This window comes from Cnephaeus nilssonii, assembly GCF_951640355.1.
Source record: "Cnephaeus nilssonii genome assembly, chromosome: 4".
NCBI classification, from domain to species: domain Eukaryota; kingdom Metazoa; phylum Chordata; class Mammalia; order Chiroptera; family Vespertilionidae; genus Cnephaeus; species Cnephaeus nilssonii.
The window spans coordinates 58,060,375-58,204,553 of NC_137075.1; the positions used below are offsets into that span (position 1 = coordinate 58,060,375).

Genomic DNA, 144,179 nt, shown 5'->3' on the forward strand with positions numbered 1-144,179 from the left:
TCAGGTCTTAACTTAGTCATCAGCTCATCTTGGGGGTGTTTCCTACACAGGCCAACACCTAAGGCCAGGTGGAGTGCTCCCTATGGCATCGCCTCTTCCACCAAATTACCAACACCTGTCATCTCTGTGTCCCCACCCGATTGCAAACTCCGTGAGGACAGGGGACAGTTGATTGCAGGTTGCTGGGAGGGACACATGGTAGGCACTCAATAAATACTGAGTGAATGACTTGGGGTGAGGGTCCTGGCGACCCCCAGGGATATGGCAGAGCCTCCTGGGGCAGCCAGGGTGGGAGTGGGCCGTCAGAGCATCTGAGGATGAAGGGACAGGTGGACCTTGGCACCGCAGACAGCAGTGAGAGCCATCCTCGCCTTAGGGGTAGGATGCCTTTCAACTTTGGCCTTCCACCCCCTTCGGAGAAAATGCAGCCTGACGGGTAAGGCTAGGGCTCTCTCGGGCCGCTTCGGCCCCGCCCCCGGGCCCGGCCCCGCCCCCGCCTCCTCGCCGTTCCCGCCCCCGCCCCCGCCCGCCTCGCCCCAGCCGCAGTGGCTACTGGCCGGCGGCGCCCCCACGCCGGCGGGACCGCGCTCATTCCGCCGGGAGCAGCGCCGCTCGGAGCCCGCGTCCACTGCCGCTGCGGGATGCTGCGCTCCACGTCCACCGTCACTCTGCTCTCCGGCGGCGGCACCAGGGCGCCCGGGACGCCCAGCCGGAGGGTGAGTAGCTGGGGACGGGGCCGCCGAGGTCCTGCTTCCCCGGCCCAGCCGCCCGGCAGGAGGGGTCTGGGGAAGGGGTCGCGCGGGAGCCGGCCCCTGGCCCCGACGCCCCACCCTGGCTCAGCCTTCGGATGCTGCTCCAGACCGGCCTTGACCCTTCATCTGGACGCCCCGGGGGCGGAAGTGTTTAGGGGACTTTCTGGAATTCCCAGAGATTTCCTCTCTTTCCTGACTCCCCTGCCAAGCCAAGTTTATTGGCACCATTTTAAAAAGCAAGGGGGACATTTCTGCAGTATCCCTACCTTGAGACTCAGAGGTAAAGAACGTCTTTGACACCCAAACTTCCCTCCTTCCAGCGATTGAAAAAGGGTCTCTGGTCCCCACTGGTGATAGAATGACACCGCTTGCTGGTGGAGTGCGCTTAGCCACACCAGGTAGTCTTCACCGGACAAAGTCGGGGCCAGCGGCTGGAGCCCAGTTGCCTGTGGCGTGGATTTATGCAAACCACTTCTTTCTGATTTAAATATGAGCACAGTGGCCGCAGAAGCGGCCCTGCTAGCCTTGGGCACCATCTCCAGGGAGGTTGCCCTTTGGAAGCATTCTGTATCTCTGCGACCTTTTTTGCATCTTTTCTCGCCTCTCCAGGTGCTCTGGGAGAGAAATGCTAGGCACACGCAGGTTGCATCTTTCTCTTCCAGATCAGCACCTCAGAGCACACTGCCAGGGCCTTGGCTTGAGCTTCTCAGTTCATCTACTCATCATGATATTCAGTACTTATTATTTGGTGCCTCTTTTCCATGGTTGAGATATCTCTCCTGTGTTTCCCCAGGGTTTAGCTAAATGGGTGATTAAGTCCAAGTCAGGGCCACTTTGGTATCTAATTGTGGTCAAGTCTTGTAGACATGCATGATTGCTTTGGATATACTTCAGCTGAGTGACTAGCAGTTGCCTTATTATGCTGTCTTTCTTTAGCTCTGGAAGGAAGGTGTTGTGTTACTTTTGGGTGTGGACCAAGTGATGAGTTCTGGCTGTGTGTGCAGGTGTGTGAGTGTGTGTGTGCACACACCCACCTGCGCATGAATGTGCACATACACCGGACAGTTAGGATTGACACAATTCTGGTTGTTCAGTCATTAGCTTCATAAAGCGTGATCCCCATTAGGTCCAAGTGGGTTTCCAACCACAGTCCCGGCCTTATCCAAGATGGGTATTTGCCTTTTTCTGTGGAAATCCTTCACAGTTGGAACACAGTTGCGATTGAGAAAGAACAGAGTCACTGAAAGGCTAATCCTGAGCCAGGACAGTCATGTGTGAACCGGATTGCATGAATTACATTGTCTAAGTCCCCCTCCAGAGGTGGGAGCTGATTGGAGCAGCTGCAGTGATAATGTGGGTGGATGCAAACGTGACAAGTATCAAAATAACCTTTCTGAAGATGTTTTCTCAAAATTTAGTTTCAAGAATTTCTTTAGTTCTACGTGTTTTGGTGTCTGGCACAGTGGACACACAGTTGAGGAGACTCTGCCGTTTGAATAAGACAACCTAAATACTTTGGAGAGAAGGGGTCAGGGCCCCGAATCAAACCATGCAGGGCTGTTCTCAGCACATGAGTACTTGTTTTGAGAAGATATCTAAAGGTTCTAGGATTTCCTTTATGATTTCCACCTCTGTTCATGATTTGCCAATGTCATGAGTACTGTCTGTGTGTGTATGTGTGTGGGTGTGTGTGTGTGAGATGAGAGGCTGTGATCTTTTGATTGATGCTTGATTGATTTATTAAACAACATTTATAGATCTCCTCTGTGTGATTCAGGGCCAGACACTGGGGTTCACTCTACCTGTGGAGGCAAACTGTCACAGACTACCACCATACAGTGTGATGGTTGCCCTAGTGGGGCAGAGTGTTGATAAGTCCAGTGGAAGCTGCAAGGACAGGCTCTTCTGGAAGCATCTGAGCAAGGCCTCCCTCTGCAGGAGATATTTGAGTTTAGTCTTGCAGGGTGAGTAGGAGTTTGCAGGGCCATTGACATTTTTGGGATGCTGAAAGGAGGAACTATCATTCTTCTGAATGGAACTCTTTTGACATATACCGTATAACAGTGGCATATTGGGCCTGCTTTAGAGCAAAACACTTACTATTTGTTTTGAAAAACAGGAGCACACTGTCTTGAAAATAAAATTGTAGACCAAACAAGTAATCATGAAACGTGTTCCTGAGGTTGAAAGTTTTTCAATAAACTCTGCACTGTTCTGTCTTTGCTTTCTGATGTTGGACAGGTGATGGTCTTGAACACTAACATTGGCCATTAAAATAGCATTTCTGTTTTCTTACCAAATTAGGGGCTGCAGGGGAACCAGGCTGTGTTGGTGTAGACATTCAAGTCAACCAGAAATGGTGGTGACAGCTGACACTGAGCAGGGAGTTCTCTGAGTCAGCTGCCAGGGGTGGTGTGGCCAGACCAGACTGTCACCAGTTATCCTCCACTGAGTGGCTGCCACCTGCAATTTATACTTCCTTCTTATCTGAAATCATCTTTCAAGGAAGAAAACAACAACTGTAGGTGGGAGAGTAATTTCTGTCAGCTGATAAACAAAGCTCTAAGAGGCATGTATGGAGGCCAACAGCAGGGGTTGTGAAATTGTTAAAACAATCTGCCTCCAAACCAGTTGTGCTCTAAAAATAGTTTTATCTATGGCAACAGCAGGAAGATAAATTGACTGGAGAATAACCATAGACAGAAAAATGACCTTGGAGAATGGGGAAAATATTTTTAAAATACTGACATTGCTTCATGGTTTTGAAAGAAATTTTGTAAATGCAGTTAATCCCACTGAACGAGCCTTTGAAGTGAAAGGTCAGTTGTGTGGCCAGGTTGTGCGCTTTTGGGGGAAGGCACATGGTGCTTTGTGCAGCCAAATATTTTTGGTCAAGCCGTCCAGTTAGGGTGGTGTGAGACCTGTCAAGGGTGTCTTCCCGCACCATTAGGTATTAAGAATATCTCCTACTGATAATAAAAGACTGTTGACTGATGTTACTGTTATCCTGGCCCCTCGGTGGCATATAAAACAAAACAAAACCCTGGCCCTGGTTGGCTGGATAGCTCAGTTGGTTAGAGCATCGACCAGGTACGCCAAGGTTTCAGGTTTGATCCCCGACTAGGGAACATACAAGAATCAACCAATAAGTGCATAAATAGGTGGAACGACAAATCAGTGCCTCTCTCTCTCTCTCTCTCTCTCTCTCTCTCTCTCTCTCTCTCTCTCTCTCTCTCCCCCTCACTCTAAAGTCAATTAAAAAAACAACAACACTAAAAAAACAAACCCCAAACCCAACAAGGCCACAGGGATAGGACTGTCTCCTAGCCTGCTCTTGCACACACTTCTGTTTATTTGGCAGAGGCTTCCTCTGTGAAATGCCAGAATGGGCCGGCCAGTCATCACTTCCTAGCTCATGCACCACTCTCCTGGGTCCCATTTCTGTCTGATTGGCTCAACACAAAGAATTCTCTTTAGCTGGGCAATGAATGGGCCTGACAGGTATTTACCTCATTTCCCTTTCCTTTTCACAGAAACACTGTGTGCATAACCTCTGTATTGTCCCACAGGCTCTGAGGAAGGGACACAGGGTGTTGTGGGACCTCAGGGTCTAGGGAGGGAAGTTGGCTGCAGCATCCACCAGGGAGGGCATGGGCAGGGGGCTTGCTGGCCCCTCACTAGGGCCCTCCTGAGCCAGACCCTGACAGGCCAAGTTACAAGGTTTGGGAACCCTGGCATCCTTGGGGCTTAGCCCAAAAGCCTCTGCCACTAAAAGTTGACAGTCATATCTCAGGAAAAAAAAAAAAAAAAAGAAAAGAAAAAAGAAAGAAATGTCCCAGCTTCTCTGGTTTGTTTTGGTTCACCTATCTTGCTGTGTCAGGTGTAGGATGAGTCCTCAGGACTATTAAGGAAACTTGAGACCTGGAAGCTTCTAGTCACTTGGGAAACCCTTTGAAGTGAGTCAGCTTCAAAAATGGTCTAATTGAGTCCGGGGAGCTGTGGATCCAGTGCTAGCTAACTAGAGACCATGTTGAAATGTTTCGATCTAAAATGCTTTCAGCGTTGGCCTGCGGACCTAAAGGTCCCCAGGTTCCATTGGTGGCAGGCTCCTCCCCGGCCCAGGCCCTGGTTGAGGCGTGTGCAGGAGGCAACCAATCGATGTATTTCTCTCACATCGATATTTCTCTCTGTCTTTCCCTCTCTCTTCCACTCTCTCTGAAAATCAATGGAAAAATATCCTAGGGTGAGGGTTAAAAAAAAAAATGGTTTCAGTGATTCTTTGTGTTGTGGTCTTAGAGCTTCCCGTGGCGATCTCTCTCAGGCTAAAACAGTTCTAGTATTGCCCAACACACTGGAGAGTAACACAGTGGTATTTACTGCTTTTCCCTCTTTAGATGAGTGATATTCCCTAAATGTCAATCACATTGTTGACTCTTACTTGTTCCTTAAGGCCAGAGTGAAATGCAAAATTCAGTCACCCGAGTCCTGCTTCAAGAGCCCCCTCATTTTGTGGAAATGCAGACACTCCTGGGACAGTGTTCTAGAAGGTCCCTTTGCCAGAGAAAGTACAGACCCCTTAGTTTAGCATCCAGGCCCCTCTGATCTGCCTTTCGTTCCCTGTCCCCGCCCCCCATGTATCCTCTTTCCAGATATTCCAAACTACTCGCCATCCCCCAAGCTTTCCATGCTGTTCCTTGCCTTGCTGCCATTTTTGTACCTCTCCTCTGATGAAGGGTCATCTCCTCCAGGAAGTGTGCCCTGAACCCTCCTCCTCTCCTGTGTGCCCCAGAGGCTTGTGAACCCTGTCATTGTTTGCATCACCTGCCATTAACTACTTCAGGGACCCTCCCTCCCCAGGCCTGCTGTTCTGGGTGCTTAAAAAGAGGCGCGTCACCAGGGTCCTAAAGGAGCCACACTTAGCATTGGATTGGCAAAGGGGAAAACAGGAAGAGAAGCTTGGGAGTAAAGCCAGCCCATCAACTCTGGCTCACCTGGGCAGGAAGCAGGTGACAAATGGATGGGAGTGCTGGCCCAGGTGAGGAGAGGAGTCTGACAGTTCTGGGAAGGCCTCCAATTTTGCAGTTACCTCATCCTGTTGCATAGTTGGGGTTTCATTCCTTTGGTTAAGTCAGTGGTTCTCAACCCTGGTTGTACATAGCATCACCAGGAAGCTTAAAATATCTGTGCCCAGGCGCCACCCCAGACCTTTTAAACAAGAACTTCAGAGAGCAGAGAACAACATTCGTATTGTTCAGGAAGCTCCCCAGGTGACTTCAACGTGCAGCCAAGGATCGCAGTTCCTTCTTCCAGCTTTGCTCTCCCCTTACAGCTTTTGTGGAAATGCAGCCACTCCTGGGACAGTGTTCTGGAAGGTCCCTTTGGCCTCGTGGAAGGGCCAGGCTGTCGGGAGGGGCAGATGGGGGGTCATACACTGCAGGTCACACCGCTGTCTCTCTGAGCATTCACTTACCTGCGTGCTCTCCCTGATCTTGGCGTTCGCACATTGTGTGCTGGTGCAGAAGTGAGCCAGCATGACAGGGAGAGAGGTCGCGTCTCCTATTTATGAATTTTTTCTGGAGCCAGCCCTGACACGGGAAAAAGTGTTCAACTGTATAGGTCAGGGGTCAGCACGCTACTATCCATGGGCCAAAGCCAGTCCTTGGCCTATTTTGTATACTTTGAGCTAAGCATGATTTTTATAGTGGCCTGGGAAACCTAAATGTTTACTCTCTGGTACTTACAGAAAAAGTTTGCCCCACCCTGAAGTAGATAATCAGGCCTTCAAGTTCAGGGCCACAGCAGAGATAAGAGGCCTACTCCAGAACAGGCATGCCCTGTTCCACACTGCTCGCCCTGAGCTTTCTGGAGAGTTGATGCTTGTGCTGAGCAGAGAGGGTGTGGGATCCATCCTCCCGCCACAGCCACAGGGTCCACCCCTTCTCTTGTTAGGTGGAGCTGGGCAAGGGCCCCACAGTCATAGCCCAGACCAGGGCTGAGAGAAATGTAAATGCAGTTGGCTAATTTCCTTAGGGAAATCCATGGTCGTAAACGGGTTAGCAACACCTGTCACCTCTCAGGGTCATCTTCTCCACGCCTTTTTATTTGAGATGGATAGTTTTCCTCAAGTAAGCCCAGGTGCCTAAAGCTGAGAGCATAATGGCATGTAGATCCCCATCCCCTACTTCTCCACCCCCCCGCCCCCCGCCCCCCCCCCCCCGCCCCGCCCAGATGGAGACCAGCCCTCTGCTTCCACAAAGGGGTCAGAAACAAACTCCAGAGAGCATGCTTAGCTTCCAGGAACCCTGAGTTGCAGACAAGGGCTTGCTTGTGTATTTTCTTGTGGCGAAAGCTTGAATGTTTGTGGTGGTGGCTTGAATGCTGTCTGCCCTTCACTTGCGCTCCTTCCCATGGGGGTTAGTTTGAAGAATGTGGGAGGCTCTCTAGGCAGTTTCAGGCATATTCTCCTTACTGTGTATTAGTTCAACCCCGAAAGAAATCCATACTGATATTTACTGAGCAAGGGCCTATGTTGTGTTGATTCTATTTCAAGCTCTGTAAGGGCTACCAATTCAATTAGGGCACAAAGCTTGCTTGATCTCTTCATTTTCCCCTTCTGTCATGTTGCAGTGTGTGGACATAACAGGAGGTACTCAATAATTGCTATCGAATCACTGAACTCAGGTTTGAGTTTTAGTTCCTTCCTCCAGCCTTCCATTAGAGGCCTTGCTTCTGCAGCAGCCATCTGTAGGTTGTTAGCGGTTGGCCTCTGCCTATTTGCCCATTTTCTGTTCTATTCTAGCTTAGGCTGCTGGCCCACTTACCATTCTTAGAACAGGCCAGCTTCTGCGCCTTTGACCATCCGGGAGCAAACACCTTTCATGGTAGTTGTCTGTTATTCTGACTATGAGTTGTCCAAACCTCACTGACTTGAAAAGTTCTTTCTGTACTTCTATACCCAGTACAAATGTCAGCTCTAGGAGCCTTTCCATATATGCTCCTGCCTCCAGTTAAGATGATCGTTCTCCTTCCTATATTCCTATAGTAATCAAGGATATTTACAGAGGGCTTAATATGTGCCAGAAACTGTTTGAAGCCCTTGACATGTACTAGCTAATTTAATCCTCACCACAGTCCTAAGAGAGTGGTTCTGCAGTATTGTTGGCTCTGTTTTACAACTAAGGTAACTGAAGCTGAAGATCAAGTAGCTTTCCAAAGGTTTCAGAGCTAGTCGGTGTCGGGGCCAATATTAGAATCCAGGAAGTGGAGTTCACCAATCTATCCTGTCCCTCAGGACCTTGTGTTGGTGACACTAAGTGTTCTTGGTTGCCTCGTTTGGGTGTGCTTTTGGATTCTGAGCCCCTGGGGGCATGGCTGTTTCTTTTTCATCTTGGGACCCTTAGAGCTCTTACAAGTATTTTACAAGTAGTGGGTGCTCAGTAACTGAGTGATCAAATACACTGAGTCCATCTTTCTGCTTTTATGCACTGGAGGGGACCCTCATGTATACGGGTGGCTGGCCCAATAGCCGTGGTGTTCAGGATAGATAATTTTCAGCATTCTTCATTGTTCAGAACACAAGGCTGAGCCAGCCGCTGTGGGAACCCCTGAGAATAAAGTACCCTACCTGCCTCTCAGGTACTGCCCAGCGTGTCTTGCTCTGAGTATTGTGTATCTGAGTTTCAGGAAACCATCGAGATCAGCATCACCAAATGCTGAGAGATTTGCCTTGATCTTACTCAGTGGGAGATTTCCCCATAAGTGGATTCCTGAAAACAAATGAATAAGGAGAGGTAAACCACACCAGGTCCACCTAATGGGTGCATTCAGGGGTTATTTCTCATAATGCTTCTGTTGAGGAATTCAGCGGACCATCCAGACCACTGAGATGTTCTGTTTGCTGCTTCCGAGGCAGTCCTGGGGGTTTAGGAAAGGTTGATATCTTTCTTCCTATCTTTCTGATACATTGCTCTCAATCTTTATTAGTGCTCTCATTAATACTGTTATTATTTTAACTAGAGGCCCGATGCACAAAGATTCGTGCAAGAATGGGCCTTCCTTCCCCTGGCTGCCAGCACTGCCTTCGCTCTGGCTGGAGCTGCCTTTCCGCCTTCCTACGCTGTCCAGAGGCCTAGAGCAGCTGGGGCGGTGCGGAACGCCTGCGTTGTTGCCATGGCAACGATGCAAACGTCCCACCCCCCCCGCCCTCTTGGCACCTGCATATGCAAATTAACCTGCCACCTTTGTTGGGTTAATTTGCATACTCACTCCTGATTGGCTGATGGGCGTCACAAAGACAAGGTAGATTTGCATCTTACTCTTTTATTGGTGTAGATTAAAAAACTTGCAACAGTTGCAAACAATGCAGAAATCCCACTTTCTAGACACTACCACCTCCAGTAACCAGTTGGTTGTGTTTCCTTAAAGACATTTTTTCATATAAATCTACACCAGTGATCAGAGTGTATTTAAAAAACAAAAATGTGCCCTGGCCAGGCGGCTCAGTTGGTTGGATTGTCGTCCTGTACACCAAAAGGTTGTGGGTTTGATTCCGCTGGTCAGGGCACATACCTAGGTTCCAGGTACAGTCCCTGGTTGGGGTGCATACAAGAGGCAACCGATTGAGGTTTCTCTCTCACATCGATGTTTCTCTCTCTCTCCCCCACCTTCCTCTCTCTTTAAAAATCAATAAAAAAAATATCCTCAGGTGAGGATTAAACAAACAAACAAACAAAAATGGGGTTATTCTCAACATTTTTTCAAAGCAGCTTTTTTTTTTTTTTTTCCCACCTGACAACATATTTGGCCATCTTATTAGGAAGGCATCTGATCCTGTTCCTGGATTTAAATTGCTCTGTATAGTCAATGGCTCAGCCTTGATTAAAGAATGCTAGCAGGGTCCTTAGGGTTCCCATCAGAGCACTTCTAATGATAAGAGTAAACAATACAGGGTCACTCTACAACTGCCAGATATCTTTGAGGTTCATTTTATTTTAATTCATTATCTGTCACCAGGTAAAACTGATAGTTCAGGGAATTGCATTCCATTTACCCTTCGGCTTTGTGTGCCACAGGGGACACATGGCTCAGTGAGAGCTGCAGGAAGTGTGCTGAGGAATAACAAAGTTTGGGGTGGGCAGATGGAATGGGCTCAAGCCGAAGAAGGGGACATCTCACCTTTGGGTGTGGGACCCCTGGGGACCCTTCTGGGCCTTGTCGCCTCTTCAGTTTTGTAGTTTATTGCCATTATGGATTACCCATCTAGGGCAATCGACTTACCAAAAAAAAAATCACAGTTCTAATGCCCACTAGATCCATTGACAAAATTGTTATTTCCATGGAAAGCAGGGCTGTGAAACCAAGTAGACTCATTTCATTTTGGAACTTGTAGGGTGATGAGACTATGTAGATAATAATAAAAATCCCTGATGTTGATAGAGGCTTACTATGTGCCAGACATCTTTCTTTTATTCACATTTTGCCCTTGAGATTCTGAGAGCTCAAATAACTGTCCCATAGTCAACACAGATGGTAGGTATTGGAACCTGGGTGTGCATGTGTGCACCTGTGCACGTGTGTGTGTGTGTGTGTGTGTGTGTGTGTGTGTGTGATGTGGTACCGGAGAAGAGTACCTTATTTTCTCTGCAGAATTAAACTGTGGATTAGATCCAGCCGATCAGTGAAGATTGTTGAGCATCACAGACTTGGATTGCCTATCTGGTGTGAGTTACACTTTGAAGTCTGTGTAAATGCCAACTGGTTTCAACCAGTTCAAGTGGCCTGAAGTCAGAGGGTTGCCTTTCTCCGGAGGGACTAAGATTCCCATCAGTGTTGCTGCCTGTCAGCTAAGAGAATTACCTGTGGTAGTTGGTTTCTCTTTGGCCAACATGACTGGCAGTGAGTTTTGAAAGTTTGGTACACAATTAGCCACATAAGAAGCAGATAGCCTTGGGACCATTGGGGGACGAAGCTTGCCCTAAGGAGAGTAAGGATGGAGAGAGATCTCGAAATCAAATCATGTGGTTGAAAGAACTGGGATTGTTTTATCCAGAGAAACGAGGTTCAGAGGACAGCAGGCCTGTCTAGAGAAAGGGAATTATACTGCAGTCCCCAAGGGCAGTGCTTGGTCTATTAGGTAAGCGTTCTGAGGGAACAAGGTAGTTCATTACCCGGAAGTTAGAGGTGCTGGGCAGCAAAATGGGATGCTTTGGAGGGAGGTGATGGTGTATGTGGAAGAGCTAACACGTGTCCCAAATGCCCACGTGTAAGAAATGTTACCCCCAGACTGGGCACCCATCTGCCAGTTACATTGTTAACTGTGGGGTTTCCTTCATAGTGTTGACCAAGCGTAAATGAATCATGATGCTTTGTTACAATTAAAAATGTTAAAACAGAGTGTTCCTAGGAAGAAAGAAATGTCAAGAGTTTTTATGGTAAAAGTTGCATTCTTGAGAAGAATCAGCCCTACATTCTTATTAGCCCCCGGATTGGTCCAAGATAAATCTTCTGGATACCTGGTTGTCTGGATAATGGAGGTCAGGTGATCTAGACACCTGAACATTCTTTAAGTCCTTCAGGCGGGTAATCACAGGGCTATCTATAGGACCTGTATATCTATATCTGTAGCTATATCTATATCTACATCTACATCTACATCTACATCTACATCTACATCTACATCTACATCTACATCTATCTCCAGGCATTGATGCATACCTGGAAAGTTCATAAGTTTAAGTCCTAAGGCTACTTAAAATAAAATAAATTCCTCATGCTTCAGCCCATTTGGTCCGATCCAGTTTTGCCAGCTTGACTATACAGATTCTGTTTTAAGTCAGCTTAGCTGTACTAACTTCATCTGGTTTTCTTCACTCGTTCCTCCACAGGCTGGCAGGTGGACTTAAATGGCCTTTTCCTACCCCATCCCACCCTGGGCTTCTCGGTTGCAGGGCATTTTTGCTCAGAGACCACCCTGTGGATCAGTGCAGACCCATTACCCTGCAAATCAGGTTGGGGGTATTTTAGTTTGCTGGGGCTGCTGTAAAAAGTACCACAAACCAGGTGACTTAAACAACAGACATGTATTGCCCCACAGTTCTGGAGCTAGAAGTCTAAAACCTTCTCAGCGCTGGAGGCAGGATCTGTCCCAGGCTCCTCTCCTCAGCATGTTTACATGGTGTCCGCCCAGCATGAATGTCTGTCTCCACATTTCCTCTTTTTAAAGGACATCAGGCATTTTGGATTGGGGCCCACCCTAAAGGCCTCATTTTAACTTAATACATCTGTAAGGACCCTGTTTCCAAATAGGGTCACTTCCTGAGGTGCTGGTGTTAGGACTCTAACATTTGAATTTTAGGGAGACACAGATCAATCCGTAACAGGGCCAGGCAGCACTCCTGTAAGCTGAGCCCACGCAGCTGTGGGCTGGGTACTCTGGGTGCTGCTGGAACCCTCCTTGGGCTTTTTTCCCCCCAAAATTATATTTCTATTGATTTCAGAGAGGAAGGGAGAGGGAGAAAGTGAGATAGAAACATCAATGATGAGAGAGAATCATTGATCGGCTGCCTCCTGCACGCCCTCTACAGGGGATTGAGCCCCCAACCCGGGCATGTGTCCTGACCAGGAACTGAAATGTGACCTCCTGGTTCATAGGTCGATGCTCAACCACTGAGCCATGCTGGCCTGGCTCCTTGGGCTTTTTTAGTGGCAGGATCCTTTCTCCCTGGGAAATGTCACAGCAGGACCAGCCTGTGACATTAGGGTAAAATAGACATCATGTGTCATTAGTATATTCTCATTGTTTTGCAAACACCATCACCATCTGTCTCCAGAATTTTTTTTTTTCTTCTCAAAAGGAAACTTCATACCCATTACATAACAAGTGCTCATTCTTTTCTCTTCAGCTTCTGGCATAATGGATGCCAGGTGGTCTGGACACATGAACATTCTTTCTTAAGTCCTTTAGGTGGGTAATCAGAAGGTTATCTATAGGATCTATGTCTGTATCACCATTCTGCTTTCTGTCTCTATGAATTTGTATTATTGGCTTATTTCGCCCAGCATAATATCCTCAAGTTTACCCATGTTGTACGCACGTGTCAGCATTTTCTTCCTTTTTAAGGCTGTATAGCATTCCTTTCTCTGTACGTACTACGTTTTATTTATCCCTCATCCATCAATGGGCATTTGTGTTGCTTCCACCTTTGTGTTGCTATTGTGAATGGTGAAAACTATGAACATGATTGTATAAACTTAAAAACACTTTGTGATTAAATGAACATGTTTATTGTAAAAAATTCAATATATTGTCAAGTAGAAAGCAACCTCGTACCCCAGTTGTCACTGTGTATTTTGGCCTCTATCCCTCTAGCTGTATATGCATATGGACTATGCATGTGAAATAAGATTATTCTATATATACTATTTGCTGTTAAAAAAACTGTTGGAAAACTATGAAATCACTCAGTGGTTTCCCTGCTTTGAGCAGCTGTGTGGCGCATGTCGGCAGTGGGCAGGCGAAGGCTGGTCTTCCCTCAGTCCCCTGTGTGGTTGGAAAGATTACCCTCATTGCAAAGTCGGGGAAATGGGCTCCGAGAAGCACAAGATCGCCCAGCTCTTTCTACCCCAAACGCAGGTTCATAACTGGCCTCCTCTCCTCTCTCTCTCCCAGGCAAATGTCTGCAGGCTGCGGCTGACCGTACCTCCCGAGAGTCCCGTTTCTGAGGAAAGTGAGAAGAAGGTTGAAAGAAAAGAGCAAGTAAGGCATTTCTGAGGCAAAGCTTTGACAAGTTCTACTCTTTGCACTCTTTTATGTTGGCCCCTTCCCCTCCCGTCATCTCTCTAGGCTCTCAGAGCCGAATGTCAGCAGCCCTGCTGAGTGGAGGGCTCTCCGCCTTGCACCCCGTCTGTCCTCCAGAAGCCAGACCGCTCTGACCCCTGGCTCTGCCGCCCCTGCCCCTGCCCCTGCTTCCTGATGAACACTGGCTCTGTGTTGGCTTTAGTGACAGGTGCTGTGGCAGGGAACATGTTTTTCCTGAGAGAGCGCAGCCCGGCAGAGTCAAAGGGCCCATTGTGAGCAGCCGGTGGGGCCTGGCCTTTCTGTGCAGCTGGAGCTGGAGCCGGTTCACGCTGTGGAGAGGCCGCCCGAGAGGAGAAGCCCAGCAGGCGCTGGGGTGCGGGGCAAGGGCAAGGGCAAGGGCACTTGGCTGCAGGTCGGAGGGAGCAGGCATTTCTGTGCCAGCTGCTGTGCTCAGTGCTGGGCCATGGAGATAAGTCTGACCTTGTCGTTGCCTCAGGGAAACTTGCAGTGTTTCAGGCGAGACAGACATGTAAGTAAACAGTGATGATGTGATACTTCGTGTCAGCATCTGGAAGTGTAAGAAGGGCTCTGGGAACACAGGAAGGGGGTAACAGACTGCTTGGGGTGGGGGTGACATGGAAGCAGAGGCTTACAGGTACATGGCAGACCCTGCTTACCTCTAGGCCTGTGGTCCTGGGCAAGTCATTTTTCTCATTCACAAATGGTTATGGGGTACCTACTGTATTCCAGGCACTGTTCTAGACACTGTGAGCATAGTAATGAACAAAGCAGTAAACAAAAAAATGTCCATCATTCACAGAACTTAATATAAGTTCTATTGGGAGAATAACAAAAATTTAAAAATGAAGCAGCATTTATAGTTTAGAAGGTAGTAAGTGCCAATGGAGACAAATTAAGCAAGAGAAGGGGACAAGAATACCAGGGTGTGGGTAGTAGGTTTTCTTCTGCATGCATTTTATATAAGTGTAAAATAAAACAATAAACTATGATATAACATAAATTTTATACTTGAAATCATAAGACAATACCGACTCAGAATACAAGCCGTGCTTTGGAAATAACCAATTGTGTGGTCACCTATGAAAAAAGAAGCTTTTTCTTGTCTGGTAAATAGTTGATAACATCCCCAAATTTACTGTAGGTCTTTGTCTCCTTCCCCTCTCTTACACCCCTCTTCTCCCCACCTGCTGCCAAGGACAAAGAGCCATCTGTGCTCATGCAAATGATGAATGACCAGGAAAGGAGGTAGGGAGGAAAGAAAATGAGGTTATGACTAGAGCAAGGTGAGAGAATGTGAAGTTGCTTATCTGCTGGAAAAGAGAGGATGAGTCCCACTGGAAGGATCCTGTAAAATAGCTGGTTCCAGGTTGGAGCAGGGAGAGTACCAGGTGAGCCTGGGACATCACCTGCTAGAAAGCAAGGGAGCACTCAAAGGCGAATGAATGGGGTCATAGCAAAGGACCCAGGAGCTGGTGTGAAAGGGCTCTCACTGGCAAACATGGGACAGTTTGAGCACCAAAGAGAATAATGACAGTAATGGGTTATGACACATTGAATGATAAAAACAACCTTCATGAGTGTATCATAATAATCAGGGAGAGAGAGAGAGAGAGAGAGAGAGAGAGAGAGAGAGAGAGAGAGAGAGAGAGAAAGGGAGGGATGGAGGGAGGGAGGGAGGGAGATATCGTTATAGAACATCAGCTGATACATTTAGAAAATCTGTTTTGTAACTCTTAGGCTGAGTCATCAATAGACACAAAAACTAATAGGTGAGCGATTATTGTGGAACAGTATATTCACATGGTCTCACAAATTGCTTGCTGATTAAAAAGGTACAGAGGGCCTTAGCCGGTTTGGCTCAGTGGATAGAGTGTCAGCCTGCGGACTGAAGGGTCCTGGGTTTGATTCCCATCAAGGGCACACGCCCAGGTTGTGGGCTCGATTCCCAGTAGGAGGCAGGAGGCAGCCGATCAAAGATTCTCTCTCATCATTGATGGTTCTACTCTCCCTCTTTCTTCCTCTCTGAAATCAGTCAATATATGACCCAGTTTAGTAACCAATAGTGGGGTGGCCTGATGCTATGTGATTTCTGAGGTTGTCCCAGTAAAAAGTACTCAGTGTTACCTATGTAATATTCATGCCAAACTTGTTTAACTGAATCTAGTAATAAGGAAACAGAAAAGGCCAAAACGTGGGACTATCTGCAAAACAATTGGCCAGAATCTCTTAATAAATTCAATGTTATTTTTAAAAAAAGATGAGAATCTGTTGGAGATAAAAGAGACTTAACATCAAATATAATAGGTGAACCTTGATTAGATCCTGTATGAAAAAAACTCTATAAAAGATACATTGGGATAATTAGCTCTGAACATTCTCCAAAGAAAACATTTGGGGCTAAAAGCTTGTAACCAAAAGAGAGCAGGGGTGGCCTGGCTTCAGCCACTGGATCCTTGTTGGTGACCAGGACTGAGTGGGGCCCTATTGTTGCTGGGAGTGTGTGTCCCCCCTCTGTCCTCTCTGACCCCTTCCTGTCTGTCCCTTTTAGAGCTGATAGATTTGTAAGAGAAATGGGCCTGGGCTATGGCCAGGGGCACATTGATAGCTTAGCACGTGGGGACGCAGAAGGACCACTTAAAAAAAAGTGGTCCTCCCTACTAGGGATCATGCCCTGACTTGGAATCCAACCATGACCTCCTGGTTCATAGGTTAATGCTCAGCCACTGAGCCACACTGGCCGGGCTCAGAAGGAGCACTTTTTGAAAAGGGTCCCAAACGAGTGAGTGACAGGACAGGGCCTTGGTGGCTGTCCCCTTGTGCATGGTGGAGGAGGTGGGGGACTTGCCCTGTTGGAGTGACCCGTGCTGCAGGCCTGGGGGGATGCTTGTGAAGGGTTCCCGGTGCTGACACTGGGGCAGTGGGAAGCCCTGGAGGGCACGTCGTCACCGCTAAAGAAGAACCAGGCATTCCCAAAGAAACAGGCACTTTCCCCCCCTGTCAGGCGGGAGTTGGTAACCAAGTTGTGTGCTGATTTGCCTATTTGTCTTGAACAGTGCTTTTCAAACGTTTTAAAGCAATCGGACCCTCTTTTTTTTCCTTCTGATCAAAATGTTACCCCAAGCCCATATATATAATCAAGGCAGAAGTGATGATGGTGAAGGCCAGAGTCCTCCCAGTCTCCCTTAACCCTGCTCCTCAGGCCCCCTCCTGCCTGAGAACTCCAGGAGCACGGGGCAGAAACCGCAGGCCTAGATCACGTGCCATAATGCCGCTCATGCTGGGTGGACCAGGTGTACAGCCGGAGTGCCCGTCTGTGATGCATTGGTGACTCACTGCAGAAGAACTGGGGTAGAGAGGAGGAGGTGGGGCTGGCTCTTTCCCCAGGACTGAAGTCCTTGGGTGGTGGCAGCACTCGAAGGCACTGGTGGTAAATGCGAGGCTGTTCTAGGTGATTTCGTCACCAGTCCTGACGGGGTTCCTGGTTTGAAGTCACTGGGAGCAAGAGGCAGGCACCAGCGAGGAGGCCCTGGGGGTGCCACCTCCTCTGATGTGCCTTCCGCGTGGCAGCCCCTCCCTGGGACACGTAGCCCACCCACCTGCAAGATGCCAGGAGTTCTGGTGAGATGACTTTGGTGTTTTGGGGGGTCTGTGGTGTGCAAAGGCTGGGGCCTGCAGCTGGCTGAGATGTGGAGGCAGGAAGATGTAAATGGCCCAAGTGGCTTCTGATGAAGCGCAACTTCTCGGAGGATTTCCAGGGCCCTGTTAGGGCTGCAGCTGGCTGGGCCTTATTCTTTCCACAGCCACGAAGCTGCTTAGTGTACTTTGAGGATGTGAGATGACATGGAGTGGCCGGCCACACATAGATGCCACTGCCAGTGGGGCCATTCTTCTGTCCACTGTTCCCACGTCACCAGAGAGAGGATTCCTCGCAGCGGATGGGTGTGGCCCATGGTACATGCTGCCTAGCTTCACAGTGGTGTGTCTGGAGGTTCTGGGGCAGGCACCACAGAGGCAGCGTCTCTTTCTGGAGTCATGGGGCTACGGGGTGGATGTGGGAGGCTGTCTGCTCCTTTACTTTCTCTTACAGATGATGTCAGCTGCCCTGAGGCTGTTTTCTCAGGCCTCAGATGACCTCTCAAATACTGTCTCTGCTCCTCAGTTTCTTCATCTTTCAAGCAGGCACAATAATGTCTGGTTGTAAAGAGCAAATGAGCTAATATAGGCCAAGGGCCCACTACAGTGTCTGGCCTATAAAACGGAGTGGAGTGGCAGTGACTGGATGCCAGATTGCTTCCCTTTGACGCCCACAACCGTGATTCTTGTTCTTTGCTTTTCTCCCTCGGTCCCTCCTGGAGCCGGTCCCCTTCCTGGAACTGCCCAGCCTGCATCTCCTCCCCCCTCTTGGGCTGTGCCTGCTGCATAGCCTTGATGTCATTATGTCCTTTTCCATAAATCTGAGTATCCCTCTGCCCATACCACCAGGCCTGGCCCCTTCTCTCTGCACGACCTTACCTCTGAGAACTCATCCTCACACAGCTCAGAGCCACCTCTGGGGAGATGCCCACCAGGCCGCCAGCTCTGCTCTCCTGAGCCCTGTCCTGGGGGTGGCCTCACTGGCTCTCAGTGTTCTCGACATGGTGGTATTTTTATGTACAGGATACAGATATTTTAGAGTTTTACCATTATTTTTAGTATTAAAATATGAAATCTGGATTTCATATTTTTATATGAAAATAGTTGCCCATAAAGTTCTGGGCTTCATTTAAATTTGAATGGAGTATAGGCACACCCATTCAGAAATGGTTCTGACCCTGACCAACAGACCAACAGGCCGCCAGGGCATCTTGCATTCCCATCCCCCAGTTACAGCGAGAACGGCTGTCCTGTCTTAGGTTTGTTCGGCATATGTATTTCCCTCAGAGCCATTTGGGTTTCATCTATTTCCAGGGGACTCCGCTGGAGTCATCCTGGAAATGGGGCAGGGCATTACGGGGAATACAAAGACAGTGTGTAGGGGTTTGTGGGGGAGGGGGCGGGAGTGGGAGAGGCTGGTGCCAGCACCCAACTCCCTGTCCTTCACTGGAGTCTGACCCCTCCCTGTATTTCCTCCAGAGCCAAACCCCTTCTCTCTCAGAGCCTGACCCTTCTTCTCTTGGAAAATTTAGTTCTTTTGGAACCTTCTTCCCCAAACAACCTATCTAAGAGATTCAGTCTTGGGCGTAGGCCCTCTCTCAGATAAAATGGAAAATGAAGACAAAGGATAGACGAAAAGGATCATGATATTTCTTCTTTTAAATAAAATAATTATATTTTGTTGTACAAAAAAAAAAAAAAAAAAAAGCCAAAACATCAGTATTTTGGGTTGTTTCCAGTGTGGCACCCCTGTTTGGGTAGCAGGACTCAGAGCCTGCTGGCCAGTTCCTCTCAGTCCACCTGAAACCAAGTCAGTATTATCTCCTTTTTAATTTCCTGGCTGGTCTGCCCTCACTGGACAGGTTCACTTATTACCTTCTAAACCCATGGCATCTACTTCCTCCCCAGAACCCTTGCTAAGGCCCTCGCCCAGGCCTAGGGTCTCTGCCAGCCATCTCTCAGTTTATCCATGTCTTCCTTGTCCCTCAGACCTGCTTCCCCGAGAACTCCCCGGACTGCCCGTGCTTCGGTGATTGTCTCTCTTGAACTATAGGTTCACAGGCTGCCCCTCACCTGGCACCTAGTCACCTGCTGCTAAGAACTCCCACATGTCTACACAGACATTCCTGTGAAATTTGTGCACACCATATACTTATGCGTATCTACACACACAGAAATGGGGTGGTGTCTTTGCTTCTCCCTAGCGCCTAGCACCTGCCTTACTCATAGTTTGTGCTTAATGAATGTCTGTTGATTATGATGATTCGGCTTTGTATTCGTTTCCTAGGTTAGCTGCCATAACAAAGGACCTCAGACTGAGTGGCTTAAATAACAAAGATTTATTGGCTCCTGGTTTTGGAGGCCGGAAGTCTGGGATAAGGTGTCACTCAGCGGGGCCATGCTTGCTTTGAAGGCTCTAGGGATGAATCCTTCCTCACTGCTTCCAGCTGCTGGTGGCTTTTGGCAGTCCTTGGCTTGTGGCAGCATCCCTCCAGTCTTCACATTGTGTTTCCCTGTGTATGTGTGTCTCTGAATCCAGTTTTTCTCCTCTTTATAAGGACACCAATCATACTGGATTAGGGCCCACTCTAATGATCTCATTTTAACTTGACCCTAGCTCTAAATTAGGCCAAATTCTGAGGTACCTGGGATTAGGGCACTGGTATACATTTATTTGTATATCACAATTCAACCCATAATATGTTTTTTTGTAGAATATAATCACCTTAAATTGTACTAACAACTCAGATGAATTAGCCATGGACTTCTGTTTATTAAAAAATCAGTAATAATTTAGGAGAGGAAATGTTGGTTATTTTGTAAGCACACAGTTCATGTTGAGAAATTGGTAAATTGGTAAGTGTGGAATATAATCTTTATAAAATTGTTGAACATTGAAATTAATACTGGTGGTAGATAATTTTGAAATTAAATTCCTATGATTTTCAAAGAACTTCGTGAATGCACATATCCATATTTCTATCCAAATATATATACAGTGCATTCTTAAGTAACACACATACTCTTACACATTAGAGAAGTAAGAGACAGACACAACGCCAACTATTAACAGCCTTATCATGTTGAATCAGGGTCTCACTGTATAGTTGAATTTTTGAGGATGTGATCTGAACTTTGCTGATTTTGAGTCCGTGAGGGTGAAGCCTTTTGCAAATTGACAAAGTAGTTTGAAGCAGATAATATTTGCAGTAGCTCTTAGTATCCCCCCATCGTAGGTGTCCTTTAGTGACCTGTGTTTTGAAAGAATCTGTTTCTCTCTAGACCTTTGAGGACTCTGAGTGAGGGAGAGCAGATATATGCATACTAGGAAAAGTCGGGAGTTTTCATAGCCTAGTAAAATGTTGAAAAGGAGGCAACCCTTGCCCTTGAGTTTTATAGCCCCCTTTCCTTTAGAGCCCTGGGTGAATAAGCCCGAGTTCCTGTCTTGGTGTGACTGTTTACACAACATCACGGGCTGTTGCCAGGTGAGGGAGTGTGCTGCCATGATTCAGGTGTGGGTGGGGCTGGGGCTGCCCTGCTGATAGCGTGCAGGATCTACATGTCTCCCAGAGAGAGTGGCCCTGGGAGGATGGGAAGAGGCCCGGGTTCTAGTCCTGGCTCCCTCACCAACCGAGGTAGGGTCAGGCCAGTCAAGACATCTCTAGAGGCCTCAGTTTCCCCTTCCAGCAAATGGAAACATTCGCCTAGAACCAGGGAATATGTAGAGAAGTGCCACCAGTAAAAGTGCAGTGCAGTGGCTGTGGCTTCCACAGGTCAGGCTGGGTGAGCTGCCCAGCAGGGCCCCCGCAGCCCCACAGCTCTATCAGACGCTGAGGAGGGGCGGGTTTACAACTCCCCTGGACTCTACAACTCTTTCCATTTTTCTAACTTCTGAGACTCTGTGATTCTCTCCCAAGTCAAGTCGAGAGGTGAGTCAATTTGATGACTATGATGGTAACAGCAAAAAGACCCAAGGAAGGGGAGGTAGAGAGACAGACAGAAGCATCCAGAGAAGCATGTAGACTTGAGTAGGAATGCAGATCCTCAGAAATGTAAAGACACCACTACCAATCACAGAATCTGTCAGTATCTACTAGTCTGCCCGCTGCATGCTGGTTGTTTTAAATATATGTTACTCTGTGAATTCCTTAGAACGACCTTCTGAAATTGGTGGCATTATCTCCTTTTTACTGTTCAGGACTCTGAAACTCAGTGAAGTAAATAACTTACACATAGAGGATTTGCAGTTACAACTGGCGTCTATGACGTGGCCCTGTTGTCATGGGAACACCAACTTGTACACTTTCTCCTATGAGGAAAAGTCTGTTTAGGATATTTAATCAGTCAAGGATACCTAAGGTGTCTACTGCAGTATTGGGATCCAGAAAAGAAGTTCCTGATCACTTTCCCCCATGTCCTTCTTCCCCCCTCCCTACCTTCCTGGGTTGTGAGGCCTAAGCGTCTGTTGTCTGCTCAGAGCTGTAAAGTAATATCTTTAAGACGTTACCTCCTATCAGGATACTATCATTAGAAATTCACTCTCTTTGGCATTTCTGGCTGGCTAGAAGTTTTTCTTTTTCTTCTCATAGGTAAGCATTCAAAGTGGTCTTTTTTTTTTTTTTTTTTCCCCAAGCATGATTTTATTTAGGAAGGGGTCTCTATTCAGTCTGTGAGATAGTCAGCAATAAATATCTCAATAGCCAAAGGTTTCCATTTCTCTGAGGAGCCTGGGCTGCCCATCCCCTCCCTATTTCTCTGATAGGCTGTGGCTCAGCTGTCATGTTCATTTTCGTTCCAAGAAGGCAAAACAATGTCAAGTGTAAGTAATGACCAGGGGCCAATAATTTGCCCAGACGGATGCACAGGTCAGACAGGTCAGGCCGCATTCCAGAAAGTGCCGTGCTGCCTGAGGATGGAGAGCCTGCCCAGTGCCCCAGCACTCAGCTGGCTCTGGGTCAGCTGCTGCCCTCTGGCTGGAAGACGAGGTCCCTCAGCTTCTAGTTTGCAAGTCATTCAGTTCATGTTGTGGTCCATCTTTGCTGTATTGGCAGCCTGGAGGTGGGACCAGCTGGCCTTCTGGGCCCTTGGGGTCAGGGGCTGGCTGTCGCCGGCTGCCACCGTCAGTTTGGATTTATGTTAAATTGTGTTTCTGCTGTTCTTTATCCCCCCAAACCCTTCTTGTCCAAGGACTTTCTTCCTTTGCACAGATCAGTGTCTCAGATGACCAAACACTCCAAATATTCTGGCATAGACCTGATTCTAAATAGTCTACACTTCTTCCTTCCTTCAAAACGTATTTAGTGAGCATCTATTTATGCTGGGTATCAGGGATAGAGCAGCAAAGACAGTCAATACTGTCTCTGCCTCAAGAGAGCTTATCTCCTTGTAAGATCACATATTTTGATTTAGAGTTCGGAAAATATGGTCACCTGTCACTGGCTTCACTGAAGCCCATGTAGCAGGAAATTAGGCTGAGTTACTTTTTATGGTTTCTCCTTCTTTCTAAGGCACTGGTTGCTAAATATATCTTTAGGGAAAACAGCCACATCATGAGCCTGAAAGTAAATTTTAAGCTCTGAGTATATCCCGGGGACCAGTCTGTTTTAAGATTATGCCTTTGTTAATTCTGCTGCATTTCACCGAGGGATTCTGGGATGGCCTTTGTACGGTTGTTTCCTTTCCCTTTTTGGCGATAACTTTCTTTTCATTCCATGCATGTATTAGGGCTTTTGTTTTCAGAGATTTTGCCTAGTATTGTTTCAGGCCCTGGAGGCTGTTAGTAGGCCTAGTGTACATGTTTTAAAAATTGTTTTATTTTAATACTAAGCATCATTATAAAGAAGTTTTAAAAAACTTAATTATGGAGAATTTCAAACACAAACAAGAAGAGACTAAGGTGTGTAATGAATCATTGACCCTTCACCCAGCCCCAGCAACCCTCAACCCTCAAGTCCTGTCCTGCCTACACCTCATCTACTTCCTCCACCCTGTATTCTGATGTCATAAATATTTAGTTAAGTGTATTTCTCTGAGAGATAAAGGCTATCTCCTCATATAATCACAATGTTATTCTCATGACAAAAAAAGTTAATATTTATCTTATAGGGAGATATTTTAAAGGATATAAGTGGAGGAACATTTAGCCACATAGTGCCAGAAGTCACTCTTTTCTTTTTTCCTTTTTTTTTTTCCTGTATTCTCCCGTTATGGTAAAAATGATAGCACTCTTGGCTCCTTTGCAGCTTTACTGGATATCAAATTTATGATTGCGGCAAAACCATCAGCTCCCTGTTCCGCCATCTAAGAGGACCCAAGGATGTCTCTTTCAGCTGGACCCTGTGTACACATCTGGGTAATTCCCAGAACCTCTTCCAGCTTCTAAAGCTTCCTCTGCATTCAGCAAATATTTATTAAGAAACTCATTGCGTGTTATATGCCAGGAATTATGATGGAAAAGAAGACACACAGGGCCCTAGAATTCTTGGAGCTTCCAGTTGATAGGGGAGCAGGCCTTCCATATATAACAATACTAATAGTCACTTCATTAAGGTTGTGGGTAGCTCAGAGACCCAAGCAGGTGGAAGGACCAGTGAAGTTATCCTTGAGGGAGGGCCTTTCAGGGCCCTGCAGACAGAGCGAATAGCGTGTAAATGCCCTGAGGCAAGAAGGAAGGTGGCTGATAAAAGGACAGAAAGGAGGCAGTGAGGCTGGGGTGGGGTGGAGGCTGAGGGGGGGATGGACCATAGGAGGCTGGAGGAGAGCCCCCCCCATCCTGGGCCCGCCTCTTCCCGAAGGCCCAGGACCCTGAGGTCTGGGCTGCCACATGGAGATGCGAGTTCCAGTTTCTCTTCTGACTCTTGGCTACGTTGAAAGCATTATAGTCAAAGAAGGAGCTTACATTTGACAAGACATAGACGGGCACTTGAATGCTGCCACCTTGGAAGCACTCATATTCACACAGGAGGGTTATTGTGAAGATTAAAAAATATTGTATAATAAAATGACTAGACAACAAATGTTTTCCCCTTCTCCTGCTTCATAAACGTTCCTTCCCCTTCCCTTCACAGCCCAGCAGCTCCTCACACGGCCTCAGGAGCCCTCTCCCTGTGGTGTGGCCGCTGCGGGTGGTCCTGCTCCTGGACAGAGTCCTGGGCTGGGCCCTTCCCTGTGGGCCTTTATTTTCATCCTGATTTCCTAATAATTTTTAGTTTTAGCTCTTTGAAAATTGAAATAAAACTTATTAATTCAAACATAATGCCTTTTTAGCCCCCCAAATCAAAGAGTATAAAGGAGTATAAATGAAAAAAAAATGATATCCAGTTTTACTGAGGAAACTGGCATTAAAGGTTTGGATGACATCTTTCTAGATGTTTTATACACACAAGCACACATTTTTTTAAAACAAAAAATGGGAGATGAAAATTAGTATTTTTTACTTAAAGGATCTTCAGATCTTTCCATGTGCACAGCTTTTAGATCCATGACCCCTAGACTGGTGCTTCGCAGGCCCTGATGTCCTTGGCCTTGTTGGTGTGTTCCTCCGTGGTGGTGGCCCTCATTTCCCCTCGTGGGCAGGAAGGCAGAGTCCTCTGTGTCCCGCCACCTGAGCGTTTTCCTGGATGCTAATCCTCCCGTGGAGGGTGTGCTTTGCAGAAATGCATCTCACCAAAGCCTTATGTCGTCACCAGCTTGTTTTGCAGGAACCGGGTGGAGTCCGTGGCTGAAAGAGCATGCTTTTGTTTCCTGGCCCAGGGGGAGTTTCATTAGAGCGTTTCCTCTTCCTAATTCCATGTCCAGTAAAGCAGGGATATCTAACCCCAGCTTGTCACTCCACCAAGACCCATTTAACAGTCCATTCACTTCAACTTGGACAATTTCAAGAGTTCATCAATGCCTGTGGGACAAGGGTGAGGGACTCAAGTGGAAGTATTTTCCAGAATCAAACGTAGAGGGTCAGAGTTCCTCATAGCCCATCTCTCTCCAAGTATGTGCAGAAGGGTAGGAAGCAATGAATGTTTTGTTGTCTTACTTTTTAAAAAAGCTCACATTGCCAGTATAAGCAAACCATACGAAAGGGTACACAGTAAAATAATTGACAGTTATCCTGATCTCTAGCTCCCCTGTACCACCTGCTGTCCTTTCTTTGAGGTGGTCACTATTAATCATTTGTCATGTATCTTTCTAGACGTTTCTAAATTTTGAATGGGATTTTAAAGTACTTCTTATTCTTCCACAAATGAATGATTTTAAAATGCAAATGACAGTTTGATATGTCAAACATATTTACCTGGGAAGAATTTATGCAAAGGTGACCTGAAAATGAGTGGGAAAGCAGAGTGGCCGTGATGGAACCCAGGCTGCTGCGTCGTCATTGTTGAAGTACCAGGGTCACCCCCCCCCCCCCCTGGGAAAACTGGGGCTCCGCCAGGTTGTCTATGAAATCTCAGTCCCTGGCCTTGATTGTTTTCTTGCTCCTTCCTTTTGATGTTGGGGAGGCCCCTACTCTGTCCCCTGACATGTAACAAAGCCTGCGAGTGGGGAGATATACTTAGTGCAGATGGAACTGGGCTTGAATCTAGATGTGTGACTTCTCTGAACTTTAGTTTTACTTTCGTTTTCTGGGCTATAAAGTAGAGAAGACAATCACTATATCTCAGAGTGGCTGTGAGGATTAAGCGTGCTAGGAAACAGTTTTAGCTTCTAGTATGTACTCCACAAGTCTTAATTCCTTTTTCTCCTGCTTCTTGAGCCTTCATTCTAGAAAGGTATGTTAGGACTTGGGCATGGTACCTCTTCCTAAAGATATTTGCACTCCAAAACTGATCAAAACTTTAACTGAAGAAATTAAGGAGTGGGAAAATTCTTTTGCAGTGAGGTCACGCCCCTCTGCCTGGTTTTTCGGAAATATTTCATGAAGAGTCACAACAGGTTGTGTACTCACCCCACGTCCTTTTCTCAGAGCTGGTCCCAGGGTCAGACCTAGCCTCAGAGGACAATTTGGCTGCCAGAGGGTGGCCAACATTTCCCCCCAGGTATCTCAATCCCATGCACTTCAGGCCACATATTTAGTGAGGAGGTTGAAGGCACACAGAGGAACTGGTATAAGGGGAAAAACAGCATTACCAAGAATGTCAGAGTTCAGACACTTGCTCTTGTTATTGGGGACAACACAAGTCTAGCCCTTTTGTGGGAATTAGCAAAACGCTCCTCTGGGAAGATGGGGCCCTACAGATGCACTTCTAGGTGGATGGACAAGGCCTTGGAGAAATTAGAGAAAGGTATTCTTCCTCCAGGGTAAAGGCAGGCTCTGCCCAGGCCCAGTGCAACTTGGTGAGCAGGGACTGGGTTTCTGCTGGCCTCTCTGCCTGCGGCCAGGCAACCCAGTGCTGGGCACAGCCCGCATAACCATGTACAGCGGGCCTGTTGCTACAGCTCTCTTCACACGGCCTAAAGAGTCACGATTCCTTTCTCTTTTCCTACCCTTTTCCAGCATCCTGACCCAAGCAATGGGGAGCCAACCAGGAAACTTCCTCAGGGCGTTGTCTATGGCGTGGTGCGAAGATCAGATCAAAATCAGCAGAAAGAAATGGTGGTGTATGGGTGGTCCACCAATCAGCTGAAAGAAGAGATGAATTACATCAAAGATGTGAGTCACTTAAGGATTTTTTTTTGTTTCTGGTTTATACTCTCTCTGTAGCATGCAAGAGGGTGGAGTTGGAATATTGATGTGAATGTAACACATATTTTGGGAGACTTCTTAGCGTTATCACTTTGGATGGGAATGTTTCTACATATCTTTATGGTCCTGTTAAGAGTACAGATGTAGTTCTTCAGTGAGGTCTACAGTGAGCTTCTGGGTGTTACTTAGTAGGACTGCTCAGGAGACCAGCAACTTTCTTCTTTTGTGTATGGTATGGGGGCTCTTAATTGGTTTTGCTTATCATATTGGACATTCCTAATGCATGAGTTTGGATAATGGTATAAATCTGGATGATTTTGGATGCAGGTAACAGAAAAGCCAACTCATAAGGGCAACTTGTCTCAGGTGGGGATTAGTCTAGGGGTAGGTGGCTCTAGGCATGGCATTTTCCAGGCTCTTGTCTATTTCTCTGAGTTTCCCTTGGTTCTTTCCTCCTTCAGCCTCAGGCTCATAGTATCATCTGAAAACATGACAGTGTCTGGGGAAGAAAAGGAGTCTCTCATCTCTGATCACTCTGTAAAGGCCCTCCATTAGGCTTCTCCTTATGTCTCATGGACCAGGACTCGGTCACGTGCCCATTCCCAAATCCATCACTGGTGTGGGGAATGGCATGACTGTGGCTGGTTAAGACCAATCAGTTGGTATGAAACAGGTGCTAAAAAGTCAACCCAATAGACATTGTTAAATCCAGACCAATCAATGCCATTTCTTTGTATTTAATATTACATTTTTAATCTTTTTAGTTCATGTGTGTGTTTTTTTTTTTTTAGAAAATTTGGAAAATACAAAAATGTAATAAGAAGAAAACAAAATCACCCATAGTTCCACCATTCAACCAGAGCAGTAGTTAGCATTTTGGAGCATTTCCTTCTAAAATTTTTGTATCTATCTATCTGTTATATATCTCCATTTCTTCTTGGTTCTTTTGGTCTCTGTAGATTGACCAATACCTTTGTTGACCAAACCAGAGTGATTACATAGAGAGAAAATGAGCTTCTGTGACATTTATGGTCCCTAAACATTGACCCGTGGACTAGAGGTGCTCATGAGCAACAAGGCATTGTGGGGCCATGGAGTACCTCATGGGCCTTGGTTCAAGGTCCAGCTTTCTCTTTGGCCCAGCTAAACTTTAGCCCTGCCTAGGCTTCAGTTTGCTCATGCGTAGATCATGGGGCTGGGAAGGGACCCCTAAAGTCAAAACCTGTAGAGGAGCAGCTTGGACATTTCTAGCCTGTATTTTTCTCATGGAAAGGATTGGTCCTTTATTGAAACGCCCCAGATAACATGACACGGCTTCAGAGGTGAACCTTCTCAGCAGGGTGGAGAGTCGCAAATCAATCAGGACAAAGACAGCAGGTTCAGGCTGGCTGTGGACCAGGATGACATGAGCCAAGCTCACAGGGGTGGCTCTGCCCCGAAGTGCCCACCTCCATTGTGCTCTGCAACCTAAAAGTAGTCTCCGGGTCCCCTTTTGATAATGGCTTCAAATCCATCACTGGCCTGCTCATTCCTATGGGATTGTTTGTCCTCTCTCGCTGTGATTCTGGTCCCTGGCTTCCTGAGTGTTTGCCACCCAGCTGAGGATCACGCCCACTCCTACTGGTGAGCAGCACGAGAACCGACTCAGGGCACGGGTGAGACATTCTGCCTGCCCTCGGTGAAAAGTACTGAGTTTGGAAAAAAAAAAAAAAGTACTGAGTTTGGCCCCATTTTCCCAAATAGTTTGTAGTTAATGGCAGAAAAGTAGGCAATTACTAATTTTTATTTTTCAATTATAGTTTATATTCAATATTATTCTGAATTAGTTTCAGATGTATAGCAAAGTGGTTATAAAATGGTGTACTTCACAGAGTGGTCCCCCTGCTGCTTTCAGTACCCACCTGGCCCCATACATACCGTAGTTATCACGCTCTTATTGACAGTATTCCCTGTGCTGTAATGTGCATCTCCGTGACTATTCTGTAACTACCAATGTGTACTGCATCTTTTCCACGTAGGCCCCCAAACCCCCGCCCCTCTGACAACTGTCAGTCGTTCTCTGTATCTACGAGTCTGTTTCTATCTTGTTGAAAGTATGCTATTATTAGAATTCATCTGGGGAAGGCTTGGCATCTTAACTGCCCTCCCAAATCTCCACCAATATCCAGTCACCCCTAATAAACATGTCTGATTTTAAAACGAGCTAATTCTGTAAAAGCAACTTCAAGATTGAGTCCCCTATGCTGTCCCCTGCATGCCTGTGGTTACTCTAACCTTGGAGCCCTTCCTGTGGTGAAAGCTCCAGAGATTCCCTGTTCTCTCTGCAGATCCCTGAGCGCTTCGCCCATCCTGGGGGCACCAGATTATTGGGGGAACTGACTTCCAAATTTATGGGTTCTCCAGGGCTCGTACCCCCCCCCCCCACATTACATTCCAGACATTTAATTGGCAGTCAGAGCAGAGCTAGGGAAAATTAGAGGTTGCTTTTGCTTATTGGTCCTCTCATCTGTGTGTTTGCTGACAAGTTTTAAAATTTTTCTACTTGTAAAAAAAATGTGTGATAGGAAAAGGGGCAGACTTTGCCTGAATTGTGGTTTGAAGGTGATGGGTGAATTTCCACAAAGCATTTTCTCTCCAGAGTTTATTATTTGTATAACTAATACTTGTTAATGATTATAATTATATAATCATAACATGTTATTATTATTAATAATATAATTCTCTTGGTTTCTATCCAGATATCAGGAGTGATCTTATTCCGTAATTTCCCAAATTGTACTGTTTTTAAGATTGTTGTAGTGGGGGGGGGGGCTTTTCTCATTAGGATTTCTTAAAGATTGGGAAATCTCGCATGAAAATGTTATAGCTTGCTCTCTAACCAGCATCTTTGTGGGCTGCAGGTGAGAGCCACCTTGGAAAAAGTAAGGAGGCGGATGTACGGAGACTATGATGAAATGAGACAGAAGATTCGGCAGATCACCCAGGAGCTGTCAGTAAGTCACTGTCTGGGTGACGTGGGACTGTGGAGGGTGACAGAGTCTAGAGCTCCCTCTCAGTGGCTAGTGTCAGAAGACATTTGAGTTTATGATGTTCTTTATGAGTGGGATCATGTTTTAAATGAACTGAGGGAATTTTATTACAGAATAAAGTTTATCATTTAAGGAATTTTTTTTTCCGGAGCAAGAATACTCTTCCTTATATTAAAGCATTCCCTCCAAGTTCAGGAAGAAGACAAGGAAGCCAGCTGTCACCATATTAATTATCATTGTGTCTGAGGTGCTAGCCAGTGGAATTAAACAAGATAAATAAATTTAGAGGTATAAAAACTAGATAGGTAGGTATAAAACTATCACTATTTATAAACTATCTGATTATATACCTAGAAAGCCCAAGTGATTCAATGAAAAAAACTACTATAAACAATAAAAGAAGTCTGTAAAGTAGCAGGGTGAAAAATTAATGGATACAAAGAAAGCGGTTTCACTGTATAAAAACCAACCAGTTAGAAAAAATAACAGCAACAACAAAAAGAACCTACCAAATATCTAGGAGTAGACGGTAACAAGTGGAAAGACACACCCCGTGCTTAGAATGGAAGATTCGACATTATAAAATGTCAGTACTATCGAGCTAATATACAAATTTAATATAACTCAAAATACCAACAGATTTTTATTTTATGTTTTTTTTCTACAACTGGACCAGGTGCTTTCAAGGAATAAATATGAAGAGTTGGGGGAATTCTGGGGGGAAAATACCAATGAGGGAGACTAGCCCTACTACCATTACAAGAAACTGAAAAGGCCCCAGAAATTAAAACAGTATAGTATTGGCAGAAAAGTAAATAGCATCAGTGAAAAAAAATCTAGAAATGTACCCCCATGTGTGACAAATGTAGCATCTCATATAAAGGGAAGAAAATGGACCAGTCAGTGTATGCTGTGGTGACAACTTATGTGCTATTGGGACAGAATTATATGTGAATAAATTCCAGGGAAATTATATCTCTACAATAGAACAGAGTTGTAAAAAAAGAGAGAGAGAGCCCTAACTGGTTTGGCTCAGTGGATAGAGCGTCAGCCTGCGGACTGAAGGGTCCCAGGTTCAATTCCGGTCAAGGGCATGTACCTTGGTTGCGGGCACATCCCCGGTAGGGGGTGTGCAGGAGGCAGCTGATCGATGTTTCTCTCTCTTCGATGTTTCTAACTCTCTATTCCTCTCCCTTCCTCTCTGTGAAAAATCAATAAAATATATTTTTTTTAAAAAAGAGAGAATGAAAAGAATGACTAAGTTCTTCAAAAGGAGATGGAACGATTACAAAGATTATAGAGTAGATGATGAAAAAGCAAGATTCAAGATAATGTAATGTATTGTAATGCTACCACTTATGTAAAACAGGAAGGGTAAATAAATGTATCTAGATTGTTTTGGGTGTGCACAAAAAGTTGCTAAAAACATAATCAAGAAAGTAATTAACAGTGATTCTTAATTGAAGGGCAAATTAGGAAAGGCGGTACCTAAGCAGATGAGACTGGGAGATTATTTTAGTGCATACCTTTTACACTTTTTAAAAGTTTGAACTATGTGACTGTTACTGCATCAAAATTTAAGAAAAGACAACCTTCCTCTGATTTAACCAAGCTAATGCTTGTGAGAAAAATTAAAAAATAAATATTTGTGATTAATAATCTTGAAGAAAAAAGTCCATGTGTCTATGACATACTCTCCATAAGAGTTAGTCATTGCCGGACCGGAGCACAGTTACAACAGCCATGCATCAGAGTTTACTTTACGGCTTGGCTGTGAGAGTATCTGCTTAAGTAAGACCTACTGCCTTCATTCCAGGGGCAGGGGTTTATAAACACAGCCACCCAGCCATTCTCCCTGGCACGTAGGAAGCGATTTGTAAAATCCTCTCCTACTAATGGAAATTCACTCAGCTCTCCAGTGACGGACACTAACAACTTTAATTAATGCTAAAGGATTGGATTTGCAAAGATGAATAACAGGTCTCTGCTCAAATAACCCTTGTTGTCTCATGCCAGAACTGTCACAGGAGCTTGTCTCTCTGCCTACAGCCTCCTCCTCCTCCAGGCCACACCACACACTGCAGCCAGACTGATTGCTAAACGACTGCTATGTGAACACACCCCGAACAACAGCACACCACCCATTCCGGGTCCCGGCGGGCTGTTCCAGCTCTCTGTCCCATCCTCAGGGTGCACCTCCTGTATCGTGCTGGCTGCTTTCTGCGGCTCTCACAAGGATCACCCTTGAGCCTACCCAGATCCCTTCCCCTAGCTCTGCTGCCTCCCTGCCCCTCTCTAGCCAGTCCTCCTATAAGTTTTAGCTCAAGATGGGCCTCTGATGAACTCTCTCAAAGTATCAAATGCACACACCCAACCAATACAACCCAACAACAGCAGCAGCCACGAAACAACTCTTGAGAATGGAGTGAGCCCCAAGTATATTCTTTCTAGGGTGGGTAGAAAGAACAATAAGGCCCAAGAAGATATTCCACCTGGGTTCGAGTTCCAGCCGTGCCACTTCTTAGGCCTGTGGGTGCAATTTCCTTACCTTCTCTGATTCTGTTTCCTCCCCATAAAGGCCGATGTGTGGCTGCCACATAGTGTTGTTGTGAGGGCTGGGGCCCAGTATATGAATGTGTACAAACTATCCAAAGGAGAAGTCTTCCTGTCTTTCTGGTCTCTGGGTCCTGCAGATGTTGACTTTTTAATTTGAGGCTGTCCACGAACCGTCATTGAGGTGGATGTGGCTGCTGTCAGGAGACAGTTCCAGCCCAAGCAAAGGTTCCTGGGGGTGTCTGGGTTGGTTTTGTGAATCTGTCTCTTCTCTCTGTCCAGGTTTCACAGGCTCAGAAGGACTACCTGGAGAATCACATCGAAACACAGTCGTCGGCCCTGGACAGCTTTAATGCCACGAACTCGGCGCTGGCGTCAGACTCCATTGACCTGCAGGTATTCCTCTCTCACTGGTAGGTGGGGTGCCGTCTGTTGGAGGGCAGGCAGGCCTAACCAGAGTGGCCCCCTGCCTTTGTAGAAACACATGTGAGTCACAGAATGTCCTCAGCTCCTCACGCGGAATCCTTTAAGCTTGGCTGCAGTGAAGGCCATGCAGGGAAGACGGTGAAGGAAGCTGAAAGTGGTGCTTCCAAGCTGAGCCTCTGAACCTTTGTGTTGCAGTTGTTTTGCCCTCAGTAAAATGGGGGTTCAGATCCTGAGTTTCATGCTGGAGATGTCACTTGCTCCTCTAGATCCCCAAGTGGTCTTAAGTGTCAGTGTCATCAGCCCCCCCCCGCCCCCCCCTGCAGCCCTGGTTTACAGGAAGTTCCACCCAATCACAGGACAGAAGGCAACCTGTATTCATGACTGGCTGTTAAGCACTTTTTCCTAATTTAGAAATTATTTTGCATGAAAAGAAATAATATGCATTTTAAAGAGTCTCTTGTAGCACCGGACAGGTTAAAGGAGGTCCTTGAACCTGTTTAGAGAGCCTTTCTCTAAAGCCTCAGGGTCTTACATTTGTGCAACTGTGTGTGTCCACCCCTTCTAGGGGCTTGATCTCTTGATTAATTTGATTTGCTGGGAGTTTACCCCTCAGATGCTGCCCATTGATGTTCTTCCAACTGAGCCTCTCCTCCATCTAACATGCAAATCAACTTGAAAATGACCAGAACAAAGCATATATTCACCTGAAGCTGCGTCCCTTGGGTTTAGTTTTTAAATATGCAAACAGTAGTTTCTGCCTCACCTCCAGCTATATGTGGCTCTTATCTTTCTCCCCTCCTCTTAAAAGTTCCATAAGCCATTTCACATCCTCTCTGGTTCCATATAAATAACTTCTCAGATAAGCAAACAGATTTCCATGTTAGGGTTACCCACTTCCCCTAGAACCTGGTGTTCTCTAATAACAGCTGCTGGGGCAGCATGGCCAAAAGCAAAGCGTGGCCAATGTCCCACAGCGGGCCTGGGCGGGCCCCTTGTTTGGATGTGTCTGGGAGCCCGTTTCTGCTGGGGCCTCTGTGTCCCACCCTTTTCCTGGCTCTCCATACCGCATGCCCGTTCCCCTGGCCTCAGGCCAGGCCCTGCTCCATCCAGCAGCCTTTGTTTTCCCTGACTCCTGCCATCAAGGGGGCTCGCCAAGGCTCCCTCTCCTTCCCTCTTGGACATCTCATTCCCGGCCAGCGAGGAGATGCTGTGCCTCACCTGATCTCACACCTGGCCTGTATCTCTGCTGTTTCTGGGTTTTCTTCCCCAGGGTCCTTCTGATTTGCTATCTTGCTGACACTCCAGGCATTTACTTTAGAGGTCAGCTGTTAGGACATGGTCAACCATAGCCCAGGTACTTGACTGATTCCTAGTTATGGTCCAGCCTCTTAGTCTTGGGCAGACAGAGTAACCTTATAAGGAAAATATTAAAAACCATTATTAAAAAGGAGAAGGAGAAGAAGGGGAGGAAGAAGAAATAGGGGGGAAAAGGAGGGAAGAAAGGCAGTAAAGAAAGGTATGATCTCACAGCCAGGAAACACCTGAGTCTGAATATAGTTGACTTCTTACTTCTTCGAGGCCCCAACCTCTTCCATTGTCCATTATACCCTCTTTTCATTGTTATGTACAGCGAGACCAGACCCTTGGTCTGATTTCATAGAACATCAGAGCTGGAAAGAACTGTTGAGATGATCTCCAACCCCCTTGTTTATGTATAAACAGACTGAAGCCAACAGAGGGAAATGACTTTATCAGGTATCTAGCTAGTGGCAGAGCCAGGGCTAGAACCCGGGTCTCTTGGTCCAGAGGTAGATTCATGAGCACAAGAGTATCTACAAGTATCTGTAGAGCCAGTGGGACTTAGGAAAGGGGTGGTTGGGCCATGTGGCTTCTGTATCCTCTGGCAGCTTCAGTGTTCTGTGATTCCATGGCCTCCCGTGTTTATTACCATCGAAAATTCTTTTTCTGATTCAAGTATGTTTAGGAATGAGGCTTTTTATTTAAATTGGAGGCTAAGGATTTGGGGCACTTCAGAGACTTACCATCTACAAAGAGGACAAAGGGTTGAGAAAGTGTCCAACACCAGATCTTCTGATTTAAAATGATAGATGACCAGGGTGGGTGCTGGGAGGTGCTCAGAACTCAGTGTCCAGTGGGAGGCATTCTAGGCTCTGGAGAGAGAGTTAACAAAGTAGAACGTGAAGCATTAAGGAGCAACACTCTTCGTTTAAACATTCTTGCTGCAGTGGGTGGCCTGGAACAATAATCAACAGGCGTTTGACGCTTGTCAGGCACTAGTCTGAGTCACCGAACCCTGTTCCCTGGTCCTCCTTCACCACCACCTCCTCTGCCCAAGAGAGGAAGGTGAAGCAATGCAGGCGTACAGCAACCTCAGCCACACTGTCTCCGTCCTGGCAAGCAGTCAAAAGTACAGAAGTGAGGGCCCCTGCAAGAAAAAAAGGAAAACATTTCTGTTCTACAAAACACATAATTTTATTTTCTGATTTCATTGTGGGAATTTGGGAGGTATAGAAAACACAAAGAGGAAAATAAATATCATCCATAATCCTATCACATATGAAAAACCATTATTTGGATTTGGATGAATTTTGTGCTCGTCTTTTAAAATTTTCTCTGTATAAACACATTTGAACAAACGCTTATACATTTTTTTTTTCAAAATGAGATTGTTCTATACTTACTATTTTCAAACCCATTTTTTCCCCATGTGAAATCATGTATTATGAACACTTTCCTTGGAAAGCCTCCATTTTAGTCCATTGCCGTCCATCCTAAGCAGTGGCAGGGGGCACTGGCAGCAGCGGTGGGGTGTTATGGGGGAGGTTCTTGGTCCATCCAACTACAGGGCCACAGAGCTCTTGACCAGGAGGGGGGCCCTCAGCCCCTCAAACACCAGGGTCCCGGGTTGGCGTCTCGGTGGCCTGACCTCTATTTCAGTGGTTAACAGCAAAGGTGTCCTAGTGCGTGCACGACTCTGGTCATGTTTTCTCACACCACAAGATCTGTGTTTTTTATTTATTAATTTTTAAATTTTTCACCCCATTAGAAAACGCTTGTGGATGTTACTTTGGAAAATAGCAACATTAAGGATCAAATCAGAAATCTGCAGCAGACATATGAAGTGTCCATGGACAAGCTGCGGGAAAAGCAGAGGCAGTTAGAGGCCGCGCAAGTTGAAAACCAGCTGCTGAAAATGAAGGTAAAGTAGGGCGGGGCGTAGATTTCCTACTAAATTTTCTCTTCTTTCCTTCTCCTCTCTCCTCCCATCTTCAACTCTTCTATTTCCTTTTCTCTGTTCTCTTTGTTAAATTTTCTCACCCTTTTGTGGTCAACCCCAGAGGGCTTGGCTTAAAGGCACTAGGAGGTTTCTGTGCTCACAAATGTCAGTCCAGATCGGGGTGCCCCATAAAGCCCCCACTGGGTGCTCCTGCCTTGGGCCCTGTGGCCTCAAGGACTGCTGAGACGACAGTCACCCTGGCACTGCTGTTAGTACTGAGAGGCACTTGGGATGCCCTCAGGGCTGCGATTTCAGCAGCTTCACTGAGGCCCTCGCTTTTCTGTGTGGTTTGACAATGAAGAGTTGAAGGGCACACAGAAAGACAACCGGTGGGTGACCAGGACTCTGGGCAATGTCCCTCTTGCTCACCAGGCTGTGCTTAATCCACTGCTGGGCTCCTAATGTCTTCCCACACTTGAAACCTACTTTTGACCCACCCCGTATTGAGTGTCTACTGTGTGTCTGCCTGGACGTTCCTGTTTATTCCAGGGCTGGCATCCGGCGTCTGGCGTCTGGGTCCATCATTAGGCAGTTTGGCAGTCTGGCTGTTTCCAAGGAGACCAAGCCCCTGAATCCAGCCTACAGTTGCCTGTTTTAGAGACTAATGCTTTACTTGACCCCCAAATAAATAAGGTTATAGGAGTCAGAGTGTCCCACGTGACCTGGATGCAGAGGAAACAGGACTCGGTGACGAGCCCTTTCCGAAGTCCGTGTTTGCAGTGGAAATGGGGTGCAGGATGCATTGGGTCCCTCTCAGCTGATGACAACCCTGTTCAGGATTTTTCATTTTGTGGCTTCTGGGTGCCAAAGCATGTCTAGTGACAAGAAGGGGGAGTTAGAGGGCATCTTTGCAGTAAACATCAGGTAACCTATTGAGGTTCCAGTACACCTCGCTTATCCAGGGTTACATATCCAGCAGACTCAGCATTCTGGAACAAGCGGTAGCAGGAAGGAAGGGCTGCAGACAGCATAAGGTCAATGGTATGAAGTTCACAGGCCACCTCCACCCGGAGCCCTGCCCACCCACTACTCCACTGACTTTTCTCGTCTCCTAAGCTGGGTCTGTCCGAGCCATGAGGAGCCCCCACCTTAGTGCCCAAACCAGATGGGAATGTTTCCAAATGCAACATTTGAGGAAGCACAAAGGTATGGAAAGGATGAGTCCAAATTTCTTACAGGAGCTTATGTCTTTCCTAATGATTTATTGGTTAGTGCAACCAACGGGGCAGCTTCAACTCCATGTGGACAACTACTCTTCAACGGCCTCCCTGCTTTTCTGACGTAGTTTTTGTAAAGTAATGTATGAACATACAGTGGGGAGGAAAGTCAAACAATATGAAAGGTAATCTAGAGATATGCCCGCACCATTTTACCTTCCCAGCAGCAGGGTAAGAGGATTCCAGTTTCTCCGCATTCTCACCAGTGCCTGTCACTGTTACCTCACTGCTGACGACTATGCTAGTGAGTGGGCAGTGGTTCCTCACTGCGGGTGTGTGTGTCCCTGCCGACGAGTGATCTTGTGCTTACGGTATCTGTGTCTCTTCTTTTGAGTGCCTGTCAGACCCTTTGCCCATTTTTAAATTGGGTTGTTTATATTTTATTATCCTATCTAATAATAGAGTAACATGTAAATTACCATCACTCCGCTCTGCCCACGATTGGGCAGCGGGAGGCTGGGGCGCGGGACTTGGGATGGCCTATCCGGCCATTGAGAGGCACGGATCCGCTGCCACTGAGGGGGGCTACCCTGCTGTTGAGAGGCGCAGGGGGCGGGACTTCCGCCCCCTGTGCCTCTCAACGGCCAGATCCGCAGCCGCTGAGGGGGCCTGCCGCGGACACCCAGCTGCGCCTCTCAACGGCAGGGTAGCCAGGTGTCCGCGGCAGCCCCCCTCAGCGGCCATTGAAAGGCGCCCCCTGCGCCTCTCAACAGCAGGGTAGCCCCCCTCAGCGGCCGCGGACCATCAAAAGCAGGGTAGCCCCGGACCATCTCAACAGCAGGGTAGCCCTCCTCAGCGGCCGCGGACCGGAGGCTTCTGAAAGGCCTGGTGCACCAGCGGACAGGCACCCAGCGCCACTGCGAAAAGCGAAAGCGTGTAGGGGACCCTACACGTGCATGATTCAATCATGCACTGGGCCTCTAGTTGCGTTATAATTATTCTTTATATATTCAGGATACAAGTTACTAGATAGGTGATTTGCAAATATTTTCTCACTCTCTCCCAAATATTTTCTCCCATCACTTTCTTGATGGTATTCTTTGAAGCACAGAAGTTTGTTTAAAGGTTACAAAGATTTACATCACATTTTCTCTTAAGAGTTTTACAGTTTTAGCCTTTGCATATAAGCCTTTGATCCATGTTGAGGTAATTTTATATGTGGTGTGTTAGCGGTCCAGTTTTATTCTTTTGCATGTGTCCACCCGGTTGTGCCAGCACCATCTGTTGAAAAGTCTATTCTTTTCCCATCAAGTGGTCTTGATAGATAATTTTTTGAAGCTTAATTTTTTTATAACAGGGAAATTATTTGGCTTCAAAGTCAGTGCTACAAACAAAACAAAGTATATTCAGAAATAGAATATTTATATCTGTAATATCCCCTTTCCACTCCTACTTCCCCCTTCCTCTTCCAGATAACCTTTTAATTTTTTAACTTTATAGTTTACTAGTGACCTAGTGCGCAAAATTGCGCGAGACCCAGACCTGCGGGAAATCGCGGGAGACCCGGGACCCCAGACCCCGCTGCACTGCGGGACTCCACAGAGTCCTGCCCAAGTCCCCACCCAAGTCCCCGCCCACCCGCGCGTGTCTCGCCGCACATGCAGCCTCCTGGTGACTGGTCTTTGGTCGTTACGGCGTTACGACCACTGGGTTTTTATTATATAGATTCTACTCTGACCCAATAATGTAGTAATCTTATTTCTCAGCCCACACAGAATACTTAAGGCTTAAAAAGAACATATCTTTCTGGGTGCTATTAGGGCATGGACCTATTATGCAGAGGAAAAGGTTTATTAAAACTAATAGAATAAAAAATAGTTAAATTTCAGGATCAAAAGAACATTAGGCAGGAAAAGTCATTGAAGAATGGAGTTAACACAGTGGAGCATAGACATATTTTATAGAGAATTCAATTTAAAAATGCCTACATTTGGGAGGCCGGTTTAATACCTAGGTTAGTTTCTACCTCTTGAAAAATTTGCTCATGGGGAACACTTTTCCTGATAAGATCAAGTACGTTAGCATAAGGTGCCACGTTTTAGTTTCTGTGCACCTGTTCACTCCCTTCCTTCTGCCTTCGATCCCTTTGCCCATGAGTTCCTGCTGCCTCTGTCTTCTGCCGAGCCCGAGCCGTGGGTCACCTCCTCTGTGTGTCCACCTGTGACACATACAGAGTGAAAAGGGCTGGTGCCCTGGCACCGGCAAAGCTGCCGCTCTGAAACGGGTGTCTCTGTAGGTGGAGTCCTCCCACGAAGCCAACGCCGAGGTGTTGAGAGAGATGACCAGGAAGCTGTACAGCCAGTACGAAGACAAGCTGCAGGAAGAGCAGCAGCGGCACAGCGCCGAGAAGCAGGCGCTCCTGGTACGTCGTGGTGCGGAGAACAGAACAGAGCAGGGTTTTTGGTTCAGTATTGTCACTGAGGTTCAGACACGGGGGAGGGCAAAAGTAGGTCACAGTTGTTCGTATGGAAATAATACAAGAATTAATAAATCACAATACAAGAATAAACTCCGTGTTTGGCATACTCACAACTGTATTCCTACTTGTGCCCCACCCTGTGGTATGGTTTCTGGCTGGAGGTGAGCTGGTGGACTAACTACTGGGTGAGGGCTCAAGGAATTTGTTGTTTGCTCATCCACTCCCTTCCCTTCTCCCTCCTTTTCTTTAATCATCTCCCTCCCTTCTCAGAATAGCCCCCAATCTCTGGCTGTAAATCCATCCCTTTCTCTCGCTAATCTGACGGTTCGCCAGCATCCAGGCAGGTCCTAGGCCTGCAGCTGTGTCCTTCCTCTCCCCATTTGCTCATCTCTACCAGGAATTTCCTCCTTCCTGTCCCCAATCCTACCCACATTCCCTAGGAGCCGTGAAAGTAAGGGCCTGCCATTCCCACAGCCAGCAGTATCCTGCCCTTGGGAAGCCCGCACGCTCTCCCCGCCCTTTGCGTGGCCTTCTCTGTACCCCTGATTGGAGAGGGGCTGTATGCCTCACACCTTGGCTTCCCTAGGATAGCATACGTTTCTTGAAGGCAGGGACGCCAGGTCTGCCCTAACCTGTGTCCTTACAGGCGTCTTAAATGTGCCGAGAGATGGACTGAGCTGGTGCTTTGCAATAAGGGAGAAAGATGTGGGTATTCTGCATTCAACTCCAGATCTGGCCTTCATCCGCTTCACATTGTTGGCACATATATTGACATTCTAAGTGTCTAGTCAAGGGCTAAATAACCTTCGCAGGCTCGTTTTACACGGAAGGACTCGAGGGAAAAAGGGGGAAAATGACTAGGCTTATTAAAAAGCCACGTGATGCATCTAGGCCCCAACGTCATGCATTAGAGGCATCGTTAGCAACACCCTGGTTGGTAGTCTGGGGTCTCCATGGCTCTGCTGAGGACGTGTGTTGCTTTTGCAGGAAGAAACCAATAGTTTTCTGAAAACGATTGAAGAAGCCAATAAGAAGATGCAGGCGGCAGAGATCAGCCTGGAAGAGAAAGACCAGAGGATTGGGGAGCTGGACAGGCTGATCGAGCGCATGGAAAAGGTAACAGACACAGCTCCTGTCTATTCCACTGGCCCAGATGCCCGGCTTCTCCGCAGCCCCCTGCAGGCCTGCGTGGAGGCCTCAGACGCCCACAGCACTGATACTTCTCAGCCCTGCAATGTGTGAGTTCAAAGAAAAGACCAAGCTGTCAAAGTATGGGAAGTCCACGGAAGTTCTAATTTTTCCCTGATGACCATTTTTAAAAAGCCATACATTTAAAATTATTTACAAAAATGAATATTTTAGTGGCTCTTGCTTTGCTGGGGCCTCAAGCATGAACTTAGTTGAATGGTCAAGTCCTATTTAGATGTTACATCTGCACCACAAGCCTGTTGTTTCTGGGAGTGTGTCTGAAGGGTGGCTTTTCTCTGACACCCCACATTTCAGAGTGGGGGGGCAGCATGTTTCTCTGTGGGTGAGGACAGGGGCTGTGCTGGGAAGGCAGGCGCTCAGCTGAGATAATGAAGCCTAGAGAAAGGGAGGAGGCCAGAGGTTAGGCAGAAGTGGAGAAAAGGGAAGAAATGGTGGAGAGAAGAAAGAAAAGGAAGGAAGGGAGGGAAAAAAGAGGGGCCTGTGACCTTTAGCAGGTGACAGCTGACTTCTGGGGGAAAGGCGGCTGAGGGCCAAGCCTGGGACTGATTTCTGGTAAATGGCTCTCTAGCCACATGTGAGTTTGCAGAACAGTGGTGACCTGCCAGGACCGTGACTTATCAGCACCCCACACTCATGCTGGGTGCTGAGATTCTGATGACGGTGGGAGGGGGGATGAGGACGTGAGCAAGGCCAACATCTGGGCCTCCAAGTGATTCTGAGAAGAGGTCTCCTTACCCCCATGTCTGCATCTTAAGCCCCTCCCCTGACAAGGTGAGGTTGAGCCTGAGTGGGAAGGGCATTGAATTCAGTGCCATGGAGCTTCGGCCTTGGGAATATCGTTATTTGGGAGGGACTTGAACAACTAAAGAGTCAATGACCATTTCACCTCTCCCCTGGAAAACAGAACCCTGTCTTTTATTGAAGAGAGGATGTGAGGTGATTAAGACCATCGTGTTGGTGGGAGGTGGTGACACTGAGGATCAGGCGGCAGGGGCGTATTCTAGGTCTCGGGAGGGAGAGCGGGCTCCATGCTCCTGTTCTCCTACAAGAGCAGAAGATGCCCATTCTCACACACGCTCCCTCCAGGTGACAGTTGTCTCTCAGGACAGAGAAGCAAGGTCCCCGTGGTGGTTCAGAATATAGGTTTTGCAGTGAGACCGACCTAGGGTTTGAGTCTTGCCTCGCTTTCTAGTTGTGGGCAGTGAGTTGACTTTTCCAAACTCGGTCTCCTCTTCTGTAAAACACTGATAATCATGGTTCTTTCCTTGGGCTTTGGGAGGAAGAATGAGAAAAATCTATGCAAAGTACTAAGCACAGTGTCTGGCGTATACCCAGCAGGGCCTCAGAAATTGGGGGCTGGCACTTTTATTTTGTTACAAACTTGCTTAAATGTCTGCCCCAGAGTCAGCCTTTTAAAGCTGGATCTGTTTTTTAGCTTATCTTCTTTGAACCCTTGTGATTCTGATTTCCCGCTTTCCTCCCCCCGATTTCCATGTGGACCTGATATGAGGGCTTTTTCTTTTTTTTCCTTTTTTTAAATATATTTTATTGATTTTTTACAGAGAGGAAGAGAGAGGGATAGAGAGTTAGAAACATCGATGAGAGAGAAACATCGATCAGCTGCCTCTTGCACACCCCCTACTGGGGATGTGCCCGCAACCAAGGTACATGTCCTTGACCGGAATCGAACCTGGGACCCTTGAGTCCGCAGGCCGACGCTCTATCCACTGAGCCAAACCGGTTTCGGCGAGGGCTTTTTCTTTAGTAGTTGAAAATGTATTGTCTTCTTTTCCATTTAGGCTAGAGAAAGGTTTGCTTTATTAGCTAAGATTAGGAATACTGATCGACTGCTCTTTCCCCTTCAGGGGTAAATCTTTGAGAGCAGGAATTGGGCCAAATCTGTGTCACACCCCTGTGGCGGTGTGTGTGTCCTGCTCACACTGAGTTCTGGATTTTGCTCAAGGACAGACCATGTGCTTTTGAATGGCTTCTCTGCTGTATACCACAGTTTATTGTTTCTCTTTTTGAGTATTGTATTCAGAACACTCTTCTGTGGTCCGTAACAACCTTTTAAGGAGTGTGTTCTCCCAGGGACCTCCTGCAGAACATATAATGCTCTATGCCTTGATCTGGGTGGTGGTTTCACCAGGTAATCAGGTGTATACAAATGTAAGAAATGATTGGGCGGTGTACACTTAAGATTTGTTCAACCTCAATTTAGAAAATTATCGAACTTTTAAAGTATGCTCCAAATTAGGCCTTGCCCTACTTATGACAGCTTTTGGGGGGAAGGGGTTAGAAGGGAGGCTCACTTGTGAAAGGTTCATCATTATTATTTCAGGCCTAATGTAAACTTCCGGCCCATCGCCTACCACGTGGGGGCAGGGGTCATCCTGCCCAAGCTGGGCAGCAAGAACGTGCATTTCCTGTATAGACTGAGAAATAACAACAAAACCCCACCGGAAGTCCGTCTTCCTTTTTGACCAAATACATGGATGGTAATATTCTCTTCCTGCCAGGGTGGCTGCCTCCTGGTATACCACGGCTTACAGCTTCAGAAGTTGTGGGACTTACGTTTTCAAAGACTTGCTTTTAATAATCTTGCAGGAAGGAGGTTTGGAATCTATGTAACAAGTAAGAGTTTGTTGGGGGGCATCTCTGAGATGTGGAAGCTCCAGAGGAGAACAATTTCCTGGCCTTTCCTAACTTCTCAGACCACTCATATTCCTGGACTCATGGCCCTCCCCTAGCTTTGGAAAAGCAGGTAGCATTTTCCAATCCCTGTTTCTCTCTGACTCTGACCCTCCCTCCAGGAAGGGCCCAAATGGATATTCCGAGGTAATTTTCCATTAACTTTTAATCACACCCGCAGAGTTCCTTTTCTCAAGTAATGTGACATATTTGCAGGGTTCAGAGGTCAGGATGTGGACATTGCTGGGAGCTGTTGTTCTTATGACCACAGTATATTTTTACAGGTGAACATACCTATGTAAACACCGCCCCCCCCCACCCGCCCCAGGTTAGTCTATAGGCATTTATAGAGCCTTGCTAGTTGCTGCAGAAAATAATCAAGAATTTTTGCAGTATCACAGGCCACTGATACAGAGTATTGATTATCATTATTTAGAACTACAAATTTCACAAGGCACCTGAGCCTAGGCTGGCAGAATACTGTGAATGGCTTTATCCAAGGTGTTTGTCTCTAACCCATAAATACGCCCAGAAACACACACCAACAAGTTTGGCGTTTTTGAGCTTCGTTAGGACTCTGGTGAGTGGGCGTGTAAAACTCACAGTGTGTTTCATATAGACTTGAGCTCACCAGTGCTGGACTCGACAGAGGTACACATTCTCTGTCCAACTTGGTTTCATCCATTGGTGAACATGCCAGTGTCTGTCTGTTTTAGGAACGCCATCAGCTGCAACTACAACTCCTAGAGCACGAAACAGAAATGTCCGGGGAAATAACCGACTCTGACAACGAAAGGTAAGATGCAACGCCCTTGATCTTGCAATGGGTTTTTTTTTTTTTTAAATATATATTTTATTGATTTTAGAGAGGAAGGGAGAAGGAGAGAGAGACAGAAACATCAATGATGAGAGATAATCATTGATTGGCTGCCTCCTGCACGCCCCCCCCACTGGGGATCGAGCCCGCAACCCAGGCATGTGCCCTTGCCTGGAATCAAACCTGGGACCTTTCAGTCTGCAGGCTGACGCTCTATCCATTGAGCCAAACCAACCAGGGCTTGCGATGGGTTTTGATGGTGGACGTGCTGTGTGTGTGGGGGCTCACTTGGTCCTTTCACTTTCCACTCACCTGGCCATCTCTTCCTGCAGAAAACAGTGCTTGAGAGCTTCCCGTATGGAGCTGGTTTCTTTAGGAGCCTAACAGCCACATCCTACAGCCGTGGCACACATTTTAATTTTGCACTGTCACAGTGCAAAGGTTCAGTCTGCCAATGTTCTCCATAACCTTGAACTTCACAGGATGCACCTTGTTGATGAGAAAACATCAACTATGATTAATATTGTTGCCATGGAAGCTAAGTTTAAAATGTCTTTCTGTGTTTCCAAACCTTGCTCAGTCAGATCTTGCCTTGTCCCCTGTCTCTGAGTGTACGAAGCCCTGCGTGGAAAACGCAGAAGTAGTGCGTGGACTCTTCTAGGAACCAAAAGGCTGAAAGGCCTCGTGTGGCCCCTTAGCGAAAGGGAACAAGGTTGGGATGGTTTGAGCATTTGGGGCAAGTTCCTTATCCTCCCCGAGATCTTTGCCAATCTTGGAAATGGGAATTCTTTTTTAAAGGAGGAGGGAGTTGTGATGATTATAACGGCATCCATCTCACTGGGTTATTATCATGAGGGACATGTTGGACATACTGCCTGCCACATAGCATTTGCTGAAAAAATACCTGTTTTCCTTCCTCTTATGCAACTTCAGAGTTTGCAGAGTCATAGGGGTCTTGCCTGGTCTTTAATGTAGCGCTGACGAGGAACCTGGCAGAGGTGGGAAGCGGTGAGCTCACCACCAGACCCTGCACCAGTGGTCCGGTCCAGGGCCCCCCATCTGCTGGGTCCTTTGGTTTCTTTGAAACCAGCAAAGTCAGAGAATAGTGTTTGCTATTTTCAAACCAAAGTGTGAAATGTTGTACGATGCAGTTCAGTCTGTTTTGGTGAAGAGACGGTCTTTCAACAGGTTTCCCATTCTCCCAACATAATCTCATACAGAACAAGGATAATTCCAGACTTCCCAGGGCTCTGCTGGGAGCTCTCATTTAAGATATTCTGTTGTGTTGCTAGATGCCTCTCCTTCTCTGTTCCCTTAATCAACGTAATTTACTGGCTGTTCCGATATCATATTAACTCCAAAACAGACAGCCTCTCATACCTGCACATGGTACCAGCAGATTCCCTCTCGGTGCCTGGAAAGTGTAACTGTCCCTATACAGAGGAAACTTACAAGTGGGTACGTGAAAAGAGCCCTCTGTTCCTTCCACCATGAGGTGGTTGCTTGAGGTAATCACCTAGGACACACATCTTGGCATTCCCTTCTTGTTTTTGGCAACATTCCTTCCCAGCGGTGACTCTCGATGCCGTGCACACCTGTGGTGTGGGACTCAGTGGCTCTCTCCTCTGTTGTGTTAGGTATCAGCAGCTGGAGGAGGCGTCGGCCAGCCTCCGGGAACGGATCCGACATCTGGATGACATGGTGCATTGCCAGCAGAAGAAGGTCAAGCAGATGGTTGAGGAGGTAAGCGCTTGTCAGAGGTCATGGGCCGGTTGTTCTGGCACTCACAGTGGACTCACTCAGATCACCTCCGTCTTGACCCCGAGGGGAATTTCCTCTTATGTCCCCTCCCTGCTGATTATCCCTCTAAAAGAGGGTCTTCTCCAGATCAGAGGGTGACAGTTAATAAGTCATGAGGTGCAGGGCATAGCTCACCCACTCTCAGAGGACAGCAACACCCAGGGAGCAAAGGGAAGTTTGACAAGGAAAGTTTAATTCAGCTCGCGTCTCTACACTGCCCCCTGCCTGCCTCCCCTGGCTACTACTCGTCCTTTCTTCATTTCTGGTGTGTCTCTCATTCCCTTTTCCTGTTTCTTTCTCTTTCTTCTGCCTTCTCCCCTCATTCTCTTCTCCTATTCCTGTTTCTTCTTCATCTGTTCACTTTTCCACCATCCTTTCTCTCCTTAAGTGCCTATGTGTGAAACAAAGTTGTAGGTTTACTATACGCTGGGCATAGTTTACTATTATATTTTTTTAAATGAAAAGACAGGTAAGTTGAATATTTGTATTCTCTAAGAGGAAAACAATTCTTTTAACCTGTGTTAATGTAATCTGCCTCACTTGTGGTGATTGCTCAATAGAAGAAAGTTTATGCTGTTGTAAAGCCAGTAACATATTATTGTAATTTTTTCTTGCTCAATTAAAAAAATCAGACAGAAGCCCTAACTGGTTTGGCTCAGTGGATAAAGCGTCGGCCTGTGGACTGAAGGGTCCCGGGTTTGATTCAGTCAAGGGCACATGCCCAGGTTTCGGGCTCAATCCCCAGTAGGGGGCATGCAGGAGGCAGCCAATCAATGATTCTCTTTCATCATTGATGTTTCTATTTCTCGCTCCCTCTCCCTTCCTCTCTGAAATCAATTAAAAAATTTTTTTTAAAAATCAGACAGAAGAAAAGAACAGTTAGTACTAACAGGTTTATAAAAATTCTCTAGGGTCTAATTCTCTAACTTGCAAAGAAAAGAAAATGGTTCAATTTAGTTAAACATGTGGTTGGCAGTGAAAAAAACTGAAAAAAAAAAGTTTTTCCTCTTATATAAAACTACTCTGAAAAGTTATTTCTTTTATTATTGATTTACTGAAATTAAAAGTATATCTACTTCTAATACATAATTTACACACATGACACAAATAGAAGTTTAAAAGTATATCTCTTTGATTAACCTATAAACTGCTGGAGATATTAGCGGCATGGGCTTAAAGTCCGGGGGTTGTGAGGATGGGGAGGGACACTTTGTTTTTTCTTGTGTGTAGGATAAACATATACATTAGATAAAATTTGCTTCCCAAACAAGGAATCCAATCACATGGAGTCGAATCCTGTGCGTATTCTATTGGCTCCTATGCCAGCCTTGGGAGCAGTAGAATAAAAGAACGGGCGTCCGAGGTTCAGACGAGGCACCCATGCCCGCACCTTCGCAGCCCCTTTGCACACCTGTACAGGAGCACTGCCCGCATCAGCGATGGTAGATCCTGCCCAGTGGCACACTAGGTCGATGTCAGGACTGTGTTTCCCAAGAAAGAGCATCATGTTGTCACAGTTAGCATCTCGGGGAGCCATGGCTGTCAGAGCATAGCTTTTCTGTGTCTGACTTTCACACACGTGAAGTCTAGGGCTGGGCTCTTCTCATTTCCCACCTGTGGCTCTACTGTGGAACACTGCCATTCCCCCACCTCACCACAGGGTGGTGCTCTGTACTGATCGCGTATCTAACATTAGAGAACCAGTGACTAAAACCTCAGACTGGTTGGCTTCTGATACAATTATTATCTGTAATGTTTATGATTGGTACCAAAATCAAGAGATGCTTTTTAAAAAGACATTTCCAAAGAAGTTTAGGATTCGCTGTTTTCTAATTTACTTCTGGAACATAATGGAACTACCAATTTGAAGGGAGTGGAGTGGGGGAATATCTATACATGAAAATAAGGAAACAGATAAAGATCACTGTCCATGCCTTGCTTTTCTACCTGTGATTGACTGACTCCAAAATGAGCTTCCCTAAGTCCCGATGATGTGGTCTGGGAGACCCAGGCACTGGAATGAGATCACAGGCTGAAATTTAGGATGACACCGTCAGAGGGAGCTTCACTCATGGGCCTGCTGGATTTCAGCAGTGGATAGAGACTTAAACACAGAGAGAAAGAGGCTTTTTATTCTAAATGTAAACATCTAAGTCAAGTAGTAAGAATTAATGTGTCTAGTACACTGTGCTAACATTACAACAAAAAGATGGTTTAGAATCTTAATTGCTATAGCCACTTACGTGAATTATTTTTTAAGTTAGAAACACGGAAAAAGGAATATTGACAAATGAGCACATTCAGAAGAGCAGGATCAGGTTGGAAAGGAGCTGAGAACTCTGGAAATTCAGGGAATGGTTGAAGGCTTTGGGGAAGAGATGGCCCAGGAGGCCAGACGTGAGAGCTGAATTAACATCTTGGATAATGGCCATCGAGAAGAGGGAATATATCTGTTTTGTATCGCCATGCAAGGCCAGGCTGGAACCACTGGGTGGTACTTAGAAGGCAAATTTCAGCTCTGGGTTTACCATAAGGAAAACATCCTATATAATTAAAGCCTACTATGCTAAGTGTCCGGTTGTCCGGTCATCTGTTCAACCAATCAAAGCGTAATATGCTAATGATATGCTAAGGCTGCTCAACTGCTTGCTATGATGTGCACTGACCACCAGGGGGCAGACAGTCGGTGGGTAGGTTAGCTTGCTGCTGGGGTCCGTTCCGTTTGGTCAGGACTGAGCAAGACAGGCCGGATACATCCTGGAGCCCTCCCGCTGTCCCTCCCCGGCTGGCCAACCTCCCATGTCCCTCTCCAGCCCCAATTGTGCACCGGTGGGGTCCCTCAGCCTGGCATGTGCCCTCTCGCAATCCAGGACCCTTCAAGGGATATCAGAGTGCCGGTTTTGGCCCGATCCTGCAGGCCAGGCCTAGGGACCCCACTGGTGCATGAATTCGTGCACTGGGCCTCTGGTTTCTAATATTTGCTGCCCTGGGAGGTTTTAGCCCTTCACCACGGGTGCATTCCTTATGACATAAGAAGTTGTGATAGAAGCTTCTTATAAAGAATTCTCTATTGTTTACTAGGCTGTGCCTGTTGTTATGATCGCAGCATTATCATTACTTTGCCCAATGACAAAATCAGCAAAATTGTAACTAAATCACTTCAGGGCATTTGCACCAAATTTTAAAAAACCCAGACTACTGCCTGGCCAGTGCGCTCAGTGGTTAGAGTGCCCTGTGCACCACAGTGGTTAGAGGGCCAGTGCATGTGCGTGAGGCAAACGATCGATGTTTTTCTCTCAAGTCGAAGTTTTTCTCTACCTCTCACTTCTCTCTCTACAATCAATGAAAGGCATATTCTCGGGTGAGGATTAATAACAAAACAAAACAGAAACCCAGACCACTGAATTAGTTACTTGTGGAATCTTGAACTCTGACTTTAGAAGAGAAATATATTTTTACCCATGAACTCCGGATATTAAGACAATTTGACCTAGAAACAGAGGCAGCAAATGTCAGGGTCACCTTTCCTTCCCTCCCAGGAAGTCTGAAAGCTTGTCAGTGTGGTAGCTTCACATTCACCAACGGTTGAATCCAGTCTCCATCCACTGTTGGTGTCATTTTCGTCCCAATGTCTATGAAGAAACTCCGTTTATTAAAATGATGTGCTTCTTTTCCCAGCTCCAATCATCCATGAGGTCCTTGGAATCTTAAATTGTTAGGCAATATATTTCCTTCCACCTCAGTACAATGCAATTTCTTAAAAATATAACAATCTGAATAAAATGTAACTGATAAAAATATATAAAAACAACAACAAAAAACAAACAAAAATATACCTGGCCTAGGTTTTGCAGTCCATAGCTCAGTAATTGATTTTCATTGTGTAGGACAGTATGTTTCAGTAAGGACTTGCACATGTAAGAAAAGAACAGAATGGGCCGTTTAGAAATGATAGGTTAATATATGTCTTATGGGGCCAAGTTCATTGGAAAAAGGCAACTCAAAGAATTTTGTGTGAAGTGTAAGACCAAATACCCTCACAGACTAGATCTTTATTGGGGTGGATGTAAGGGACTGGTGTCTCCCTCCATCACTCCTTCTTCTAACTGGTTCTAACTCCGACAAAAAGGAGGAAAAGAACTATATGCTCCTTAGACTTTCAAAGGTTTGCCAGAAAATATAGAGGGACTGAAAGAAATAGCTCTTCTGGGGAAATTCACTCATCCATCTGTCCACTAGCTACCCGCCAGCACTCTCTGTGCAGGGCTGGGACAGGTGGGGAGGTGCAGGTGTGGCTCTGGATCTCCCCAGTGGTGTCATCCGAGTTCCAGAGTGACCCTCCTGCTGGGGTGTCCTGCTTCTGTTGAAAAGCCGCACTGGGGGTAGGTCCTGTGCCTCGGTCAGGCTGCATTCTTGAGCTTGCCATGAAAGGAACCCGGGGCTCAAGGAGGAGCAAAGGTCAGGGCGGAACCCTGGCACATCTTCAAGCGTTAAGTCTTTAGTTGGCCCTGCAGAGGGTCCTTCTCCCCTCTTTACCTGTGCTCACCAAGGCCCGGTCTCCTGCCAACCACAGCGGTTTTTCTGCCAAGGGGAAATTAGCTGGAGGAGAAAGCAAATTCTCATTTGCCCTCAAAAAGGGTAGACTTACATTTTTGCCAGTGGGCAATGATATTACTCAGCTGAATACATAGTACTTTAATAAGAGTTCCTTTACCTTTTCTGCCTCAATCATAGGCATCCTTTTGTTTCATCACGGCCTTCTTCTAATTTCCCATTGTGTTTGTGATGGGTGAAATGTTTCTTCCAACAGCAAATGTCTGAAGAGGTTTCCTTTCAGTTCCAGAGAGGGCATTTTTCCTTAGAGTTTTCTTTTGCAGAAAGCAATTGCACCCCTGACCCCCTTGTATAATTTAGATGTTTAATGAGTGCACAGGTGCAAGGAATCGATTTTCTAATGCAGGCAGCGCATTAGAATCACGGGGAAGCCTTAAAAAATTCCAGAACCCAGCAGATGGGAGTAGGAGGGAGGGACTGGCGATTGGGGGTGCTTTTGGTTGGTTTTTAAGCCCTACAGGATTCCATTATACGACCGATGTTCCGGGTTCTTAAAACAGTGGCATGCGTTTCCATGCTGGGTTTTTCAGGCCATCAGCGCATTTAGCCGGCCTCCCTCAGGAGCTGTTGTGCCTGAGGTGAGAAGCTGGCAGTCAAGCTGGTAGGAAGGGCTCAAGGGAAGAAAGTGCGGGAGACCAGCCAGCAGGGACCAGGAGCACTGAAGTGGGAGGCTGGTCCAAGTGTGTGACCGTCTGAAGTACCATCAGCCCCATCGATGGCTCACTCTTAATAGCTCTGCTGGCCTGGTGGTGTCCAGGCAATAAAACTTCCCAGAGGCTATCCATGGCCACCTAGAGAGACGTTGTTACTAAGGCAGGTATATTTAGGCACACTTGTTAAACAGATAATAGAGACTTAACCCTTTGCACTCGCTTGCTTTTTTCTCGATTCCTGCTACCGATGCTAACCGTGTCGAGTCACACTCGACATCCGAGTGCAAAAGGTTAAAGGGACAGAATCCAATTCCAGTGGAAGCCGAGAACTACCACTAACAAAGAGACCAAAAGTGGTTCGCATGGATCCTCTTCCCGCAGTGCTTGTGTGTGCACATGTATGGCCTTGCCCTGGTTTAAATTACTCACTTCTGTCTACACAGAAGTCCTTACTTTTGGCCACACTGGCCTTCCTTAGAAAGAAAAGCACACGATACCTTGTTGAAATAATAGTATTAACAATGACTTCGTCTCACATGCAAGACGAGGCAGAACATTTTTGCAGTTCCTAAGAAATGGTTTTGAAAGTATTTGATTATCATCCTTTAGATTTTTAAAGAGTGAATTTCTTGTTACAACTCTACAGCTTTTTTAGGAGACAAATTGGATGAGGGAGAATAGATGATGAGTAACTCTTTGGGGAGTTGAGGTTTGAGTTACTAGTTTCTGGCTCTTGAGCCAGCCAGCAAAGCTGGGCTTCTCTTGTCTTTTTTCAAATCCCCATAACTTACCTCCCAGGCCCCAAATCTGTATGCACCCCCTGCATTAGAAACACTGGAGAAGTAAGTTAGAGGAAGGAATAAACTTTATGAGTTTATAGTGAAAGGTACCTAAACTGGAGATGAGCATGGACTTCCTAGAAGCAGACATGCTTGCATTTACTAGTTGTGGGACCTTCAAAAAGTTATTAGTTTCTTGTCTGTAAAACAAGGTTAATAACAGTACATATCCGAGAGGATTTTTTGTAAGAGTTAAATGAGGTGATGTACAATTAATTCTTGAACAACGTGTAGGTTACCCTATGTCGGCAAACCGCGGCTCGCGAGCCACATGCGGCTCTTTGGCCCCTTGAGTGTGGCTCTTCCACAAAATACCATGGCCTGGGCAAGTCTGTTCTGAAGAAGTGGCGTTAGAAGAAGTTTAGGTTTAAAAAATTTGGCTCTCAAAAGAAATTTCAATCGTTGTACTGTTGATATTTGGCTCTGTTGACTAATGAGTTTGCCGAACACTGCCCTGTGCAGTCCGAAATTCGTGTATGACTTTTGACTCCCCCAAACTTAACTACTAATAGCCTACTGTTGCCTGGAAGTCCTACCTATAACAGAAACAATTGATTAACACATATTTTGTATATTATATGTATTATATACTATATTCTTACAATAAATGAAGCTAGAGAAGAGAAAATGTTATTAAGAAAATCATAAGGAGGAGAAACTATATTTTAAATATTTATTGAAAAAAATCTGCTTATAAGTGGGTCTGTACAGTTCAAATCTGTGTTAAGGATCAACCCTATAGAAAATACAGCATATTCATTGGAACATAGGAAATACCCAATAAATATTAGCTGCTATTATAATAATAATAATTATTATTATTACTACTACTACTGATGGATGGGTTCTTGCTGTGAATACCAAAGGTAAAGTTAAATGGGTTAAAAGCAAAAGCCACTGGGTTGATTTTTTGACCCATACACAGGACTGCCCTTCTCTCCTTGGGAATCTTATGGATCTTTGGGTAACCTTCTTCCTCCTCCTGTGCTTTGTGCTGCGTTCGAGCTTAGCCATCTGTCCTTTGAGTAGAATATTTATACACAAAGCACATTTTAAAAATATTTTTTATTGATTTTTAGAGAGAGGGGATGGGAGAGGGAGAGACAGAAACATCTCTGTGAGAGTGAAACATCGATCACGTGCCTCCCACATGTCCGCTACTGGGGATCGAGCCTGCAACCCTGGCATGTGCCCTGACCGGGAATTAAGCTGGCAACCTTTTGGTGCACGGGATGATGCCTAACCAACTGAGCTACACTGGCCAGGGCTATACACAAAGCAATTTTTAAAAAATCAATTCTCTACATCCCAAGAATCTTCCATTTTAAATGGATCAGCCATTTATTAGCAATTTATTTTGAAATTATCCTGTGTTGTGCTGAAATGTACAACACAAAAGTACATTTTTGCCAAGTGCCCTGTGTTGAGAGGATTCCGTGTAATCTCCAACACTGATAATTAGCCAAATGGGGGTAGGGGAAGGAGCCACAGCACTGAGCCCGCAACCCTAATCCACCCAATTCAACTGTTTCCAGATCATGTCCCACGAGCTCTTCTCCAGATTTAGTCTCCGGCTCTTTGGAAGATGATAAAATGGTAGCCTGCCCTGGGTTGGAAGCGATTCCTTCTATTGTTCGTGATTAGAAGAACACTTGCACTCTGCTGGGAAGAGGTGGCATGTATTTGATGAGCCGATGAACAAAACAGGAAGGACACCTATTAAAAGGAACACTTGACCATGTAGGGCTCTTATTTGTGGAAACACCACATACTGTAACCTCAACTCCTACAGCCTCACACTGCAGAGTCAAGAGGGCTCAAAGATCCACAGACCATTTTTTAGAAACTTGAGTTCCTAGACATCAAAGAAGGAGCCACGATGAAAAATAGTCCTAAATATAATTTGGAAAGTGCCAGGTGGAGGCTGATCATCAGGTCCTGGAGAATGGAGCCTTGCGTATGGAGAAGCTGCCGAGGACCCTGCTAAGGAGACGGGAAGTGGGTTTGAAGAACTCCAGTGCTCCCACCAGATCACACCCCAGAAAACACAGAAGCAGCCGAGTGTCCATGTAGTTTGCTTTTATTTATCTGTGAGTGGTGGCCCAGCGATGTCCTCTCTGAGTGGAGATCAAGAGCACTAGTCAATTTAGCACTCTTCCTGTTGGTTAAGGAGAGTTTGGTTGACTTCTATCACCACAGGCATTTTGCCTGAATAGACAGTTCAACTAACTTCATGAAAAGGAGAAGAATATCTGATGATGAGAGACATGTATTAGGCTGAAATATATTGAAGTGAAATATGCTTCATGCCTGCTTTATTTTTATAGGACGCTGGTATCTCATCAAAATGTAGTGTTGCTTAAATCTAGTTAGTAGCAGCAGCAGTGGTGGTGGTAATAATAATCAGTGGGAGATATTAGCCCACCTACGCTAGTAGACTGGGTTAATGGAGTGAGTTCATTAAGGGGACAGCGTCAATTTGATGTTCTCCACTCCCAACACTTCTTCATGGCAAGGTGGACAGGTAGATGCTTTCTTGTCAATAGTTGCCTTTGGGCTTTCATTGAGATACTTCTGTCCAGCTTAAGCAAGCAGGCAGTGGATGGGAAAGGAAGCAGATGAATAAATTCCCGGATTAGTTAATGCAGTTAACCTACCTTGGTATCCTGTTTCAGTGCAGGTCCCCAGATACTCTGCTGGGAACTCAGACTTCAGCTAGGGAGATTTGAGTCAAATTTGAGATTTGCTGACCCAGATGTCACTCTAGTGTTATGACCTACACTGTTTATAGGGTTACATACCTTCACTACCCTCATGTTTTTTTAAGTCTCTGGTGGAAAAGTTCTTAGCATTTGTTCTGGAGGCATAGATTCATTACCCAGTTTCAAAAAGAAAGAAAGAAAGAAAGAATATGAAACGGAAATGTCATGACTTGTAGAGAAAGTGGATCATTCAGGTGAGCCTTTCTCCCAGTACTGTGTGCTGTCCTGCCCTTAGAGTTTCTTCCCTCTTGTGGGTGACAGACAGTCCTTGGAGGCCAGCTAGGCTTTATTTTGTGCAGAGAGGGGGCCTTGATTGTGTGTAGGACCCTGTGAGCCTCCAATATGTTATGCCCTCGGCGCCTCATCCACGTCCCCCTAGAACTGGCACTAGCTCCTCGGCCAGTTGGTGATCTCCTTGACCTGGAGATCACCAACTGGCCTGACAGGACCTACCTCCACCTGCCCCTTCCTCCTGTGCCTGTGTCCAGTTCACACTTTGCTGCCAGTATTGTGATATGGTGTGAACTTGACTTATTGCCTGTCACACCTGAGTTAGGGTTCACATTCTGCTGCACCCCACCCATGCTCCTCCCCTTAACTGGATCATTAGCTTTCGGCTCTTAAGGCTACAGTGTTGCCTCATGGTCACTCAGGCTTCCACCCAAAAGAGGTGCTACTCAGAAATTTGAGGCAGAATGTATTTATAGTAAATTAGAATGTTATAGTTTCAGATCCTAGTGTTTAATGTTGTGTTACTCATGTCTTTATTTTAAAATCTTAGATACTTTATCTAAAATGTAGTTTTTAGAAGGTATCAGAAAGCGCATATGTGTGGGAGCCTTTTCTTCTATGCATTATTGAAAGGGTTACTGCAGTCTCATTGTCTGACATGTACTGATACATGTATTCACCATACAGATTGTCCTTTCAAGGGAGAAGGTCTTTTCGTTGTCAATGTCACTGAACCCACTTTCTCTTTGTTGAGATTGTTTCTAGTTGGCTCTGCAATATTTCTTAAAGACCAGGTGCCCACGATCTTCCCATAGAGAGTATGTGAGGCTGTGCTCCTGTCCACGTGACTACCGCCTACTGGGTGTTTCTCAGGTTTCAAGGCAACGCGTGTAGACCTCACAGTCCCACACACACTAAACCTCTATGGAAGGTATTATTAGCCCAATTTTTTTTTGGCATAGGAAACTGAGACTTAGTGTCTTAAAAAATTAGTAGCCATCCACCTCTTAGCAAAAGATGTTGGTCTCGGGTTCATTGATTCCAAAACCAGCATTCATTCTTTGCTTCTTCTATATTTCTAATTGGGAAAAATTTTAAATGCAGAAAATTATAGAGAATTATTAAAACAAAAACCTTGGTACTCTCCTCTAGAATTGACAAATATTAACATTTTGGCATATATTTCAGATTTTTCTAAATAAAAGAAAACAGTACAGACAAAGGGGAGTTTCTTTTTTTATCCCTCTCCAGTTCTGATCTTTTTCCTTCTCCCCCATCCCTCCCTCCTCAGAGGCAATTTGGTCTCTATGCAGATCATGTGTCGATGCCTTTACTACCTACATATGTGTCTATTATCAGCATATATCTTAGTTTATCGATAAAAGATGTATGTACATTTTTATTTATACTATGTAAATAAGTAAAATTTATTGTATATATTTTGCAAGTTCTTGTCCCAGTTTTGTTTCTGATGTTGTTACACATAGATCTAAATTATTCGTTTTAATGGCTCTCTAATATTCCACTATGTAAATATAGGATATTGTATCCTAATGATAGACGTTAAGCATTTTTCCAAATTTTTATTCTTTTACAAACAATGCCAAACATGTCTCTGTGCTTCTCAAATTGGGAAATATACTTAGAGGAGGAATTGCCAGAGCCTGGGGTTGGCACAATTTCACCTTTGCCAGGTACTGCCCATTGATCTCCAAAGCAAACATACACTTCCGCCCATCACGGGTAAGAAGGTGGATTTCTCCACATCCTCACACCTCCTGGCACTGTTGGGCTATAATTGTTGCCATTTGTGAAATAGTATCTCTTTGTTTGGGTTTTAATTTGCATCAGCCTGATTACTGCTCATTGCGACTGGCGAGTTGAGTGTCTTCACAAGGTTATTGACCATTCAGGCTTCATGTCTATGAATTGGCAGTTCATGTCTTTGTTTATTTTTCTCTTTGGTTGTTTATCTTTTTTTCCCTCTTGATTTGTAGGAACTCTGTATACTATCAATATTCATAATTTATCAAAAAATATTTTGATGCCATTATCTTCTCCCAGTCAGTGTGTTTTATTTGTTTATGGTGTCTGGTGTAATATACATGTTTTTAATTTTGGTATAAAGTTACCAACTTTTTGTGTGATGCTGTGTGTCTTTTTTGTTTATCATAAGGATATTTTTATAATAGTTTTAGAGTTCTGTTTTTATCTCCAGGTCTTTAATTACAACCCCCACCCACCCACTCATACCTTCTCTTACTTTTTCTCCATACCTATCTATCCTATTTCTTGTAATACGTCCTACACTTATCTGTTTTGTTTATTTATTTGTTCTGTTTCCCTCCACTAGAATGTAAGCTCCCCGAGGGCAGTTGCTTTTGTCTGTTTTGTTCATAGCTGTATCTCTAAATCTGAAATAGTCACTGACCTAGAGGAGATGCTCAATAAATATTTATTGAACAAATAAATAATAATCCATGTGGAATTTATTTCTTGTATATGTGATATGAATAGGGCTCTGTGGTTTTTTTTGGGTGGGGGGAGTGGGAGAACATGGAAAGCTTGTTTCTCAACAGCATTAATTGAATGGTCCATCCTTGCCCCACTGATTTTTTTTCATGCCACCTCTATCAAGCTGGAGATGTTTCCCTTGTGCCACTGTCTTTAAATATGTCTGTTCTCGCCTAGCCGGCATGGCTCAGTGGTTGAGCGTCGAGCTATGAACTAAGAGGTCACGGTTGAGTACCCATTTAGGGCCTGGGTTGTGGGCTCAATCCCCTGAGTGGGGCATGCAGGAGGCAGCCAATCATTGATGTTTCTACCTCTCGCTCCCTCTCCCTTCCTCTCTGAAATCAATAAAAAATATACATTAAAAAATATTTCTGCACTCCTGCCCTTGTGCTAAAGTCTGCGGGAAACCCAGTTCTGAGGGTCAGGAGTGGGGGTGCGGGTGACGAGCCAGGTCCGATGGATGCCCTCAAAAGGCTTTCTGGTTGACATTAAAAAAACCTGTGAGAACTCAAGGCAGAATGTGATGTCGTACACAGGGGTATGATCTGGGTGCCGAGGCACAGAACCTGGAGATAACAGTAGTTAAGCTCACAGACGTCGAGTAATACATGAAATCTGAGTTTGTGTCTTGCTTCTGTTCCTGGGTGGGCTTTATATCTTTAGTGAGTTACTCATTCTTTCCAACACTGTTTCCTTACCGACAAAATGGAAATGATGACACAGCAACTGCTACAGAGGTGGTTGTGAGGAGTGACTGGTAGAATGCATGCTCACTAATTCCAGTGTGGGCGAGAATCTTTAGGGAGGAGGTGATATTTGACCCAGTCTTGCAGGATGGATTGGAAATTTCTAGGCTGGGATTGAGTGGGTGGAAAAGGACATGCCAGACAAGATATGGAATAAACAAAAACTGAAAACATGGAGACCAGTAAGTGGGGGGGGGGGGGGGGGAACCGGGGGGGGGGAGGAATGCGTTCAGGGAGCACTAATCTACTTTGTCTGGACTGTGGGAGGGAATCCTAATGAAGAGGCTGGAAATGTGGGTTGAGGCCAGTTGTGGTGGGTTATCGGCACTAAGCCAAGAGAATGTCCTTTATTGCTTTACTGTCAATTCCTAATGGCTCTTTAGGGGGTGCTGGGCCATTGGGGGAGGGGAGAAGGGGAAGGAAGGGCAGCTAGGAAGCTCCCAGGAGAGTCCTGGCCAGTGCAGGTGAGGGCCCATATTCAGCGCCCTTGAACTTTAGGAACTTTTATTTTATTTTTTAAATCTTTATTGTTGAAAGTATTACATAGGTCCTCCTTTTCCCCTCATTAATCTCTTCCAGCCTGCTCCTGTCCCCCTCCCCGCCAGGCCTTCACCACCCCATTGTCTGTGTCCATGGGTTATGCATATATGCACACAAGTTCACTGGTTGATCTCTTCCCACCCACCCTCTGTTCTGACAGGTGTGAGGTGATATCTCATTGTCGTTCTGATTTGCATCTCTCAGGTGAATAGTGACTTTGAGCATTTTTCATATGTCTCTTGGCTTTCTGAGGAACTTTTATTTTTTAGCTCCAGCTTTGTGTCAGGTATGGAACTGAGTACTTCTATATACATATATCATTGCATTTATCTCCAGTGATTCTTTCCCTGGATATTCCTGTTCAGTGTGTGGTCTTTTGCCCCTGATCCTGCATCCACTGAGGAAAGCACAGGGACAGAGACGCTTATAGCACCCTCTTCTCCATCCCACCTTCCTCCTCTAAAGTCACAGAAGAGAAAGAACAGTCTTCAAGACTTAGGGCCCCAGAATTTCTTCCCAGCTTTGCCTCCTTTCTGGGCAGCATCGCAGCGATAGGTTGTCACCCAGGGAGGATGGAGGCAACCTCTGAACATCAGTGTGGTGTGAATGAAAGAGCCTTGCCATCAGAGGATGTGGGTTTGGATCGCAGGCCTGCCAGCTTCAAGCTCCAGGGTGACCACTGTGCTGATTTGCCTGCGACAGAGAAGTTCCTGGCAACGTGAGAATTCCAGTGCTAAAGCCTGGAAAGTCGCGGCAAGCTGGGGTGAGCGGGTCGTTAGCCCTGTGCTCTGAACCTTTTCCTCTCCCCATCAGCAGCCGGCAGGTGCATTCCATATTCAGGGGGTACCAAACATCCCTCTGCTTGCGTTATTGCACCCACTTTTGCATTTCTTTCTCCTGGGATGTTTTTCTGTGAGGGTGGAGACGAAGTCTTCCTCACTCAGCACCTGACACTGGGTCCCCGGCAGAGGTGATCACAGGTGACTGTTGAGGGATGAGCGATGATGCAACTCTAGGAACCTCAGTTTCCTCCTCTTTGGGGATGACCGCTCTTAGGGTTGTTTCTGAGAATAATGAGCTAGCCCAGCAAAAGCCCCGGTACCCAGTGCACCCCTCTTTCTTCCTTCCCCGTGAATGCATGCAGGTTGCAGGGCCAGTTTACTCATCCTTCCCTGATGTGTATACAGCCCAGTCACGTTTAGGCGCCAGGAGACTCGGGTCGCTCTTCTCCAGGAGAAGTTGAGTTATCGTTAATATAAGATAGAAATCAAACCAAATCAGATTATTTTACCTCAGAAGCCAGTTTCAACTGATCCTTTTGAATGGTATAGTTCTATTATTATATATAACTTCAAACTTAATAGAAAAAAATTGATTAAAATATGTGCCCTGTTCATATCCAGCCTGGCTGAATGCCACAAGACACATTAATTGAAAATGAATTTCTGCAAACCCAATCAAGCCCATGAAGATGAAAAATGTACCTTTTTCCCTCCATCCCTTCATTGATTTTTCATTTTCCCCACTCAGAGCTTCATTTAGCAATTTTTCAGTTTCATTTTGTTGTGGCCTTAATTCATTTCCTTCACTCCCCCCAAAATGAGATAATGTACCATTTTCCTTGTCCTTTAAAGCTGTCCTTTCAGGCTGCATTAGTGCAGGCCGGGTCCCGGCTGTGCCGTATTTCTCTGTGCTTTATTATTTCTCAGGAAAAGAGGGTAACTTTATTATTTTTAAAATTCTTACTGCGGTCGTCTTTATGGAGGAGGATGCACTTTAAAACGCATTACTGTGAAATGACAATGTCACAAGACTTGTAGAATAGAATTAAGAGAAACTGTAGGAAAAAATTAAAAACACACATACCTTTTCAGGAGAAAGAGTGCAAAATGCGGCTTATCCCCATTTTTCATGGAGGGTGCAGGAGGGTCCCGCGTGCTTCCTGTTTTGTTGCGGGGAAATGGAGACCACCGTTTGCCAGATCACAAGAGGCTTGGGTTGAAAACGAGGCCCTGTCAGGACAAGAGGAAGCCGAGGGAGAAGGTGCTGAAGCCTGAGTGAGCTCTGGAAGGTTCCTGCCAGGCCTGTCCCATCCCTGCCCTGGGCAGTTCCCTGGTTCACTGGACCTCTAGGCGTTTTGAAAACAATAATGGGATCCTCGAGTTATTTTCTTGTGAAATTTTCAAGTCATCTCACAGCTTATAATGTCCTGTGAGAAGTCTACAGGGACTCACTGTAAAGGGTCATATTGCTTTACTCTGACCTAGAATTCAGAACTCTGATGATCTCATTTTGATGAGAAGCTGCGGTTGGCACTTCTTCTCTGATATGCCTTGCAATGGGAAAAGGACTTGTTTCTTTATCAGCGCGGTTTAAAGCAGGAAGTGTGTCTAAGTGAGGGTCCACGGGAAGGAGTAAAAAGGCAGGAGTGTTGCTGATAGAGGTTGGGAACTTCCTACCACCACACACCCCCCTCATACCCCGGTTTTGAATAAAAGCACCTGTGGGCTTTAATTGGTTATTCCTAAAATTAGAATGAAAACGGCATAAGAAGGTAAAGGGAGGATACGGGGTGATAGGAGATGACGTGGGGTGGTGAATACACAATACAATATACAGATGATGCGTTGTAGAATTGTACACCTCAAACCTATATAATTTTATTAACCAATATCACCTCAATAAATTCAATAAATATATATTTTTTTAAAATATATTTTATTGATTTTTTCCAGAGAGGAAGGGAGAGGGATAGAGAGTTAGAAACATTGATGGAAGAGAAACATCTATCAGCTGCCTCCTGCACACCCCCTACTGGGCATGTGCCCACAACCAAGGTACATGCCCTTGACCGGAATCGAACCTGGGACCTTTCAGTCCGCAGGCCGACCCTCTATCCACTGAGCCAAACCGGTTTCGGCTCAATAAATATATTTTAAAAATTAGAATAAAAACAAAATAAAACAAATTTCAAAGAAAATAAACAATATCATAAACTTATTAGTAAACACACAAAAAATAACATAACTCCTAGTATCATACTCCATTCAGCATGTTTCGTGTTTTATATAAGGCATTTTTCAGATATGTGCATATTGTCAGTCGCCAGCTGGTAAAAGAAAGCATCCCAAGCACAATTTCTTTAAAAACCACATCAAGTGCTATCTAGCATTTAATACTTACTTGCTGCTGCCATTTCTTACATTTCTTCATTTCTGTCCACATCCCCAACGTCAATATTGACCTGTGTTTCACGAGTCTTGCACAATTGGGTGCTATCCTCACAGTTCTAATTACAGGCCTGTATCACCTTCTGTCGTCTAGCACAAAACAACCCGTGTCCCACGCATCTGTCACTAATGGAAAAACCTCCAGGAAGCTGAGAGCCTTGCAACCTCCAGGGTTGTATGGATCCATACATAACAGGACTTCACTCAGTTTTTGTACAATTTCATTTTGATCTGGTTGACACACAAGCTCTTTTCGAAACAAATTAGGAGGAATCCTTTCACTAGCAATCCATTTCCAAAGCAGTTTATAAAGACGTGCGGATTGATAAGGGTGATTTCATCTCCTCAGAGAACTGCTCTTTCCTATAAGATAATGGATACACTGAACGTTTGTCCCAGGTGGGTTTGCTGTCTCGTGCAAGGGCAAGGTGTGAATAAAGGGTGGTAAATGGCAGTGATTGTCCTAACGGGTTTGCTGGGAGGGCCGAGGTAGAACAGAAGAGGGAGACACAAGGCCAGCCAGAGGGGCTTGGGAAGACAGGGGAGAGGTGACTGTTGAGTTCTTCATGACAGAGGGAGGTTTCCTGGTGGGGAAGGGGCGGGAGTATGGCGCCAGCACGTGCCGAGGGATGGAGGTAGGACCATTCTGTGTCCATGGAGTGTTGAGAGGATGGAGTGGCTTTTCTGTAGGATTCATTGTGAGACAGGACAGGCAAGACACGAAACTGGGGAGACAGAGTGGGACCACAGCAGAGGGCTGGATGTCCATGCTAGGAAGTTTGAATATTAGAAGCTTGGGTGGGTTTTTAAGTAGGAGAGTGATAATTCAGCATCTCTCAGGGTTGGGTTTTCTGTAAAAGCTCCGCCCAGAGTGGATTCCAGGGTGTGGCTGTGGATAAGAGGGGCTGCTTAACCCAGGTCACCTAGGCAGGCCACTCAATGGTGACTAATGTGAAGAAAAGCCATTTTCAGTCCTAAGACCTCCTCTCCTCCTTAAATATCAAACTGGCCTGTAGTCTTAGAGAACTAATATCCTGCTTGAGCAATTAGGCTGCAAGACATTTATTCAGTTTGAGTTACCAAAAACCATGCTCATGAAGACAAAAATTAGAAAAGATTCTATTAACATCTGTCAAAAGGTTCCAGATTTTACCAAGATGGGTTTCTTCCCTTTGGTTCTATAAGGGGGCCTACAATTGTATATTTCAATGTAACTATTGCAACAAGATTACCTTCTGGTATAAAGTAGGTGAGGTCTGGAAAGCCAGTGCTTCTAATTTCTCATTTCCGGATGCCCTGATTAGAGCCTGGTAACCTGGCTCATTTACCGCCACCTCACGACAGGTGGACCTAAATGCTGCTCCAAGAGGGCACATAAACCTGTTGAAGGTCAAATTTGTAAGCTTAAGCACGTCAAAAAGTGAGGGCAAAGGTACCACATGGATTTCACTTACAAGCTGCACGGCACCCTGGATTTTGAGCGGCCCCTGATTTTGAGGGGACATGTTCACCTGGGTTCATCAAGTTCTCCAAGAGTGTTCCCGACAATTCCTCCCCAGAAGTCTAGGGATGGATTGTTCAGAGATGGGTGGATGGATTCATTGATTCATTCCTTCATTGAGAATATAAAGGTGACCAAGGTCTTTACTCTCAAGGAGCTCACAGTCTGAGTGAGAATTGCAGTAATGCGGTAGTAGTAGCTAATTTTTGAGTGTTTATCGTATGGTAGGTGCTTTTTGAGACAATATTTCAAAGCTCTTTGAAGTGGGCAGTCAAAAATAGCACCATTTTCCACGCAAATGTGTGATTTAGCCGTTGTGGCTCAAGAGTCATATTTGGAAGTCAGTTGTTACCTGTAATGTTATCAAACCCAGAAGCAGGCAAGTCAGCTTATTTTAGAAGCGTTACCTTCTCACTTGGGAGAGGGCCTGGGTTGTGCTCCAAGGGGCAGGCTCCAGGGCAGACTAAGCAGGGATTCAAAGCTGGCACCCGAACGCTCAAGGCCGAAAGGACATGTGCACGCACAGCTTTCCTTCAGCTCAGGAGCACGTCGCTTCGTGAGGCATCAGCTGCTGACAAACAGGAGCCTGGGCAGAAACCTGAGCACCCCAAATCCTCCCGCAGCCTGTCCTCTCTCCCGAGAATGAGGGGCCTCGTTAGAACCCACCCTCTGGTCCCTTGGAATGCTCAGAATGCTCCCCTCAGCTCTCTGCAGATGACATCGTGCCTTGTATTTATTCCCTTTTTTAAATTAGAATGCTCCCATGAGCTGTTCATTAGGGTGCCCTTACCGCACCTCTTTCTTCTCCTGACTCACAAACCCCTCTGATTACTTCAGAGACAGGGAAACGTGTGTGTGCGAAGTTACTTTCTATGTTGCTTTAGGTTATTTGATGACATATTGCCTCCGACCTTCCTGGAACATTTTAGTTCATTTCAGGACCCATTTTACCTATCATTTAAGATTTTAAAAGTCAGCTTTTAAAAACCTTAAACTCTAAAGGAAGGGATGAAAAAGGAACACCATTATAAGGATGATTTTTGAAAAATGTTCCTACAAACATTGAAGGAAATTTAAACAATATAACTTTCTTGTTTTGCCCATAATCCTACCCCAACCCCAGACTGATTTAGTTTATCTAACTTCTCTTCCAGCTTTTACCTTTGTCATTGTAAACTTTTGTTTTTCTATCCCTCTGGGTTTTTGATAAACATGTTCCCATTTTGCAATATATTTGTTTTTAGCGATGGTGTAATATATTCCATCCAATTGATATCCCATAATTTATTACCCATTCCTTTAGTGCTAGACATTAAGGTTATTTCCATTTTCTCTATTATAAATAATAGGAGCAAGAACATCTTTGTATATATAACTTTTTTTCCTACATCTGAATTATATCCTTAGGATAAATTCCCAGGAGTGGGATTAGTGGGTCAAAGGGTACGAACAGCTTTATGGCTCTTAATATTTATTGCTAAATTGCCCAAAGGGTCATTCTAATTTACAATGCCACCTGCAACACATGAGAGTAGCTGTCCCTCCCACCCCTTCCAACACTGATTTCTTTAGTCAATAGTTTGGAGCAAATTTAATAGGTATTAAAGGATACCTCATTACTCTTTCAAATTGTTAAGTTCTTTAATTATTATCAACATTGGACATTTTTCTTAAGTGTGATTCGTATATTCTATTTTGTAAGGTTTGCTTTCATGTTGGAGGGTTATATTTTTTGATACTGAGTGGAATTTAAAATATTTTATAATGAAAATGTCAAATGCACTTAGGACAGAGAGAATAATCAATGAAGTTTTCTAGACTCACTACCCAGATTCAACAAATAGTAAAATGTGGCAATATTTGCTTTATTTGTCTCTTCTTTTCCTCTCCCCTGCCCCTTCATGTAATTATTTTAAAGCAAATCCCAGACATCCTGCATATGTTTCTTATATACTTCACCATGCAGCTCTAAAACATGTGGACTTTTTCTTATATAATCATAATGCCATTGTCACACTTAACCAAATTAATGGTAATTCCTGGGTATCATTGAATAAACCAATCTGTGATAATATTTTTTGAAATGTCTTTAAAATGTCTTTTACTGATGCTTTGGTCCAATCAGCACACAGAGAAGGTCCATTACATTTGATTATTATGTTTCTAAAGTTTTTTAATCTATAACCTGCTGCCCTCCTTTTACCCCCGACCCCCCCCCCACACACACACACACACACTGCCACCAGTTTTACCCCCACCAGGGACCTTGAGTTGGTTGTCCTATAAAAGTTCCCACATTCTGGATTTGACTTTTTCTTTCCTTATTTGCTCTAGAAGCTCTCCTAGATTCAGTTTCAACTTTCTGTGTGTGAGGGGAGGCAAGCATACTTCATAGTGGTGCTGTGTGATTCATTTTGCATCATTTTGGGGCATGCAGTGTATGGTTGTCCCACTTTTAATGATGCTAAGGTTGATCATGGATTCAGATGGTGGCAGCCTGAAGCAGTTGTAAAGTTCCTCATCAGCGTTGCCCCTCACGCTTTCCTCTATCCATGGTGGTTGCTTGAGTCAGTTTTTTCATAGGGATTGCATAATGGTGATTTTCTCATTTATTCTTTTTCTATTTTGTTTTTAATTTTTTTAAAATTTTCTAACTTATTATTCTTTTTCCATTTATTAACTGGAATTCTTCTGAAAAGTACAGCTTTTCCCCTCATAGACTAGGACTTTTTAGTCATCTCAAAATGCAGTTTGTACAAGAAAGGCAGGATAAATGCTCTATTCTTTCCTCTAAATTGCCAAGTTTGTAAATAAGGGGTTGTGCCCTTTCACTTCCAATGGTGTCCAAAGAGTAGTTGCTGTTTTGTTTCTGATGAATCATAAAATACTCATATATATATGTGTATACACACACACACACACACACACACACACACACACACACACACACGTATATGTATATTTCCATTCAATTCCATTCATTATTCTTTTTGATGCTCAAATTGTCCCAACCTTGGCCCAGGGAAAAGCTTTCATGTCCTTGTTTTCAAGCATAACAAGGTGTCTGGGTTCATTTAGTATATTTTTGCCCTATGAAAAGAGCCATTCCTTCAAGATGTCCTGTGTCTTTTTGCTCAGGAATGGTATTTAGAGACCACAATCAGCATATATTATGTGTTTATTGTTATTGTTTCTAAGTTTTCTCCATGGAAAAAGTTAGGAAATGCATATTTAATAAAAGGAAATAAAAGATTATGAGTTCCTACTGATATTTTTATTTCAAATTTAATAAAACTTTTTACTTCTTTGATTTCATACTTGTATTTCTTTCTATTACACTAAAAATCTTGATTCCAAATATAAAATACTAGTTGCCTGATGCACGAAATTTGTGCAAGGGGCTCAGCCCTCGCAGCCCCGGCTTTGTCTGGAAGGTCGTCTGGACAGTCATTCTGCTGTTCAGTCAAACTAGCATATTAGCTCTTTATTATATAGCTCTTTATTATATAGGATGTTTAACAATATATTAGTTTAAAAATAACAATATTGATATTACTACTAACAATTTTCCTAGTGAATGAGAGGGTTTTTTTTTTTTTTTGCAATTCTGTTTATCTTTACAATACATTTCACTAAAAAATATAATCAAATTACCTTGTTAAAATGCTTGAATTAATTATTTTCACCCATTTACTGTACAGTTAAGATCCTTTATTTCAGTTTGTTTTCAAGTTTTAAGATTTACTGATTTTGTCCATTTTGGTTTAGTTTTATTTTTTGAATCTGTAAAATATGCTTTCAAAATTAAACCTATGTAATATAGTTTTATCAGAAAAGTCTTTCTTCTGTTCTGTGTCCTCTAATTTTCTCCCCTTCCCTATGGTAACTATTTTTTAATTCAGATTTGTTTTTATCTTTGCAGTATTTTTTTTTTTGCAAATATGTATGCATTCATATGTCCTCACCTATTTTACACCAATGCTAGCAGACCATGTATTCCTTATAATACACCAGATCAATGTTTTAGAGATCTTCATTTTTCTTGAAGGTTAGACATCCAGTGCTAAGATGCACCATGGTTTATTATTTTTAATTTAATAAATATTTATTGTTCAGATTATTACAATTGTTCCTCTTTTTTCCCCCCATAGCTCCCCTCCACCCAGTTCCCACCCCACCCTCTGACCTTACTTCCCCACCCCCCCCCGCGTCCTCATCCATAGGTGTACGATTTTTGTCCAGTCTCTTCCCACACCCCCCACACCGCTTTCCCCCCGAGAATTGTCAGTCCACTCCCTTTCTATGCCCCTGATTCTGTTCCATTCACCAGTTTATTCTGTTCATCAGATTTTTTATTCACTTGATTTTTAGATTCACTTGTTGATAGACATGTATTTGTTGTTCATAATTTTTATCTTTACCTTTTTCTTCTTCTTCCTCTTCTTAAAGAATACCTTTCAGCATTTCATATAATACTGGTTTGGCAGTGATGAACTCCTTTAGCTTTTTCTTATCTGTGAAGCTCTTTATCTGACCTTCAATTCTGAATGATAGCTTTGCTGGGTAGAGTAAACTTGGTTGTAGGTTCTTGCTATTCATCACTTTGAATATTTCTTGCCACTCCCATCTGGCCTGCATAGTTTCTGTTGAGAAATCAGCTGACAATTGTATGGGTGCTCCCTTGCAGGTAATTAACTTTTTTTCTCTTGCTGCTTTTAAGATTCTCTCTTTATCTTTTGCTCTTGGCATTTTAATTATGATGTGTCTTGGTGTGGTCCTCTTTGGATTCCTTTTGTTTGGGGTTCTGTGTGCTTCCTGGACTTGTAAGTCTATTTCTTTCACCAGGTGGGGGAAGTTTTTGGTCATTATTTCTTCAAATAGGTTTTCAATATCTTGCTCTCTCTCTCCTTCTGGCACCCCCATAATTAGGATATTGGTATGCTTGAGGTTGTCCCAGAGGCTCCTTACACTATCTTCAAATTTTTGGATTCTTTTTGCTTTTTGCTTTTCCGGTTGAGTGTTTTTGCTTCTTTGTATTTCAAATCTTTAACTTGCTTCTTGCATTCCTCTAGTCTGCTGTTAGGTCTCTGTATAATAGTTTTTATTTCAGTCAGTGTATGTTTAATTTCTAGTTGGTCCTTTTTCATATCCTTGAGGGTCTCACTAAATTTATTGGCCTTTTCTAGGAAATTCTTGAAAAACCTTAGAACCGTGGTTTTGAACTCTATATCCAGTTGTTTGCTTGCCTCCATTTCTTTCATTTGTGATCTGTTTCTTTGTCTCTGCATTTTCGCTGCTTCCCTGCGTTGGTAGAGTAGCTTTGTGCGGTAGGTGTCCTATAGGGTCCAGTGGCTCAGCCTCCCCAGTTACCTGAGGTGGATACTCTTGGTGCACCCCTTTGTGGACTGTGTTTACAGCCTTGTTGTAGTTAAGTCTTGATTGTTGTTGGTATCACTGGGAGGAATTGACCTCCAGGCCAATTGGCTGTGAGGATCAGCTGTGTCTACGCTGGGAGAACTTCTGTGCTGGAGACACCTGTATGAGACAAGACTTGCAAAATTGCAAAAGCCTCTGTGCTCAGCTTGGATGGGTCGGAGTCTCAGGGCAGAGCAGACAACCTTGGCTTCCCGTCAGCCCTGCCCTATGAGGCCCCTGGGTCTCAGTGTCCCTTGGTAATCGCTGCAAGCACCTCTGAGAGAAAGCCACCCTCGAGTTTTGCCCGCTGCCAGACAGTCCAGTTTCTCCCCAAATGAGTCTGGGTTCCCAGAAACTCACCCGAAACTGGAGTTCAGCACAGTTGGGAGCTTCCGTCTCTCTCTTGCTTTAGAAAGCCAGCTGCGCACTCAGCTGCCCGTGCACTCAGCAGTCAGTCCTCTATGCGTGCACGCACCTCCGGACCTCTGCTTTCCGCAGCTCCCCTGAGTCTCAGTATGCTTTCTCTTTTCCTGACAGTCCAGATTCCCCCCGAATGAGTCTGGTTTCCCAGAGTCTCGCCCGGGACTGGAGTTCAGTGCAGTCGGGAGCTTTCATCTCCCTCCCAGTTTAGAAAGCCAGCCGCGCACTCATCTGCCTGTGCACTCAGCCGCCCGTCCTCTCCATGTGCGCGTCTCCATACCTCAGCCTTTTGCAGCTCCTCTGAGTCTCAATGTGCTTTCCTCTTTCCTTCTAGTTGTAGAATTTCCACTCAGCCAGCTTTCCTGTGTTTCTGGATGGTGTCCGTTTTGTCTTTTAGTTGTAGTTTTGATATTGTTGTGCGAGGCAGCAGTTTAGGTGTTTACCTATGCCGCCATCTTAGTTTCTCTCTGCACCATGGTTTATTTAACCAGCCACTGAATGATAGAGTTTTGTTTTCTAAAAAAACAAATCCTGTTTAAGTCATTTCATATTTTGGCCAATATGTCTTCAATATCTATTTTTAGAAGTGGAATTGCTGCCCTGGCTGGTGTGTTCCATGGTTAGAGTGTTGGCCCGCACACCAAAGGGTCACAGGTTCAATTCTGGTCAAGGGCACATACCTGGGTTGCAAGTTTGATCCCAGGCCCCTGTCTGGGTATGTGTGGGAGGCAACCAATCCATGTGTTTCTCTCACATCGATGTTTCTCTCTCTCTCTCTCTCTCTCTCTCTCTCTCTCTCTTTCTCTTTCTCTTTCTCCCCCTCCCTTCCTTTCCCCTCCTTCTCTCCCTTTCACTCTCTCTAAAAAAATCAATGGAAAAAATATCCTTGGTGAGGATTAACAAAGAAAGAAAGAAAGAAAGAAAGAAAGGAAGGAAGGGAAGGGAAGGGAAGGGAAGGGAAGGGAAGGGAAGGGGAAAGGGGAAGGGAAGGGAAGGGAAGGGAAGGGAAGGGAAGGGAAGGGAAGGGAAGGGAAGGGAAGGGAAGGGAGGAAGAAAGAAAGAAAGAAATCGAATTGTTGAGTCAAAGGGTAGATGCAATTATATTTTTGAATTTTTTATAGGAATTGTGTCATTTTGCATTGAGAGGGATTTTAAAAACGATTTTGCAAATGTTCAAATTTAATATACAAGATTGTTTGAAAATTAGTGCAGTCTTCAAAATCATGAGTTACTTAATGAACCTACATGCTATTCCCACTAGTTTCTGAGACACGGCCTGGTACACAGTACCCTGGTTCATGCTTTAGGGCATCTGTGGTTTGTCTGTGGAGACATGATATGTGAAAGAAGAGCAAAGAGGAGTCCAAGAGAGAATATCAGTATTAAAAAGCAAAGGTGAAAGCCCAGCTCAAGCCTGTCTCTTAGGGAGCCTTCCCTGCTCACCCCAGGCCGCAGGAGTCCCCAGTCCTCTGAGCTTCACTAGCGGTTTGAGTGGCAGTTACCCTTTCCCCAGATCAAAAATTTTGACACCTGGTTGAGCAAATATGAAGCACTAACAGGAATAACAGAGCTGCATGTTTGATATGCCGGGTACCTCATATATTTAAACTGAAGAGTTCATGTAGAGTTGAATCTGCATTTCCCGAAGCATGTTCTGTGGGATGGTAATAAGGGTTACACAGCAAAATCAGTGTGACTAGGTTAGGTTACACACACCTAATGACATGGGACTCCAAAATCATGTCTGATGTCCCTGGCTTACCTGGGCGCAGAATTCCCTTTACACGGAACTTCTCATGTTCATACTGTTCCATGGAACACGCAGAACCAATGTGTAGGTCTTGTTTAAATGAAAACCAAAAGCATTTCTTCCATTGGGTTAACTTGTACAATTCTGTATTTTTTACTAACAATCTTCAATTTGTTTTCTTTCCAGATTGAATCATTAAAGAAAAAGGTGCAACAGAAGCAGCTCTTAATATTGCAGCTTTTAGAAAAGATATCTTTCTTAGAAGGAGAGGTAAGAAGCTGTTTCTTTAAGCTGGTGTGTCTTCCCTACCATTACATTTTATGTTGCTGAGCCTACCATCGACACTTAATTAAAAATATGGCTACTTCCTGGCCTTATAAAATGGATTGAAGGTTAACTGCCAGCACTGAAAATGAGCTTCTGACAGCTAGTTTTTCTTTGCCACTTGGCTCTCCTCAGCCCCGCCTGCCGCTCACCTCTGATGTAGGCTCTCATTTTTCTTGTTCAAGAATTTCCTTAGCAAGCCTGATAAGCTTTTGATTAATACTGATCATTTCCCATGCTTGTATAGTGCTTCATAATTTGCAAAGTATTTTCGCATACATTCCTCACACGATTCTCTCCGCAGCTCTAAGCAAGGTAAGAGCAGGATTGTTATCTTTGTATTAACCAATGTTTATTTTTTTTAAAACATCTTTTTATTGATTTCAGAGAGGAAGGGATAGGGAGAGAGAGATAGAAAAATCAATGATGAGAGAGAATCATTGATTGGCTGCCTCCTGCACACCCCCTATTGGGGATCAAGCCCGCAACCCAGGCATGTGCCCTTGACTGGAATCGAACCCAGGACCCTTCAGTCTGTAGGCTGACGCTCTATCCACTGAGCCAAATCGGCTAGGGCTTAACCAGTTTTTAAAGAGGAGGCACAGGGAAGGCAGGTGCTTCGCTCAGGATCACCCAGCTCAGTAATGCCAGGGCCAGGTGGAGAGATGGGCTCTTAATCCAATGTTCTTCTAGGAAACTAAGTCAACACATTTTAGCGGTGACTTAATTTCACCTGCAACTTTAAAGCTATTTAGTATTCTTGACTTTCTGGCTTGAAAGTCATTTTGGAGTTTTATATAAGTTCCAGAGAAGGAAATTATTGAGTTGGAAAAAAAAAAAATTGAGGGCTTAGGTATTAACTGGAGGAGAAGCCAAAATCTATTTGCTCTGAAGGGTACGTATTAAGAGCTTGGCATTGAGCCTCTTCCTTCTGAACCTCCATGAATCTCGCCTTGTCTGACTCTTCATTATAGTCTTTCCCTTGGGGACAGTCCAGGAGAGAAGGATGAAGTAAGGGGCCAGGAAAGAAGAGGCGTTTATTAAGCACCTCGTACTCATTGGGCACTGTTAATGACTTTCTATATCCTCTGTATAACATTGACGTTCAGTGGGATCAGACTTCTGCTTCCTATTGGCTGGGTGATGCTGGGGAAAGTTTCTTATAAAATGCGAATGTTAACTGCATCTACGTGTGTGTGTGTGTGTGTGACTGTGCAGCGAGATGCATAGAGTGTGCCTGGCAGGTACTGAGCACTTGTTAACCTGTAACTTGTTCGTGTTGTTCTCTCTTTATTGAGAGGATGCCCAGTGAGTTAGATTATTCTCCCCCATTTTATAGAAGTGGAAATTGAGGTGTAGGTGCATGAAGGAACATGCCCAATGTGGCGGAAGAGATGGGTAAGCCTGGATTCAAAGCCTGAGCTCTTAACCAGTATGTTTGTCGGGATGGCGAGCTGGGACTTCATTTACTCTGTTTTGGAGGGACTGCCTACAAAAGTCATAACCAGCAGTCCCTTAGTGCCCATGGGGTCCTAGTAGCAGATTCGAGGCCCAAGAATCTCAGTGTCCTGACAGCTGCGTCAATAGATACTTGCCCCGTGCCATTCCTGTCTCCTTCTCCGCAGTCACTGAGTCCAGCTCCAGCCCTGTGAATGGGCATTTCTGTTGTGAAGACTGCCCTCTGAAATTAGGGCTCCTGTGAGGGGAATCACACCGTGCCCAGTGAGAGTCAGAGAGTGAGTGTCGCAGTGGAAGCTCATGGGTCTAGAGAGAGGGTGGTTACAGGAGAGAAGAGAGAGATGCAGATAGGAGAGACAGTGCCCAGCAGCCCTGGCTGGGCTACTCAAGCCAGCTATCCTCCTGGAGGTTATGAAGTGTCCTTGGGGATACTGTGCATGGAGAGGGCCACACACACATTTGTGTTCTGTTTAATGCTTGATTTCTTCAACGCATCTCCTTTCCTAATTTGGATTGTCTGGACCCTGAGATGTGGATGTCAGCTCACCAGTTTCTTTGGGAGGTGATCCCAGGAAGCCCCAGTGGGGGAGTGGGGCAGTGAGACAGGGAGGGGCCTAAAGCCAGTCCTGGGGGCCGTATTGAGGAGGTACTACTGTGGGGTCTCCAGGAGATGTGCCCCTGGCTCTGCATTATCCTTCCCCAAAGTTCAGGAAGCTGGGCCTTTATCCACTCACTCCCGCCAGCCACTGGTTGAGGCCTGCGCCTGGGGGGTGGAGGGGAAGGGTTGTGGCAGCTCTGGCCTGGGCAGAGAGGATGGGACTCTGGAGGCCCGAGGAAGCCGCAGGTAAAGCGTCCCAGTGGTGTGTCAGGAAATGGGGAGTGTCCAGAGGATACCGATGGGGCTGGCAGTGACTGCTGTGTGTATCTAATAAGCAAGACTGTGAGAACCAGTGTTTCTCGAGCATTTAAAGACTGGTTATAAATTGAATAGATGAAATTTCCCTTAACCTACCATATTTTCCGGCGTATAAGACGACTGGGCGTATAAGATGACCCCCAACTTTTCCAGTTAAAATATAGAGTTTGGGATATACCCACCCTATAAGATGACACCCGGCGTATAAGACAACCCCCGACTTTTGAGATTTTCCTGGGTTAAAAAGTCATCTTATACGCCGGAAAATACGGTACTTAAATCCCACTACAAAGTTAGTATGGCTAATTCCTTTGGACCACTTCAAACATCCCCCGTAAACAGTAGACAAAACGTGTACGTAATAAGTTAATGACAAAACTGAATAATACATTTACATTCTAACCTATTCTAAAATTTTAAATATTACTAGTTTATTTCTTCAATGTTTCTGTTCTTGCTTTTTCTCGCTTGTAAAGGTGATTGTTTTACTTATTTCTGTGTTTTCTTAGACTTAACATCATTTGGGCACTTTCCAGACAGGAGCAGTGACCTCTCAGATCCAAAGGAGAATAGAATCCTTTTCTGAATAGCTAAGGAGAGAGGATGTGGGTGCGTACACACCACTGGGATGCTTTACCTGCTGATTCTTAGGTCACAGGACTAGGTGGCTTCAGGGTGATTCACACTCAGGATCCATTGTCATGGTGATGCATTGACCTGGTCATCAGCATTATTGGAAATGAATACATTCCTTACTACTATTCCACCATACGTAGTTGGACCATGTAGAGATTTCATCTCCTGGGACATGAGAGAGTGAGTCTGAGTACTTGGTTTTCCTCTCTTGGCTATGTGACTAGTTGAGCGTGTTACAGACACACTGCTGACTGTTGCTTCCTTGCTCATTGTGTGCGACCACTAATGCCATGGAATTGCTGCCCCTTTCTACCTGGTTGTATGACTACCAAGGTCAACCAGTCTTTCCATGGGCTCTGATATGCTGGGATGACCTGACTTACAATTAATTCCTTTTGTTATTCTTTCCTCCTTAACATAGACATTTTATAAGCACACATATAATGAATACTCTGTAAAAGAAACTATACCACCTTAACTTAGTTTTAAAAATCTATGCAAATTGTCACATCTTATTCACCCTCCTTTTTTTTTTTATTAAAACTGTATTTTTGTACACTTTATATTAACTTTCCTTTTGAGTTACATTATGAACACAGGACATTTCTCAGACTCTTGTTTCCATAATAATTATTTCCTCCTCCGCCTCCTTGTTTTGTTGCTCAAATTGCCTCCACTCAGCTGGGGAGAGTTCTCCTACCTTAACTGCCTTGCCCAGGTGCAGGGTTCCTGATGACCTTGGAGTCGTTCTTGCTGCACAGGAACAACACAGTGTTCCAGACCCATCCTCGTTTCTGTCCTGTCCCAGGGTGGGACACTGGCTTGTCTCCAAGCAGCTCTGCTTCATTTTAGTGGAGAACTACATTGAAGAATAACTATCTGGCAATTTTTTTAGTCACAGGATTAGGGAAAATGCGTATCTTTTTAAGATCACGAGGTCACACCAATGTTCTCCAAATTTATCTAATTACATTGCTCTACAATACAGGGTTCTGTTGGGCACTAAGAATGTCTATTATGTTGATCTATTCTAATACCAGTAATTTTTATACTGTGACTTTTCACCCCATGCTTTAAACCATAATTTTGCTAAGGGTGGTGTTTCAGATCTCTTTGAAAAGTTTTGGTAAACAAATTTGGTAAGTTCCTATATTCTGTCTTATTAATAAAGTAGCTACTTTCTTTTAAGGGCCCAATGGCAGACACTGGAGTCAGACTGCCTAAGTTCAAATCTCAACTCTGCCACTTACTGCTCATGTGATCTTGAGCAAATTACTTAACTGCTCTGTGCCTTGGTTTGCTCATCTATAAATGGAAGTCCTCTCTTGGTATGGCATCCTCTCCACAGAGTTGTTACAGAGATTAAATTAGTTAATACTAAATGATTAGAAAAGTATATGTGTTTATTATTTCTTTGGTTATCTAGGTGTCATTGATATATATTTCTTCCTCCTCCTCTTCCTCTCTTCTTCCCCCTTCTTCTTTTAAATAGAGAAATATGGATAATTTTGGTCCCTGAAGTCATCATTTGTACTTACTGACGCTTATGCAATTCCCACCCCAACCAGATCCCCCCAAATTTGTCTAGCCTAGCCCCACTAGACTGCATTTTCATCAACTCATTCAAATCTTCCTGATACAAAAATATGCCCATTCTTTTTTCCAAACAAATTTTTATTTGCTCACCTCTTGAATAAGAAATATCCCATTTCCTACTTTTGATATAGAAGATATTCTCAAAATAAAATTCCAAGCATACATCTTCATTAAGTTGGTAAGCTTTCTGAAATTCTGCATAAATCCCATTTTATATATTTTTTTTTCTGCTGGAAATCCTACATGTACAGCTGCATTTAAAAGTCAGAGGGAAGGATTCAAATGTCTTGGTTTGGTCCATCCTGCATTTAATGTGTACTGTGTGGTCCATAAACCTCTCCACATGTCTGTTGTGCATTCCTGGGACTCATTAACTTCCCCGTGTACTAGTGGGGCAGCAGCCCCAGGCATCAGGGCTCCATGCACGCACTTTATTGGACACACATTCTTGTTTAGTGTGTGTGCTACAGCCTCGCTGCTTGTTTCCCGGGCCTGAGAGAGCCGAGGGAGGTGGTGGCTGCCATGCATTTGTGACATAATTTCCAAAAGACTGCCAAAAGGTGCCATACCAGGTCTTTTCTTCCTGGAAGACACCCAGCCTCCAGAGCCACTGGAGGGTATGCATTTCACATCTAAACACAAGGTGGTGGTATTTGAAAGCAGGAAAACCCTGGAACTTGATTCCGGATCCTAGAAGCAACCTCTTAAGCGCACAGGCCAGGCGGTAGGCAGTCTGAGCTGCTCTTGTCGGTCCAGTTTAGTCGTATTCTGCAAGACGGGGAGCAGCTGCAGGCAGTCTGTGTTTTCCTGTATTGGGCCCTGTCCATTTTATTTTTAAGTAGTTCTTAAATTTGTCCCTCTACAACTTGCCTTGTACTACCCAGGTTCAGGCTCTCCCCATCTTTTCTTTTTCCCTTGTCAATGTTAATATATATTAATTTATGTAAATAAACTGCACCTATTTAAAGTACATAATGATGGATGTTAACTAGACTTACTATGGGGATCATTTAGCAATATATACAAAGATCGAATCATTATGTTGTATATCTGGAACTAATATGCTATATGTCATTATACTTTACTACAAAAATGAAGTGTATAATGCGATGGGTTTTGACAGTCATATATACCTGTGAAACCACCACCACAATCAAGAAAGAGAACATTCCCATCACTCCCCAGCCAGCTACTCTGTTTCCCTTGTCAATCTTTCTTGCTAGGCAATCACTTTTTTTTTTTCCCCAAGGAGAGGACACTTTTGTCACTCTGACCTGTTGGCATTTTATGTAAGTGGAATCATATGGTATGTACTCTTTTGTGTCTGGCTTCTTTCACTCAGCATAATGATTTCAGATGTATTGCAGGGTGGTAGTCCATTGTATGAACATAGCACAATGTATTTATCCATTCACTTGTTGATAAACATCTGAGTTGTTTCCAGTTGGGCTATTTTGAATAAAGCTGCTATGAACATTACTGTACAAATCATTATGTGGACATGTTTTTTTTCTCCTGTGTAAATTCCTAGGTCAAATAACTGCGTTGTAGATGTAGGTTTAACTTTAAAGAAACTGTCAAACAGGTTGGTAAAGGGGTTGTAATATTTTATATTCCCACCAGCAGTTGGAGGGCTCCAGTTTCTGCACACCTGACTGAGTATTGTCAGTCTTTTTAATTTAGCCATTTTAGAGAGTATGTGGTGGTATCTCAGTGATTTTTATTTGCATTTTGTGGTTACTAGGGATGCTGAGCATCTTTTAAAATGCTTATTGGCCATTTATATATCTATTTTTTAGGTGTCTGTTTAAACCTTTTGCCCATTATTTTATTGAGTCTTTAATTTTCTTATTATTGTACTAGAGGCCCAGTGCACAAAATTCGTGCATGGGGGGGAGGGGTGGGAAGTGTCCCTCAGGCCAGCCTGCACCCTCTCCAATCTGGGACCCCTCGAGGGATGTCCGACTGCCCGTTTAGGCCCACCAGGATCGGGCCTAAACGGGCAGTCGGACATCCCTCTCACAATCCAGGACTGCTGGCTCCCAACTGCTCGCCTGTCTGCCTTCCTGATTGCCCCTAACTGCTTCTGCCTGCCAGCCTGATCACCCCCTAACCACTCCCCTGCCAGCCTGATTGATGCCTAACTGCTCCCCTGCCAGCGTATTTGCCCCTAACTGCCCTCCCCTTTAGGCCTGGTCACCCCTAACTGCCCTCTCCTGCAGGCCTGGTCCCCCCCAACTGCTCTCCCCTGCGGGCCTGGGTCCCACCCAACTGCCCTTCCCTGCAGGCCTGGTCACCCCCAACTTCCCTCCTCTGCTGGCCTGGTCACTCCTAACTGCCCTCCCCTGCAGGCTTGATTGCCCCCAACTGCCCTCCCTTGCAGGCCTGGTCCCTCCCAACTGCCCTCCCCTGCTGGCCATCTTGTGGTGGCCATCTTGTGTCCACATGGGGGCAGGATCTTTGACCACATGGGGGCAGCCATATTGTGTGTTGAAGTGATGGTCAATCTGCATATTACTCTTTTATTAGATAGGATAGAGGCCTGGTGCATGGGTGGGGGCCAGCTGGTTTGCCCTGAAGGGTATCCCAGATCAGGGTGGGGGTTCCCTTGGGGTGTGAGGCGGCCGGGGTGAAGGGCCTGTGGTGGTTTGCAGGCCAGCCACGCCCCCCGGCGACCCAAGCAGAGGCCCTGGTATCTGGAATTTATTTACCTTCTACAATTGAAACTTTGTAGCCTGGAGCGGAGGCCTAGGCCAGCCAGGGCTGCAGAAGCTTTGCTTCCTCCATTGCCAGGAGAAACCCAAGCCTCCCGCTCTTTCCAGCTCAGTGACTGCTGCCATTTCTGTTTGGATTTGTTTACCTTCTATAATTGAAACTTTGTAGCCTTGAGTGGAGGCTTAGGCCTGCAATGGCACGCAGAAAGCTTGGCTTCCTTTGTTACCGGGGAAACCCAAGCCTCCCTCCTGTTCTCTGTGGCTGTAGCCATCTTGGTTGGGTTTATTTGCATATTTGCTCCTGATTGGCTGGTGGGCGTGGCTTGTGGGCATGGCTTGTGGATGTAGCGGAGTTAGGGTAAATTTGCATATTACTCTTTTATTAGGTAGGATTAGGCGTACTTTGTATACTCTGGATTCCAGCTCTTTGTCAGATAAATGTATTGTGAACATTTTCTCTCATTCCATTTGCTTTATCACTTTCTGGATATATTTTGAAGGTATTTTTGTTTAGGTTTTTATTTTTTATAAAGTTCAATTTATCTTTTTTTTCTTCTATGCCTTATGATTTTTGCATTCTATGAAATCTTTAGATTTTCTCCTATGATTTCTTCTAAAAATTTCATAGTTTTTGCTTTTTAATTTAGATCTGTGATCCTTTTGGAGTTCATTTTTGTGTTTTGTATGAAAGGATTGATGATTTCCCCCCACCTAGATACCCACCTGTTTCCTTTCAGTATCTCTTTAATTCTTGATACTGATAATCTGTGCCACCCTCCTTCCCTGCCCTCCCCCTCCTCTTCTTTGGTCAGTCTAGCTATTGGGTTACCAGCTTTGTTGATTCTTATTAAAAAAAATTAAAATGGCTTTTAGTTTTATTTTCTTTATTGTCTGTTTTCTATTTTATTGAGTTTTGCTCTGACATTCATTATTCCCTCCCTTCTAATTATTTTGGTATTACTTTGCTTTTCATTTTCTAGCTTCTTGAGGTGGACCTTAGGTCATTGGTTATAGACCTCTCTTCTTTTTTAATGTAAGCCTTTAACGTTATCACTGTCCCACGAAGCTCTGCTTCAGCTACCATCCCACAAGCTTCGATATGATGCATTTTCATTATCATCCAGTTCAAAATAAGTCCTAATTTTCTCTGAGAGTCTTCTGTGATCTATGCATTATTCAGAAGTGTGTTGTTTAACTTCCAAATAGTTGAGGTGTGTGTGTGTGTGTGTGTGTGTGTGTGTGTGTGTGTGTTTTGTTTTGTTTTAGATATCTTACAGTTTTTTATTTCTAATTTAATCATTATGGTCAGAGAACATGCTTTGTATGGTTTTAATTCTTTTAAATTTATTGAGACTTGTTTTATGACTCAACATATGGTTTCTCTCGGTTAAATATTGTGAAAAGAGTGTATCCTGCTGTTTTTGTGTGTGTTCTATAAATATCAATTAGATTTAGGTGGTTAATAATATTGCTTAGATTATTTATATTTTCCTGATTTTTGACATAATTGTCCTATCAGTTGCTGAGAGGGGTTCTGAAATGTGTAACTATGTTTTTAGACCCTCCATTTCTTTCTTTAATCTGTTATTTTTGATAGCATGTATTTTAAAGCTCTATTAATAGGTACATACACATTTTTTATTGTTATGTCTTGGTGATGAATTAACCTGTTCATTATTATGAAATGTTGGTAACTACCTTTGTAAATATTCTTTGTCTTGAAGTCTACTTTATCTGATATCAATATAGCCAGTCCTGCCCTCTTATGTTTAGCATTTGCATGGTATATATTTTTCATCCACTTATTTTCAACTGAACTATACCTCTGTATTTAAAGTGCATCTCTTATAGACAATATGAAGTTGGGTCTTGCTTTTTTATACATTCTAATAGTCTCTGTCTTTTCATTGGAGTATATAGTTCATTGATATTTAATTATTCTGATATTGTTGGATTTAGGTCTACCATTTTATTATTTGTTTTTTATTCCCTTTGTTTTTGTTTGTTTTGCTTCCCATTTTCTTTTAATGATTTCAGTATTTTTTAGAATTCCATTTCAATTTATCAACTGGAATTTGCTGTGTGTCTTTTCTCTAATAGTGATTGCTCTAGGTATTAAAATATACATCATTAAGGGTTCCCAATCCACTTAGAGGTAATATTGTACCACTTCATGTGAAATGTAGAAATTTTGCAATGATATAGGTCCATTTACCCCTCTCCCTGCTGTTACAATTATTGTATGTATTGAATCTATATACATTATAAACTCACAATATATTGTTGTAATTTTTGTTTTAAAAATCATATGTATTTTAAAGAGATTAAGAGAAAATATAATGCAACCATAAAATGTTTATAATAGGAAATGCTTATATAAATGAAAATAACAAAGTACAAAAGTATTTATAATATAATCTATTTACGTATGAGAGAACAGGGAAGAACGGATGTGGGGGGGGGAGGGGGGGAGGGGGGGGAAGGAGGAGGGCAGGGGAGCCAGAGAGAATGTTGATGTGCCCCTGGCAGGGAGCCAGCAGGGGTCTCTCATACTGAGTGTCAGGGGATAGATTCGGAGCCTGCAGGTCTGTCATGGCTTGTCAGCTGCTAGGGAATCTGGATTGAATTCCCTTCCTTTACACTTCCCATTTATTAGAAAAAATTCATGGCTCTTTACACCCTCCAGGAGTTTGTATTTGAGCACCCATTCAGAGCGGGCGCTTCTGAGCTGTAACCCACATTCTTCCTCTCCAACAAACGAGCCTCTGTTTCCATAGAACTTTGAGACGTTTATGTGCTATCTAGTACCTTAGGAAAGAGCCTCAGCTTCCGCTCCAACTTAAAGAGAAGACAAATGCGGAAACTTTTTTTTTCTAGTTCTGCAAATAATATGTAAAGGCATTTATACATTTTTTATTCAATAAATATGTATTGTGCATCTCTTACATGCCATGCTCTGAGGATATAACCAGTAAGATATGGTCATTGCCACGTGAAAATTTAGTCTAGCATTATAGAAAATAAGTAGAACTTTTAAGTACACATCTAAAAATTTCAATATACAGAGATAACCACTGTTAACCGCTTTCTGAATTTTTTGTGTAAGTTTTTGCCCATTAGATTTTAGGCACCATCATTTCATCTGTTTTCATTCCAATATCCTTAACTTTTTTTGCTCCTTTGTCCTTCATTTTCCCCATGGGGCAGATTTCCAATTCCCGAGCATGTGATCATCAACCTACGTAATGTTTGGCCTTGCCTTGAAAAAAAATAATTAGAATGCTAATTTCAATCCCAAAGAGCTTGTTCTATTTTATATGTTTGAGATTCTGAATTTTCCACACCTATGAAATACTAATTATTAAGTTATAGAGGTATTTCTCATTAAATTAAATTAATAGAGTTACTCATTTTATAGTTTAATAAGGGAGTATTAAAAGCCGAACTTACCTTATTTATAATTGTAAAAATGCACTAAATATATAAATTCCCATCAATAAGTTAAATAAATAATGTACATCTATACAATGGAATGCTATGAATGCATTAAAAGAGTTTGTTGTTATAAAAAGAAAACTAATAAATGTGGAAAGGTATTCACAACAAATTGTTAAGTGAAAAACAGATTTAATATGTAGATCAGGATATTTTGTTTGTTTCCATTTATGTAAAATTGGATACATATGTATGTACATGCACAGAAAGCTACCTGTAAGAATCCAATCTATGTATTTCTTCAATTTCTGCTGTGTAAGAGATGCTTGATTAATACATTGTGATAAATGTCCATGTCATGGGGGAAAATCTGATAATACATGTAAATTATATCATGTATATTTGTGGGGGAACATATTTGCTTTACTAAAAATACTTTTTTTCTCCCGCATCTCTAGAATAATGAATTACAAAGCAAGTTGGATTACTTAATAGAAACCCAGCCCAAGACTGAAGTGGAAACCAGAGAGGTTGGAGTGGGCTGTGATCTTGTACCCAGGTATTTAGGAATTTCCTGTTTTTCTGACTCAAATTCTTCTTTGACTTAAAAAAATACTTTCTTGAGCTGTTATGATGAGAATTGCATTCTTTCTATCAAAAATATTTCTTCAAAGATAAGTGGTGACTGCTGAAGCATCTGAGTGGTTTCTGTGGGAGTTGCAGGGGGCAGAGGGGGTGGGACATTGTTCAGGGGGAGGGGAAGTAAAGGAGAGATCTGGGAAGCCACTTCAGGGAGAGATTGAGTGCCACTATCAGTGAGTGCATTTCTCCCTTCTTCCTTTCTCCCTCCCTCCCCCTCCCCTCCCTCTCTCCCTCCCCCTCCCTCCCCTCCCCTCCCTCACTCCCTCCCTCACTCCCTCCTTCCCTTTCCTTCCTTCCTTCCTTCCTTCCTTCCTTCCTTCCTTCCTTCCTTCCTTCCTTCCTTCCTTCCTTCCTTCCTTCCTTCCTTCCTTCCTTCCACAGACATTGTGCCAGACAGTTATGACATGGCGAAGAATGAGATTTAGTTCCTGTCCCAGAGTGCAGCCTGAAAAGGGAGACAGATATTTGGTAGTGACTTACAACAGTGTGAGAGGGACCTGTGAAGGAGGGAGAGTCTAAATCTTGAACAAAATTCATCTGTGCCCCAGCACCATAACAGAGTATTGTCAACACTGAATCAGATTCATAAATAAATGATGTGCTTCAGTCATGAGCAGATAAACCATAACAATAGCCTGTTGCATTCAGTTGCATTTCTGCACTAGAGGACTGACACATTCAATGTTCAGCTCCACACGCCCATGCCTAGGTCTCGTCCTAGTAAGATTAGAGCCTGGGAACCTGTAACGAACCCACCGTCTCTAGGTGCTCACAACTGTGCTTGGCCCAAAGAGGACATAAAACAAGCTGATAAGAAGGATGCTGATGACATGTGGCTTGTGACTTTGGTCACCAAGGTCACATTGTTCTCATTTACATTGCTTGTTTTCTGGTAAAAGCAAGGCAAATTTCATCACTCCAATATGATTAATAGAAAACGTTTTTAAAAAAGAAAGACAAAAGGGGGAGAAGAATATGTAAATAGACCCCAGGTCTCATCCATGTGGGGTACAGAGTACATAATAAAAGTGTAGCCAAAAAGCACCCTGGCCAGGTAGCTCAGTTGGTTAGACCAACATCTCCATCTGCCAAGGTTTCGGGTTCCATCCCTGGTCAAGGCACATATAAGAATCAACCAGTGGATACATAAACAAATGGAACAACAACGTCATGTCACTCTCTTTCTCTCTCTCTCTCTCTCTCTCTCTCTCTCTCTCTCTCTCTCTCTCTCTCTCAAGTCAATAAATTAAGAAAAAATTTTTAAAAAGGAATGATTGATCATATTCAGGAACTCCTTTTGAAATATAAATAGTTAGGCTATTTCCCTCCTTTTCATTTTTTAAGAACCAAGTGACTTAGTCCACTCTAATTGCCCACATAATAAATCTTGTTGGGCTAGGACAGGTCCAAAACCATGTCTGAAACCAATCAGTTGTTTGTTTTCTAATTCCCACATTTTGGCTTAAAACATGGTTTTCAATTTGTACGCCGGAGGGTAGCCCGAGGCAAACTTTTATGGCGAAGTCCTGAGACCACAACGCGGTTTTCATAATGGAAGTGCTGACAGACCTTTAACTTACGGCCACGGTGAACTTGGAAGCCACTTCAGTATCTGAAAGCAGCTTTTCCATAAATGTAGCATTTGGCCTCCCCCAGGATCCATCTTAGCACTTTAACTACCTGGGTCAATCAGCAGAGGAAATGAAAACTACGTATCCACATTTCCGAAAAGGCAGAATAATATTTCATTCGTTTCCTCACAAGTATTTATTAAGTGCCTACTATGTGACAGGCACCTTGCCAGCCAGGGTGGTGAGGACCACGAGGTCTTTAGAGATAATTCGGGGCAGTCGTTTTCCACCTGTGCTTCTTGGAACCGCCACACTCTGTGCTAGGGCTTTGGGGCGAGGACATTAGCCAGGAGCTGGCTTGTGGGGACCCCCTCCCCACCACCACCATCACCAAAAGAAAACAAATTGAGAAGAACTCGGCTTTTAGTGTGCTTTATAGTTGGATTCCAAGTAAGATTTTGTTTGAATAAAGAGTTCTATGATCAAACACATTGGAAGCCCCTGTTCTAGCTTAATCCCCATGTTTTATAGACACTAAAACTGAGGCCCAGAGAGATAACGTGATGACTGGAAGCCACACAGCCAGGATTAGAACCAGGCTTTCTGAGTCCTGGTGTGGTACATTTGTGGTTTTAAAATAATAAATAGAGTCACTAAATTGTGTTGTGTACGTTCCAACAAAATTCCTGGTTCTTATTTGGACTTCAGACTTGCGTCTAACCAATACAAGATTCATGGTGTTTTCCAGAATATTTTACTAACAGGCTCCTCCACAGTGTTTTAGATCAACAGAAGTACTGAGTTCTGCCTCAGGGATGTACAGGGTTTGGTTCCTACTCCCTATTCTTCTCCCACAAAGGACTTGGCAGTGTGGGCCCGCTGGGGACCTCGGGCTGCAGGTGTGCCCTGCCCAGCCAGCTGTCAGTTGAGCACTGCACTGCCTTGGGCAAGTTACGTAATCTCTCTTAAGCCTCAGTGATTTCCACCTTAAAATGGGAATGAAGATGGCAATATCAGATCTCAGAGGGTTGCTAAAAGGATTACATGAAAACATGTGTATAAAGTGTTTAGCATGGTAACTAGACCTAAATTAAGCACTTCCTAAATGATAGCTATTATTACTATTAAACCAAGTAAAATCTCTGACTTTACATGTAAGACATTTATCAAATATAAATGAATTTGTGTGTTCTAAGACAATGTATCCAACTTAATTCTTATTGGTGGTTATTAATGATCTTGTTAAATGTATTAATAGCTTATTCAAGTGTGTAGTGCTTTAGTATTCATTGAGCTCCTCAGTTAAACCACCAGTGGTCTGAAACCCTCTAGACAGGCCCAGTGGTTGAAGAGGCTCTGTTAGCTGAGACATCAGAGTGGCCCCAGTGTGTCCCAGACCCCAGCACAAAATCTCACTGTAGAGTAGCCCTACAACTCATTTCTCTTTACACCTGCAAGGGCTATAGCTGTGCTATGGCTAATAGCATCTGTCTATTAGAGCTGTTCTATATTTATGTACTGCTGAAAAGAATTGAAATCAGCCTTTTCCTTACTTACAGAGCCATCAATCCCCTTTTATCATCCCCCCACTTCCCCTCTACACACACATTTCCCCCATCACTGCAAACACTGGATAGCCTACTGACAGGGATGCTAGGGTGCCATCCCCTGGTCTAGCATTTATTTCATGACTGAATGAATGAAAGAAATACACCAAGTGGGGTCTTAGGCAGCTGATCTGTATTATATTATGATCCTATATAATAAAGAGCTAATATGCTAATTAGACCGAACAGCAGAACAACCGTCCGGACGACCTTCCGGACGAAGCTGGGGCTGCGAGGGCCAGGCCCCTTGCAGGAATTTTGTGCATCAGGCCTCTAGTTTATTTAATTAAGGACTTGGAAAAACATTTCTTGCTTATATTTTACCTCTTTGTTATTATTATCTCTCTCCCCCCAACTAGAATGTAAGCTTCATGAGGGCAGGGATTTTCATCCATTACACTAACTGCAGTCTCTCTGGGACCCACTTAGACTAGTACTTCACACATAATAGGCACGTATATCTGTTGATTGGAGCCATCCCTCTCTAGCATTTGATAGTTCTTCTTAGCAGAAGAATGTCTGCTTCTTACCCTTGGAGGACTTTCCTCTCTTGGTTCTCTCCTACCTCCCTGGCCTGTCCGTCATGTTTTTTGATGGATCCTCTTTTTCCTCTAAGATCTCACTGTAGGAACTCATGGTTCTAGCTTGGTTACAGTAGTTCCTACAAAGATGACATCCAGTCTCCTGGCTTTACCCTGTGGCTGAGCCATGAAGTAGTTGAATCTCTCTGTCTTGCATACAAGTCTTCATTTCCTGCTGCTTGCAGGACGCTCCCAGCTCATGTCTGCTTGATCTTCATACCCCAGGATCCATCACGGAGCCAGTCAGTCTCTCTATCAAAGTCAGTTTCTCTTAGTGGTGGTTGAATACTTGCTGGAAGTTAAATCTGGGTTTAGGTCCTGGATCTGCCTCCTCTTTCTACATCCACAGCTGTGCAAGCCAGTTTTCTCACCTAGAATAGCAAGATAGTAATTCCCTCAGAAGCTTGCTGAGATGAGTAAGAGAGAGACATAGGGTCCCCAGTGCAGTGACCACATTTGCTTATTTTCTTTTGCTGCCACTGCTTTCCCAGTTACCTAAGCTCAATGTACTGCAGTCACCTTTGAGACACGATTGTTTGCTCCTAGACTCACTCACTCATACAGTGCTTGTCTTTTTCCTTCATGACTTGCTTCATATCTTCCTTTTCCCACTGCCTGAGGTTAGTTAGTGTCATGTCTAATCTCTCAACCTCCAGGCTCTTCTCTTCAAATCCTTCCCCTCCTTCATCTAATCTCTGCTACACAAATTCCTGGACAGCAAGGATCTCTTAATGGAGCAAGGAGAAGGGGAAGAAGCGAGAAGGTACTCAGTGTGATTTCAGGGGCTTTTAAACTCTAATTTTTAAAATAAAAGATTGAACCAGTTTATTTGAAAGGTTTGATGTATGCTAATTAAAGCCATGGAGAGCAATTTCAGGTCAGCTAACCTTAGTTCACAGAGAAAAGTGAAAACAAAAATAACAAAAGAAAAGAGGCCTCTTAATCCTGCCCCAAGTAAAACCTGGTTTCCAGCAAACTCATAAATTATGTCTTAATAGGTACAATTTAATGAAAAATATTCCCTGTGGTCATAAGTGCCGAGCACACAGTAAGCACTTTAAAATGCCCACATTTTCAAATTTCTGTTGCAGAGACCAGAACACAAAGTAGCTTTTGTCAAAACTTTAGTTGCTGATTCTGCTATCATTCCCCCAGGGGAATTTCCTCTTTATGGATTTATAATGGTTAACAATAACCTTAATGTGTTAAAGAAAATGGTTAAATTTCAGTTATATGGTTGAAAAATTATTTGTGTTCTTAAATCTTATTGTTTCCTAGTGATCAACTGAATAAAATACCTCACTCTCCTGGGTTGGGCTGTATGAGCCTGTTTTTGAAACCCGGAAGGTCCACCTTTATAAATATTTCTGCACTTTATGGCTTTTAGGATATTGTCACCGGAGACCATTTCTGTTTTAAGGAATTTTCACAGTGGTTGGCAAAAATTGCCATCTGGCTTCTGCCCCTGGCACTCCACGAACCTGCCTGGTGAGGTCACTGCGGACCCCTGGGTTGCCAGATCCTGTGGCTTCCTCAGTGTGGCAGGTGACACTCTGAGCATCCTTCTCAGTATCCTTCGTCCTCTGGTTCCCTCTGTCACCTGCATGTGGAGTGAGGGCTCTGTGCCTGGCCTGAGTGAGCTTCTGGGGCCATGAAGATGAGTGAGATGCAGTTTTCACCCTTCAAGAACTGACACCCAGCAGAGGAGACAAATGCATGGACCAGAGGGTGCAATGGGGGTGCTCCCAGTGGTGGGTCAGAAGCCTGTGTGACAGGCCTTTTCAGGGTGTTACGGTGAGAGTAAGGCGGAGGACTTGGAAAGGTCATATTGAATCAATTGGGAAGAGACATATGAAGTTTAAAATCCACCCACCCCCCAAGGCCCCAAGCTTCTAATAGACTTCATTAAGAAACTGTCTCCCTACTACTCTTTAGTTGAAAATCACTGCAAGGCAATGGGAGGTGTTAGTGTTGGGAAAGTTTAGCAGAAGTGAACCTTTGGGAAGCAGGAAATTGAGCAGCGCTGCTCAAGGGAACTGTGAACTGAACGGATGAAGAAAGGATCATTTCTATCACTGGTGGGGGGAGCCGGGGAAATTGTCATATGGGAGGTGCTGCCTGGTTTGAGTCTTGAAATACAGGCAGGAATTCATCAGATCGATCTGATTAGGGAAGCACTCAAGGTGGAGGGGACAGCATGAGGTTGCAGAGAGGTGGGCCGCAGTGCAGTGAATGGTGAGAATTGTGTGTTGGTTTGCAAGGCCAGCCAGGAGATAAAACAGGAGATGGTGGAGGACCTTTGGACCAGACAGAGGAGTTGGACTTCACCCAGGAAGTAATGGGGAGACTTTGGAGAATTTTAACAACAGTAATATGCTCTGTTGTCCTTTTAGGAAGATGTCCTTGACAGCAAATGGATAGTAAATTTGGGGAGGTGGAGTCAGGGAGACCATTTAGGACACTGTTCCAAAATTTAAAGATAAAGTATGAGAGCCTGAACTAAGGCAGTGGCTGAGGGGATAGAGAAGAGAGATCACAAAACAGTACTTTAGGTTCCATACCACTTGGTGAGTAATTAATTGGACATGAAAAGTTAGGGGAAAGGGAGTTGAGTCTGATATCTCATATACACAATTGGTCATTGCAACAGTCAGGATAAGAAATCTAGCAGCTGTAACAAACAGCCCAGAGATATTGGGGGCTGAGCACAGTAAAGGTTGATTTCTCACCACAATCTAAGGCAGGTTGGCATGGGCCTTGCTCCACACAGCCATCCAGGAACCCAGGATTCTCCTGTCTAGTGACTCTGCCTGGGCTTTGGAGTCCTCTTGGGTCCTCTACTGTATCCTCTGCATGAAAGGAAAGAGAGAAATCAGAAAATTATGTAGAAGGTTTTTATAGGCTAAACCTGGAAGCAATGTACAGTTGACTACTGAATAATGCAGGAATTAGGAGCACCAGTCCCCACGCAGTCAAAAATTTGACTATAGTAAGTAGGCCCTTAACATACATGGATTTCCAACTGCAGACAGAAAAAACCATTGACCCTTGAAGAACACAGGTTTGAACTGTGTGGGCCCACTTATATGCAGATTTTTAAAATCTGTGTAATCCTCTTATGAGCGGACCTGCGCAGTTCAAATCCATGTTCTTCAAGGGTCAACTGTAAATGATTTCTGCTCATTTAGTTACATGGTCCACCGAATTGCAAGGTAGCCTGGGAAATGTAGTTGTATTATGTGTCCAGGAGGAAAAAAATATGAGATATGGCTCCATCTTAGACACTAAATCCTATAAATCTACTTCCCACATATCTCCCTAACTTTTTCTTGCTACTTTACCTCCAGTGCTACTGTTAGAATTCATTCTCATGATCACCTCCTAAATAGCAAAAATCTCCTAACCAACCTTCTGCCTCCAGACTGACCCCTCAGCAGTCAACCTTCAGCAGTACCAAGGTATCTTGCTGGAATAAAAATATGAGCACATCATTCCCCCAATCCCCCTTGAAAGCCTTTGGTGACTCTCTGTCCCCTTCTGAACTCCTTAGGGGAGCACAAAGGGCCCTTCTCCACCACGTCTCGGCTTTGCCTACTTTCCATTTTGAAGTCTTTGCTCCAGTTAAACCAAGCGTGTCTCCTTTCGCACCTCGGCCTTCGTGTCCCCACTTCCTTGCCTTGGCACATACTGTTTCTTCTGCCTGGAATTCCCATCTCATCCTTGCCCATTTGAGGAATGCCTGAGAATCCTCCAAGATTCACCTTCCCTGTGCGGATTTCCAGATGCCCTCCTAGTGATGCTAGCTTGTTCTGCCCTCAGTTTGCCCATAAGCTATTAATTTCTCAGGGTCCTGGCTGGAAGGGAATATTGAAGAAACTTGAATGAAGGGACTATTTGTAAAGACTTGGACACCTTTAAGGAAAATAAGCAAAGGACAGTGGCAGAGTCTGGGCCTAAAGAGGCAGGGGTGAAAGCCAGTGGAAGAGGCAGAGGGTAGGGCTGTACCTGTGGCCTTTGCCAGAGGAGTATAGCCACCTGCCACCTGCCACCTGGCCAGGAGGGAACAAATGTTCTGACCTCTCTGTCCTCCTGTTTTCTCATCTCCCACTATCATGTCCCAATTGGTCAAATGACCCAATAAACGATGAGGGAGTCCATTGATGCTGACCTTCAGATCAGCTTCCCAGGGCTGAGAGTGAGCGGAGAAGGGGGAAAGTAGATCTGAGTGGGCAAATGGAGCTCTTTACGTCTCTATTAGAGTCGAGCCCAGTACATAATCTTAAAATGATTTATGTATGTATCTTTCCCACGGAATTATGAGTTCCTTCAATGCATGTTTTATATTTTTCTAAATCATGGATGTCTTGCACGTGCTATACCTGTACAATCTGCTACAAATAATGGTCCCTTTTGTAACATTTAAATGAAATATTCAACTGCATTATTACAGTCTATTTTTAAGTGTTGAAAAGCTATTTCCTAGAGTTGACTTACCCAAGAGCATGGAGAGTTTTGTTTCATCTTCCTGACCAGCCTTCTCTCATTTCTCAGCGAAGCACATCGGACCCGTGAAGTCTCCGCAGTGCCTTCCAGGAACTATGCCCCATACGCACGAGTCCTGGAGTTAACCATGAAGAAAACTCTGACTTAGGCCCTCAGAGACGCGCACTTTTTACAGATGGACAAAGGCCCTGGGACCCGATGGCTCGGAGTCTGGAAAGGGTGACTATTGCTTCTTCGTATATGCAGTTTAAGCCAGAATGGAAATTGCTGCGGTTCTGATCCATTTCATAAGATGTGAAGGAAAGTGGAGGCGGAGTGGGAGGGCAGGAGAGAGGTTTACAAGGTCATATTTCAAACACCCACCCAGCCTATTCTGCTGTCCTGGGCCATTGTTAGTTTTCCATGTAGTATACGCTGAAGTCCTATCAGAAGAATTCCCTCACAATCTATTTTGTTTTACTAGACTTCATTTGGGAGGAAAAAGGGCATTCATTTGAAATTTCATGCTATTTCGTCCAGGACCATTTGTTACGCATGAAGGCTTTGTTTACCCGTAAAAGTATTAGAGGCAGTATTTCTCTGGAACAGAGAAGTCTGCCCACAAGAGCATGGGCACCCGGGGAACTTTATGGGGAGTGTGGGGTGCGGGGTGGGGGGTGGATTGTTCCCAGTACAAGTGTGGTCGGTCTCCTCTCGGTTGTGTGCAGCGTTGAGGGAACCCTTGGAGATGGTCCTCGTGCGGGCAGACATGCTTCATTCTGACCTGCCGATCCCTTGGTTTGATCTGTGCCTTATGCCTCTGCGGAGCCAGCTGAAATCACTGTATTTATTCGACCTGTGATTTTTTTTTCTTTCTCATTTTAACTGAAAGAGAATTTTGTATGTTGTGGAAATTTAATCATGTCATGTTTTCAGTATTGATTGGTGTTTTTGTTAAACGAATGAGTAATTTGTTCATGCATGCTCTACTCTGATATTATAATTACCCGTGTCACATCTGTTTAATAAATGCCGTATATTTTGTTCTACTGATGTCGTCTCTGTGTTTCACCCATGACCATGGACTAGGGGTCAAGAGTGGATTCAGACTCTGGAGTGGGTGTTAAGGTCAGGGCATGGTGAGCTTTCAATTAGCATAATCCATAGAAGCACTTATGAACCATAAGGTGTGTGTGTGTGTCTGTGTATGTGTGTGTGTGTGTGTCTGTGTGTGTGTGTGTGTGTGTGTGTGTATTTTTAAACTCTGAAACTTAACTAGTTAACTCTCCTTCTGAAAAGAATAAGATACATGGTTATAAAATACAAAAGTAGTTTTTACTTTAAAAAATCACCCTCCCTTTTGCCCAATTCCCCTCTGGTCTTACTTTCCTACTTCAAAAAAATAAAGCACCAAAGAAATAAAGCAAAGGAACTCAGTTGGGTAAATCCCTGTGAATCAGGATAGTGTAAAAAGGAAAATGTGCATCTTGAAGCCAAACTGGTATTTAAATTATGATTGTAGGACCTTGGGCAGTCATCAAAGCCTCATCTTCTAAGAACCTGGAATAATCACTCCTACCCGGTAGGCTGATGTGAGTGCCAAACGAGGTGTTCACACAGAGGCAGTGGCCGGGCGCTGAGCGCAGGACCAATTGCTTCATTCTGAAGGTTTATTTTAAGGCTCTGCTGCCTCCGGGTTCCCCTCATGGGGAGGTCCCAGCCGTGAGAAACCATGCCCAGAAAAGGAGCATCTCGGACAAAGGCAGCCCTTGGGACAGGAGAGAGAAGCTGGACTTGGAGTGGCAGAGGGACCTGGGAGCCCCAGGCCTCTAGAGAAGCTGGTCGGGCAGCCATTTCTAAATGAAATGCAACGCAGGAAAGAATGAGAGTTTTAACGGGAGCGAGGCAGAAATGAACACTGCTCTGTGAGCACCGCCACATTCCCTCCTCTCTCTTTCCTAAAACAAGAAAGAAAAGAGGGGAAAAATTTAGTGGATAATTTTACATTCAAAGAATACAATGGATCATTCTATAGCATTAAAGGTGGTCTCTGTCTGGGGCCTTTGTATTTTTTTTATCCTCATCCTAGGTTATGTTTATTGATTTTATTTATTTGTTTATTTTTTTTTAGAGAGGGAGGAAAGGGGGAGAGAGAGAGAGAGAGAGAGAAACATTGATGTGAGAAAGAAACATCAATTGGCTGCCTCCCTTACACGCCCCAACTGAGGATGGAACCCATAACTTAGGTATGTGCCGTGACTGGGAATCAAACCTGCAACCTTTTTTTTTTTTGGTGTATGGGATGACACTCTAAACAACTGAGTCACCTGGCCAGGGCTGGGGCTTTTGTATTTTTAAATATATCTTTAACATATAGAGAATTCTGAACATTATTTGAACTGTTCAGAAAGACAAAGTGAGTTCCTGAGCAGTATAGACTAAAATAAAGAAATAGAGATGACCCTTCTTGATCCTTTGTCAACATTAACTCTGGTGACCCCTGACCCACTACCTGAAAGAGTTAAACTCTTCATCTCCTCCTGAGCACTGGTCACGTGTAGAACTGGCAAAATGAACTCTAACATGACATGGTAAACTTACTCTATTGAAATGAAGAACAGCAGTATATATAACTTTAAAAAAAGATAACATCCTATACTATATTATTCCTGTTAATACTTTTATTCTAGTTCTTCCAGATTTCCTTACACCCACACACACCATTTATTTTGTTTTGTTCTTAAATATGCTCCTATTCTGAGATGCAGAATGTGCTCAGCCACTTAGTGTGTGCCTTGGGCAAGTCATAGAATCCCTTCGAACCCCTGTAAAATGGGGACAGTGACAGTTCTTTCCTAAGTGGGGTTGGTGTGATGATTAAGCAAGTTAACATCTGTGAGGTTCTTAGAATAGTGCTTGGCATATAGCAAGCACCCAATAAATGCCGCCTGTTACCATTGCATACTTTTGTAACTACTTTTCACTTATGATAATTCTATGTATCTACACCATTGTTTCTTATAATTAATTGGATTCCAATTTATTGATGTTCTATGATTCACTTGACCTATTCCTTATTGTTGGAATTTTGCTCCCTTTGAACAATCTTCTGATGAACCATCCTGTACAATATGTATTTCTACATTTGCCTAATTATTTTCTCAGGATAAATTCCTAGAAAAGGAATTGCTGGGTCAAAAGTTATGTACATTTAGGTCCAATTTGGCCTGTGGAAAGTTGAATCCATTGAAACTCTCACCCACAGAATGAGAATGGGGTTTCTCAGCCCCTTTGCCAGCATTGGGGATGAGAAAGGAAGGCACGTATAAAGTTGCTTGCTGTAAGCAGACACATATGTTCTCCAAACAGGCAGGCAGAAAGTTCCTTCAGGATACTGCCCTCGGAGACCTGAGCTCAGGGCCTACAGGTGTGATCTGCAGGCCTGTAGCATCTCCACGGCCCAGAGAGTGCCTGGGCAGCTGACAGGAAACAGGATTGAGCTAGGAGGAGCAGGTGTCCCCCCGGGTCCCGGAATCAGAGAGGATCTGCTGCTTAGTGAGCCAGGAGCAAGAGCCAGCCATGGGACATGGAAGTTCAGGCTGTGTGCCTGAGATGAGGTGTGAATCTGAGTGGGACATGACCCAGAGGGCAGATTTCAGAGCTAGCCAGGGAGAGGAGAACATTTGGGAAGTGCTTAGAGTAAGGGGATGTGACATGGTCCCCATTAGAGGACACACTAACCAAGGATGTACCAGTATGTCTACTCGGGGCACCCATTTTCTCCCTAGCAAATGCTGTCTGCCTGCTCTAGGACCTCCAGGGTGGTCCTCAGGGCAAGGGGTGGGGGGCTCAGGCTACATCAGACCCTGGTGCTTTTCTTGACATCCAGACTCAGAGGTTCAGGTCAACCAGCACATGCCAGGTGCTGTGTGCCAGGTACTGCATGCCAGGTGCTAGGAACACACAAATGTGCATCTCAAGACCTTGTCAATACCAAAACCTGTCCCAGTGAGTCGGGCTCCTCCTGACCTTTGGCTGTCTCTGCCCACCTTGTCTACTCTTATAGCTAATCATTTATCCTCACATCGATTTTCTGTCTCTCCAGTGATGTAAGCACCTTGGAAGCAGTTTCCCATACATAATTTGGAGAGGATTGTCCCCACCTTGATGAGCATGAAGAAATCTACAAAGGAAAAGTATTCCAGAAAGGGTCTTGGTTGGGGAAGTAAAGGAGCCCGAGATTGCTGAGCAGCACAGCTTACATGCACTGCCTCTCCACAACAGTCCTGTGTGGAAGGTATTGTCACCACCATTTTGTATATAAGGCAACTGAAACTCGAAGAGATGAAACTCAAACTCAAAGCCTGTCTGATTCCAGAACACAGGTCGGAAGCCTGGAGTTGGTCCCAGGTCTGCCACTGAATCGCAATACCCCCTTGGTTAGGTCACTTAAGCTTTCTGAGGCTCGGTGCCCCAGTAAGAAGTTTTGCCTAGGAAGCAAATGGAATTACACCCCGCACATAGCCTTGCTGTGCAGATCACATGAAATAGCATGGAAAAGTTTTCCAGCTCTGCACCAGAGGCATGCCAATAATCGATACCTGCTATGCTTACTAGTAATTGCTGGGAAGGAGGCGTGGCACCATGAATACTTGCAAAGCCAGGATCTCCTCTTATTGGACATACACTGAGTGGCTAGATTGTTATGATCTCTGAACGCATAATAATCTGGCCACTCAGTGTATATCCTATATAATAAAAGGCTAATATGAAAATTGTCCCCTCGACCAGGAGTTTGACCAGCAGGCAGGCCAGCCAACCGCCTATGTCCCCTCCCCCTGGCCAGGCTGGCTGGACCCTACCCATGCACGAATTCATGCACCGGGCTCTCTCTCTCTCTCTCTCTCTCTCTCTCTCTCTCTCTATATATATATATATATATATATATATACATACATATACATACACACACACACACACACACATATATATATACATATATATATATACATAATATATATACATACACACACACACTGAGTGGACAGATTATTATGCATTCTCATTATATATGTGTGTGTTTGTGTATATATATATATATATATATATATATATATATACACAAACACACACATATATATGTGTGTGTATATATATATATATATATATATATATATATATATATATATACACATACACACACACACACACACACACACACACACACACACACTGAGTGGCCAGATTATTATGCATTCAGAGATCATAATAATCTGACCACTCAGTGTATATTGTACAGAAGGAAAGTAGGGGAATGTGGTGGTGGCTGGATAAGCAGGAAGTCAGTCTCCTTTTCCTCCTATACAAATTTGAGAGTAACTCATTTGACTTTGTCAGGGAAGGAAAAGCCCAAAAGGGAAAGAGAGACCAGAGGTAGATGCTGCTAAATTTGGGGGTAATTGGACACTGCAGGATTAGATTACTAATATGTGGTGAGAAGTATCAATGAAAGACGTTTTCTCACATGTGAATATCCAATTGTTTTAGCACCATTTGTTGAAAAGTCTACCCATTTTCCATGGAATTGCCCCTGTAGCATTGTAGAAAGTCAATTGGCCATGCAGTCATAATTCTACTTCTGTCCTCTCTATTTTGTTATATTGATTCAGTTGCCTGTCTTGACATCAATACCCCCACTGTCCTGGTTACAGTAACTTTACCATAAGCCAGGTAGTCTCCAACTTTGCTCTTCTTTTTCGAAGCTGTTTTGGCTAATCTAGGTCCTTCGCATTTCCGTATGAATTTTACAGTCTGTCAGTTTCTACCAAAGGGCTGCTGGGGTTTTGATGGGATGGCACGGAATAGATAGGTCACCAAGGAGAATGCCAAGACCCGCCTGTGAGTGTCAGGCCAGCTCGTAGCAACACCACAGCCTCGCTGGCAGTCCTAGGTCAGCTCCTGGAACCAGGAGCAACTTCGCTCTTCTTCAGCTGGGAAGGTACCAGGTAAAAACTTCCATAATGTATTTTGATAAAGGTACAGTATAATCTTTGTGGAATGCCCAACAAAGTTTATAAGAAATATTTAATGTGTGCCCAAGGGCCATAAAACTGATGTAATTTGGATGCAATAAAATATAAATAAATGGCAAACAGTTCTTGGGGGTTTTCTCTTAATTTTTCAATACATACTTTAGAGTTTTAACATACAGCATTTACAGCATTCACCTTCCTGCATTAGGGGTTGGGGGGCGGGGGTTGAGAAATAATTAGTAGGCAATTTTTTGGCCCTGGGACTTTTCTTGTAAATGTTTTCTTTGGCAGCCTTACTCTTGAGAACAGGAAGTTACTCTCTTGTTACAGATTTAAGACTTTTCTGAGCCAAATAACAGAAAGCTGGATTAGTTCTGAAATGAAAGGGAGAAAAAACAACAACTCTAGGCTCTTGCTGGAGATTAATGGCATCTCGCAAATGTTTTAATTCCCCCCTTTCCTCTTAACTTGCCACCTCCTAAACAAAACACATTGGGCCAGAAAAACCTTAACTGGTCACTCTGTGGCCCAACCCTAAAAATAAAAGGTCTTTATGGTACCCACAAATTTATTCAAACATTTTTGGGGTGCTGAAGGAAAATAAATTAAGGGTTATCTCGAGTTAACCCTTTTTCCTTACAAAATCTCCAATATGAATTTAGAGTAGGAAATGTTATAAAGATGCTAATGTGTCCACACTGATCATAAAAATTCGCAATTTTCTTTGACCTTTTAAAATGGCTTTTGTCATAGATAAAAATGTTATATCAAGCTTTGTGAGCAATGCCTATGTTTTGTTTGAGATGCTCGCAAACAGTTCTTTAGGAATTGTTCAAAATAACAGGATGCTTTGACTAGAGCACTTATTAGTCTGACTATAAAATAAGGAAACTGGCCTCCCCTCTTCCCAAAGAAAGGCTGTCATTTTGAATTAAAATTCACTTTTCACACTTGATTCCAGGGAGTGGGGGTAGGGGGTGGGTGGGATAAAAACAAAACCCTGTAGTCTCAATGAAGTTTATAATATGAGGGGATAGTAAATCTATGAATTATCTGATAACCTTTTGTGGGGATTCTTTTTTAAAAATAATATATTTTTATTGATTTCAGAGAGGAAGGGTGAGGGAGAGATAGACAGAAACATCAACAATGAGAGAGAATAATTGATCTGCTGCCTCCTACATCCTCTCTTCCCCACTGGGGATGGAGCCTACAACCCTTGACCAGGAATGGAACCATGACCTCCTGGTTCATAGGTCGATGCTCAACCACTGAGCCACCTCTGCCCAGTTGTGGGTATTCTTAAAGCACAGAAGTCTTAGGAAGACTGAGATTTAGAGGGAAAGAACACTTTTCTATAACAAGTTCACATCTTCTGCTAGTGATCTAGGAAGTTTCTGTGCTATAAATTGTAGCATCTCAGAAAAGAAAGAGATGGGCAAAATTTTTCACTTATACTTGCATCAAACACCCAAACTCAAACGCCCTGGTGCCCAGGAAGTTTGCATGAAGGTGGGAGGGTCTAGGGTAGGATAATGGGTGTGAGTGGCTGGTGGGAATGGGGTGGGGAGGATGCTCACCTAGATTGAAGTACATGTCTATCTTAAAGTCACTCAAATTCATAATTTTGCATTGTCTGTTTTTCTTTCTGTGCATTATAAAGAAAATTCTCATTCCTTCAAACCACCTTTTCCTCCAATCTGCTTGGAATGATGTTCCTCCCACATCATTAATTACAGTTTGCTTGTCTTCTGCTATTTTGACAACTTCAGTTTTTAAAAACCTTATAAACAATCTTAAATTACTCAGAGCTGTCATCCATTAGATATAAAAATTAAATTAAGCCCAAGAATTCTAGGTGATGGGAAACATTATCCAGTCTCATAAGATATGGACAACTGTGGGAGTCCAGCAAAGGTTGATAAAACCTGAAACTTCGTCAGTGTTGGGTGAGTATTTATTTAAAGGGAGCTACCTGCTTCCTGGTTTACTGCATACCAAATATTTCTTCTCAACATTTATGAGCTTAAATAGATGCAGATGTTGCCAAAGAATGCATTATAACATTAATCATACTGGAATCATATAATTTAAGTGTTGAAAGGCATCTTGGAATCTGTCTGGTTCAATACCCTCATTTTAAACAGGAGGAAACTGAGGCCCAGAGAAGTCAAATTGTTCACCAAGTTAGTGGTATGCAAACCCTCTCCCCGCAAAAGCATAGTTGGGGATTGACAAATCTCACCCACATCCCTTCATTTTCTGATCTGGTATACCTTTATTGTCCTTTATACTATGCCTGACTGTTCTCTCCTCCAAATTTTTGGAAGAAAATCAAGGAGGACTTTTTATCCCTGAATAATTCCCCTGACTCTACATTATACGAGCATCCCTTGCTCCTCCTTTTCTACTTCCCCTAGCTGAAGCTTTTCAGAGCCGTGTTCTGTTTTCATGCAGGACAGAATGTGAAAGGTGGCTAGACACTTGATTCTGGCCAGGTCCAGTGAGAGGAGATGAGTGGTCAGTCTTCTCTAACTTCTTCCTGTTGCTGATCACCGGTTTCTTTATGCCATGGCCTCTGATGTACATCATACTTCCAAGGCTGGTGAGACATAAGGTGTGTTGATTGTTGCAGAGGCCCTTCCTTCCTCCATTAAAGGCACAACTCCCATGCCCTCCCTGATGAAACCTGAAAGGAAATCATGTAATCTCACCTTTGGTGACCTTAAAAATTACCTCCTTTGATCTTCTTTTTTGTTTTCTGTGAAATGTATGTGAAACCATTTTTCCTCAAACACAAAAGAAGTATAAACATACTGAATGTATTTTACTAATGAAATAATTCTTGCTTTAAAAATATATCTTTTTATTGATTTTTTTAGAGAGAGAGGAAGGGAGAGGGGTAGAGAGATAGAAACATTAATGAGAGAGAAACATCAACTGGCTGCCTCCTACACATGCCCCACTGGGTATTGAGCCTGCAACCTGGGCATGTGCCCTGAACAGGAATGGAACCGGTGACCTCTTGGTTCATGGGTTGGTGCTCAACCAGTGAGACACACTGGCTGGGCAATGAAATAATTCTTATAGCCAGACTTTGTGATACACAATGTATGGGATGTCTTATGAAAAATCTTAGATGAGCCCCATTTACATGGAGATCCTGCTTTCTAGCATGGAATTTGAACCAATTCTGAGTAAAGTTTGGTTTTGACATCCTTCCTTTTTGCCTGCCCTACATATTCTCCAAATCTTGGTGAGGAGGTATTCTGGAGTCTTCTTGCTATCCTAAACTCACTGCTGTAATACTCTCTCTGGTCTAGTCTTCCTCTCCGATTATTCAATATTAATTCCATTTTCTCCCTTTCCCACCTATCAAATTCCACTCTTTTAGTGTAAGTCATCACCTCAGCTAGGCTTTTGTAAGAAAGCCATTTGGAACAAATTTACACTCACGTGTAAATGACTGATAGGCCACAACCCTTCCAGAAGATCTATGGTCTCAAAGGAAGATCCTTGTTAACCAAATAATCTTATTGGTGGGATTTCAGCTAATTTGTCAAAGGAAAATGAAGTAAGTCAAGGGGAGGGGAAGATATTTTAAATCTTGTTCAAGATTTTTCTAAACTAAGAGGAGGGGCCTCAGCTACAATGTCTACACTGTCTGTACCAAAGTTCAGTACGTGTGATCTTTCAAGGACTTTTTTTTCTGGTTTGTGAGTTTATTCATATGAAAAATCATAGGCCCTAGCGCTTGTGGCTCACTTTCAGTGCACAGTGTCATCCTGTGCCCTGAAAGGTTTCTGGTTTGATTTCAGTTGGGTCAGATGCCTGGGTTTCAGGCTCGGTCCCTGGTGGGGGCTGTGCAGGAGGCAGCCGATGGATGCTTCACTCTTGCATCAATGTTTCTCTCTCTCCCTCTCCCTCAAAATTAATAACTATTTAAAAAAATCATAAGATGTTATTCAACCACAATTCGTCACATAATCTAATTAAAAAACAAAATAACGTGCAATTTTAGAGGATCAAACATTTAATAATTTTTTTTTCTGAATGATCTCTTCCCACACTATCAAAAAGATCATAAAACACGGTGGTGGCCTGCAATGGGAGATTGGATACCAAATAACATTCAACCACGTGAAAGTCTGACGAGGGAAAAAAAAAAATTCTTTCCCTTCAACTTGAACCTCATTTGGCTGGGATTTTCTCACCAGAGTCTTCCTATGTTCTTTTTTTTTCCATGGGCAACTGCCCTCTTGATTAATCCCATTTCCCTCAGTCTTAGTTTTTCCAAGCAGCTGAGCAAACAAAGCTGTAGGCGGCCATGTTAACGCGCTTCCTCCCGCCAGCCCTCTGGGATGGGCCGCTGTGCATCCTGTTCATAAACCCACTGCCTGAATGTGCTTGGAGAAAGCAACAAGGATCTTCTGTCAGGATTAATTTTAATAGGCCACAGTCTGTCAGCCGGGAACCACAGCTCTGGTAAATGGCCTTAAATTACTATTTGCTGATAAAGAGGGAGATAGGAGCTGAAAATTTGGTCCCTCGTTTCAAACAGTTTGGATAACTAATGCAAGAATTTACTTTTAGTGTGGAGTACATTCTCTTTACAGCCTAAGCCCTTGGGTGGTGAGGAAAACCTTTTGTTGCAGTGGGATCACAGTGAAATACAAAGAGGGGAAATGTGGCATTCTGCAGAAGTATAGAGTTTTAGGGCTGGAAGGGAAATGAAGAATTTATCTGTAATTTCCTTAGCACAAAGCTTCCTATGAAAATTTCTGTTTCTGATTCCTGTGCAGAGAAATGTTATTACTCTTCCTACCCCGTCCACTTGTTTGTCTCCCTCTTTACCAATTCCTTTCTTTTTTCTTTTTTCACTCTGTTGTTCTCATACCTAGTTCCAACTCCCTGTTACCTCCCTTACTTTCTCTTCCCTAATTGGCCAGGGCTCCTGTCAGTTATTTGTGAAGGTCTATGCTGAGGGACAGACAGAAGAGGCAGCAGGGCAAGACTGGCCCATCGACTGAGCCAACCCGGTTTCGGCCAATCAAAGGACTTGTATGCATGCATATAAGCATAACCAATGGATGCAAAACTCTGGAGGGTGAGGGCATATATGGGAGTGGGGTGGGGGGGGGGGCAATGGTAAGATATGTACACATATAATACCTTAATAAAAAAAAGACTGGCCCATCGAGGGAGGGGGTCAGGAGGTCCTAGCATTTGCCTCTCCCTCTGTGACGTGAGCCTAGTCCCCAGTGCTCTACCTGAGAAAGCAGTTTGGGGAGTGACTGGAAGAGGAGGTTTGGTAAATGGTATGCAGATGTCAGCTATTATTGTTCAATAAAGTCTTAGGTTTACCATTCTTTATGAATTTTTTATTAGCTATGGTTGCTATGGTTTGAAAGTTCAGCATGTTTCATTCCCAAATGGATGCTTAAAAAACAACAACACGGAAGAAAATACAATTTTATTTGAATCTGTTTATGACCCTTGGTTCCCATCTCCTCTCCAGCACATAGCAAGGGCAGACCAAAAGCTAGCCTTCCCTCTTCTCGGTCCGCTCTCTCACCTGGAAGTCCAGGCATCAATCAAGCCTGGATTTTTCTAACAGCTTAATGCTACTGGACTCTGTAAAATGAATCTCTCAGTTTAAGGAATTGGTTCTCGTGATTATCACTGCAACATAGGCCAGCAGCTGGAGACCCAGGGAAGAACCACCGATGCAGTTCAAGTCTGAAGGGCTTCTGCTGGCAGGGTTCCTTCTTGCTCAGGGGAAGCCAGTCTTTGTTCTAGCAAAGATTTAACGAATTGGACAAGACTCATCCTTATTATTGAGGGCAATCTGCTTTACTCAAAGTTTGAATTCTAATCTCAGCCAACAAATACCTTCACAGAAACATCTAGACTAATGTTGGACCAAATATCAGGACACTGTGACCTAGGCAAGCTGACACATAAAATTAACCATCACAGGCTTCTTTGTTGGTGATCATTGTTTCTAATGGCCTTGTCTGGTTTCAATCATTGACTCTCCACTCCTTTAAACTCTCTTTTGGGACTAACCTCTCACTAACCATCATTGTGCTGCCCGAGTTCCTGCCACTTGGCAGGAATTGGGCTAAATTTTTAATTTACACTTGCCTCACATGCCATTGCCACGATGACCATGCACCACAGCCACAATGGTCAGTTCTAGGCAGAGAGATTGGGCATGCTTCTCCCTGGCCCCCTGCCATACTCCACCCCACCTCCCCCGATCCAGTAATCCAGTGTGGGGACCGACCATCTCTGTGTGCTGAGAGGCCTAATAAGTGTGGAATCAAACACTTCCAGTCTTTGCTGCATCAATATTGGTGTTTGCCAATCAATATCCCAAGTGAAGGAAGCAAACTTAGATTTAAGTAAAAAACTATCTGACAGCAGAGGAACAGGACAGCTTAGGCTACAGGTAGGGAGATCTTTTAGGAGCTTTTATGAAGGGCTTGGACAGAGACAATGGAGGCAGCAGTGGGTGTATGGGAAGGTGCTGAAAGGTTGGCAAGAGGCAGAGTGTAGAGAGAAGAAGGTATTTAGGCTGCAGGATTTCGTGATCAGTTGGGTTGAAGGAAAAATAATAGTCAGGTATGAATATCTGGTTTCTGGTTAGGGCAACTAGGTGAACGGTATTGCCATTAAACCGTAGGAATTTTTTTGAATTTATTTTAAAAATATATTTTTATTGATTTCAGAGAGGAAGGGAGAGGGAGAGAGAGATAGAAAATCAATGATGAGAGAGAATCACTGATTGGCTACCTCCTGCACATCCCACACTGGGGATGGAACCCATAACTGGGGTGTATGGCCTGACCAGGAATTGAACTGATTCATTAGTCGATGCTCAACTACTGAGCCATGCCAAACAAGTAATCCTAGAAGCTTTAAAAAGAAGAGTGGGTTGGGGGAGGAAAATATAAGTTCAGTTTTCCACCCTCCCTGGCATGCCACATCAGTAGGCAATCACTGATCTGCTTTCAGACACAATAGATTAGTTTGCATTTTTTTAGAGTCTACATAAATTCTTTTTTTGGGGGGGGGGGGGTGGGGGCTTCTCTCACTGAGTATAATTGAGATTCATTGAAATTGTTGCATAGACTATAGTATTCAAATAAATAGACATACCATGATTGGTTTATCATTCACCTAGTGATGGACATTGAGCTGTGTCCAGTTTTGGACTATTACAAATAAAGTTGCTATCAATATCTATCTACAAGTATTCACAAGGACATACTTTCATTTATCTTGGGTAAAAATTTAGCTGAGGGATGGCTGGGTCACATGGCAGCTTTTAAGAAACTACCAAACTGTTTTCAAAAGTGTATGTGCTACTTTACATTGACGTTAATAGTGTATAAGACTTCCAGTTGCTCCATATCCTTTCTGACACTTGGCATAATCAGTCTTTCAGAGAGTCTGATAGTTGTGTAGTAGTATCTCATTGTGTTTTTAATTTGCATTTTCCTAATGGCTAATAACATTGGTCACCTTTTGTGTACTTATTTTTCATCTGTACATCTTCTTTGGTGAAATGTCTGTTCAAATCTTTTATAATCTAATCTTGAAGTGACTATGGTCACTTTCACCAATTGTATCCTGTTGTCCATATTCTATTTGTTGGAAGCAAATCAGTAAGTCTGGCCCACATTCAATGGGAGGGGATTAGACCAAGGCAGGACTGGCGGGTGTCATAGAGCTGGCAATGACAGGTGGTTTCCCATTTCTCTTGGAATAAAATTTAATCTCCATATCTTAGTCTACAAAGGACTGCAACATCTAGCCCTGCCTTTTTGTTTGTTTGTTATTTGGACACGTTGAGCTCTTTTTCCTTGTAGACCAAGCATGTCGAACTCAAAGGCTAACATGGGCCAAATAAACAAAGTTTAAGTTTATGTGGGCCCCAATAAAACAAAAACTTCAATTTTCATAGAAATGTAGGTTTATTTTGATAGAGACATGCTGAATACAAAGGGCTGAAATAAATGAGTCATTGTTAACATAATAGAACATTTTAATAAAAATTAATATTTTTTCTTGAACATTAACTTACCAGACACTGAATAACTGCACAAATTAATAAGCGTAACACAAATAAACCTATTTTACTTGTTCTCCTAAAGCGAAATATTTCCTGTTGTGCACACCAAACAAGTCAGTACAAGACTAATGACATGGCAATCGGCTGCTCTAATATTCGCTGCTAGTATTAGTGGAGAGAAATGGTGCAGCTGCGCGTAAGTCGCGTAAGGGAAATGAATGCAATACAATTATAGTAATCAATCATTAGCGAACATTGTAATTCGTTGTTAATAATTACGTATAACAGGATATTGCAAAAATTAAGTTACAATTTTTTATTCAAATATTTCTTACATACCGTTATATTGGCTGGGCTGCAAAAATATTCATTGTGGTCTGCATGTGGCCTGCGGGCCGTGAGTTTGACATGCTTGTTGTAGAGCTTTAGTAGTTGCTCTTCTCTCTACTTGGGATGTTTTTATGTCAGATTTTTCCATGGCTAATTGCTTCTGGTCATTCAGGTCTCAGCTTACAAATTACCTCATCAGAAAAACCAGCCTCAATCATCTAATCAATCAAGGTAGCCGCTCAATCACTCCTGATCACGTCACCTGATTAAATCTTTATGTGGCACTTATACTATCTGATGGAATATATGTTTGAGTGTGGCAGGAAACTCATCTTATTCATTATTATGTATCCAAAGCTTAGAACTAGAAAGTTTGTGTATGGGTGTTGTTACGAATTCAGATATTCATTATGAAACCTTGAAGTCCTGAGCGAGGTTGTGTAAAAGATTCTATCCCATACCACAGAAAATATCTCCACAGTCATTATGGTTAATATTTATATAAAAAGTTCAAGATTTCTATATATGAATGGGACACTTCATTAAGAGTAAGAGGAGTATGGGGGGAAGGCAGAAAGAAAAATTATGAGTGAGATTTCATCAATATGCATTAGGAGAGACAGAAGTACAAACATAGCCCCCTTATAGAATTCCCTGACTTTACAATCCTCTCTAATAAAATGGTAATATGCAAATTAACCATCACTCCGCTACATAAGCCACGCCCACCAGCCAAGCCACGCCCACCAACCAATCAGGGCGAGTATGCAAATTAACCCCAATCCAAGATGGCTACAGCCACAGAGAGCAAGGTTTCCCAGGTAACAGAGTAAGCCAAGCTTTCCATAGCCGTTGCAGGCCTAAGCCTCCACTCAATCTACAAAGTTTCAATTATAGAAGGTAAACAAATTCAAACAAATGGCTGCAGAATGGAGCTTGAGAGAGCAGGCCAGGGTTGCCGGCGGCAACAGGGGAAGCAAAGCTTTCTGCAAACCCTGGCTGGGCTCACCCGCTTAAGGCTACAAAGTTTCAATTGTAGAAGGTGAATTAACTGCCACAGAAATGGCTGCCGGAGCCCCAGGCTTGGCTCCGCTCCAGGCTACAAAATTTCAATTGTAGAAGGAAAATAAATTCCAGATACCAGGGCCTCCCCTTGGGTTGCCAGGGGCCGTGGCCGGCCTGCAAACCACCACAGGCCCCTCGCTCAGGCCGCCCCACGTCCCAAGGGAACCCCCACCTGATCCGGGACACCCTTCAGGTCAAACCAGCTGGCCCCCACCCATGCACCAGGCCTCTATCCTATCTAATAAAAGAGTAATATACAGATTGATCATCACTGCAACACACAATATAGCTGCCCCCATGTGGTCAAAGATCCTGCCCCCATGTGGACACAAGAGGGCCACCACAAGATGGCCAGCAGGAGAGGGCAGTTGGGAGGCACCCGGCCTGCAAGGGAGCGCAGTTGTGAGGGACCAGGCCTGCAAGGGAGGGCAGTTGAGAGGGACCAGGCTTGCAAGGGAGGGCAGTTGGAGGTGATCAACCCTGCAGGAGAGGGCAGTTAGAGGTGACCAGGCTGGCAGAGGAGGGAAGTTGGGGGCAAACAGGCTGGCAGGGGAGCAGTTAAGCATCAACCAGACTGGCAGCAGAGTGGTTAGGGGGTGATCAGGCTGGCAGGCAGAAGCAGTTAGGGGCAATCAGGAAGGCAGGCAGGCAAGCAGTTGGGAGCCAGCAGTCCTGGATTGTGAGAGGGATGTCCGACTGCCCATTTAGGCCCGATCCCACCAGGATGGGGCCTAAACGGGCAGTCGGACATCCCTCCAGGAGTCCCAGATTGGAGAGGGTACAGGCTGGGCTGAGGGACAACCCCCTGCCGTGCACGAATTTCGTGCACCGGGCTTCTAGTTCTATCAGAAAGGACAAAGAAATCACCATGCATAACGCAATTGGAAAAGCACAATATGCTTCATGTAGTGAGGTTCTAACTCAACTAAGCATTGTAGTTATGCTCAAAAGAGAGCAGTTTGGGTTGGGATAATCTAGGGAGAAGGTGAGACTTGATCTAAGATTTATAATGGGCAGGGGAAAAGGGACAGCCTTCCACAAGAGGAAAACAGCTGAGGGCAAAATTCTGAGGCTTGAAGAGGCATCCTTGCCTTGGGGCACCTGTGGTACAGGATCAGAAGAAGGGGTTCACTACTGTGGGGTAATAAAGGCCTCAGCTTTGGCCCAGGAACAAGATGAGGAAGGTTTGGGGTAGCTTGCCAGGGGACAATTACCTGAACCAAGGGTTTTACTACAGTATTTCTTATTTAGTTAGGGCTAGAGCAGGTTATTGAAGTCCTTGAAAGTAGGGCTTATGTTGAGAATTGTGATCTATCAGTTAATCTGATCTGAATGGACTAGATTGGGAGGACACAGAAATGGCTTCAACTGTGGTCCCTGGGGTAGCTTCAGATATTACTTAGAGCGTCTGTCTGATTAGGAGGGAATTGCTGTGTTTATTGTAGCCCCTTACACAGGACTGAGAAAATTGAAATTTTTCATATCAAAGAATGGAGAGGCAGTGTTGGAAATTATGGGGCCATTCAAACCTCCCAGTTGATATTTCTTGTGATTCTTGCATGCTTCCTAGTCTTTCCTTTGGGACACAGCTCGGGTAGCTGAATTATAAAGAGAGGGTAAGAATTAGGTGTGGTGCTTATTACACCGCCTTCCTCTTCTCAACAGCCTTTAAAAACACACACACAACACCTTTCAACAAATTTAAACACGTGGAAATAGGCATAAAGTGAAGGGGATTTTCAGATTGGTGTTGTAGAAAGAGCAGCTGGGCATTTGAGTTTGAAAGCTGGTGCTGTCACTAGTGTTGTGCCCTGGGAATATTTACTTGTGTTTTTGTGCCTCTGTTTTTCTACAGGCAAAATCTGAAATTGTTAAGAGAGGCTCTGAAGCCAGACACCAAATGTCTTGCAATGCCTGGGGCAGTGCCGCAAATGAATAAAAGTCTGGGGCCACATGCCACAGAGTCCCATGAAGAAAAGTGAATGGTCCCTAAGGATCCTTCCCACTTTTAACATTTGAGGACTCCATTCGGGCAAGGGGGCACCACATCACAGACCGGGGCCTTCCGAGCCGGGTCCTGCACAGTCCCCAACCTCACCAATGGCTAACTCATCACTCATGCTTGGACTTACATTTCCCTTCTCAGATACCTCCCCTGGTGCCCACACCAATCTTACCATTACATTGTCTTATTATTTGACTGATGTCTGCCCTCTCCAGCACTCCGTAAACTCCACAACGGCAGGGGCTGTGGCTATTGTTGGGGTCATGGTGGCACTGAGTAAAACTTCAATATATATACATATACATATATATATATATATATATATATATATATATATATATACACACACACACACACACACATATATGTATATGTATGTGTGTGTGTATATATATGTGTGTGTGTGTGTGTGTGTGTGTGTGTGTATATATATATATATATATATATATATATATATATATATATATATATTGATTTCAGAGAGGAAGGGAGAGGTAGAGATAGAAGCATCAATGATGAGAATCACTGGGGATCCAGCCTGCAATCAGGTCGAGCTCAAACCCTGAGCCACGCCAGCCGGGCATGAGTAAAACTTTTTAAAAATTAAATTTAATTTTTATTTAATTGTTGACAAGTGTTACAGAGAGCGGAACTTTTTGAATTGACAGGTGAAGTAACAAACCCCTGCGCACTCCCGCCCAGGCTGGGCCCGACGTCATCCTCCGAAACTTCCGCCCCTGCGCACTCCTCCAGGCACCCCCTTCTCCTTGTCTGTGTTTGTTTCCGGCGTTTCAATAAAGCTCGATTCGGTTCGAATAAAACCAGTCCTTCCGGGAAAATGGCGACGCCCTCGAGTGCCCCAGAGTCGCCGCCGGCCGCGGACCCGGCGCTGGCCGCGGGGGCTGCCGAGGGAGCCGAGTGCCCGCCGCCCCGCCCGCCGCAGCCCCCGCAGAATGTCCTCGCTGCCCCGCGGCTTCGAGCCCCCAGCTCCCGAGGACTTGGGGCGGCGGAGTTTGGCGGAGCTGCGGGAGATGTTGAAGCGCCAGGAGAGACTTTTGCGCAACGAGTAAGCTTGGGTCCCGCCGAGTCACCGCCAGGCTTGGTTCTGGCTCCTGGACGTGACCCCCCCCCCCCCCCCCCCGTTCTCCTCCGGGGAAGGTGACCTGGGCGCCGGCAGCTGCGGGCCGGCCCCGCGCGGAGCGGACGGCCTACGTGACCCGCGGAGCCGACCGGCCCCTGCGCTCCCCCCGCGGGGCGGCTGGTGTGCGCCCCCGCCCGCGCTGCCTGGCTCCTCCTCGGTTTCTTCTCCCGCCGCTGTGTGGGTTCCTGACACGAGGGTTGTGCCCCCCACCCCCCGCATCGTGTCCCAAACATCCTCGCAGCTTCGTCTGTAAATCCTGTTTTTACCGGAATCCTTGGGATGGAAAGAGCGGGGTGTAAAGAGTGGTTTGTTGGGCAGAGGAAGTTGGCCTCCCCTCCGGGTGGCGGACTCGGTGGGGCACGATGAGGGGCGTGATTTGTGAAGGAAGCCGACCTGAGCTCGGCGCAGGGCGCGGGGAAGCAATGAGAGGCTGAGGACAGTGCGAGGGTGTTTTCCGAGGGGTCCCCCACCAGGAGCGGGTAGGAAGTGAACCAGAAAAGCAGTTGTGGGGCTGGGGAAGCGACGTGGGGCCTGGGCTGATCTAAGTAGGTGGTTGGCAGGGAGGGCCAGGTTTGTAATCGGTGGAGAACGTGGTGGCGGGGCCCGAGAGAGGAGAAGGCTCGGGGAATACAGGAGTCTCAGCCGGCGGGGATGCTGGAAACGGCGGGAGTGAATGTGGTGTCGGAGACAGAACGTAGGGCCTGGGGTGTAACCTTCCCTCCCCGTTTACTGGGTGGCTGGAGCAAGGGAATCAGAAAAGAAACTCTCAGCAAAAGGGACAACTGATCTCTTGGGGGCTTCAAAGACACAGTGTATTGACTTAGTGAGAATGGGTTTTTCATCTATGGCAGCAAATTAACTTTGGGGTCTCAGGACCCCCTTTTCTACCCTTTACCACTTCCTGAGTGTCCCAAGAGCTCTTGTTTTATATCTGTGGGTATTTGCCAATGCATTAGGGATTACAAGTGAGAAATCTTTAAAAAACACAAGAATGTACAAGCTCACACATTCTATTAGCCATAGCAGTGATAACCACATATCCCGTGGCTTCTGGAAGACTCCACTGTACCCATGTGAGAAAATGAGAGTGGAAATGGCCAAGTGTCTTACTTAGTATTATTATGGAAATACTTTGGCCTTCCAGACACGGCCACCTCCCCTCCCCAGAAAGGTCTTGTAGATCATTCATACTTATGTTGATTTTTGGGACATCTTATATAAGTATTGTATAAAATACTTTTGTTGAAATTCTAATTAGATGAGACAAATGAGGCATATTCCCTATTCTTTCAGGATTCCCTTGTTTTGGGGGGTAGTTGGATAATTACATTCCTGCTTCGGGGCAATTGGAAGTCAGGTTTTTAACGTAAGGATAGATTTTTTTTTTCCCTTTGAAGATAATGCTTTGTCTTTATGTCTCAAGTTTAAAAACATGGCTGTAATGCATACATGTTCTTTTCCATTTGACAGAAAATTCATTTGCAGATTGCCCGACAACGGTAAAAAGATCTTGGACTCTGTTGTCAAACTGAAAGCTGCCATTGCAGAACGTGAAGAAGTTAGAGGAAAAAGTGAACTGTTTCATCCTATTAGTTTAGACTGTAAACCAAGGCAAAAAGCAATTGCAGTTGACGTGGACACAGATAAGGCCCAGAATTCTGACCAGATACTTGATACTTCATCACTAGTTCCTGGCTGTTCTGTAGATAACACCACGTCGTCTAAAACAGCCTCACAACAGGGACTTGTACATTCTAGTCACAAAGGTGATGAAGAGGCTCCTCAGGTTGGGTACCCAGTGAACAAGTGCCCAGCTTCCAGCAGCAGAGCCACCGCTCCTTCCTCACCCGAAGCCAGCGAGTGTCTCCCTCAGCATCCTGGGTCAGGTCCAGCAGAAGATAATTCTACCAGCTCCGACGACCTCTTCATTGATAGGTTACAAAGGATCACAATTGCAGACCCAGATGAGCAACATTCGGAAGAAAACACGAGGACTGAGAACTTGACAGGCCTTCGTAGTGGGACACAGAAGAAACCTCATTACATGGAAGTGCTAGACATGCGAGCCAAAAACCCAGTGCCCCCACCACGTAAATTTAAAACCAATGTGTAAGTACCCTTGGAGACAGACCTGTCACAGGAACATAATGTTGGTTAAACTCAAAAAATTGGGAGAACATTTAAGTTCAGTGGACTTTGTGTGAGAACTATTGTATTTAGGAATGAGTGTGCTGTGGAAACAGTGAGACTGGCCTGCCTGGAGTGGAGGATTCATGTTGGAAAACACTTTAATATTTCAGCCAAATAATCGAAAAGGTTTTAAATAGCAGATGGAGTATTAAATTTCAGGATACTTAGCCAATATTTTATAATAAACAATTTATTATGACTTTCAGAACCATTTTCTGGTATACAGCTCCCCCTTTGATTAGAATGTCAGCCAAAGAAAAAGCAATTGCAGGAGCCCACAGACTTTCTCAGCAGAAATATTTTGTGTGCTCATGGATGTAGCAGCAGGTGCTGTGGTGACACAGAAGTACAGATTCTGCTCATCAAAGAGTTTAGGCTCTAGATGAGGACCCAGGGCTTACACACTTGGAAGAACAAACCATGTAACAACTTCAGAGGGAAAGAAGGTGAGAAGAGGTTAAAAAAAACAAATAGATTGGGGTAGGACGCAAACTAACCCTGCTTCTAAGTTCCTTTTCATAGTTTTGTTTCTGAGCTCTTCAGAGAAAGAAAAGCTCTTTGAAGAAAGAATGTTACCTATTTGTATGCAAATGTGGCATTCAAATCGGTGTAGGAACTGGTGAGGCCTAGATCTACAAGGGTGTAGCATTATCAGATACATAGGGGAACCACTACTGCCTTCCTTTTAAAAACTGAACACCTCTAGTTAAAAATACCTAAAACCATTTTTATTGTTATAAAGAGTCTTTAAAGTTTAATCCTACCCCAGTTTTAACCTCAAAACGTTTTATTTCTTTAGTCTAGAAAACCAGGATTGTGTTACTTTAATTTTTAGTTAGGGGTAAAAAGTAATCTTTGATTAACCTCTCATGTTGTGTGCAAAGAAGTATCTCCTCACTGCTGGGAAGACAAAAATAAACAGAGAATACCCTGATCCCAGTTTTGAGATCCTGTCATTTAGCTGGAATGGGAGTAGCAGTGAGGGCTACCAGGGGTTAAGGAAGTTGAAAAGAAAGCTCCTGTGCACTTAGAGCAGATCAGGAAAGGCTGGGCCTTGATAGAAGGCCCTGGGCCAGAGGGCTTGAGGGGAGCATGAACAGCTGCTTGGCAGTTGCAAAGTGCCCTTGGCCACCTCCTGCATGTTCTCCTGGCTCCATTGCCACCGGGATGCTGGAGGCTGCCCCTCTCCTATCTCTAGCTTTGGTCTTTTTGGAACTTCAGATTTACACTGCAGTTACCTATGAAATGTGACTGTGTGCGTATACATGGCACCTCAGGTTTAACATGTACAAAGTAGAACTCATTTCTTCCCAAATTGACTTTTTCCCATATTTCCTAATTATTAGTGTCACCTCCTCATCCCCCTCCCCTTCCCAAGGTGTCTTCCTTTTTCCTCATCTCCATATCTTCTAGCTATGAAGACCTACATAATACATTTCCTTTGCCTTCATCCTCTTTCCTAAGGGAGGACTGTTACTCTCTTGGGCTATAACTATGGTCTGTTCCAGCCTCACGCCTTAACTCTTCACCAGTCCATCTTCTCCACTGCTGCCAGAATAAAATTTGTAAAATCAAATCGGAACCTGTTCCCCAGAATAGAGCTTTTCATTATGTCTGGACCCAGTCTACTTCCCGGGCTTGTCTGGCTGCCTTTTCTGTACTTCTCCCTCTTGCACCTCCTGTGTGCTGCAGCCATGTGCTTCTCCCTCTGCTGGGGTGCCCTCCTCCCCTCATTTTCTTGATGGGCACTATTCCAGGACTCCTCAGATTTCACCATCTTGAAGTTTTTCTGACAACCTCCCTGTTTCCCATTAGAATTAATGTTTCCTTTATGTTCCCAAGTACCATATATAGATATGAATCATGGTACCTATGGTATTATATAGGGTAGGTTTACAGTTGTTCATATGGAAAATAGTACAATCATTAATAAATAATAGGAGAATGAACTGTTGGACATACAACTGTAAACCTACTTTTGTCCCACCCCTGTGTTGTGCTGAAACGAACCTTATTTCCCTCTACTGGATAGTAAGCCCTTTTGCAAATGTTTTTTGAATGAAAAAAAGAAGGTAGCTTCAGTTCAAGTATAAAGTTTGAAGAGAGAAGGAAAGGACAAAGCTATGGTTGAAGGCCACTTGTGTGAGTGTGGTAGATATATGTCTACAGAAAGGTGATATAACATAAGTTTTGCCTCCAGGTTACCTTCACAACAGAAGGATTCACCGAGTCATCAGCAGAGAAGAGGGTCTCCTATTTCCTCAGAGGAAAGGCTGCGCAGGGATAAGCAGCATCTCGATGACATCACAGCGGCGCGGCTTCTACCACTGCACCATCTGCCTGCACAGCTGCTCTCCATAGAAGAGTCTTTGGCGCTTCAGCAACAGCAGAAACAGAGTTATGAGGTATTTAAGAGTATTGCTTGTTTACTGTCTGTATGTTGGATGCTACTTACGTAAGTCAGAACTTACTTCAGGGAGGACGGGATTTAACAGAGGGATTAGGAGCCAGAGAAATGGCAGATGAGTGCCGTCAGCTCTCAGATGTGTGCCTCTAGTTTTCAGTCTTGAAGTTGCTAGACCTGCAGGAAGCAGCTGGAGGTGATCACAGCAACCTGCAGCATCAAACTGGTATTCACCAGGAAATGCTGCCACATGGCGCATCTCCGAAAGCCCAGGCTCTTAGGACAGCAGTAGTATCACTTGTGTCTTCTACCTTATAAAGCCCATGGGAGAGCTGCTCAGTGGTGGGGTCTAACCAGGACCTGCAAAGAGAACCAGGGAAATGTGGTTTCCGGCTTTCATCTCCTGTGATACATGGGGGGGGCATAAAGGGGGTGGGGGAACAGTGTTGTGTTCCAACAGACAATTGGACACTAGGCTTAAAAGCCTAATCGGCAGGCCCTTGTGAAGATAGAAGAATCTCCTACATATAGTGACTTAATCATGTTTGTAGAGGACTGTTTTTGAAGATCTGTACGTTCTACATAGAACTTTAAACATGTATATTGACAATTTGTGTACAGAATAACGAGATGGAAGAAAATAGGTATGAGAACCTTAGTGAGAAAAGAAAAGGTTTGATATATTTAGTAATAATTTGAGTCTCCAGAAAAATAGTAGCCTAAAATCTTAATATTGCTTAGATTTTAATCAGGTAGTATGTACCAGTTAATACAGAACCAAGGCTATTCTGCCTTGGCTTTTCGTAAAAGCTCAGTTGGCATGGATTGGCATGGCACTCTTTTTTAAAGCCATTTTTCTTCCTCTCAGTGCATTACAATTATACAACCATAGCATTGAGGAATTTTTTAAAAAATTGTCGATATGGTCTTAAATGCCTGTCCTAAGACATTTTTAGGTTGAATTACACCCTTCAGTTTGAAGTTGACTTCCTTGGCAGAGTAGTAGTAGCTCCTGCTTCAGTCCTACTTTTCCATAATGTCCATGGCCTGAGGGGATGGTCCTAAAGGAGCTCCTGTGATGTGGGAGAAAGCACGAGGAATGTGAAGGGCAGAACTGGAAATGAGTATTGCTGCCTGCCGTGCATCGCTGGTTTATCCTTGGGTGTATATAAGCACATTGCCAGAATCTGGAATTTACTTGGACACTTTTCTGCATAGTAATTTTCTTGGGACTTTATTTGGAGAAGGATAGTCAGCTTTCCAGTATTAACCCTTTGCACTCGCTTGCTTTTTTCTCGATTCCTTTATTCTACTCGGGATTTAACTTTTTAAATACCCCAGATTTTACAAAGCGCGGCAGTAGAATAAAAAACTGGAGTTTCTTTTCATACAAACTTACTTATTTGGATTTTTTTATATTTCAAATTATTGATACATTCAAAGAGTAATTTTAATCTCGACATCCGAGTGCAAAAGGTTAACTTTTTGACTTTAATGTGGCATTGAAAGGTAACTCATAAGCCTAGAAGCCATGATTTAATCTAGGAAAGATGATTGTCAGTTGGAGAATAGCACAGCATTAGTGATTTTTGACATTTGATAGCTCAGATTGTTCTATGAGTTTATATATACACACTAGAGGCCCGGTGCACAAAATTCGTGCACAGGGGGGTGAGGGCGGGGTGGGTGTCCCTCAGCCCAGCCTGCACCCTCTCCAACCTGGGACCCCTTGAGGGATGTCCGACTGCCAGTTTAGGCCCGATCTCACAATCCAGGACTGCTGGCTCCCAACCACTTGCCTGCCTGCCTGCCTGATTGCCCCTAACTGCTTCTGCCTGCCAGCCTGATCACCCCCTAACCACTCCCCTGCCAGCCTGATCGACACCTAACTGCTCCCCTGCCAGCCCGATTTTGCCCCTAACTGCCTTCCCCTGCTGGCCTGGTCACCCCTAACTGCCCTCCCCTGCAAGCCTGGTTACCCCTAACTGTCCTCCCCTGCAGGCCTGGTTGCCCTCCCCTGCTGGCCCGGTCACCCCTAACTTCCCTCCCTTGCCAGCCTGGTTGCCCCTAACTGCCCTCCCCTGCAGGCCTGATCTCCCCCAACTGCCCTCCACTGCAGGCCTGGTCCCTCCCAACTGCCATCCCCTGCTGGCCATCTTGTGGTGGCCATTTTGACCACATGAGGGCGGCTATCTTGTGTGTTGGAGTGATGGTCAATTTGCATATTACTCTTTTATTAGATAGGATGTGTGTGTCCACATACTTAAAAATATATCTGTATTTATAACTGTTGTAGTGTGAACTGATTGCTCAGTTTCTCATGAAGAGGTGGAATATTTCCATGCACTTCATTAATGGACATCTGTAACTAGAGCTGTAGCAGGCTAGTAGTTCTCCCAGCACAGCTCTGTTGCGTCTGTGGTAGACACAGCTGTCAGGCTTGGTGCATTGCTGTAGAGCTCTAAGTTTAGGAATTGTAGGGAAAATATGTGAGTGTGTAACTTCTTGCTTTACATTTTATTTTAAAGGAGATGCAAGCAAAGCTCGCAGCACAAAAATTAGCTGAAAGACTGAATATTAAAATGCAGAGCTATAATCCAGAAGGGGAGTCTTCGAGGAAATACCGAGAAGTAAGGGATGAAGATGATGATCAGTCCTCTGATGGTGAATTCTGAAGATGGGCATTGGGGTACTCTCCTGACTCTGCCTGTTGAGATGCCATTTTCTTACATCAGACTTTTCTAACAAGTATCAAGATCAGTGTCAGATGTTGAGGGAAATAATTTTATAAAGTTACGCAACAGTAGCTATAAAAATAGTTTGTCTTTCAGAAGATAACTTTCATGTACTGGAAAAGTTTAACATTTGAATGTTGTGTTTAAACAATGTATTAAAGTTTTGCAGTATGTTGTGTGTTGTCTGATATTTTAGTAAATAGTAAAGAACATTTTTTTTCTCTAAGCCAAATGAAAGCAGGTGATTGCTTTTTTCCCTACTTTTTATCTCTATCAAATAGCTTTTATTACATGCCTTCCAGTGAAATATTTAGTTGTCCCAGGCATCACCTAAAATGAATTAGGAAGATATAGTTCCCTCTTCTTTTGAGTAATGAAGGGAGCAGTCTAAAGAATTCTGTGCATATTTGCATGGGCTTATTGAGGTACTGGATGGGAAATACCTAGGAAGACACTCATGAAAAAATGCTTAAATGTTTGTTTCCTTCTTCTGTCTTCCCTTGGAAGAATGTTATCTTTCTTCTGGTTACGAATAAGGAGTACATTTGACTCTTGAACAACACAGGGGTTAGGGGTGCCAACCTGCGCAGTTGAAAATTGTATATAACTATTTTTAGTTCATGTTGGAGGGTGGATGGTCTCTCTGAATGACCAGCTTTGCCCAGGGTAACATGAAATATAGGAAAGTCTAAGATGACTGATGATGTGAAGGGAGTAGCTGTTCATATACTTGACCTGATCTGAGTTCATTGCTCTTAACAGATGATAGATTCAGTTTGGTGAACAAAACAGTTTTTTTGTTTTTAAGCTATAATTGAATTATTTGTCAATACATTGTTGTTTTTTCCCCCCAAAGAAACATACATATGTAGGCTGCAAAAACCTCAATCTATATATTCATGTTTGTAGGATTATATGATTATCTTCAGAGAAATTAACATGTATGTTATCAAACATTTCTTTAATATGTTGGAACTTTTAAACAGCGTTGAAAGCAAGAATAAAATATTAATTAGAGCAACTTCAAAATTTTAATGGTGATGTGTTACTGGTGCTTAATTAAATTTAACTTAACTTTAAAAGAGACTTTTCATATATGTAATTTGATGGAAAATACATTTAGGTCAGATGTACAAGGAGAGTAAGGGCTGAGTTCTATATTAAGCCCCCATTACTTCCAGAAAAGCAAATTAAAACTATACTGAGCTAATAATTTCATTATTTTTAGTTTATAAAACTAATAGTAAATGATTTCACAACATAAAGTTATTTGATGTTCTTTTGTTAGAGGATGAAATAATACATGTTACTGGTATGTCTGGAAAGTAGGATAAGGTAGAAGGGTTCACATGCACACATGCACAATTCCTGTAATTCTGCTACCCAGAGAGAGGTTCTACTTGTGTATATATGTACTTGTACATATTTTTTTATATGCATAGCTATCCATGTATATTTTCAACCAGAGGCCCGATGCACAAATTTGTGCACAAGTGGGGTCCCTCAGGGTGGCCTGTGGAGATCGGGCCCCAGCTCGCGACCCCAGCCTCGCAGTCCCACAGCCCCGCCTGGCACCCCGCCTTGGCTTGGCGCCGCCCCCTCACGTGCTCCACCATCCCACCTGTGGGCTGATTGATCAGGGCTGGGGCCCCCCACCCGACTCCCTCAGTGCCTAGGAGCTGGGTGGCGTCCCCGCCCCCTGCTGCCACCACTGCTGGTCGCCGTCTGTGGGACGATCAGCAGGGTAATTGGGCCCCCGCTCACACCTGCCTTGACCTGGGGCCGCCCGCTCACCTGCTCCACCATCCTGCTGTGGTCCTGCTCTCATTGGAGCCCATTGGGGCTGGCAGCACCTCCAATGCCAGCCTCCACCGTGTTCTGCGCTGCCCCCTGGTGGTCAGCGCATGTCATAGCGAGCAGTCAAATGACTGCCTGAGGGGACAATTCACATATTAGGCTTTTATTATTCTACCAAATAAAAGAATAATATGCAAATTGACCACACCTTTGCTATGCCAAAGCCACACCCACCAGCCAATCAGGGTGAGTATGCAAATTAACTCAACCAAGATGGCGGTTAATTTGCATACATAGGTGCCCTGAGCGGACCCCCTGTGACAGATCGCAGGGAGCTGGGGTCCGCTCCGGCACCAGGCCGAAAGCATCCGCTGGAGGCTTTCGGCCTGGTGCATGAGCGGACCCCCTGCAATCAATCGCAGGGAGCTGGGGGTTGCTTCGGCCTGGTGCTTTAGGCTTTAGGCGTGGGAAGGGGCCAAGCCTACGATCAGAGGTGCCAGGGAAACCCCTTCCCAAGCCTAAAGCCTGGGGCGGAGGCTTTTGGCTTGGGGAGGTGCTGGGGGGAACCCCTTCCCAAGCCTAAAGCCTGGGGCGGAGGCTTTTGGCTTGGGAAGGGGAAAATATTAATGGAAACATATCCTCAGGTGAGGATAAAAAGAAAAAGAAAGAAAGAAATGTCATATCCTATGAAAGACACACCTTGAAAATGCTTAAAGAAAGTTGTCATTTTTTCATGGTGAAGGGACTAGAGTCCGTGTTGATGAAAACACCTTGGTGGCTGCGGTGACTGGCAGTGGCTGCAACAGTGGGGTGATGGGGCTGGCGCCTTCCCCTGATCAGCCTGGTTGCCTCAAGCAAAGGGAGGCCAGACTGAGGCTTAGGTCCGTTCCCAATGGGGAGCGGGCTTAAGCCATCCATAGGACATCCCCTGAGGGCTCCCAGTATGTGAGAGGGGGCAGGCTGGGCTGAGGGACCCCTCCCCTGTGCACGAATTTCATGCACCGGGCCCCTAGTATAGTATAGTGCAATCACAATATACATTAACTCACAGTCTGCTCAATATGTTGTAAACATTTTCCCATATTAAATATTTTGCATTTTAGATAGCTGCAGACTGTTGCATTTTATGGGCAAACCATAACTTTTAAAATCAACTTAATGTTTGACAGTTTGATTATTAATTATAACTAAACAATGATGCTATCAACATCTTAAGAGATAATTACACATGTACAAAATGACTTATTTCCAGAAGATCTTTTTCGAGAAGTGAAATTGCTAGGTGAAAGGTAAGTTTTTGAGAATCTTGTTATATATATATTATCACTCATCACAAAGATTGTGTCCTTTTACATTCCCATTAGCAATATATCAAACAACAAGAATTGAAAATTGCTGTTCAGAATCTTTGCAAATTGAATAGTTGCAGAAAAGGATACCTGTAAAATTGGTGTTTCTTTGATTACTTAATGAAGGTTGGGTATTTTTTTCATGTTTATTGACCATTTACTAGTATATACATTTTTGGGGGGCATTCTATATTCTATTATCTATATTCTCTTGGAGAATTTGTGATTTTGATTGGTTTATAAGTTCTTTATAAGTTAAAATGCCCATCTATTGTTGTTATTGTTTTAGTCTATTATTTGCCTTTTAATACAGTTCATGGTGTTTTCGATGTAGAAGTTTTCTTTAGGATACCTTTGCAGATATGCTTGTGCTTGAGCATGCTTTCCCCACTCTAAAGGTGGATACATATTTATCCTTATTTTCTTCTAGTACTTCTTAAAAATTTCACTTTTATACTTATCCTTTCAAAAGGAAATTTTTGATCCATCTCAAATTTATTTGGGGATATTGTATGAGGTGAGATTTAATTTCAATTTTTGCCAATAGTTGATCAATTGATTTAGTATAAACCACCATTTCCCCACTGATTTGTAATGCTGCCATAGAATAGCCATAGATGTCTTCAGTGTCTTGGACCTATTTTGTTTTCCCCACACTTTTCAATAATTATGACTTTAATTAGCATTAATATTTGGTAGTACAACTCCTTCATTCTTTAAAATTTTATAAAATATAGCTTTTTTAATTTTATAAAATTTTATAAACATAAAACAGATGTGCCTTTTAATGGATAAAGCAAACAGCTATGTAATCACAAACCAGATGCAGAAAAGCTACTGCCAGCACTCCAGAATCTCCCTGTGTGTCCCCTGTTACTCCCCATCTTCCCCCCCAAATATAACTACTATCCTGACTTTAGGGTAATACTTCCCTCATCTTTAAAAAATGGTTCTACCAGTTATGGATGCAACTATTTAGTTTGTTTTGCTGACTTTTGACTTACAAAAATGGAGTCATGGTGTATATTGTATCTGGTGTCTTTCACTCAACATTGTTTATAAAATTCATGTCATGTGTAAGTGTGATTTATTCATTTTCATTGCTGTTTCATGTGCCATTCTGTTAATACCATTCTGTGGTAGTTACTTCTATGATAGTTTTAGTTTGGGCTATTAAAGGCAATGCTGCAATGAATATCTTTGTGCACATAAATTTCTGTAGGATATTTACCTAGGAGCTGAAATAGAAGGTGTGCACATCTTTAACATTGACTATTTCCACCACGACCCATCCACCATGTATGATACTTCCAGTTCATCCACACTTGATATTGCCAGATTGTAATTTTAGCCAATATGTTTTTACAGTAGATATTAATTTTATTTTATTTTGCACCTCCCTATTTGGAATGGCATTGAACATCTTCATATGTTTATTGGCCACTGGATTTCTTTTAAAAAGTGCCCATCCAAGTCTTTCCTTCATCTTTCTGTTGTCTTTTTCTCATTGATTTGGAGAATGTATTCCTGATACTAGTCATTATTTGGTTATATTTGTTGTAAATATCCTTATCCTCTCTGGATTACTTTTCATTCTCTTCATGGTGGTTTTGATGAACAGAAATTCTAAATTTTAATGGCAAGTCTATCATTTAGTGTCTTTTGTATCTTAAGGAATCATTGTTTATCCTGAAGTCATAAAAATATTCTCTTGCCGTTTAAAATCTTTTTCATTGAAAAATGTTTCATAATTTTACCTTTCCCATTACGTCTTTGATTCTACTTGGAAATTATTTGTGGCTGTGTGAGGGAGTATCCTGCGTAGCCGCTTGTCCTGGCATCATGCAGGGCACTTCTGCGTATTAAGTGTATGAATATGTGTTATTTTCTGGGTTCTCTCTGTGATTCCATTAATCTATTTGTGTTAATATTTTACCACATTATTTATGGCAGCTCTATGATAAGGCTAGAGTAAAGCCTGCCATCCTATTTTTCAAAAGTGGATTGGGTATCTTTGACCTTTTGCATTTTCATATAAAATTTATTTTATTTTTTTATATTTTTTTAAATCTTTATTTTTGAAAGTATTACATATATCCTTTCCCCCCCTTGATCCCCTCCAGACTACACTGCCCCCCCCCACCCCAGGCCCCCACCACCCCACTGTCAGCATCCATAGGTTATGCATATATACATACAAGGTCTTTGGTTGATTACCTCCCACCCACCCACCCTCCGCCGCCTTCCCTCAGAGATGCTGCACTCTGTTCCATGTTTCCATGTCTCTGGAACCACTCCGTTCATCAGTTTATTTTGTTAATTAGATTCCATATATGAATGAGATCATGTGATACTTGTCTTCCTCTGACTGACTGACTTCACTTAGCATGGTACTCTCCGGGTCCTTCCATGCTGTCTCAAAGGGTAAGAGAGTCTTTTTTACTGATGCATAATATTCCATGGTATAAATGTACCACAGCTTTTTTTATCCAGTTATCTAATGATGGACATTTGGGCTGTTTCCAGATCTTAGCTATTGTAAATTGTACTGCTATGAACGTAGGGGTGCATACATTCTCTCTGATTGGTGTTTTGGGTTTCTTAGGATATATTCCTAGAAGTGGGATCACTGGGTCAAATGGCAGTTCCATATTTAATTTTTGAGGAAACTTCAAAGTGTTTTCTATGAATACTGCACCAATCTGCATTTCCACCAGCGGTGTACTAGGGTTCCCTTTTCTCCACATCCTCGCCAGCCCTTGTAATTTGTTGATTTGTTGATGGTAGGTGTGAGGTGATACCTCATTGTTGTTTTAAATTTGCCTCTCTCTGATTATCAGTGATTTTGAGCATTTTTTTTCATATGTCTCTTGGCCATCTGTATGTCCACTTTAGAAAAGTGTCTATTTAGGTCCTTTGCCCATTTTTTTAAATTGGATTGTTTGTCTTCCTTTTGTTAAGTTGTATGAGTTCCTTATATATTTTAGATATTAACCCTTTATCAGATGTATCATTGCCAAATATGTTCTCCCATATAGTGGGCTTCCTTTTCATTTTGTTGATGGTTTATTTTGCTGTGCAGAAGCTTTTTATTTTGATGTAGTTCCATTTGTCTATTTTCTTCTTAGTTTACTTTGCCCTGGGAGATGTATCAGTAAACATATTGCTATGAGAGATGTCTGAGATTTTGCTGCCTATGGTGTCTTCTAGGATTTTTATGGTTTCCTGACTTATATTTTGGTTCTATATAAATTTTTGGAGTATTTATTCTATATCTGTGAAATATGCTGTTGGTATTTTAATAGGAATTGCATTGAATCTGTAGGTTGCCTTAGGCAATATGGACATTTTAATGATGTTGATTCTACTAATCCGTGAACATGGTATATTCTTCCATTTGTTTATATCTTCTATCTCTTTTTCAATGCCCTGTAGTTTCCAGAGTACAAGTCTTTTACCTCCTTGATTAAGTTTATTCCTAAGTATCTTAATTTTTTTTTTGTTGCATTGGTAAATGGGATTATTTGTTTAATTTCTCTATCTGAGAATTCATTATTGGTGTATAAAAAAGCCATCAATTTTGGGGTGTTGATTTTGTATCCTACTACATTGTCAAATTTATTTATTAAATCTAGTAGTGTTTTGGTTGAGTCTTTAGGGTTTTCTATGTACAATATCATGTCATCCATGAATAATGAGAATTTTACTTCCTCCTTTCCAAGTTGGATGCCTTTTATTTCTTCTTCTTGTCTGATCACTGTGGCTAGGACTTCCAGTACCATGTTGAATAAGAGTAGTGAAAGCGGATATCCCTATCTTGTTCCTGTTGTTAGGGGAAATGGTTTTAGTTTTTGCCCAATGAGTATGATGTTCGCTGTAGGTTTGTCATATATGGCCTTTATCATATTGAGATATGCTCCCGCTATTCCCACTTTGCTGAGAGGTTTTATAAAAAATGGGAGTTGGATTTTGTTGAGTACTTTTTCTGCACTATTGATATGATCATATGATTTTTGTCTTTCAATTTGTTTATGTGATGTATCACATTTATTGATTTGCGAATATTGTACCAGCCTTGCATCCCTGGAATAAATCCCACTTGGTCATGTTGTATAATCTTTTTAATATATTGCTGGATGCAATTTGCTAATATTTTATTGAGGATTTTAGTATCTATGTTCATCAGGGATAATTCTCCTTCTTTGTAGTGTCTTTACCTGGTTTTGGAATTAAGATAATGCTGGCCTCATATAAATCTTAGAATCAGCTTGCCATGTTCTGTCATTAATTAACTTTTTATTCCTAAGATTCTATATTTTGAAGCTTTGGAGATTTGGAACCTTGCCAATTATAAACTAAATTACACTTATTCTTTCAACTAGGATGATTTTTTAATGTGTACAAGTTAAATAGAAAAATCAGACCATAGTTTTAGTGTGTATATTTTGTAGTTTTAATTGAGAAGTATTCGCAAGTGAGAATTTTTTAAAAATGTCGAATGTAGGTTTAAAATGGGAAAATGGGGTGAATCTGCAATCATGAACTCTTACCTTCAATTTTGAAGTGGTTAGTTTAAGAGAAGGAAGTTAAGTGCTAAAGTTTGGGACTTAACCTGAACCGTGGAATATTGTATGAGGATTAATCTCATTACATAATAGTCATCTGTAGTATAAAACTTTTAAAAACATGTTTTTTATTGATTCAAAGAGAGATAGAAACATCAACGATGAGGGAATCATTGATTGGCTGCCTCCTGCACACCCCCTACTGGGGAGGGATTAAGCTGCAACCCAGGGCATGTGCCTTGACCGGAATCGAACTGTTGACGCTCAACCAGTGAGCCACACAGGCTGGGCTAGGATAACACTTTTTCATAATCATAGGACCTGTCTCTAATCCACATCACATTCTCTGGGCATCCAAGAGCTTTGATTCAATGTGGAAGGTAAATAATTTGTAGAATTATCTCTATTTCCTGCAACTGGGTGTTGAGTTGATTTGCTCAAGGTTACTCAGAGTCAGCCAAGAATTTTGGGCACTGGATTGCATGGCCTTGCACATGAATACCACACATCAGGGTTGCATTTGAGCTTTAAAAAGTGCTCATGCTAGGCAAGAGCTCAGATTACTCACAGGGTATTTGTCATGTCTCTATGACTTACACTACAAAAGAACTTTATTTCTTCTGATAACACTTTGTATTTGAAATGATTTGTTTGTAACCATCTTAGACCATTTTGGGCACTGCTGGTATCTTCACTCTTCTCGTCTCACTTGGTAGTTGGCTGCATAAAACTTTTTGGAGAAGAGATGTCAGGAAAAGTGACATCAGGTATCAAAGGCTTTTATCCAGAGGACCAGGTGAAATCCAGCAGTTTGTTCTTTGCAGGCGTCATGAGTTTGGAACACTAAGAGAAAGTAAAGTTGTTAGGGAAGAAAAGATTTTGCCTCTGTACAGAGAAAGTTGAGAATGCTTGTGCTTAAATAAATAAAAGGATTATATATCCAGCTTTTATAGAGAGCATACAGAATCATCTAAGAAATATGGCAAATTGCATTATTGACTAGCTCCCTGACAGGGAGGAGAAACTTAAAGCTATTATTTTAATTTCTGGCTAAAGTGAGGAAGCTTTGATTCTGGGCCGATGAAATAAACCTAGTGTTGGATAATACTGAACTAGAGCCAGACCACAAATCAGAAGCGATTCTGAAAGCACAGCATAAAAGCCTGAACAATTAAAGATGATCTATTACTTCCCAGATGATTTTAGAAAACTTGGAATGAAAAAAAGGCGCAAAAGAGGGTAAGCCACTGAAATAGCATTAGATTATTAGATTTAGGATTTAAATGCCACTATTTCCTTTGAATCCGGTGGGAAGTTATGTACTCTCATGACTATTAAGTCTGTAAGATGAGGTCAGTGACCCCTTATCTAATGTATGGGGTATGTTTTGAGAGAACAAAATTTCAAAGTGTGGTCTTTATAGAACGCTTTGAGGTCTAAAAGAGAGTCTATATGAAAACCTTATTGTAACGATGGTAACAATTATGACTGGAAGTAGTTTAGGAGGCACCTTTTGGCATGCGAAGGAAAATGTTCTAAAATCACCACCATATGAAGCTTTTAATTTAGTGTTAAAATTAACTGAGAACAATAGAGACTCCCCGAGAAAGCTGTTTTGACAAGGGGAAATTAGGACATTACGCTAAAGACAGACCAAGCTTCGTATGGAAAAATTTCATATTATTAAGGCAAAAGAATGAGAGTTGTAAATCAAGGCCTTCCTCAAGCATGCTCCTTAAAAGATGGAAACTCAGCTTGGTGCTTATAAATTTTGTCTGAAAATATTGCTAGTAAATACATCGGTTCTCTTAATCAGTACCACGTATATGTGCATTGAGTTAAATAGCTCTTCTAGTGATTCTGTTATAAAAACAAAAGCCTATCTTCTATTGATTATTTAGATTTTTAATACAAATGGTTTTCATCCCCTTTGGCAGTATGATGACACAAAGCAGTAAATGTGTAGAGGTGGCTCCCTAGCCCAGAGCAATGTGTGACTCAGGACGGGATTTCACATCTGTGGCCTCTCTTCTATGTGCCCGGTGAGATAGGTATTATTCCAGCATTTTCTGGAAAAGGAAATAGGGTCTTGTTCAAAGTCACACACTCGTGAGACCTGCCCGAAGTCAGGTGCCCTTTTCAATCCCCCATGCTGCCTTTCCTATTTGCCCCGTTTGCTTGAATTACAGACAGCCAGTGCCTGGCTTTTGCTGGGGACTGGCAAGGATGGAGCCAGGGAAGAACCCTGGAGGGTGTCACCAAAGCTTCGCACCAAAGCCTGGCCCTCCCCTTTGGTCCTGACCGAAGTGCTACGACAGGTTGTACCTTTCATAGATATTTTCTTTAATTTGATCAGAGACAACAGGGGGAGACAGAAGGCAAAAGCATGAAAACAGCCCAAGTTACAACCCTTCTCTAGCTGGCTCCCTCCAGGGCTAGCCTTGCCCCACAGGGCTGCCAGCACTCAGGCCCCAGCCTGACCAGCAGCTCAGACCACCACGTACTCCAAGGTAGCATTGGGCAAGTTACCCCACGCTCCAAGCCTCCTCATCTGAAAAGTGGGAACAAGAGTAGTATCTCATCTCAGGCTTGTTGTGGGGATGAGATGGTCCTAAGTTTTGCAACTGCTAGCTGCGATTCTTCCTGCTTCCCCCTGGCTCCCTGAGGAGGGTTCCATTCAACACCTGCCCACCCTGCACCCTCGGAATCACTGGTAGAAGGGAACGGAAGGGTCAGGTTGCCCACTGCAGCCCTTCCATGGGCATGGCTTTGCCCTTCAGTCCCCAGGAGGGACCCCATTTCACATGTCACAGAAGCAGCAGCATTCAGAGTGAGAACTAGACCCTCCTTTAGGAATGGGGCCTGTTCTGTCACATTGTGATTCCTAAGTTGGGGAGCCAGGGTGGGAAGGATTGGGTTATAAAAAGAGATCAGGTTTGAGGTGTGACAACATATGCATTAGATTTGGACTTGGACCTGTGGGGTCCTGCAGGAGATCTTGCAGACATGTGGACTGGGCCGCCGGAAAGGCAAGCCTGACCCTTGGGAGGAGGCGGTTGAAGCCCCTAAGTTAGATGCCCAGGGAGAACAGAGCAGGAAGAGAAAGGACCGGGTCAGAACCATGCGAAGTATAAGAGAGTGGCAGGTGCAGGCCTGACATGCAGCAATCTCACACTGGATCTGAATCCTGCCCTCACAGACCTGATAGAGCTGCCACATGCATAACTCATTCTTATTTAAAGTAGACAGAGTCAGGTGATTGAGACCACGGACCTCATTCCCAGGCATAGAGGCAAGGAAGACTCCACGAAGGAGGGCATTTGAACTAGGCTTTGAACCTTGAGGGGGATGTGGACTGGCAGGATTGGGAGATAATTAGACACAGCATCAGCAAAGGCAAGGAGGCAAGAAAACTCAGGACTCCTGGTTAATATCTGGCCAGAGGTACTCAGAGAGTAATGCAGAATTGGATTCGAATTCAAAAGCATTAAAAAAAAATATGTGAGCCAAACATTAAGGTTTAGGAAGACACTGAAATGCATATTGTTTTTGCAGACACTGAGTTGGAGAGTAGTGTGCAGGACATCTATTAGGGAGAGCTCCTCAAAGAAACACCTGTGGAAGGAAAGAGAAGGAGGCAGGATCAGGCCTCACTAAAGACCTCAGGTGGCCGCACAGGGAGCTCAGGAGCTTCGATAGCCCTGCAGAGCAGTTTCCTCATGGGAGGTCTAGTGGGTTGGTTAGTGGCCCCCCAAAAGATGTGTCTGAGCCCTAATGCTTAATACTTGTGAATGGGACCTTATTTGCAAATGTAATTAAGTTAAAGATCTTAAGATGAGATCATCCTGCATTTAGGGTGAGCCAATGACCAGTGTCCTTCTAAGAGAGAGGGGGATGTGACCCTCAGACACACAGGGAGAGAGCCATGCGAAGACAGAGGTGGAGATTGGAGTGATGCATCCGCAAGCCAAGGAATGCCAAGGAAGGCCTGCAGCACCAGGAACTAGGGGAGAGGTCTGGAATGAAATCTCTCTCAGGAACCAACCTGCCGCTGTCAGGCGTCCCACCTCCCGAACTGTGAGAGAATGAATTTCTGTTGTTTTAAGCTTTTTGTCAATTTGTGGTGATTTGTTATGGCAGCCCTAGAAACGAATACAGGAGGCCAGGCATTTTCACCACGTGCGATTCGTCATGGGATGTGGACTGTCCCTGAAGGGAAGCATCACCTTGGGTGAGCCAATTTGCAGAGGCCTGACAGCTGAGGGCCCTTGTCTGGCAGCCCTCCCAGCAGCCTGGGGAGTGTGTTCTTCATTTCTAAAGGGGATCTGGACAATACACCACAGTAGTCACTTCTCTGTCCTCAGTTTCCCCACCTATAGAATAGGAATAATAATAAGACCCATCTCATAAGTTTGCTAGGAGACAAAACTAGATGATAATACCAGTAGCTAACATTTATTGAGCACTTACTGTATATAAGCCAGGCAGGCTTGTACATGAGTTCATACTTGTGTGTAAGCACCCAGTAAACAGTAGCTATTTCCATGCAGAGTGTACCCAAGGTCACACAGCCGTCAGAGACGGGATCAGAACCCAGATTTCCTCTCAGGCAAAAGGCCCCTGGTCTGTAACAGGCCCCCTCTCTGCATGTGCCCAGTCAGGTCTTTGCATGACACTGATAGTATTTTTATGCATGAAACAAAATGTGTGCTTGCCAAAAGAAATGTTACTTTGCCTTGTTATTTGAAGGGAAGAGCTTTGAGTTGTCTGAAATTCAGTCACACACTCTCACGCTGACTCTGTGTGACCAAAGACATTAATTTGCAAGACAGGCTGGGGCAGGAGGGGCAGCTGGGGCTGGGCACAGGTCCCTGCTGCCTACAGCTAATTGGCTCTGCAGGCCTCACATCCCAGCATCTGCTGACATGGCATTCCTGAGACGTGGGGAGAGGCCAGACACTATCGTTTTAAAGAGGACAAAGTGAAGGACAGCGAGATTAGCCGATTTGCCCTCTTAATTATGTGGTGAGCTAGAGATGGAGCCAAGAATTGAATCCAGATTTCTTAAGTCCCAGATGGGTTTTTTCATCAGGAGGTCTTGCCACATTCCTTGCCTTGGAACTTCCCCCTCTCTGGATCCCAGAAACATACCTGGGTTGAGTTCAGGGGTGTGTGTCTCCGTTACTGCTCCCTTCACATTACACTGATTCTTAGAAGAAAAAAAAAAAAAAGCTCTTACCCTTAAAAAGGGTCACTTAGTTGAGAATAGCATAGATGATGTACAGATTTCTTAAATGCTCTTAACCACATCTATTTTTCAGGAATGTTGGCTCTGCACATTCAACGCCCAAGCAGAAGGGCGTTGGCCCATGCATGTCTTTCCAGAAGAATTTGCATACAGAAGCATTGCACACATAATTAACGTTAAAGGGAGTTTTCTCCTCCATTAAAAAAAATAAAATCTGAGATAAAATTCATGTTGCTACAACCAGAGACTAGGAAGAGACAGTGGCCATCCAGAAATTCCTATATGCATCCCTCTCCACCTAGAGATCACTTTACTACCACTAGGGGGCTGGATCTGAAGTGTACACGTAAAAATGTTGTTTGAGGATAGCCAGTACCCATGTCCAGATTTTCAGGCAAAGTTAGTTTCCCAACAAGGTAATTTGCCACAGATGACAGTTACCGTTGACTTTAGATACCTTAGGTACGTATCCCTGTTATATGCCCCTCCCCCAACAAAAGTCCGTATTTTGAAAGTATGGACAACGCAAGAACCAAAACCAGCTTGTTAATTTTGACCTAACTGGCTCTGGTGACTCTTGTGAAGTCACCAGGGTGAGTGCCATCCCGTGAAGCCACTTGGCGATCATTCTGCCTGGCTTCTGTCCGTTCCTCTGTCCCAGGCTGATCTTCCTTGGAAACAGACACGGTTTCCTCTTTGAGCCTTCTGGTTCTGGTGAGTAGAGGGGTGTTCAGTCATTCTTTCCTTCAAAGAGCTACGATGTTCTTTAAGACAATAAACAGCTAGTCGGCTTGTTCCATTGGTCATTCATTCATTCAGCTGATGTTTACTAACACCTATTGTACAACAGGCACTGAGAGATTGTAGGGCTGACAGTCTAGTGGAGAATACTAATAATGACAAATGTGGGAAGTGTGATGGAAGGATATTGTGGGAGTAAACCTGAATTCTAGTCACCCACCCCCAAGTGTTAACTGCTCCCTTCACTCTCTTCCACTCAAAGGAGACCACATCTTGCTAAAATTATTACAGAGCATCACCAGGTAATGCTACATTATCTCAAGTATTGGGTTTAAAAGGGCATTCCCTTTGGGCTTCACTTGGAGAAAAAATAAATATATTAGCAAAAGAGCAATCAAAGTGCCCTGAAGAAGGGATGGGGAAGGTGGGGAGAGGGGAAGAGTAGAGAGTTTCTGCTTTGCTAGTAACACATTTGAGTGTGTGGCCAAGTCACTTAACTTCGGGGGATTTAAATAGTCCATTTTCTAAAATGGCATTGGACCTGGTCAGCATCTCCCAAAATGTGTGCCTTAAAACAGAAATCCTGAGAAAAATGGAATTTGCAGGTAAAATAAGTTGGGGAAATGTGGCATAATCTCTGCCCCCCTCCACTCTCTGTCCCATGGGAATTCAAAATCACCTTAGTATATTAAAGGTTTTGATGGGCCCTAGAGTAAAAAGCCCGTTTAACTTTATTTAACTCAGCATTTCCCAGATGTATTTGCCTCGAGATCCAATTTTATGTACTACCTATTAATATAGAAATGTTAGACTAGATGTTCATTGAAAAGCCAATAAACATTTATTGAGCGCCTACTTTGTGCTAGGAAGTTACCTCTTGGGCTGTATTACGTCAGTTTATGAATCTTATGATCTAATCAAATGAACAGTGGAGATGGAGATTTTTCCTGCAGATAACATCTTCTAATTAATCTGTTCCCCATTCCCAGGAGCGCCTTCCTTCCACTGGGCACTGTTTAGGATCATTAGTGGTTTTGCACATTAGTGCCAATTTCTCCCTTCACATTGTATTGGAGTTCAAATCAGATTTAACTCTTTTACATTAATACAGTGAACAGCAGAGGGTGAGTAGTGTTAAGCTGGTGCTGGTCTTAACTGCCCATCGGATCCCAGCCCAGAGGACTGAACCGGCCTTCAGATGCACAAGACTTTAGGGAATGTTCACACAAACTTCATTTACTTATGCCTCCTTCCTTTGGGTGCTACGTGCTTTAGTAATTTGGGCAAAACTCGGTTAGTTTTGGGAAGAAGGAACTTTTAGTACAGGTTTCGTTTGTACAGCGGATTCTCAATAAAATCCTCATCTGGTTGGCTCAGAAATCTACTCCTCTTGTCTTTTGGCACCTTCACACACGGGAAAGGGCATCGGACGTCTTTAAAATGTTCTCCCTGTTGTCTTGTTCTGCAGAAACTTTAGGAAGTGAGTTTTGACAGAGAGCCTGGTTTCCTTTATTTTAAAATCATATTACTTTAGATTTTCAGGGGGGGAGGGGAGGGGAAGGGAGGGTAAATGAGAGTGAGAGAGAGGAAGGAGTGAACTGGGCTCATAGTGAGAAATTCCATTACTTGTTCTAACTTGGCCTTATCTAACAGAAAAAAGTATAGGCAGGAAGTTAGAATCTGCAAGTTAGGCATTCTAAAATCTGGATTCTGTGTTCTTTTTTTTTATTATTATTCTCTGAAATTGATTCTATGCTGCTGATTGCAATGCCTAAGTGATAGCTGCTGATAAATATTATCTTTGTGGAGAGGTAGGGCATCATCATATGTCAAGTCTGCAGACTAATTTTTAATGCAAGCCCAGCAGATTTTTGTGGATATGGGCCAGGAATTTTAATGAAAGAAAACATCAAAGATGCAGAAGAAATGAGAATATTAGTCAAGGAAGATACACAGAGATGCTCTCTGATAACCCCTGTTATTGACATTAGAACTCTGTGGGAGCAACTTAAATAAACATCTGGACACCGAGTTTAGACATTTTCAGTGACAAACCCCAGACAGATCTTTTCGACTTGCAATAATAAATATTTCAGAGGCTATATGAATCAACCGAAAATCCTGTTTTCAATTATTCTCGTTTTATAAATAGAGCATAGTTAATTATTCAAGTATAGAATTTCTTTTGAAGATTAGGTGAATTTTATATTTCCTTTGTCCATGTTATACTTCAGTTTTATTATTCATATCAAATTTATGTCTGTGTGTTCAAAAATAATATAGTTGGCTTGCCAGATACTATTAAATCAGAATCCAGCTGAGCTTGATTTTTTTATTGTTTTATTTTCAGCAAAGACTCTTTTACAGCCCCCAGCACTGCTGTTCCCTGAGCTTGTTCAGCATGGCCAGCCCCAGTGAAGGACACCAGTGGTAATAAAAGGGGAAGACGGACTCCTAGGTCTTCTTACCAAATTTATTTGATTGTTTGGAGTCATGTGCCCCTTGGTTAGTCAGGAAGGAACCAGAAGGATAGCGTGCTGCTCTCATGAAGAGAGCCAGACTTTTGAAAAACTTGACTGAAGTAAAGCTAGCTGTGGAGTTGGGGGCAAAGCTCCTCCGATGGTCCTGCTGCTTGCTCTTATACATTTTATAATACAAATACAAGCTTTCCCCTAAAAGTTGAAAATAAAAAAGAGAGATGTGATGAATTGCATGTATTACCTCCAGAGAGCCTACACTCTCATGCATTAAAAGTTAGCATGACTATGACCCCCAATGACTATGACCCCCTCTGGGGGGCTGTCTTGGTTAGTGGTTGGCTTAATACCTACTGGGAGCTTGTTACATGGTGCTAACCGCGTGTCCTTTGTGAAATAGTCAGGTACAGATTTGTTCCTCCCCACTCTGACCAGACTGCAAACTCGTGGACTGGGACTAGCCAGCTCACCAGAGGGTTGGACACAGAGGATGTCCTTTTAAAATGCTTTGATTAAGAGATCCTAGTTTTCTTCTAGTGATTTTGGAAGGAGGAAGTTTTATGCAAACTACAATGTCTCCATTTGTCCAGTTTTAGATCTAGCACGTGATTATTGTAGTCAACATTCCTTGAGCTCTTTGTATTCAATACAAAGTGCTATATCAGGAGCTACATTTAAGAAATGCATGCATATAACATAAAAAGTCACATAGAACTAGAAGGTTTATAATGAAAAACAGCTATTTCCTCCCCAACCCCATCCTATCTCTAAAGCAGTTACTTTAGTTGTTTCTCAGTTATTTGCCTCTAGATTTCTGAATAACATGATTCTGGTGCATTTGTTCAGTTTTCCAAATAGGCATTATCTACTGATTGAAGTGTGTGGTTTAGCCTCAGTCCCCCACCCACCTCTCCCATTTCTGCCCCTCTCAGGCTCCCAATTTTTTATTAAATATTCAGTGTCTATATTACAATGACTATAAACAACATTTCCTATTATTACATGCCCTTCTCTCTATGACTTCAGTTTGCTTTGGGATTCATAATCACATATGTGCCCAGAAAAGGGAGTCTCAGGTTTTCTGACAGAAACCTAAAACTCCTCTCCATCTTGCTAAACAAATCAAATAAGCATCAGTTCTCATTTACCTGGAGTCTTCCTTGCTAGAGCCCCTGCCTGCTCCACTGCTGACTGGTCTCTTGGTCTGCCACACACTGTCTTCCCTGAGACTTCCCTTCACTCTCATCCTGGAATTCCCTTCACCTCACTTTTGCGCATAATATGTTTGCTGGATCCTGCATCTTTGTCTTTCTTAATTTCCTCTCAACTTTTGATTGCACACATCATCCATCAATTATGGAAGTGGCAAAGAGGCAGCATAGGAAATAAATTTTGGAGCCTTTCCCTGTCTGATGGTTTTATTTTTACCCCTACTCTTGATTCATAGTTTGGCTGGGTATAGAATTCTAAATAGGAAATCATTTTCTCAGGATTTGAAGGCATTAATGACTCTGTCTTTTAGCTGCTGAGAAATTTAATGGCATTCTAATCCAAAATCCTTTGTGTGTGTGATCTCTCTCTCTCTTTCTCTCTCTCTCTCTCTCTCTCTCTCTCATCAGCCTTCAGATCTCTTTATTATTATTATTATTATTATTATTATTCATAGGATATTGAAATTTCATGATGATGTACTTTGGTATTTGCCCTTTTATTTGTGTGGAGGTGTGGAGTGGGTTGCTGCTGGTTGGATTTGTTCAATCTAGAAAAGTGTTTCTTGATTCCTGGGAAATTTTCTGGTATTAGTTATTTGATAATTTACTCATTTCTGTATTTTTGTATTCTCATGCAGAAACTTCTATTAGTCAGATATTAGATCTTCTGGATGATTATTGTTATATTGATATTTCTATTCATTATAGTTTTCTTTTTTGTTTTATTCTACTCCTTGAATTATATTTCAAGTGCTTTCCCCCCCCCCCCCCCCCCCCTCTATTTGCTTTTGGTCTCTTGATCATGTTAGAGGCTTTCTTCTGATCTTTTCTAGCCTTGCTGTCTAGTGAGTTACTAAAAAATTGTGGGGAGGATGTGTGAGCCTAGAGTGATAGGAACACCCAGCCTTTCTTTGGGAGATCCCCAAATGTCAGCAACTGTCCATCTTTCTCTCATGCTGGCCAGGTTCTTCAGAAAGTCTCCTGCCTTGGGGGTGTGCCCTAGTGTCAGGCACTCAGGGTAGAGTCCCGGGACTCTCCCCATTCAGCCGGCAGTCTTTCACTCCATCCCCTTATTGTTAATGAATTGCTTCACCCACACCTTCACTGTGCATCCTTGAGTGTCCTCGAGTCTCTGGTGTCTCTTTCTAGAGGGGCCGCCACCAGGTGCAGGGATTCAAGGAGGGGTCTGGGGCCTGTCCACTGCCTTTGCACACCATCAGCAAATCCTGCAGTTTTTAGCCCATCTTTCAGAGAAGTCCACTGCCTCCATTTCTGAGCCATTGTGGGGTTCAGTGTTGTAAACTGGCTCATTCTTTATCGCTTTCTCTCCGCCTGTAGACAGTTACATATCAGCTTTCTCTACTCAAGTATGTGGGTAAGTGCATGCGTTGGTATAATTTTTATTCTTCTACTAGGAGGGCTTCAGAACAGGGTGGATTTAAATGCATGCACTCAATCTGCAGTATTTAACTGGAAGTCTTAAGCAATCTCTTCAATGACCTTATAATGTAGGAATTATTATTATCCCCAGTTTACAGTTGGTGACATAGGCATAGTTTAGGTTACACAGTCAGGAAGTGATAGAGGCTGATCTTAAACCCAGCTCTGTCTGACCCTCTGCCTCAGAGGTCTGGGCTTGGTGGTCTTTAAAGCAGTGGTTCTCAACCCTGTTTGACATGAGAACCACCCAGGGAGCTTTAAAAAATGCTAATACCTAGGCCATGCTGAAACCAATTAAACCAGAGGGTGGACTCGAGCACTTACGGTTTTTAACAGCTCCCACGGGAGATGCTAATGTCCATCCTGGACTGAGAACCGCTGCTCTGAATCCTCCGTCAGCCCTGGATTCTTTCTCCCACATTCCTTTTAGAGCAGAGGACCACCCTGTCCACCTTGCACCAGTTCCATTCAGGGAGGGTTGCTAGGTTTAGCTAATAAAAATACAGGACACTCAGTTAAATTGGAATTTCAGATAAACAACAAATACGGATTTTAGCCTAATGTCCCAAATTTATTTGTTGATTCTTGGAAATTCAGATTTAATGGAGTGCCCCACATTTCATCTGGCAATCCTATATTCAGAGCCGCATTTTGAGGCTCGTAGAACATTTCATCTGGAAGCAGCCTGCCCCAGGCCCCGCATTGCCAACCCCTGTAGTAGAAGCCAGTGGATGGGCAGAACCGAAGCCCCACCTCCCCATGCCACCTTCTCCTCTTATAAAATAGCACATTCATATTTCTCAATGCCAGCTTCAATACCTCCTCCTCCAAATACATCTTCCTCGCCTTTTTCTCAGTGTCCCCACAGCATTTTGTCTGGGAATAATGAACACGTCGGAGTCATTGACTTCATGCGCATGTTGTCAGATGTTGCATGGCTGCCTCCTCGATTTGACTGAAATCCTCTCTAGGGCTGAGACCTTGTCTTGTTCACCCTCGAGCCCCTTCAGCCTTTGTGTCCAGGGTGTGGGAGTCGGGTCTGGAGGCACTTAGGAACCGGTTGTGGAGAAGTTGTCTTCTTCAAAGTTAGAGACACCCTCCTCTCTTAGGCTGTCCCTTACTTTGGCGAATCTATTCCTGGCTTGCCAGGCACTAGAACCTATGATTTAAGGAGGCACTCACTTCCAGTGTTGTGCAAGTACCAACACTGTACTTGTATGACACTGGGAGTGAGTGCTTCCTTAAATTTTACACCCCAGTGCCTTGCTTGCCTCACCCTAGTCTGGCCCTGTCTCCTGGGGAAAGAGCAAAGGAAAACAGGCCTGGAGTGGCTCAAGTAGCAGGGTGTGTAGCTCACCCCTGTATTTGTTCTGCATCCCTTGGCCTCAGCCAGAGCGTGTGGATGCTGAGGTCCCTGCCTACGGTCTGTGGTTCCACCAGCTCATTGCTACCACGTGAGAGCAGGTGTGCGAAGCACACACTCTGGGTACCCAGAAGAGTCTCCCATACCTCTGAAGTCTGCAGACAAATATTTAGGATATATGTAGTAAAAATGAGAGTCAGTTTCTGTCCTCAAGGAGTTTATGGTGTGTGTCTTAAGTTAAAAATATATACCTCTCTGTTAATAAAAATATATTCTTCCAAAAAGAAAAAAGAATCTCAAAACCTTCTGCATTATCTTTAGCAGAACTAGGGTCTTTGATGCCATTAACTGGCTGTGTTATTCTAGAAGTCACTTAACCTCACGGACCTTGGTTTCTTTATTTGTAAGATGATGGGGGATCAGATGAGACAATCTCTAAGTCCCATCTGTATTTTTAAAAGTTCTCGATTTCTCTTATCTTAGTAAGTCATTGTCTACTAAACTGGCACTTATCCGCTACCAAGCGACAAAAATATTTCAACTTTGGATAGCTTTCTTGATTTATCCCTTGTTTTAATCTAGTTCCATATCCTGGCATACTGCTTTGTCTAAAACCTGTATTTTAATTTTTTAAATGCAATTTGTCCTTTATAACTCTTTTTCATGTCCCATAAAAATGATGGATAGGGGAAGGTAGATAAAGCTACAGATCAATCTTAGATTCTGATAATCTAATAAATGCTTTGAGCACCAATCTTGCAGTTTATGACCTCTTGCCAATTGATTTATGGCCTTGTAGTAAATTTTCTCTCCCACTTATCCAATATTTATTGGAACATCTTGTTCTTAACAGACAAAGTACTGTATAAAACATCTGTCAAAACAAAAGGCAATTCAATTAAATATCTTTTACTTCCAAATCTACTTCTCCGGTTCTCTCCAGCATCCAGATTGCAAAACAACAAGTCATGTTAGGTACAACCATTGAGCAAGGTTTTAGGAACATAAAATGTACTTGAAAAATAATTAAAACAAAATGTGAAAGAAATGAACAATCCCTATTTTCTCCACATCGATGCTGCGTACCCAGGGCCTCCCAGTCTCTTCATCAGCAATGGCTCTGCTACTCATTCCCCCCAGAGACCCCACAGTTTGAAAGATTTTCTTTAGAAACCAACTTTATGTAAACCTGGTACAAACCAGCTTAGTTATTAACCTGGAGATAGATCAACCTCCAACTCCCCTGGTCAGTCTGTGATAACCCACATTCACAGAGTTGATATGTTTTTTCAGCCAAAAACAAAGAAACGTATCTACAATTTCTCTAAGCCTTTTGAAAAATTGAAATAATATCAGGGTTTCTCTCTTCTACTCTCTTTGAATGGCCCACGAAGTAAGTTTAAAATGAGAGATTTTCCCTCTGTGGGATCCTCTTTTTCTACTATTAAGTTTATTGGGTGGGGGTGGGACGGTGAGAGCCTAATTCTCCAAGAATTGCAGTCCGGAGAGGGGACCGGGGCTCTTTGCACAGAGATTCACACATCTGCACTTGTAACGTTTCCTCTGCGGAAGGGCCAGAGGTGCTCCGATCAGTGTTCTGGAGCCTCTTTTTGACCTGCCAGGCCCCGAGCTCCGCTCTGAGGACAGTTTCTGGATGGTTTGTGTATGTGGCTTAGTGAGCCCTGAGTCGCAACGTCTCCATCGTTTAAATTTCTCCGGAATTCAAGGTTCCAATTTTGTGGTTGCTGTTGCTAAATGCTCCCCAAATGTAACACGATTGATGACATATTGAAAGCATATGCATGTTTACCTCGGTATTGTCATTTCCTATAACACCAGGAATTACATGTGAAGCGCAGGGAGGAGGGGTGTGAGTGACGAGCAGCAGCAAAGGCCAAATGTATCCCTGGAGAGGACTTCCTAGTGGTTTTGGTGTTAAAGTTGAAACCTGAAGTATATTCTCATTTTAAGGGGGGAAAAGCATCTGTTGATGTACATCAGTGGTACCTGAGCCGTTTTCTTTTCTACCCTAAATCTTAGGAAGTTTTGGAAATGATAGTAACAGTACACTTTCATATGAACTGTCATAGTAGTGGCTGTTTTTCCTTTGTGCTGAACTCTTCAATCATGCGATTCCTATATTCAGAGGAAGTAAGAATAGAATAGAGAACTCTAACTGACAGAATCGCAAACTTGCTTCCCAGGTCTCTGATAGAAGGTGCTGACAGCCAAAGGGAAAAGTGGGGGAGGGGCGGGCATGGAAATACAAGTTAAAATAATATATGAGTGGCCTGGCCGCAGTGGCTCAGTGGTTGAGCCTCAACCTATGAACCAGGAGGTCACGGTTTGATACCCAGTCAGGGCACATGCCCGATCAATGATTCCCTCTCATCATTGATGCTTCTATCTCTCTCTTCCTTTCCCTTCCTCTCTGAAATCAATTAAAATATATTAAAAATATATAATATAGGAGCAGAATTCTGCAAATGGAGGGTTTTTGTCCTCTTTGGCCTGGCTACTCCCAGCTTCTTTGCGGATAGAATGTATTTTAAGTTCTGTCTTTAAAATTTTGCCACTGAAGTTCAAAAATAGTTATTTTTTTAACACTGCAAATTGTCCTTGGGCATCTGACATTTCAAATGTAGCCCAGAGTCTCTTGAGTGCTGAGAACAACTCTACGGAAATCAGATGGAATTGCAAGATTCTCCATTTGACCCCTCACAGCTCCCAAACCTTTCCCAGGGGCGCCACCTCCAGAATGGGTTGCCCTGCCTTCTTGGTAAAGCCCAGCTACACCACAGGCCACCCACCCAGGGCTGCCTGTCTGTCTCATCAACCAGTGCCCCTTCCTGACCTGCTCATCAAGGGCCCAGCGTCCCTTCCCCAGGCGAGCGTAGACTCCTGAATCAGATGTCCCGGTTTGGAATTGCCTGGCTGAATGACCTTGGGCAAGTTACTCAGGGCTTCTGTATCTCAGTCTTCTTACTCGTAAAATGGATTTTGTAAAGATCAAATAACACGATGCATGACAAGCATTTAGTAGAGTGCTTGACGCTATTAAGGGTGCAGAAAATATTGGTTCACATTGCAGTGGAAGTGACCATGTGCGGTAATGCCTCGACACTATCCCTGCCTTTCCACATCCAATGCCTTAGACCAGAGTCTGGAAGGCCCTGGACCCTGACTGAGTGCACTGTGTAAGGCTGCTTGAGGCTGGAGTGTGTGCAAGTGGAGGAGGCCTCACCTGTCCTTAGCAGCCTGAGGCCTCCAGCAGTTTTCTTTCTGTCCCGGGCAGCATGCGCTGCCTTTCCCATGATGCTTGTTCCCCGCCTACCTCCATCCCACCCAACCCCTGAAGTTTGGGCCATTTCTCCCTGGTCTTTTGTGACCTCCCTGTAGGAGGTCCACACTACACTCAGGTGTTGTCTTGAGCACAACTGCTAACTTACCTAAGCCTGGTTCCTGTGCCTGTGGCTGGGCGAGCCCGCCGCTGGCATGTGAACAGTAGAGACAGAATGTTTGTCCAGCAGGTTCTTAGTGAGGGATCTCAGTGTGCAGCCTGCAGGCAGAGCCCAGTGGGGCCAGTCCCCAGGGCTCTCCCTCTCCCTAATATTCCTACTGACCAGTAGTAGATTCAGCCATACGGAGAATGCCGGAGAACCTTCAGGATGTGAGAAGCATTGTGCTAAACACTGGATAGCCCCTATCTCAGAGTCCTTATGAATCTTTGAAATCAGTGCTATAATTACCCTGATTTTATAGGTGGGGAAACCAGTGTGCCCAGATTCCAGAGTTTGTCAGCTGCAGAGCTGGGGTCTGAATTGTTTCGTATTCTCTCTTCCCTGTTCCATGATGCTTCTGCTGGGGGTGCAGGCCCCTCTTTCCCAGCTTGAAGCTTGCCATTTCTGATGTTCAACTTCTATCCCACCCAAAGGCTGTGTCTATCTGACATGCAGCGTCTTCCACAGCCAGAGACCAGCCAGCCCCTGCAGCCACCTCTCTTCTCCCCCTTAGTCATTGCACACGGCTCTCCACGTCTGCACCACGAGCCGGACGCCCTTGTCCCACCGCAGCCAAAGACCTCTGCAGCCTCCCAAACCGGGGTGAAATGGCACTGCTCCTACCACCGTCTGCGGGGCCTCAGCTCCCCCATTCTCCTGTGACACTTCAAAAGTATCACCTATGTGAAGGGCATTGCTCATCGAAGGTATTGGGGTGTGTGTGCCACTTTGCCTCTGGCTGAGTCTGCATTCCCCATCAAGTAGACACAGTATGAAAGCTTAACCACATGTAAGCTGTTCACCTGGCCACTTTGCACTATTACCACTAGTTTTCTTGAGATTATTGTTGCCATGTTGCCTAGTCAATAAACAATAAGAAATGGCTGGAAAACTGCGGCATGCTTCCCCTTTGGCAAAGTGAAATGAGCAGCGTTTGTCTGCTTTGTTGCTTGTCTTACCTCTTCCTATCGTGCCTTCCAGAGCCCAGTGACCTGTCACTCATCCTTGGACACTGTACCCAAAGTGGCTTGCAGAGCACTCATTCACCCCCAGGCACAGAGCTCTTCCTGGGAGCTGTGGCCTGTTTTAACTGGAACCAAAGCCTTACAATAAAGGAAAGAATGTTCCATAGAGATTGTAGGCATCCTCAGGCAAGGGGAGCCTGCTTAGCCTCCTGAAATTCCCACCTAGACTACCTGAGTTCATTCTTGTTGGACATTTTTGCTCTTCTTTAAGGGATAATTTTTTTTTTTTTTTTTTTGCAGAAAGATCCCAAGGTGGGAAGGCTGGGCTCTGATGTCTCTGCCTGGGCCAGCTGATAAGTGTGTCTTTCAGCTCCCAAAGAAAGGGGCCCCCTAACCTGACCTTGCTCTTCTCCTCTTACCTCTCGGGCTGCCCCTGCATGGGCGCCTCTCCTTCCTCTCACTCCCCAACAATGGGCTTCTTTCAGCCCCTGTCCCTTCTCGTGGCCATGCCCCTCACCACGAGCTCGTCTATTCTCATGGCTTCATTAGCACCTCTTTGCAGATGACGTGCAAGCCGACCTTTGCAGCCATGACCCTTTCCTGTGCCCTAGACTGCATTTCCACCCGCTGACAGGACATCTCCACTCACGGATCCTGGAGGCCTCAGCCTGAGTGTGCCCACAGCGCTGCTCTCCATCTGCTCACCCCCTTCCAGACGTGCAGGTGCTTCATCCAGGCATCCATTTCAACCGGGGCTCCGCCGGCTTTCAGGAGTTCCTGGCTAGAAACGTTGGCGTCAGTCATGAAAAGTCTACTGAACACCTGTTGGGTGTCAGGCAGCATGCTCGGGCTCAGAGTAGGGGGATGAATAAAAGCCACCAAGAGACCTAAAGGTGCTCAACCGAGAGAAGGGGGGATGTGGGTGAAGAATTCCAGGCACTCCTAGGAGAGGTGCGCAGGGAGCTGTGCGCGCAGCATTCAATAAATGCTGGTGAGGAAGGCCTCAGTCTTGCTGGTGTTGACTTTCCTTTCCATCCCCACTGCCACCATCTTGGTTCACGCCTACATCACTCACACCTCAATTACTTCAACTGTCTCCTCCCTGGCTCCTTGATGGTGAATTTCTCTCTGTCACCAGCTAATTTTTCTCAAATACCATTCTCATGAATTTACTCCAGTTTTCAAGAAAATAAAAATAGCCCTGGTCCCCCATCCTTCCTCTGTAGCCTTATTTCAGCACAGTGATCAGTTCATGGTGTCAGGCTCACCGTGCTAAAATTTCACCTCTGCTACTCAATTGCTGTGTGACATTTGGCAAGTTACTTACCCTCCCTGTGCCTCAGTTACCTCATCTGTAAAATGGGGATAACAATGATACCTACCTTATAGAGTTGTAAGGGCAGAGTTAATATAGATGACGTTACTATAAGTGCTGAATAAGTGATGGCTGTTCTTATGATGTTTCTCTATGGCTTCCAAGTAGTAGGGGCCCTTAGCTCCTCTGAGGCCTCTTCACAGACCTTAGAGATTTCTCTTTGTGTTGCCTATGATAACACCCTTCCTTGAAACATCAGGCTTTTTAGGTTCTGTCCCTCCTGCCCATCCATCAGACCCAGCTCAGATCCCCGAGTCTGCATGGATTGTCCCCAGCTTCCTCAGCTCTCAGTGACCTCTCTGTCATCTGGGTTGAACCACAGATATAATAGAGGCCCTTAAAGAAAGTAGGCTTCCCCTAAATACACTGTCCTTCCTTCAAACAGGTAAAGACCCTGTCTGGAAGATTAAAACAGCAGCACTGCCCTAGCTGGTTTGGCTCAGTGGATAGAGCATCAGCCTGCGGACTGAAGGGTCCCGGGTTCGATTCCATCCAAGGGCACATGCCTGGGTTGCAGGCTCAATCCCCAGTAGGGGATGTGCAGGAGGCAGCCGGTCAATGATTCTCTCTCCTCATTGATGTTTCTATCTCTCTCTCCCTCTCCCTTCCTCTCTGAAATCAATAAAGAAATATATATATAAAAAAAAAA

General features: G+C 44.1%; 2 protein-coding genes across 3 annotated transcripts; both read left to right on the plus strand.

Moving 5' to 3' along the window:
- Nucleotides 1–538: 538 nt before the first annotated feature.
- MYZAP (myocardial zonula adherens protein) lies at nucleotides 539–92,567 on the plus strand. 2 transcript variants are annotated; one of them, XM_079768054.1, is made up of 13 exons: nucleotides 541–716; nucleotides 13,420–13,506; nucleotides 26,693–26,848; nucleotides 29,782–29,874; nucleotides 32,746–32,859; nucleotides 35,957–36,109; nucleotides 39,641–39,766; nucleotides 40,811–40,939; nucleotides 44,440–44,519; nucleotides 46,178–46,283; nucleotides 71,742–71,825; nucleotides 83,093–83,193; nucleotides 91,587–92,567. In XM_079768054.1, the coding sequence occupies exons 1-13, from the start codon at nucleotides 642–644 to the stop codon at nucleotides 91,684–91,686; spliced, it is 1,404 nt and encodes a 467-aa protein (XP_079624180.1). In that variant the 5' UTR covers nucleotides 541–641; the 3' UTR covers nucleotides 91,687–92,567. The 2 variants fall into 2 exon arrangements, with proteins under 2 accessions (XP_079624181.1, XP_079624180.1); XM_079768055.1 differs by lacking the exons at nucleotides 71,742–71,825; nucleotides 83,093–83,193; nucleotides 91,587–92,567 and adding an exon at nucleotides 53,982–57,895 and having other exon boundaries at nucleotides 539–716.
- A 17,271-nt stretch (nucleotides 92,568–109,838) lies between these two features.
- On the plus strand, nucleotides 109,839–118,520 carry POLR2M (RNA polymerase II subunit M). Its single transcript, XM_079768056.1, has 4 exons — nucleotides 109,839–110,095; nucleotides 111,641–112,279; nucleotides 114,561–114,765; nucleotides 117,293–118,520. Exons 1-4 carry the CDS (start codon nucleotides 109,983–109,985, stop codon nucleotides 117,437–117,439), a joined length of 1,104 nt encoding a protein of 367 aa, XP_079624182.1. The 5' UTR covers nucleotides 109,839–109,982; the 3' UTR covers nucleotides 117,440–118,520.
- The last annotated feature ends 25,659 nt before the right edge of the window (nucleotides 118,521–144,179 follow it).

Excerpts from the sequence above, each read along its gene's own strand:
- MYZAP (XM_079768054.1), top strand. The coding sequence starts at position 642 with ATGCTGCGCTCCACGTCCACCGTCACTCTGCTCTCCGGCGGCGGCACC. Across the intron at positions 26,849-29,781 it reads AGATGAATTACATCAAAGAT|GTGAGAGCCACCTTGGAAAA; the intron begins GTGAGTCACTTA and ends TGTGGGCTGCAG. Across the intron at positions 83,194-91,586 it reads GGCTGTGATCTTGTACCCAG|CGAAGCACATCGGACCCGTG; the intron begins GTATTTAGGAAT and ends CTCATTTCTCAG.
- POLR2M (XM_079768056.1), top strand. The coding sequence starts at position 109,983 with ATGTCCTCGCTGCCCCGCGGCTTCGAGCCCCCAGCTCCCGAGGACTTG. Across the intron at positions 110,096-111,640 it reads GAGAGACTTTTGCGCAACGA|AAAATTCATTTGCAGATTGC; the intron begins GTAAGCTTGGGT and ends TCCATTTGACAG. Across the intron at positions 114,766-117,292 it reads AGCAGAAACAGAGTTATGAG|GAGATGCAAGCAAAGCTCGC; the intron begins GTATTTAAGAGT and ends TTTATTTTAAAG.